General features: G+C 43.5%; 1 protein-coding gene and 1 pseudogene across 2 annotated transcripts; one reads left to right on the top strand and one right to left on the bottom strand.

Moving 5' to 3' along the window:
- Window positions 1-5,498: 5,498 nt before the first annotated feature.
- LOC140716248 (uncharacterized) lies at window positions 5,499-103,410 on the bottom strand (annotated as a pseudogene).
- Window positions 21,353-68,747, top strand: LOC140716407 (uncharacterized). Of its 2 annotated transcripts, XM_073029106.1 has the most exons (3): window positions 21,353-21,387; window positions 43,398-45,280; window positions 63,964-68,747. In XM_073029106.1, the coding sequence occupies exons 2-3, from the start codon at window positions 43,408-43,410 to the stop codon at window positions 64,719-64,721; spliced, it is 2,631 nt and encodes an 876-aa protein (XP_072885207.1). In that variant the 5' UTR covers window positions 21,353-21,387; window positions 43,398-43,407; the 3' UTR covers window positions 64,722-68,747. The 2 variants fall into 2 exon arrangements, with proteins under 2 accessions (XP_072885207.1, XP_072885208.1); XM_073029107.1 differs by lacking the exons at window positions 21,353-21,387; window positions 43,398-45,280 and adding an exon at window positions 49,018-49,056 and having other exon boundaries at window positions 63,593-68,747.
- Window positions 103,411-112,607: the final 9,197 nt, after the last annotated feature.

The raw sequence follows: 112,607 nt of genomic DNA, 5'->3' as shown, positions 1-112,607 counted from the left end.
GATAATTCTCTGCATCCCCTCTAAAGTTTCCACATCCTTCCTTTAATGGGAAATGAACACAACCCTCCAAGTATGTGGTCTGCTCAGAATTTTATAGGCTTGAGCTAATCAGAGTTTCATGGGCTTGAACTAATTCCCCTGACTGACCAAGGCCAACTCATCATACACCACCTTATCACCAAGGTTACTCGGCAACTTTGAAGAATCAATGGATGTCTTCCCTAAGATCACTCTGTTTCTCCACACTGCTAAGAATTCTGCTGTTATGTACTTTGTATAAAATGTACTTTGAATTAACCCTGTATTCTGCCTTCAAATTCAAATTTATTAACCTGCCTTCCTCATCCAAGTCATTGGTGAAAATTACAAAGAGCGGGCGTCACAGAACAGATCCCTGCAGAACACTGCTGGTCAAACAGACCCCAGTGGTAGATTGCATCTGCCAATGCTTCCCTAAAAGGCCTCGCGAACATTGACTGGACCAGCTGAGGCCTCAATTTGCCGAGCTGGGTCCTGCTTGATCTGGTGCTCACACCTTCCTCCCGCAGCCGTGCGATTCCCAAAGACTCTGGCACCTCAGTTTGTTGTCAGTGGATATCGATGTCTCTGAGAAGAGTTTAAATAGTTTTCAAATGATAAGTGTCGAACCATTTACAACACACTGACACATGCTCTGTATTTTGTTCTCCATCAGAACCCGATGATTCGGGCACAGTAAAGTTCTCCCAAGACACTCCACATGGTTCTCATTCAAGATTATTGTGCTTAAGTGTCTGCAGTAACACCTTAAGCGACACGCACAAGATACCAGAGGAGCTCAGCAGGTCAGGCAACATCCGTGGAAGGGAATAAACAGACATCGTGTTGGGCCAGAACTCTTCAAGGAAGGGGGCAGAAGTCAGAATAGGGAAGTGAGGGAGGGGAAGTGTAAGACTAGGTGAAGCCGCTCATCATCTCCCTCTAGTTCACCTTCTGTTCCCGTGCCTCCTCCTGGCATTCCTCTCTTTCTTCTGTGATCCACTGTCGTTTCCTATCGGATTCCTCCTTCTTCATCTCTTTTAAGAGGCTCCTGGATAGATACATGGAGCTTAGAAAAATAGAGGGCTATGGGTAACCCGAGGTAATTTCTAAGGTAGGGACGTGTTCGGCACAGCTTTGTGGGCCGAAGGGCCTGTATTGTGCTGTAGGTTTTCTATGTTTCCAGCTCTCCCACCTTTTTCCTTCTAGCCTCTTACCACATGGCTACCTTACCCTTTGCCTGGTATCACCTGCCAGCTTGTACTCACAAGACAAGACAAAGCAGCAGAAGTAGGCCATTCGGCCCATCGAGTCTGCTCCGCCACACCACCATGAGCTAAACTCTTCTCCCATCTAGTTCCAATTTCCGGCTTTTTCCCCATATCCCTTGATACTCTGACTAATTAGATACCTGTCAATCTCCTCCTTAAACACCCTCAATGATTGGGCCTCCACAGCTGCATGTGGCAACGAATTCCATAAATCCACGACCCTCTGGCTAAAAAAATTCTCCTCATCTCTTTTTTGAATGGGTACCCTCTAATTCTAAGACTGTGGCCTCTTGTCCTGGACTCACCCACCAAGGGAAGCAGCCTTTCCACATCTACTCTGTCCAACCCTTTCAACATTCGAAATGTTTCTTTAAATCCCCTCTCATTCTTCTATACTCTAATGAATACAGTCCAAGAGTCGACAAATGTTCCTCATATGTTAGCCCCTGCATTCCAGGAATCATCCTCGTAAATCTCTGAACTCCCTCCAACATCAGCACATCCCTTCTAACATGGGAGCCCAAAACTGCACACAGTATTCCAAATGAGGTCTCACCAGTGCCCCATAGAGCCTCATCAACACCTCCTTACTCTTATACACTATTACTCCTTCCGAACGGCCCCGTCCCCGCCCCAACCCTACCTTTTTATTCTGTTTTCTGCCCACTTCCACTCCAGTCCTGATGAAGGGTCTCGTTGAACGTTTGCTGCCCTTCATAAGTGCTGCCTAACTTTCTGAGTTCCTCCAGCATTTTGTGAGAGTTGCTCAGGATTCCCAGCATCGGCAGAACCGCTTGTGACTCTGCAGTGCCACCTGGTGGCTTTGATATGCAACAGCGCCTCACCAAGCGGGGCAATGTCACTGGTTAGACAAGGGTAATAACCTGGGCCAATACTGACCGTGACATTTTGGGAGCTTCGGCAGCCTGGAGATGATTTACCACCAAAAAACACGACGAAGGGAATGGAAAACAATAAAATCAGTCTTGTCGAAGATTAAGCGAGAGATCTCACAGGAACATCACGATTTAGAGACCGCTCCCTTCTGCCCGCTATCAGATTTCTAACTCATTTACCTCATTATCTATTTTGCACTATATTTATTGTAGGTAAAGCAAATTTCTGCATTCCAGTGTACTGCCGCCAGTTTGACGCCCGCGTTGTTTCCTTTGACCCGTCCCGGGACCGCTCCTGCGCCAACCGCCTCGGTGTTGACTGAAGTCACAGCCCAACGTCCCGCAGCTCTGCCCGGGGAGCGAACGGGCTCCTGCCTCGTCCCTCCAGGACACTGGCTCGCATTGCGAATGCTCGGAAACCACCAGAGGATGAAATTGAACTCTGAGGCTGAGGGATTTCTGGATAACACGAAATTGCGTGGAAGGTCAGAATCAAAAATCAGGGTTATTATCAAAATTCAAGACTGTTTATTGTCATTTTTCAATACACGAGTGTAAAGGAGAACGAAATGATTGATTCTCGGGATGCAATGCAGCATAAACAACATAATGATATACCTACAGAATTAATACACATCACACTGCATTGCTGCCGCAAAAACAACAAATTTCACGACAGTAGACCTGATTCTGCCGTCCCCTCCTCTGAGGGATCACTCACTCTCACCCACACCTCCTCTTCCCCTCCCATTTCCAGAGGGGCCATCCTCTCCTCTTCCATCCCCGCAGAGCGCAGAAACATTCCACATCTTCGTTAGGTCTCTGCTTCGACCGGGAGTGGAACTCCTCCTCACCCCATGCGGGTTTTCAAATGGCTTCTTTCGCGGCCTGAGATTATCTTACAGCTGGCGACGCGTATTTTTAATTTAATGCGTCGATCCCGCAGTTATTTCTGCCGTTGTAACCGTTCTCTGGGGCCTGCTCGAGTTGTTTCTGCTGCTGTGCGAGGGAATCTACGTCAAGTAATTCAGAATCTGGTTTAATTTCATTGACATATTCTGTGAAATGTGGTGTTTTGCGGCAACAGTACAATGCAATGCATAATCAACTATAAATTACAGTAAGATGTATATATTAAAGAGTTAGTGCAAAAAGAGGGGAAAAGTCATCGTCCATTCAGAAATCTGATGGTCTCTGTCGTGGGCAAAGTACTGGAGAGTTTAACATCGGTAGCTGAGAGAAGGGCGCTGAGTAGGCTACGGTCAATTATGGAAAACCCCGAACATCCTCTACATAGCACCATCCAGAGACAGAGAAGCAGTTTCAGCGACAGGTTACTGTCGATGCAATGCTCCTCAGACAGGATGAAGAGGTCAATACTCCCCAATGCCATTAGGCTTTACAATTCAACTGCCAGGACCTAAGAACTTTTTTTTTTAAAGCTATTATTAATGCTTTTTGAGTTAGTGATTTAGATGCATATCATATTATTACTGAGTTAAGTATTGTATGTAATGAGTTTTTGCTACAACAAGTGTATGGGACATTGGAAAAAATGTTGAATTTCCCCATGGGGATGAATAAAGTATCTATCTATCTATCTATCTATCTATCTATCTGAATCATCGGGCGTGTGTCTTCACACTCCTGTACCTCCTCCCAGATGGTAGCAATGAGAAGAGGGTGATGAGGGGCCCTACTGCTGTCTTTCTGAGGTATCACCTTCTGAAGGCGTCCTCGATACTATGAAGGAGTTGACTGAGTTTACAACTTTCTGCAGCGTTTTCCGATCTCCGTACCAGTTGAAATGCTCCCCAATGGTGTGTGTATATATAGAAAATTGCGAGTGTCTTTTGTGACATACCAAATCTCCTCAAAAATCTTAATGAAATATAGCAGCTGCCTTGCCTTCTTTGTATTTGCATCAATATACTGCACCCAGGCTAGGCCCGCAGAGATGTTGACCTCAGCAACTTGCAACTTCTCACTCTTTCCACTTCCGATCCCTCGATGAGGATTGGTGTGTGTCCCCTAGACTTCCCCCTTTCTGAAGCCCGCAGTGAATTCTTTGATTGCAAAGTTGTTGCTGCGCCACCACTCCACCAGCTGATCTGCCTCGCTCCTGCACGCCTCCTCATCACCGTCTGAAACTCTGCCGATAAAGGTTGTATCAGAAACTTATAGATGGCATTTGAGCTGAGCCCAGCCACACAATCGTGGCTGTAGAGAGAACAGAACAGTGGGCTAGGCACACATCATTGACATGCGCCAGTGTTGAATGTCAGCGAGGAGGGGGCGGTGTTTTCAATCTGCACAGACTGTGGTCTCCGTATGAGGAGGTCAAGGATCCAGTTGCCGAGGGAGGTACAGAGGCCCCAGTTTTGGAACATGTTGATTAGAACTGAGGGTATGATCGTATTTGACTCTGACTGTAGTCTGGTGTACAATATTGCACAAAACTCTTAGGCACCATAACAATGTATATGTGCCTAAGACTTTTTGCACAGTATTGTATTTGTCAACATGGAGCGGAAAGCGAGTTTATAAATCTGATGGGAGCAAAAAATGTTGGGGACTGGTGAGGGTGGCGTGGCACAGGAGTGTGGAACAGGTGGCAGACAAGGGGTGCCAGGGGCAGGGGGTGGGATGTGTACAGATACACCCAGCCCGGAGACACCAGGCAAGGTCATTTGATTCCAAACAATTGGTTTTATTGATCGTTACAGAATGTCTCTCTGGTGCTTCCCTCTCCCTTCCTCTTTTCCCAACCATGAATCCCCTCTCCCTGCCCCCTTCCCACTCTCAGTCTACAATAGAGACCCATATCAAAATCAGATTTATCATCATGTCATGAATTTTGCTTTTTGCAGCAACAGTACAATGCAATACATAACAACACACACAAAATGCTGGTGGAATACAGCAGGCCAGGCAGCATCTATAGGGAGAAGCACTGTCGACGTTTCGGGCCGAGACCCTTTGTCAGGACTAACTGAAAGGAAAGATAATAAGACCTTCTCCAGCTCTGTATCACTTTCGCCAATCACCTTTCCAGCTCTTAGCTTCATCCCACCCCCTCCAGTCTTCTCCTATCATTTCGCATTTCCCTCTCCCCCCACTACTTTCAAAGAGGGTGGGATGAAGCTAAGAGCTGGAAAGGTGATTGGCGAAAGTGATACAGAGCTGGAGAAGGTCTTACTATCTTTCCTTTCAGTTAGTCCTTACGAAGGGTCTCGGCCCGAAACGTCGACAGTGCTTCTTCCTATAGATGCTGCCTGGCCTGCTGTGTTCCACCAGCATTTTGTGTGTGTTGTTTGAATTTCCAGCATCTGCAGATTTCCTCGTGTTTGCTCTTTAAATGCAATACATAAAATTACTGCAGTACTGTGCAAAAGTCTCAGGCACCCTCAATTTCTTATATAAATTTTGTTTTGCATATTTATTTTTTGTTTTCTTCAACACTGTGTCAGTAGAAAAGAACAAATTTCAATTTCCGAACATTCATTTTCCAAAAAGATATTTATAGAGTTTTTTTGTATTTTGTTAAAGAAGGTAACATATTAAGTAATAGACCATTTCTCAAATAAAAGTGAATACTTCGTAGGTTTCTAGCCCAGTGCATGATTAAACAAACAAATCAATGACATCATGAGTTAAATGAACTAAACTGATTAACTGAAACAGAAACAGGTGAAGAAGGAATCAAACTGGCCAAAGGACAGCCAAAGTAAAAGGTGAGGGTGTGCCAGATGTGACAGTCGAACCTTCAAATCATCAGTTCTTACACCTTGGCAAGAGCGAGCATAGCGACAAGACACAAGGTGGTCGTTCTGCATCAGCAAGGATCTCCCAAGCAGATATTTCATGCCAGGCAGGAGTTTCCAAGATGTGCGGTCCAAAGAAGCACAAAGTAGTGGGCAAGGCTAAGAACCAGAAATGCACTGGCCGGCCGTGGAAACTGAGTGCAGCAGATGAGAGATACACCAAACTGACATCCCTTCTACGTTGGGAGAAGTCCAGCACTCCTATCAGCTTTGAACTCACCGAAACCACTGGAGCCCAAGTACACCCTTTCAAAGTCCGGAGAAGTCTTGTCCAAAGGGATCTTCGTGGAGGAGTTGCTGCCAAAAAGCAGTTCTTGCAAAGTGGAAACAAAGCCATGAGACTCGCCTATGCACAAAAACACAAGGACCGCGCTATTGAACAATGGCATCGGTACTCCGGGCTGACGAGTCAAAATTTGACACTTGGCTCAGGTAGGCAGTTTTTCCATTGAAGAGCTAGAAGAGCACTACAGGGATGAGTATCGAAAGTCCAGAACAACACAGGGACATAGCAGGTCAGGCAGCATCTATGGAGGAGGATCCAAAAGCCATCAATAAGGGTGGGAGAGAAAGTTGGAGTAGAGATTTCTAATTCCTCTGGTCAGCTGGGTCTTCGTGGCTGCACTCTGACCCGTGGAGCTCAAGGTTCAGATTTCCTCTCCAGTCCCTGAAACTCATACACAAGAATCCAGCTTCTGGGAGGATAGTGAACTTTCAGAGGGAATCTTGTCGAGATATTAAACTGAGGGCCCTGTATTCCCTCAGGTGGACAGGAAAGATCACCTGAAAAAAGTGTCCACTTCCCTCCACTTTAAATGATTAGTCCTCCACACCCACCTATAGCAATGAATTCCACAGATTCACCACCCCCCGGGTAAAGAAATTCCTCGTCATCCCAATTCAAAAGGGATTTCCTTCTAATCTGAAGCAGTGTCTTCTGGTTCTAGACTGTCCCACTATTGGAAGCATCCTCTCCACTTCCACTATAAATACAACCAAATAACAATTACAGCACGGAAACAGGCCATCTCGGCCCTTCTAGTCCGTGCCGAACGCTTACTCTCACCTAGTCCCACTGGCCCGCACTCAGCCCATAACCCTCCATTCCTTTCCTGTCCACATACCTATCCAATTTTACTTTAAATGACAATACCGAACATGCCTCTACCACTTCTACTGGAAGCTCGTTCCGCACAGCTACCACTCTCTGAGTAAAGAAATTCCCCCTCGTGTTACCCTTAAACTTTTGCCCCCTAACTCTCAAATCATGTCCTCCTGTTTGAATCTCCCCTACTCTCAATGGAAAAAGCCTATCCACGTCAACTCTATCCCCCTCGTTATTTTAAATACCTCTATCAAGTCCCCCCTCAACCTTCTACACTCCAAAGAATAAAGACCTAACTTGTTCAACCTTTCTCTGTAACGTAGGTGCTGAAACCCAGGTAACATTCTAGTAAATCTCCTCTGCACTCTCTCTAATTTGTTGAGATCTTCCCTATAATCCGGTGACCAGAACTGTACACAATACTCCATCTAGGACTATTAATATTCACGAGACACCCCATTTAAGAGATATTTAAGAGACTCTCAGATAGACCATAAAATTTAGGAGCTATGTTAGGCCATTTGGCCCATCGAGTCTGCTCTGCCATTTCATTACGGCTGATCCAATTTTCCTCTCAGCTGCAATCTCCTGCCTTCTCCCCATATCCCTTCATGCCCTGACAAATCAAGAATCGATCAACCTGTGCTTTAAATAGACATAAAGGGCCTCCATAGCTGTCTAAGGCAACGACTTCTACAGATTCACCACTCACTGGCTACAGAAATTCCTCCTCATCTCCATTCTAAAAGGAAGCCCCCCCCCCTATTCTGAGCCGTGTCCTCTGGTCTTAGACTCTCCCACCATCGGAAACATCCTCTCCACATCCACTTTATCAAGGCCTTTCACCATTTGAAAGGTTTCAATTAGGTCACCCCGCATTCTTCTAAACTCCAGTGAATACAGGCCCACCATCAAAAACTCTTCACATGACAAGCCGTTTAATCCTAGAATCATTTTCATGAACCTCCTTTGAACCCCCTCCAGTTTAAGTACATCCTTTCTAAGATAAAGGGCCCAAAACTGCTCACAATACTTTATAACGTATCAACATTACATCCTTGATTTTATATCCCAGTCCTCTTAAAGTGAATGCTAACATCGCATTTGCCTTCCTCACCACAGACTCAACCTGCAAATTAACCTTTAGGGAATCCTGCACAAGGACTCCCAAATCTCTCTGCGTCTCAGATTTTTGCATTTCCTCTCTGCTTAGGACATAGACAAACCTTTAATTTCTTCTACCAAAGTGCGTGACCGTACACTTCTCAACGCTGTATCCTTCTGTCACTTCTTTGCCCATTCTCCTCCTCCCTATTTGCTCAAAACTACCTGCCCCTCCACCTAGCTTCACTTCGTCTGCAAACTTTGCAACCAAGCCATCAATTCCATCATCCAAATCCCTGACATTTAATGTAAAAAAGGATCAGTCCCAACACAGACCCCTGTGGAACACCACTAGTCACTGGCCAAACTAGAAAAGGCTCCCTTCGTTCCCACTCTTTGCCTCCTGCCAATCAGCCACTGCTTTATCCGTGCTAGAATCTTTCCTGTAATACCACGGGCTCATAGCTCGCTAAGCAGCCTCATGTGTGACACCTTGTCAAAGGCCTTCTGAAAATCCAAATACACAACATCAATCAATTCTCCTTTGTCTACCCTGATTGTTATTTCTTCAAAGAATTCCAACAGATTTGTCAAGCAAGATTTTCCCTTGAGGAAACCATGCTGATTATGGTCTATTTAATCATGTGCCTCTAAGTACTCCAAAACCACATCCTTAATCAGTTCATCTGCCATTTCCTTGTCTCCCACTACTACCCCTCCAGCATCGTTTTCCAGCAGTCTGATATCCATTCACCTCTATTTTACTCTATATATATCTGAAAAAAGTTTTGGTATCTTTTTAAATATTATTGGCTTTTGTATTCCATCCTTACCTTTTAATGACATTTTAGTTGCCTTCTGCTGGTATTTAAAAGCCTCCCAGCCACACTAATTTCTGTTCTATTATATACCCTCTTTTTGGCTTTTATGTTGGTTTTGACTTCTGTTTGCCTTTTGAATGCCTCTTCTTGCCTTTAAAATACTTCTTCCTCTTTGGGATGTGTATATCCTGTGCCTTCTGAATTGCTTCCAGAAATTCCAGCCATTGCTGCTCTGCCATCATCCCTGCCAGTGTTCTTTTCCCATCGATTCTGGCCGGCTCTTCTCTCGTGCCTCTGTAATTCCCTTTACTCCACTGTAATACTGACACATCTGATAGGCACATGGATGAAAGAAAAATGGAGGGCTGTGTCAGAGGGAAGGATTAGGTGGATGGTGGGATAGGTGAAACGGTCAGCACAGCCATGTGGGCTGAAGGGCCTGTACTATGCTGTACTTTTCTGTAAACTACTCACCAGGCGTCCAGACAATGGAGAAAGTGAAGCCGTTGCCATTGGTAGGACGGAGGAGAAGCAGGGGCTTTGCTGTAAAAAGGTTGGGCAGGGACGGTGCGGGGAGAAACAGTTTCACGCAGTGAGTGTCTCAGTCTGGAACTCACTGCCCCAAAGGCAGGTGGAATTTTCAAAAGCTTTCAGCAGATTCCCGAGATGGGAAAACTGCAGGATGACAAGGGAGGAGTTGGGAACAAGACTGACTGGACTGTTGATGCAGAGCGGGCTTTGAATGACCTGCGCCAGTGCAGTAACGATTCAGTGATCGACCTCCTCTCCCCACCCCACACCGCTTCCTTCATTCTTTCATCAATTCTGACCTTTGACCCAATTCCAAAATCCCAACACGCAGCATACCCCTGAATCCCTCAGTCAACATTCATCTTCTGTTTCAAATTTACAACTCACAGAACATTAAATCCCACTTAAGAAAGAGTTAGACTTGTGAACACAGGAATTATTTACCACCGTGCTGCTGAAAGGCACGGCTCCCTGGTTCCGTTCTCCTATCCCAGCCCTTCGACTATCACCCCTCCTCCCACAATGACCACTATCATCACATTAAACTCTAGCCCAGCTGTTAACCTCGGTAGTGAACACAGTCTGGGATAGTGAGTGCGATCCAACCCGCCACATGATTATCAGGAGCAACAGCTGGAGAACCCAGCTCCTGCGGTCACTTGTGGACTCGCTGGTGCTTCCACAGGCCAGCCGACTGGGTGAATCGCTTCCCGCACCTGAAACATGTGAACGGCCTCTCCCCGGTGTGAACCCGTTGGTGTGTCCTTAGGCTGGATGATTGAGTGAATGCCTTTCCACACTCAGAGCAGATAAACGGCCTCTCCCCCGTGTGAACTCGTTGGTGTGTCTTCAGGTCCGATAATTGAATAAATCCTTTCCCGCACTGGGAGCAGATGAAAGGCCTCTCCCCAGAATGAACTTGCAAGTGTATCAACAGGCTGTCTGACCTGCTGAACGCCTGCCCACACTCAGAGCAGGCGAACGGCCTCTCACCAGTGTGGATTCGTTGGTGTATCATCAGGCTGTACGACTGAGTGAATCCCTTCCCACATTCAGAGCAGATGAAGGGCTTTTCCCCAGTGTGAACGCGTTGGTGATCCTGAAGGTGCGATGACCGAGTGAATCCCTTCCCGCACTCAGAGCAGATGAAGGGCTTCTCCCCGGTGTGAACCCGCTGGTGTTCCTGCAGATGTGATGACTGAGTGAATCCCTTCCCACACTCAGAGCAGCTGAACGGCCTTTCCCCGGTGTGAAGTCGGTGGTGCCTCTGCAAGTTGGAGGGGTGATTGAACCTTTTCCCACACACGGAACAGGTGAACGGCCTCTCCCCAGTGTGAACCTGCTGGTGAGTACAAAAGCTGGATGATTGAGTGAATCCCTTCCCACATTCGGAACAAGTAAATGGCCTCTCCCCGGTGTGAACTCGCTGGTGAGCCACCAGGCTGGACAACCAAGTGAATCGCATCCCACACTCAGAGCAGATAAAAGGTTTCTCCCCAGTAGGAACTTGCTGGTTTTTCATCAAGTCTGATGACTGAGTGAATCCCTCCCCGCAGTCAGAGCAGGTGAACGGCCTCTCTCCTGAATGAACTTGTTGCTGTACCATGAGGCTGGTTGGAGCATTGTATCCTTTCCCACACACAGAACACGTTAATGATTTCTTTCTGGAAAAAACTGGCTGGTGTCTCATCAGATCAGATGACATTGTGTGTCTTTGAGAGAGGACTTGGAGGAGAAGAATGTCCTAGATGTGCTGTTGTGTTCGCAAGGTCCTGGATCAATGGGTCTCGTACTGTAAACTTCAGTTCAGACACAAAGTTTCCAGTTGGAATGGATTATTGCTACTGGGCATCAACACCCCTCATTGTCTATTATTTTTAATCAAACAAATATCTGCTCCATCCTTCAGAATGAAAAATCATTTATAAAGTTTATCTCCAAGGCGGTTCATTAAAACCTTACCCACATGCAGAACAAGCATATGGTTTCAGTTTGATGTGACTGGTGAACGATCTTCTCTGACTGTGTGACTGGCCAAAGGTCTTCCCAGATTTGGTGTTCTTGATCACTCATGCAGTGGAACAACTCTTGTCTTGCTGGTTAGGCGGTGGTTTGTAATTTATCCTCGGAAGTAAATTAGTCCTTCTCTTCTTCTATATTTGTTGATATTATGATGCTGGTGAACTGAATTGTACAGGTTTGAATTTGGGATTCCCACATAACAATCCTCCAAATAAATCCTGTAAAAGGAGTTTACAAAAGCTCTCAATAGGTGATACAGGACAGCATTTCAGATAAGATCATTTTAATCTCAATGATGAGTTGTGACTTCTGCATGGGATTTGACATTTATCCAACTAATGACAACAAAATCAAGCCCACTGCCCCCAATCAATGCTGGCAGATTACTGCACTGCTTGTAGTGACATCATTCATGAGATTCACAGAGAATTGGGAATTTATCACCATGGCTCCAAAATGATGCCAAAACAGGGACATTAGTTAGGTGTATAGAAATCGAGTTATTCTTGTCATTTAAAAAAAGGGTGAAAAGAATTCTGACATAAGTGTTAACTATCATTAGGCATGAAGGGAATATGATTCCTTTATCATTAGAGACAAGGGACAATAAATTAATTAAATATGAAAGCCAAAATTCGTAAGATTTTTTGAGGGTTTATATTCACAAACGGCTTATTCTAACGAAATTAATGGCCACTTGGCTACCCACAATCCCACACGCGACAGAAAGTGCTCTGTAGACAGCGCGGCCGGGAAAAGGCGCATGCGCATCCCAGCTTCTCGCAGTGGGGAGCAGGTAAATCCCGGGCCCGACTGCGGAGCGCGGCCAGCGGCAGAGGGGGGAGCCTCGTCTGGCCCAGTGTGGCCGTCTGTGGGCTTTCTGCAGATCCCACCTATTCTCCCGCAAATGACAGCCGAGCCGCCGACCCGCCGACCCATCCCCCCCGCGTGGATTGAACCCTCAGCCCGAACCCTCTCTCCTACCGTCTGCCGAACTGCCCGGAGCGCTCGTACACATCACGCACGTTATGTCACTTCCCGTATATGCGCGTGCACGCATCCTTCCCTCAGTCCTGGTCGCACGCTTCCTCGTCCCAGGCGATTTCTGTTTAATAGTCGTTTACATGAAAGTCGTTGAGTGGCTACTTTTAGACAGTGCCGTTCTCAGCTTCAGATCCCCCAAATCATTCCACAGACAGTGACCGCTGTCACTAGGGAAACGCCGCTGCCTACCAATGCACAGAAAGCTCCCACGAACAATATTAAGATGATGGCTGTGTCATTTTAAGCAATACTCAGAGCATTGGCAGAACTCAGCTGGGCAGGCAGCAACAATGGAGGGACGTGGTCAATCTATATTTCGGGTCAAGACCCTTAAACCGCGAACTGGCTATTCACTTTACTACAGCCTGGCCCATTCACTTAACCTATCCACTCCAAACCATCAGCACAGCCTCCCTACATCCTCCTCAGAAGTCAAAGGTCAGCTGTGGACCAACAATAGATCATTGAATGATGATAAAGCCCAAACCCAAGTGATATATTCCTTCATTCAGACACTGACCTCACTAATTTGGGAATAGTTAACCAGTCCTGTTACCCCTCTCTTTACTAACTTATAGCTCTGCCCGTTCACTTTCTGCAATAACTTACAGAGGTTAGGATACTCGGGAGTTACAGAGAGGCAGGATACTTGGTAGTGTGGAGGAGCAGAGGGATCTGGGGGTACATGTCCACAGATCCCTGAAAGTTGCCTCACAGGTAGATGGGGTAGTTAAGAAAGCTTATGGGATGTTAGCTTTCATAAGTCGAGGGATAGAGTCTAAGAGTCGCGATGTAATGATGCAGCTGTATAAAACTCTAGTTAGGCCACGCTTAGAGTACTGTGTCCAGTTCTGGTCACCTCACTATAGGAAGGATGTGGAAGCATTGGAAAGGGTACAGAGGAGATCTACCAGGATGCTGCCTGGTTTAGAGAGTATGGATTATGATCAGAGATTAAGGGAGCTAGGGCTTTACTCTCTGGAGAGAAGGAGGATGAGAGGAGACATGATAGAGGTATACAAGATGTTAAGAGGAATAGACAGAGTGGACAGCTAGTGCCTCTTCTCCAGGGCACCACTGCTCAGTACAAGATGACATGGCTTTAAGGTAAGGGGAGGGAAGTTCAAGGGGGATTGATGCACCATCAATAACTCACGCTGAGACTTAGGAAGCGAGATATCGGCTTTTATTGACTGGAAGAATAAACAACACTACATCCTGGGGAAAATGAGGGAGAGCAGCAGCCCACAGTCGCCTTTATACAGGGGTCTGTGGGAGGAGCCACAGGAGCAGTCAGACAGGTATATTTAGTTCACCACAGGGATATTAGAGGAAGGCTTTTTATTCAGAGAGTGGTTGGTGCATGGAATGCACTGCCTGAGTCAGTGGTGGAGGCAGAAACACGAGTGAAATTTAAGAGAGTACTCAACAGGTATATGAAGGAATTTAAGGTGGAGGGTTATATGGGAGGCAGGGTTTAAGGGTCGACACAACATTGTGGGCCGAATGGCCTGTATTGATCTATGCTCTATTCCAGTGGCCAGGGGGGATGCATAAGGTCGAGGCATTGGAAGTTAGAAATGAATATTGGACCATCTGCTCATCCCATTCATTTTCCAGCTATCCACAAGGTCTTTTGCACATTGACTCAGTGGCCATTTTATTAGGTACCCCCTGTACCTAATAGAGTGACCACTGTATCTCTGATGGTCTCCTGCTGCTGTGTGGTCCATTCACTTCAAGGTTTGACATGCTGTGCATTTGGAGATGCCCTTCTGCCCACCACTGTCGCAACACGTGGTTAATTAAGATACCATCACCTTCCCGTTACCCTGAACCAGTCTGGCCACTCTCCTTTGGCCTCTCTCATCAACAAGGCATTTTCACCCTGAGAGCTTTCGCTTTTTTTTTGTTTGTTTGTTTGTTTGTTTTCTGCACCATTCTGTGAAGCCTGGGGGATGTTGTTGTGTGTGGAAAATCACAGGAGGTCAGCCATTTCCGAGATACTCAAACCACCCCATCTGGCACCGACAATCATTCCCCTGTCAGTGTACTCAGGTCATATCTCTTCTCCATTCTGATCTTTGACCGGAACAACAGCCAAACCTATTGACCATTAAAGATGTGAGGGGGAGGCATGGAGCTGATCCAGGTGCAGAAACGCGATTGGAATGACTGAAATAAATGCTGAAAATGTTGAAGATTCACCATCATGAAATGATGCAAAATGAAGAGGTGGCAGCAAAGCAACCGAGAACCCTTACTCACTGCAGTTTCTGGCATTCAGGCTCGGAGATGCCAGAAATGGCCAGAGGTGAAAATAAAATAATTTTTCTGCTTCAACAAGTTGGGGACTGTGGAGAATTTGAAAATATTGACAATCATCTTGTATGTTACAATAAATATGAAAATGAAGACATGCAGTGTGCAATTGTTGAAAGTATTATGTGAAGGTCGTCCATTATATGCCCCAAGCATGCGCTGATGTTGTTCAGTTACAGTCAATCAAAAGAACACAGCGGTCGGTGTACACTGTATTACATTCCAGCAGCAACAGATCACAAATGAATCAGGTTTTAACATTAAAACCAAAACTTTTATTAGTATCTGCTCAAAATATATAAACTTAAACGAAATAGACAGAAGTTGACAGTGTTATGCGTATATATGTGTGTGTGTGTATGTAGCTCCCAAAGTATCAAGCTTAGGAACAATTCTTAAAGTCTTAAAATGGCAAAGTAGAAAGGTTCAGTAATCCAAGATTTGTAAATCCACGTCAAATGTAGAGAAAAGGCAATTACGAAGAATTCCACAGATTCCACGCTGGGCAAACAGAATAACAGTCGCCGAAGATCTTATCCGTTGAGTCGTTCCAAAATCCACATCGAAATATATCATAGCCACGAAATGTCCTTTCTTCTAAGTGGTTACCACATAACACACCCGAATCCAGGTAAGGGTTAACAACAGTGGTCCCACAGGATACTCCAACAGAATCCACGTATGGATTATACGAAGTGACAGTCACACATCCAATGCATGGTACGCCGTTGATCAGCCCAATCTTTTGGGCATGGGGAGGTAACAGACTTAACCCATTTTAAACCAGCTCCTACTGGCAGCTTACAGTCCAAAGCCTCTCTCTCCTTTCTTACAACTGCGGTCAGTCGTAGCTTGTCATACTGACCTCATAGTCCCGCCGCATCCAAGCGTCTCTTAAAGTGACAGTCCACAGTGAACGAAACCTGGGGTCATGTAACAACTGGATGAATTCCTCCTTAGGAACTAATGCACAGTTTCATAGTTCTATGATATTGTTACTGTTGTAATTTGTCCTGTATTTCATTTAAGTACTATATAATTTGTTACGATAACTTATCTTTTTTAATACCTTTTGAACCATTTCCACAAACCTTTGACTAATAGGGCCAGCTGGATAATTGGGCCGAAACATGCTGGTCCTGGTGTGTCAGTGCCCATACACTTGAGTGTGTACCTCTCCACGTGTGTACGTAAGTATGTAATGCAAAAAATAGAGAGGTAGTGTTCATGAGCTGGCTTATTGTCCACTCAGAAATCTGATGGAAGAGGGGAAGCTTTTCCTAAAGCATTAAATGTGTGTCGTCAGGCTCCTGTACAATCCTCCCTGATGGTAGAATGTGAAGAATGCATGTCCTGGGTGATGGATGCTGCCCTCTGAAGCATCACCTTTGAAGATAACCTTGATGCTGGGGAGACTAATGCCCATAATGGATCTGATGACCACACCTGCAATAGGTGCATCCAGCTGCAGCTCCTATCAGACCGAGTTAGGGAATTGGAGCAGGAGCTGGATGAACTACGGATCATTCGGGAGGCAGAGGCAGAGATAGATAAGAGTTATCGGGAGGCAGTCACACCGAAAAGACAGGAGGTAGGCAAATGGGTGACAGTCAAGAGAGGCAGGGGGAGCAGACAGAGAGAGCAGAGCACCCCTGTGGCCGTTCCCATCAAAAATAAGTATACCGTTTTGGATACTGTTGGTGGGGATGACCTACCAGGAACAAGTTGCAGTGGTCCTGTCTCTGGCACTGAGGTTGGACCGTTGACTAGAAAGGGGAGGAGGGAAGAGATGAGAGCGGTATTGATAGGGGATTCTATAGTCAGGGGGGCGGATAGGAGATTTTGTGGGGAAGATCGGGAGTCTCGGATGGTATGTTGCTTCCCTGGTGCCGGGGTCCGAGACATCTCAGATCGGGTGCAGGTTATTCTCGAGAGGGAGGGCAAGAATCCAGATGTTGTGGTCCATGTAGGGACCAATGACGTGGGTAGGATGAGTGAGGGGGTCCTGTATAGGGAATTCAGGGAGTTAGGTGCGAAGCTGAAGAGCAGGACCTCCAGGGTAACAATCTCAGGATTGCTACCTGTGCCACGTGCAAGTGAGGCAAGGAACAGGAGGATTATACAGATTAATACGTGGCTGAGAGGATGGTGCAGGAGGGAGGGCTTCAGGTTTGTAGATAATTGGGCTTTGTTCCAGGGAAGGTGGGATCTGTTCCGAAGGGACGGTTTACACCTGAACTGGAGCGGTACTAACATTCTTGCAGGGAAGTTTGCTAGTGCTTCTTGGGGGGGGGGGGTTTAAACTAAATTTGCAGGGGGCGGGGATCCAGATTGTGAGAGAAGATAGCGAGAGGAAGAATAAAGGACAGGTGGGGACTACATGGTTCCGGAATATTAAGTGTGTAGTAGAGAAAGGTGAGGCGGAACAAGTGATGAGGAGGACTCATGTACAGAGGGATGGTCTGAAGGAACATGGAGTTAAATGTGTTGCAAGAATAAGTAAATTTAGGAAGGACAACAAAATTCTAGGGGCGTATAGCCTGATGGGAGTTCAGGGAGCTGGGTTAAGCACAATAGGCAGCGATTCAAACAGAGAGAGGAGAAATGGGTTAAAAATTCTATATCTGAATGCACGAAGTGTCAGAAATAAGGCAGATGAGCTTGAAGCCCAGGTGCGAATGGGTAACTATGATGTTGTTGGGATAACGGAGACATGGCTGCAGGAAGATCAGACCTGGGAAATGAATGTACAAGGGTATACATGCTATCGTAGGGACAGAAATGTGGGCAGAGGGGGTGGGGTGGCCCTGTTGGTGAGGAATGAGATTCAGTCCTTTGCAAGGGGGGACATAGGGTCAGGAGAAGTAGAGTCTGTGTGGATAGAACTGAGGAACAGTAAGGGCAAAAAGACCCAAATGGGTGTTGTCTACAGGCCACCAAACAGTAGCATGGATATTGGGTGCAAGTTGAATAGGGAGTTAACATTGGTATGTGGCAAAGGTAATGTCGCAGTAGTTATGGGGGATTTCAACATGCAGGTGAACTGGGAGAATCAGGTTGGTGCTGGACCACAGGATAGGGAGTTTGTAGAGTGCCTACGGGATGCATTCTTGGAACAGCTTGTACGAGAGCCGACCAGGGACAAGACTATTCTGGATTTAGTGTTATGTAATGAACAGGATTTGATAAGCGATCTCGCAGTAAAGGAGCCATTAGGAGGTAGTGATCACAATATGATAAGCTTTTATCTGCAATTTGAGATGGATAAGGGCAGCTCGGAGGTGTCAGTGTTGCAGATGAACAGGGGAAACTATGGAGCCATGAGGGAGGAGCTGGCCAAAGTTGACTGGATGGATAGCCTAGCAGAAAAGACAGTGGAACAGCAATGGCTGGTATTCTTGGGAATAATGCACAAGGTGCAAAATCAGTTCATCCCCCAGAGAAGGAAGGATTCAAAGGGGGGAAAGGGGCCACAGTGGTTGACAAAGGAAGTCGGAGATTGCATAGCATTAAAAAAAAGGAAATATGACAGAGCTAAGGTGAGTGGGAGGACAGATGATTGGGAAGTTTTAAAGGAAGAACAGAACTTAACTAAAAAGACAATACGGGGAGAAAAAATGAGGTACGAACGCAAGCTAGCCAGGAATATAAAGGAAGATAGCAAAAGCTTTTTTAGGTATGTGAAGAGAAAGAAGATAGTTAAGAACAATGTTGGGCCCTTGAAGAATGAATTGGGTGAAATTGTTATGGGAAACAGAGAAATGGCAGAAGAATTTAATGAGTACTTTAGATCTGTTTTCACTAAGGAAATCACAAGCAATCTCCCAGATGTATGGATGGGCCAAGGACATAGGGTAACAGAGGAAATGAAACAGATTGACATTCGGAAGAAAACGGTGATGAGAAGATTGATGGGACTGAAGGCTGACAAATCCCCAGGTCCAGATGGTCTGCATCCTAGGGTACTAAAGGAGGTGGCCCTGGAAATTGCGAATGCATTGATAATCATTTTCCAATGTTCCTTAGATTCAGGACCAATCCTGAGGATTGGAAAATGGCTAATGTTATCCCACTTTTTAAGAAAGGAGGGAGGGAGAAAACAGAGAACTATCGACCTGTCAGCCTGACATCGGTGGTGGGGAAGATGCTAGAGTCCATTATTAAGGATGAAATAGTGACATATCTAGATAGCAGTGATAGGATTCGGCCGAGCCAGCATGGATTTACCAAGCGTAAATCATGCTTGACTAATCTGTTGGAGTTTTTCGAGGATGTAACCAGGAAGTTAGACGGGGGAGATCCAGTGGATGTAGTGTACCTCGATTTTCAGAAGGCATTTGATAAGGTCCCACATAGAAGATTGGTGGGTAAAATCAAAGCTCAGGGCATCGGGGGAAAGGCATTGACATGGATAGAAAACTGGTTGGTGGATAGGAAGCAAAGGGTAGCGGTGAATGGGTGTTTCTCGGAATGGCAGGGGGTGACTAGTGGGGTGCCACAGGGTTCGGTATTGGGACCACAGCTGTTTACCATTTACGTTAACGATTTAGATGAAGGCATAGAAAATAACATCAGCAAATTTGCTGTTGATACTAAGCTGGGTGGCAGTGTGACATGTGATGAGGATGTTAGGAGAATTCAGGGTGACTTGGATAGGCTGGGTGAGTGGGCAGATACTTGGCAGATGGTGTTTAATGTGAATAAGTGTGAGGTTATCCACTTTGGGAGTAAGAACAAGAAGGCAGATTATTATCTGAACGGTGTAGAGTTGGGTAAGGGAGAAATACAAAGAGATCTCGGAGTCCTTGTTCATCAGTCACTGAAGGTGAATGATCAAGTGCAGCAGGCAGTGAAGAAGGCTAATGGAATGTTGGCCTTTATTACAAAGGGAATTGAGTACAAGAGCAAGGAAATCCTCTTGCATTTGTACAGAGCCCTGGTGAGACCACACCTGGAGTATTGTGTACAGTTTTGGTCTCCAGGGTTAAGGAAGGACATCCTGGCTGTAGAGGAAGTGCAGCGTAGATTCACGAGGTTAATTCCTGGGATGTCTGGACTGTCTTACGCAGAGAGGTTAGAGAGACTGGGCTTGTACACGCTGGAATTAAAGAGATTGAGAGGGGATCTGATTGAAACATATAAGATTATTAAGGGATTGGACAGGATAGAGGCAGGAAATATGTTCCAGATGCTGGGAGAGTCCAGTACCAGAGGGCATGGTTTGAGAATAAGGGGTAGGTCATTTAGGACAGAGTTAAGGAAAAACTTCTTCTCCCAGAGAGTTGTGGGGGTCTGGAATGCACTGCCTTGGAAGGTAGTGGAGGCCAATTCTCTGGATGCTTTCAAGAAGGAGCTAGATAGGTATCTTATGGATAAGGGAATCAAGGGATATGGGGACAAGGCAGGAACCGGGTATTGATAGTAATTGATCAGCCATGATCTCAAAATGGCGGTGCAGGCTCGAAGGGCCGAATGGTCTACTTCTGCACCTATTGTCTATTGTCTGTAGAATGTGAGCGAGAGTGGTCCACCAGACTCCTCAAGCATGCTTCATGATTTAGTCTGATTTGGCTGATCTGCATGGGCCCCCACTCCTTTCTGTTCAATTTCTCAATATCCTACAAATACCCGACCTTACAAAAAGAATCTGCCTCTATCTGCCACTACTAATGTAGTGGGTTTGGCCCTGTACATCATGGTTAAAACACTCCCAACTATTGAGCACATCTACATGAAACGTTGATGCAGAAAAGCAGCATCCATCATCAAAGATTCTCATCACCCAGGCCATGCTTTTTTCTCACTGCTGCCGTCAGGTAGAAGGTACAGGTGCCTCAGGAATCACACCACCAGGTTCAAGAACATTTACTACTCCTCAAACATCAGGCTCTTGAACTAAGAATAACTACACTCATTCTATGTCTGGTGGCCCCACAACCAATAGTCTCACTTTAAGGACTCTATCTCGTTATTTCATGCTTGTTATTCATTGCTACTTATTTATATTTGCATTTGCACAGTTGGTTGGCCATTGACTCTGTTTACAGATACTGTTCTATAGATTTGCTAAGTATGTTCACAGAAAAAGAATCTCAGGATTGTATGTGGTGAACGTTTGCAGATGACAATAAACTCGAATTTGACTGCATGTATTTTGATTTTCACGTATGTTTTTACTTTACTGTCCATGGGAGCTTGCTGTGTTTAATTGGTTGCTATGTTGCCCGCGTGAACAATTTACTAGACGTCAGCTGTCGTGGAAAAGCTCAAATAATGGGTACAGAGCATTACTATGGCATCTGCTTTACCCACAAATCTGCGCAGCCTAGAAACCGCCGTTGGTGGGGTTGGACTCCTGTGCGCATGCGCCGAAACCCGGAAATTGTGTCAGAAACACTCGCGTGCGGACGCCCGGTGGATCGGCAGGAGGTAGGAGTTCGTGGTGAATGTGCATTAAATCAGGCCTGTCTCCCTCCACTGAGGCAGACTGGGTCCGAGCTTCGGAAACTGGTCGTACTGCCACAGTCCTGGCTCTCACCCCCGCCCGGAATAGAGCGATTTTCTGTTTTTTTTTCCATGGGGAGTCGGACAGGCCGGTTCCAGATACACGGCTGGTGTATTGGCGCGCATGCGCGTTGGGCGCATTAGTTTCTCGCTCCTGTGGGTTATGAGTAAAGAAACGGTCCTAGATTACAGCCGGGGGTACTCTCCAGACTCTGCAAGGAGTCACAATCCAGTTCATTATCATGGGCATCAGAATATGTATGCATAGGTGCAGCGAAATACGTACAGTAGCATCACAGGCAGAAACCATTTGCCCAATGTTATTCATTTAGGGAGATACCGCACGCAATAGATCCTTGGAGCCGGGCCGTCTAGTAACCCCTGATTTACCCTAGTCTAATCACGGGACAATGTATGGTGACCAATTAACCTATTAAATGATAATCTTTGGACTGTGTGAGGAAACCAGAACACCTGGAGAACACACATGCATTCCATAGATGATGTAAGAATCCAATATTATTAAGGGATTGGACGCGCTAGAGGCAGGAAACGTGTTCCCGAAGTTGGGGGCGTCCAGAAAAGAGGTCACAGTTTAAGAATAAGGGGTAGGCCATTTAGAACGGAGTTGTGGAAAAACTTTTTCACCCAGAGAGTTGTGGATCTGTGGAATGTTCTGCCTCAGAAGGCAGTGGAGGCCAATTCTCTGGATGCTTTCAAGAGTTAGATAGAGCTCTTAAAGATAGCGGAGTCGGGGGATATGGGGAGAAGGCAGGAACGGGTTACTGATTGTGGATGATCAGCCATGATCACAGTGAATGGTGGTGCTGGCTCAAAGGGACCGAATGGCCTACTCCAGCACCTATTGTATAAGAAAAAGAATTTAACTCTAATGCTCCGAACTGCAATAGCGTCATGAATCTGCTACACTACCGTTGCACAGTGAATAAAAAAGCACACAACTAGAACATAAATGACTGAGGTGATAAACTCCCACCTGCTTAATAATTCTCTTCCAATGTAAACAGTCCATCTTGAAAATTGCATGATACCCCATTGACAGTTTGAACTCCCATATTAAATATTCCCAAGCACTTCTTTGCTCATTGAAGAATATTTTCAACAGTGTCTTTAGATAACTGAATTCTCATAACAAATCTCTAGAGCCACAATACTTCTGTCAACTCTGGTATTCAGAAATTGGTCAAAAGTTTGAATGCTCCTTTTGAAGTCTCACTTGTGTGCAATTAAAATATTGCAGCCTAGCTTGTGTCAGAGAGTTAAACAGCATGAAACAGGCCCTTTGGCCCAACTCCTGATCCAAGGGCATTTGGACCATATTCTTCTAACTTCACCTATCCAAAATGAACTATCACTATGTCCAGCTTCACCACCATAACTGTCTCTGAAACTGACTGCATATACTCTCCACTCTCTGTTTAAATAGAAACATGGCATGCAAGCTGAAGTTTTCCACTGTACCTCAGGATATGTGAGGGTTACAATCCAATTACTGTACTGCACTTTTCCCTTCTCATGTTACACCAGTGCTCTACTATTTCAGGAAAACTCTGTGAATATCCATCTCATCATCATCTTCTTGTGTGTTTTATGGCGGTTGGCAAACCAGCTTTAAGATGCATTACCGCCTCCTACTGGACTGGAGTGTATCCACATAATAAACAGGAGGAAGGAAAAGAATTGCATTCCCGAAATTCTATATAGTAAACCAGAGTCTTTCAGATACTCCATGATATAGGTCTGTATTTCTCTTGAAATCCCACTTGAAATGTCTTCTATACCCACAGCAGTTTATCTGAAGCGCTCCTATCATCTTCACTCTTTCATACTTCTTACATTTTATCAATACATGTTCAACTGTTTCTGGTTGATTACAGTATTCACACAACCCAGTTGGATGTTTCCCTATTTTGTATAATGTGTAATTAAGACTTGTGTGTCCAATTCTTAAACGATTGATGATCATTTCTATCTTTCTATGCCCACCTTTGGTATCTGACTTGCCTTTGTATTTTGAACAGCTGCCTCCCTGCTTCACTCTCATCCCAGTGCTTCTGCCATGTCTCCTCAATACCTGTTTTTATAATGCTTTTGACTTCCGCTTTGCCTAGAGCATATATGTCAAACTCAAGGCCCGCGGGCCAAATCCGGCCCGTGGTGGAATTATCTTTGGCCTGCGAGATAATATCTAATTACTATTAAAGCTGGCCCCAGTAATCGAAGCGCCTATGGCGTATGATATGGCTAATGCTGAGTTTATTCAGGTACCAGGTTTTCAGGGTTTTTAGTGTTTATTCGGCAGTCTTGCTCGGCAGTCTTCTTCATAAGAAACGGAATTTGTAAAGTGAAACACTTTGTAGTTATAGCAGAGACTGAGACACATGAGAGCAGGCTGAAAAAACGGAGGCAACGAAAGCTGCGTTCGCACGCGTCCGACTGATCCGGCCCGCATGAAGCTGCATTTTGCTCAATCCGGCCCGTGACCTAAAATGAGTTTGACACCCCTGGACTAGAGGGATCTGGACCTCCATTATAGACGATTTGAGTGACTGTTTAGCTATAATGTCCACTTTTTCATTACCTTCCACACCACAATGAGCAGGAACCTAAAGGAAGCTTACTTCTACCCCATTTTCGGTCGGTGTATACAACTTGCATAGAATCTCCAATAAAATATCCTGTCTACTTTCTGACTTTCTTGATTTGATAGACATTAATGCTGACAAACTGTCTGAACAGATTACAGCCCTTTTGACATTTTATTCTATCCAAGATAATGCCCTCAGTATTGCCATTAATTCTGTTGTATACACTGATAAATGGTTTGATGTTCTTTTCCTGATACTAGTTTTCCGCTGAGGAATGTAGACTGTAATACCTGTGTGGTCAGAGCTAGGGTCTTTTGATCCATCCGTAAATATTACCAGTTTGTTTCTAAAATGCTGGTCTATATATCCTTGTACTATCAGTTTGATTCCACAGTTAGACTTGTTTTTTAAAAGTTGTTGCAGGTTTATATCCACTGTGTGTATTGTAAAGAGCCATGGAGGAACACCGGATAATGGAACTGTAGGGCTATGTTCCATTTTGTTTAGACCAGATTTTTGTGCTGCCACATCCCCAATCCATCCAAAGCTATTATAATTTGAATTATTATGTTCCCAGCAGTCTTTTAATATAGCTTTAGCTGGATGTGAATAGTTATGCCCCGTGATATTAACCCAGTAATTTAGCATTAGGAACACACACAAAATGCTGGTGGAACGCAGCAGGCCAGGCAGCATCTATAGGGAGAAGCGATGTCGACGTTTCGGGCCGAGACCCTTCATTGAACTAACCTGAGGAGAAATCAGAAACGTTCCCTTCATTTCACACGAGCATCAGACAAGTGACTTCTCACTGCAGGTGAGGGACTTTACCTGCCTTGTGTGGAAAGACGTTGACTGTTGTATCCTCCAAATCAAGATGGCGATGTTTTGTAGGCAGCTCAAAGAAGTTCTGATGCACCTCTCAACTGTCAGAGCAGACTTGATGGGCCGAATGGCCTAATTCTGCTCCTGTATCTTATGATCACTGCAATATGCAGCCAGTCCTTCCCTTGCTTTTAAAACTCTGGTTCCCAAACCTTTTTGCGGTTACCACCCCCCCATCTCCCAGACCACCTCCCCAGTGCTACCCCCACATGCTGCCCTGCTGGCCATTACATAAAAACTATTAAGTATTTTGATTCGCAAACACGAGGAAATCTGCAGATGCCTGGCGAAGGGTCTCGGCCCAACATGTCAACTGTACTTCTTCCTTTAGATGCGTTCCACCAGCATTTTGTGTGTATTGCTTGAATTTCCAGCATCTGCAGATTTCCTCGTGTAATGTAGCATTAGCTTTATTCTTCTAAGTCTTAATGGCATTTCCCCCATTTCGACTTGAAGAGCCGATACAGGTGATGTTCTGAATGCACCACTACATATCCTGAGGGCCTGAGCTCGCTCAACATCCAGCATTTTTAAATTACTGTCTGCAGCTGACATGTATGCTACACATCCATAATCAAATGTAGCTCATTAGAGCTTGATAAATATTTAATAACGATATCCTGCTCGCACCCCAATCCTGTCCGCATGACATCTCAACAAGTTGTTTATTTTTTTTACATTTGTTTGTAATTTCTCAATTTGCTTTTTCCATGTAAGTTTCTCATCAAATAACAAATTGAGGAACCGAATTACCTTTACCTGTTCTAATTTTTGTTCATATAATTTCACGGAAACTGGTTTGTGATTTCTTGAGAAACATATCACTTGTGACTGACTTATAGACAATTAGAAGCCCCATTTATTTGCCCACTCCTGCACTTTATTAATTGTATCTTGCATTTTCCTTTGTATATAAATTAAATTTCTTCCCATCACCCACAAAGCCCCATCATCTGCATATAAGGATTTCCCCGCGCTATGTTCAACTTGCTCAAATGTCATTTACCATTATGGTAAACAGAAATGGACTGCAGATGTTACCTTGTGGCGTTCCGTTTTCAACCGAATATGTCCTGGAGAACTCTTCTTCCACCTTGACTTGAATTGTTCGCTCAAAGAGAAAGTCTAGAACCCAGTTATATAATTTTCCTTCCACCCCTAATTCTTTCAATTTAATTAACACTCCCTCTTTCCAGAGCATATCATAAGCCTTTTTTATGTCGAAGAATACCGCCAGGACCATTTCCTTGTTGGTTTGAGCCTTCCTAATTTCAGATTCCAATCTAAGTATTGAATCTACTGTAGTTCTTCCTTTACAAAAACCGCTTTGGTAGGGAGAAATAGGTCTTTTTTCTAGAAAGTATGTAAGCCTATCAGTTATTATTCGTTCCATAAGTTTACCTAGCTGTGAAGTTAATGCAATTGGTCTATAATTTGTTGGGTCTGATGTGTCTTTACCAGGTTTTAATATTGGAACAATAACAGAATGTTTCCATGCAGATGGTATCTTATCTATTTCCCATATATCATTAAACAGTCTCTGCAGAACTAGAAGTGCGCTTCCTGATAAGTGCTTCAGCATTATATTCCAGACTTGGTCCTTCCCAGGGGAAGTTGGCCGCGCATTCACAACGGCTAATTCTATTTCTGTTATACTAATAGGAGTATCCAGCACTTCTTCTGATGTTGCTCTTTTGTCCGTAATTCCTGAATTTTGCTTAAGCTTCTCCTCCCTTTGCTGTCTAGCCTCGACTGTTAAATTCTCTGAGCTTTGTATATTTAAAAAAGTTTTTGCCAATGTTTCTGCTTTTTCTACGTTGTTGATTGCCATTATGTCCTTAATTTTTAGCACAGGAATCTCTGTGCTACTTCTTGTACCATTCATTTTCCTTATCGGGCCCCATATTTCAGACGGTTGAGTTTCTCTTCCAATTTTGTTACAATACAGGTGGTCACTCCGGGGCCATGGGAGGCAGATAGGTGGGTCACGGTCAGGAAGGGGAAGGGGCAGGTACTAGAGAGTACCCCAGTGGCTGTACCCCTTGACAATAAGTACTCATGTTTGAGTACTGTTGGGGGGGACAGCCTACCTGGAGGAAGTGACAGTGGCCGGGCCTCCGGCACAGAGGACGGCCCTGTAGCTCAGAAGGGTGGGGATAGAAGAAAGAGGACCATAGTAATAGGGGACTCGATAGTCAGGGGTTCAGACAGGTGGTTCTGTGGAGGTGATCGGGAGTCCCGGATGGTAGTTTGCCTCCCTGGTGCCAGGGTCCGGGACGTTTCTGATCGCGTCCAAGATATCCTGAAGTGGGAGGGTAAGGAGCCAGAGGTCGTGGTACATGTAGGTACCAATGACATAGGTAGGAAAGGGGAAGAGGTCCTGAAACGAGAGTATAGGGAGTTAGGAAGGCAGTTAAGAAGAAGGACCGCAAAGGTAGTAATCTCGGGATTACTGCCTGTGCCACGCGACAGTGAGAGTAGGAATGGAATTAGGTGGAGGATGAATGCGTGGTTGAGGGATTGGAGCAGGGGGCAGGGATTCAAGTTTCTGGATCATTGGGACCTCTTCTGGGGCAGGCGTGACCTGTTCAAGAAGGACGGGCTACACTTGAATCCTGGGGGGACCAATATCCTAGCGGGGAGGTTTGCTAGGGCTACAGGGCAGACTTTAAACTAGTAAGATGGGGGGGTGGAAATCAATTTGAGGAAACTATGGGAGAGGAGGTTAGTTCACCAGTAGAGCAAGTAAGTAGACAGTGTGTGAGGGAGGAAAGGCAGGTGATGGAGAAGGGATGCGCTCAGCCCGAAGTTGTAGGGGAGAAGAAAGAAAAGGATAATAAATTTGAATGCATTGCTAGGGATGAAAAGAGAGGAGGAGGTGGAGAGTATCTTAAATGTATCTATTTTAATGCTAGGAGCATTGTAAGAAAGATGGATGAGCTTAAAGCGTGGATTGATACCTGGAATTATGATGTTGTAGCTATTAGTGAAACATGGTTGCAGGAAGGGTGTGATTGGCAACTAAATATTCCTGGATTTAGTTGCTTCAGGTGTGATAGAGTAGGAGGGGCCAGAGGAGGAGGTGTTGCATTGCTTGTCCGAGAAAATCTTATGGCGGTGCTTTGGAAGGATAGATTAGAGAGCTCCTCTAGGGAGGCTATTTGGGTGGAATTGAGGAATGGGAAAGGTGTAGTAACACTGATAGGAGTGTATTATAGGCCACCTAATGGGGAGCGTGAGTTGGAAGAGCAAATGTGTAAGGAGATAGCAGATATTTGTAGTAAACACAAAGTGGTGATTGTGGGAGATTTTAATTTTCCACACATAGATTGGGAAGCTCATTCTGTAAAAGGGCTGGATGGTTTAGAGTTTGTGAAATGTGTGCAGGATAGTTTTTTGCAACAATACATAGAAGTACCGACTAGAGATGGGGCAGTGTTGGATCTCCTGTTAGGGAATGCGATAGGTCAGCTGACAGATGTATGTGTTGGGGAGCACTTCGGGTCCAGTGATCACAATAGCATTAGCTTCAATATAATTATGGAGAAGGACAGGACTGGACCTAGAGTTGAGATTTTTGATTGGAGAAAGGCTAACTTTGAGGAGATGCGCAGGGATTTAGAGAGAGTGGATTGGGTCAAGTTGTTTTATGGGAAGGATGTAATAAAGAAATGGAGGTCATTTAAGGGTGAAATTATGAGGGTACAGAATCTTTTTGTTCCTGTTCGGTTGAAAGGAAAGGTTAAAGGTTTAAAAGCGCCATGGTTTTCAAGGGATATTAGAAACTTGGTTCGAAAAAAGAGGGATGTCTACAATAGATATAGGCAGCATGGAGTAAAAGAATTGCTCGAGGAATATAAAGAATGTAAAAGGAAACTTAAGAAAGAGATTAGAAAAGCTAAAAGAAGTTACGAGTTTGGTTTGGCAAATAAGGCGGAAGTAAATCCGAAAGGTTTCTACAGTTATATTAAAAGCAAGAGGATAGTGAGGGATAAAATTGGTCCCTTAGAGAATCAGGGTGGTCAGCTATGTGTGGAGCCGAGGGAGATGGGAGAGATTTTGAACGATTTCTTCTCTTCGGTATTCACTAAGGAGAAGGATATTGAATTGTGTAAGGTGTGGGAAACAAGTAAGGAAGTTATGGAACCTATGACAATTAAAGAGGTGGAAGTACTGGCGCTTTTAAGAAATTTAAAAGTGGATAAATATCCTGACCGGATATTCCCCAGGACCTTGAGGGAAGTTTGTGTAGAGATAGCAGGAGCTCTGACGGAGATCTTTCAGATGTCATTAGAAACGGGGATTGTGCCGGAGGATTGGCGTATTGCTCATGTGGTTCCATTGTTTAAAAAGGGTTCTAGAAGTAAGCCTGGCAATTATAGACCTGTCAGTTTGACATCAGTGGTGGGTAAATTAATGGAAAGTATTCTTAGAGATAGTATTTATAATTATCTGGATAGACAGGATCTGATTAGGAGTAGCCAGCATGGATTTGTGCGTGGAAGGTCATGTTTGACAAACCTTATTGAATTTTTTGAAGTAGTTACGAGGAATGTTGATGAGGGTAAGGCAGTGGATGTAGTCTATATGGACTTCAGCAAGGCCTTTGACAAAGTTCCACATGGAAGGTTAGTTAAGAAGGTTCAGTCGTTAGGTATTAATGCTGGAGTAATAAAATGGATTCAACAGTGGCTAGATGGGAGATGCCAGAGAGTAGTGGTGGATAATTGTTTATCGGGATGGAGGCAGGTGACTAGCGGGGTGCCTCAGGGATCTGTTTTGGGCCCGATGTTGTTTGTAATATACATAAATGATCTGGATGATGGGGTGGTAAATTGGATTAGTAAGTATGCCAATGATACTAAGGTAGGAGGTGTTGTGGATAATGAGGTGGGTTTTCAAAGCTTGCAGGGAGATTTATGCCGGTTAGAAGAATGGGCTGAACGTTGGCAGATGGAGTTTAATGCTGAGAAGTGTGAGGTTCTACATTTTGGCAGGAATAATCCAGATAGAACATACAGGGTAAATGGTAGGGCATTGAAGAATGCAGTGGAACAGAGAGATCTAGGAATAACAGTGCATAGTTCCCTGAAGGTGGAGTCTCATGTAGATAGGGTGGTGAAGAAGGCTTTTGGAACGTTGGCCTTTATAAATCAGAGCATTGAGTACAGAAGTTGGGATGTAATGTTAAAATTGTACAAGGCATTGGTAAGGCCAAATTTGGAATATTGTGTACAGTTCTGGTCACCGAATTATAGGAAAGATATCAATAAATTAGAGAGAGTGCAGAGACGATTTTCTAGGATGTTACCTGGGTTTCAGCACTTAAGTTACAGAGAAAGGTTGAACAAGTTAGGTCTCTATTCATTGGAGCGTAGAAGGTTGAGGGGGGATTTGATCAAGGTATTTAAAATGTTGAGAGGGATAGATAGAGTTGACGTGAATAGGCTGTTTCCATTGAGAGTAGGGGAGATTCAAACGAGAGGACATGATTTGAGAGTTAGGGGGCAAAAGTTTAAGGGAAACACAAGGGGGTATTTCTTTACTCAGAGAGTGATAGTTGTGTGGAATGAGCTTCCTGTAGAAGTAGTAGAGGCCAGTTCAGTTGTGTCATTTAAGGTAAAATTGGATAGGTATATGGACAGGAAAGGAGTGGAGGGTTATGGGCTGAGTGCGGGTAGGTGGGACTAGGTGAGATTAAGAGTTCGGCACAGACTAGGAGGGCCGGAATGGCCTGTTTCCGTGCTGTGATTGTTATATGGTTATATTGTCTCCAGTAAGCTCGCTTTGCCTGTCTGACTATTTTCCGAACTACTGCTTGTGCTGTTTTCTATTGTATTAATGTTTCTACAGAATGTTGTCTTTTTAACACTTTAAATGCTTTATTTCTTACTTTTATACTTCTACTATATTCACAATTCCACCACGGAACGCTTTTCCTCTCTCCTCTACCTTTACTTTTGGGAATTGTTTCTTCTGCCGAATTTATAATTGCTGTGACCGATTTGTCATTCATTTCTTCTACATCCAATATGTTTTCATCTGTTTTCACGCGTGTTGGCGCGTGGCCAAGTGGTTAAGGCTTTGGGCTGGCGATCTGAAGGTCGTTAGTTCGAGCCTCAACCAACGCAGCGTGTGTGTCCTTGAGCAAGGCACTTAACCACACACTGCTCCTGCACATTTAAAGCCCAGTGGCGGGGGTTGGTGCAGTGTGGACAGGACAGGACATCTAAAATCTTTACGCATCTTACTTCACTTCTTTTTTGAAATATCTCCCAATCTGCCTTATTTAGTTTCCATCTTGACACTCTAGGTCCTTTATTTTGTTCTGTTTTAACCTGAATCTTTGTGAGTATGGGATAGTGATTATTTCCTACTGTAGTTTGTTTTAATACGTTCCACGTACTGATCCCTGCCAGTTCTCTACTTACAAATGTCAAGTCTATTGCGGTTTCTTATTTTTGGGAAATGTTATATCTTGTACCTTCTCCATTATTTATACATACCAGTTTTTCATCATCTATAAATTCTTCTATCACTAATCGGTTTTCATCAGATTTTACATCCCCGTATGTCCATTGAAATCCCCACACCGTATTATTTTCCCTTTCATCCCACCACCCACTGTGTTTAATGTATCTTTGCTTAATCTTCTACATGGATTATAATAATTTATTATTACCAAGCTTTCTCTGCCTATCCAAATTTTGATTATTATTTATTCATATTTCTGCCCTATGTTGACTATAGTATACCTCATCCCACTGGTTATAAATATTGCTACTCCTCCACCATTGCCATCACTTCTATCCTTCCTAATAGCTGTATTTCCTCGTAAAACAAAATCTAATTGTGGTTTCAACCTTGTTTCTTATATACATAAAATCTGAGGTTTTTTCCTTAAAGTTCTGATACATATTTCTTAAATTCTTGACCATTTGCGATAAGACTCCTTGCATTCCATTGTAACACTGCCATTAAGATCCTGCCTCCCCGCCTGTGAACTGTTTGATCCTCCATTCAGCGTTTCTTCGACTACTTCCCACCTAAGCCCTGTAATGCCAAGATATTTTTCTGCAGACTTGACTATAACTTTAATTTTCTCAGTTCTGTTGTCTGTTTGCACTGAACAGTTAATTGCATCTACCATAAACAGTACAAAATCCTTTCTACTCATTATCAGTGTATCCTTATTTATCATATTACAGCCCTCACAGTTCACCGGTTTATTATTCCCTGTATTTGTTCGCTTGATCGCCTTCTCCTTTTCCGCAAATCCTTTCACTGCCTCAATGTAACTGATCCCTTGAGTTACTTTTCCATATTGTATCTCAGCTGCCTTCTTGCTATTAACGCACCCTCGATAAGCCGCGCTGTGTTCCCCGCCACAATTGCAGCATTCCAGCCTAGCTCCTGCCCCACATTTCCCATATTCATGTCCTCCAGCGCATCTCCCATATCTTTGTTTCCCTCTGCAGACCGCTGCAATATGCCCGAATTTCTGACATTTAAAGCATCTTAAAGGCGGTGGAATATATTCTGACCTCATAACACATATACCCTAAATAAACTTTAGTCGGCAATCTTACTTCATCAAAGTTAATCATAACTGATAAACTATCACACTTTTTTCCGTTTCTTGTAACTTTCAAACGTTTGGCCTCAATAATTTTTGCTCCTTTTATGTTCTGTTTCATCTCATCCATAGTAACTTTCGTTGCTATCCACAAAGTAACTCCTCTAGTCCACTTTCCATTGTTGAGTATTGAGCATTGTACTCTTTTGCCGTCTATTTTATTTAATCTTACAACTTTGCTATCCCGATAAATCACTTTGCGATCCATTTTGTAATACCTTTTTTTGACCTTGCCTGTAAGTTTGTTGATTACCTTCATCACATGAATCAGGTTCCAAGCACCGAAAGACCAGTTTTATAATTGCTTTAATCTCATCTTCTTTCCATTGTTTTGCTATCCTATTTTGATCATCCCCTGACTCCTCGGAGTTCGACATCTCATACCTCATGTCTTCTTTTCTTACTCTTTTCTTACTCTTGTCTTCTTTTCTTACTCTTTCCCGCCAACCTCCGTCTCTAACTCACTTCCTGAACCGTCACCTCCTCCTGCCATCCTCCGTCCATTCACAATCTCGTTGTTTAGCCAAACGGCCGACGTCGTTCGCTTCTCAGCCACCACCGTCAGCACCGGCCCCGCTGCCCGGTCCTTCCTCTGACTGAGCCCGATACAAAGTCCAATGCCAGCACGTGTTTTCTAAGATGAGGGGCCCAAAACTGTTCACAATACTCAAGGTGAGGCCTGACCAGTGCCTTATAAAGCCTCATCCTTGCTATTCCATTCTTCTTGAAATGAATGCTAACATGGCATTTGCCTTCCTCACCCCTGACTCAACTGCAAGTTAACCATCAGGATGTTCTGCACAAGGACTCCCAAGTCTCTCTGCATCTCAGGTTTTTGGATTTTCTCCCCGTTTAGAAAATAGTCCGCACATTTATCTCTACTACCAAAGTGCATGACCATGCTATTTCCAACATTGAGTTTCATTCGCTACTTTCTTGCCCATTCTCCTAATCTGTCTAAGTCCTACTGCAGCCTACCTTTTTCCTCAGCACTGCCTGTTCCTCCACCAATCTTCGTATCATCTGCAAACTTGGCAACAAAGCCAGCCATCTATTCCAACATCGAAATCATTCCTATACAGCATAAAAAGAAGCGATCCCAACACCGACCCCTGTGGATCACCACTGGTCACTGGCAGCCAACCAGACAAGGATCTTTTTATTCCCACTCACTGCCTCCTACCAATCATCCAATGCTCTAACCAGGTTAGTAACTTTCCTGTAATACCACGAGCTTTTAACTTGGTAAGCAGCCTCATGTGTGGCACCTTGTCAAAGGCCTTCCAAAAATCCAAATATACAACTTCCACTGCATCCCCTTTATCTATCCTACTTGTAATCTCCTCAAAAAATTCCAGCAGGTTCATCAGGCAGGATTTTCCCTAAAGGAAACCATGCTGACTTTGTCCTGTCTTGTCCTGTGTCACCAAGTACTCCATCACCTCATCCTTAACAATTGTCTCTAACATCTTCCCAACCACTGAGCTCAGGCTAAATGGTCTATAATTTCCTTTCTGCTGCCTTCCTCCCTTCTTAAAGAGTGGAGTAACAGTCCTCTGGCACCATGCCAGAGTCCAATGATTTTTTTTAAAGATGATTTCTAATGCCACCACAATCTGTATCACTACCTCTTTCAGAACCCTAGGGTGCAGTTCATCTGATCCGGGTCACATGTACCTTTAGGTCTTTCAGCTTTTTGAACACACAGTAACTGCAGCCACTTCTCTTCCTTCACACACTTCAACATCGGGCATACGGCTCGTGTCTTCCACAGTGAAGACTGATGCAAAATACTCATTTAGTTCATCAGCCATCTCCTTCTCCCCCGTTTTTTCTTTCTCCTGCCTCATTTTCTAGTGGTCCTATATCCACTCTTATTTCTCATTTATTTTTAACATACTTGAAAAAGCTATTACTATCCACTTTGATATTATTTGCTAACTTGCTTCATATTTTATCTTTTCCCTTCTAATGATTTTTTTAGTTGCTCTCTGTAGGTTTTTAAAAACTTCCCGATCCTCTACCTTCCCACTAATTTTTGCTTTGTTGTGTGCCCTTTCTTCTGCTTTTACAATGGCTTTGACTCCCCTTGTCAGCCTTGGTTATACTGTTTTACTTTGAGTGTTCCTCATTTTCTCTCAGGAACACATCCCTGCCAGCAGCTCCTTTCTATTTACTTTGGCCAACATCTCTCTCATACCTCTGTGAGCTTTGTAATACGGGAGGAAACCAGAGCACCTGCAGGAAATCCACGTGGTCATGGGGAAGAATATTTTAAACACCTGACGGATAGTGGTGGGAATCAAAACCCGATCTTTCAGACAATGCTGCTTAACATTGTGCTAACTGCTGCACCATGTAGACACAATCATGGGGGGTGCCCCTGATCTATTGGGTGAGTCCACTAGTCTCTGCAGTTCCTTACATTCAGAAGGCCATCACAGACGGTGAGGTAACCAGTCAGAATACTTCCAACAGTGCTTCTGTAGAAGTTTGTGTGAGTGTTAGGTAACAAGACAGACTTTACCTTCTATGAAAATAAAGATTGTGGTGGGCCTCCCTCGTGATTGCACATTGTAGGCACAAAGTACATGGTGGCTGCTGGTTGGCAAGGATTCCTTGGGCCAAATGGCCTGTGTTGCATCTCCCCACAAGTCTCTGATATTTGATTGCACTTCCATCCCTGTTGTGAGATTCTCTCAGTCCACGGTCTTGAAATGGACGTGATGGACAGAGGTGCTGAGTCTGCCCAGAAAAAATAATAGAGGCACCATTAGCAGACCACGAGGTTCCTGTCTGTTCTGGAGACAGAGATCAACCTGGTCAGTGGAATAGAAATAGCAAACACTAGAAATAATTACTAGTCAGTCAGCATCTGTGGAGGAAGGAATAGAGTTTGTGTTTCAGGTCATGCAAGTGTGGATGGTGAATGAAGCTGATCCTTGCATACGGTTCACACAGAACACCTCACTGCACCGTGCATCGAGGCAGAGCGAGGGAAATCAGTAACGATGCAGGATAACGTGTAACAGCCACAGAGAGAATGCAGTGTAGGTACACAGTAAAGTGGGAAATCATGACAAGGTAGATTGTGAAGTCAAGTTTCCACCTCATTCTTAAATACTGGCCGAATATAGGCTTAATTGTCGGTATCTCTCCTCATACATCAAACCTACTGTCCCAGGTAATGGCCTAGTGAAGCTTTATTGCAATACTTCTACAGGAAGAACATGTTTCCTCAGTACTTCCTTAGGAGGGTAGACCTTCAGCGTGTCCCTGTGATGCACACCAGTGTCGATAGACGCACCAAAGAAAGCATCCCGTCCACGTGCATCACGGCTTGGTATAGCAGTGACACTGCAGAGAGCTGTGAACACAGCTCAGCACATCACAGAAACCAGCCTCCCCTCCACGGACTCTGTCTACACTTCTCACTGCCTTGGTATAGCAGTGACACTGCAGAGAGCTGTGAACACAGCTCAGCACATCACAGAAACCAGCCTCCCCTCCACGGACTCTGTCTACACTTCTCACTGCCTTGGTAAAGCAGCCAGCAGAATCAAAGCCCCCACCCACCCCGGGCATTCTCTTTCGTCCCCTCTTCCTTTGGGCAGATACAAAAGCCAGAAAGCACACACCACCAGTCTCCAGGACAGCTTCTACCTGGTTGTTATCGTGTTGAGTGGACCTCTTGATGAGAAGGTGAATACTTGACCTTGGTAGATGTAACAACATCTTGTCTTCCATACCGTTCCTGCAGATCAATTCATTACACAGTGCACTGAGGTAGAACAAGGTAACACAACAATAATGCAATACAAAGTGTTGGGGACTCCGCCTCCCGCTCACGGATATGTAAGACATAGTTTCTTTCTGTCCGCCTTTAATGTCTCCCTTTTCCGACTTAAACTTTGAAATTTCAACTTTATTCAGTCGGATCTGTGGAGCAACAGTTATAATTATGTCTACCCTAAGAAGCACCAAAAGGAACCCGGACCCAGGCAACGGAAAGCCTAAAAAAGCTGACGAGTTCTCAGAGGAACCCCCTTGAGTGAAGAGATCAGAGTCTGAAATCAGCAGTATCGGCACTGAAATAACTCAACTAAAAGAGAAATTTGAAGAAAAAATTGACTCTCTGAGCCTCGATCTTAAAGAAGTTAGTCGAAATGTGGCTGACCTTTCTTCTCATTTGGAAAAGGCTCAACAACGAATCGTCGATCTGGAAGCTCGGTCGTGTCGGAATAATATTCGAATTGTTGGATTAAAAGAGAAGTCAGAATCTGCTGATACGCTGGATTATTTCGCTAAAATGTTCCAGTCTTTATTTCTGGAGGTTTGTTCGCAACCCCCGGAGATTGAAATGGCTCACAGAATCGGTGCTTTAAAACTTTTGGACCAAGGTAAAAACAGGCATATCGTTGTGCGTTTTCTCCGTTTTAGAGACAAAGACCGCTTTATTAAGCTTGCAAGAAAACAAAGGTTGTTTCAATTTCAAGGTTCAGAGATTCGCTTTTTTGAAGATTTTCCATGCGAAATTGTTAAGAAGAGTGCTGGATTTGCCTCGGCCATGAGATTAGTTTACCAAAAAAGCTCTTTCCATCACTTCAATATCCAGCTAAATTAAGGCTTTTTGTCAAAAATTCTGGAGCTCGTATTTTTGATGACCCAGCCAAAGCATTGCGTTTTATTAACTCTTTTCTTGACGAGTCTGAAGCCTGAAGTTTGAATGATTTACAACGGTTTGATTGTCTCGCGACGTAAGCAGTGATGAAATTGGAAGATTTGATGGTAATAGAAAGTCTTTACCTTAAAATATATTTTTATCTCTGAAAAAGACTGGTTTGGATGGTTTTAACCTCAGAAGACAGAGCAGGAGAACTATTGAAGGACTGTAGATAATTTTGAGCCATCTAGATTATTTTCTCTGCAGCATTTAAATTAACTAATTGTTTATTTTTGTTCCGTATGCTTTTGTAAAGATCTTTTAAGTAATTATTTGGATTTCCTTACGTTTTAAAGATAGATTGGATAATTTAAAGATGGCGATTGCTTTTCTTTTGTGCAAATATTTCAAGAATTGTTTTGGATGTGTTTTTCTTCCCTTGTCTAATATTATGAAGGTTACACTCAAAATTGAAGGTCGTTCTGTTTTACAAAAAAAAACACTGTTCCTTCCAACTTAATTATATTGAGATACACGTCGACTGTAACGAGTTTTATGTTCGGTAGAGGGAGACAGAGATGACTTTTTTTCATTTTTTAAAATATATTTAGGTAGGTGGAGTTTATTTTTGCTCTCTATGCCTTCCTTGGGGCTTGCTCGATCGTTATTGACTTATTTCTGGGCTGTGTAGTTTGAATGTTTTTTTTTCTTTTTTTCTTGTTTTATCCCCATTATGGAATCCCGGAGCATACGCAAATTATTATTATTGTTGTTCATCTCCGCCATGTTCGACTACCTTATCCTGACCTGCCTCTAACTACTCTTTTTAGATACAAAGTCTCATGATGATATCTAAACAGTTAAATGTTTTAAGTTGGAATGTCCATGGTTGGAACCATCCTATTAGGTGTAAGAAAACATTTAAAATTATTAACCGATTCCAACCGAACATAATCTTTGCTCAAGAGACGCATATCAGGTTATGTGATAAAAGTCGATTTTTTTAAATCTTGGGAGGATCCTCAGTTTCATGCAAACTCTCAGAGTAAAATTAGAGGTGTTTCTATTTTTATTGATTCCAATATCGCTTTTAATCAGGAGGATATTATAGCCGATATTAATGGTAGATTTTTGATTGTTAAAGGAATAATTTATAATAGGAAAACAGTTTTGGTTAATATTTATGGACCAAATGTTGATCCTGAGGCCTCCCGTCCCATGATCCTTTCCCTTCTCCAGCTCTGTATCACTTTCGCCAATCACCTTTCCAGCTCTTAGCTTCATCCCACCCCCTCCGGTCTTTCCTATCAATTCGCATTTCCTCCCCCCACTACTTTCAAATCTCTTACTATCTTTCCTTTCAGTTAGTCCTGATGAAGGGTCTCGGCCCGAAACATCGACATCGCTTCTCCCTAAAGATGCTGCCTGGCCTGCTGTGTTCCACCAGCATTGTGTGTGTGTTGTTGTCTTCATTTTTTAAAGCTGACTTTGCTCTATTACCTGATTTAAATGAATATATATTATTAATGGGTGGTGATTTTAATACTTGTTTAAATCCTTTAATGGATAAGTCATCATCTAAACATCAACTTCCTAACCATTCTGCATCACTTATTAATTGATTATGGCTTAATTGAAATTTGGAGGCATATACATCCTAGTGATAGAGAATACTTTTTTTTCTCACATGTTCATAATAAATATTCAAGAATTGACTATTTTATAGTCGACCCTCGACTTCTATTTAATGTTCAGAAATGTGAGTATGATGCAATTGTTATCTCTGATCATGCTCCTTTAAACCTAATATTGGAACTGAAAGATGTTGCTTCTACAAGACCACTTTGGCGTTTTCCAGAACATTTGTTACAAAGTTCAGAATTTGTTGAGTTTATTGAAACTCAGATAAAAGAGTTTTTTCTCTTTAATAATACAGGAAACGTCTCAAAGTTAGTAATCTGGGATATATTAAAACCCTATTTAAGTGGTCAGATTATTTCATATATAGCTAAACTGAAGAAACAAACAAGAATGGAATTAGATAAAATCTCTGCACAAATTAAAGAATTAGATGACATTAATGCAATCTCTCCAAATGTTGTTTCATTTAAAAGAAGAGTAGAATTACAATCATAATATAATTTATTATTAACATATCCTATTGAAGGATATTTGCTTAAATTGAAAAGTCAATTTTATATTTTTGGGGATAAACATAATAAGCTCTTAGCTTCCCAATTAAGAGCAGGTAGAGCTAAAAGGCAAATTTTAAAGATTCGTAAAAATTAAGGAGATATAGCAAGTAACTATGAGGACATAAATAATATTTTTCAAGATTTTTATTCTGATCTTTATAGATCTCAATTTCCTGCAGATTCCTCCAAAATGAAGGCTTTTTTTACATAAGATTAAATTTCTTCAAATTTCTGTTGATGACCAAAAGATGCTTGATACTCCAATTACCGAGCATGAAATTCAGAAAGCTATTTTATTAATGGATTCAGGCAAAGTTCCTGGACTTGATGGTTATTCAGTAGAATTTTACAAAAAATTTGAAAGATTACTTTCTCCGTATCTTTTGGAAATATTTCATGAATCCTTTGAGAAGGGTAGTTTACCTTCTTTTTATGAAGCATCTATTTCCTTAATCCTTAAGAAAGATAAAGATCCTACTGAATGTTCATCATATAGACCTATTTCGCTATTAAATGTGGATGCAAAATTTCTCTCTAAGATAATGGCTAACCGCTTGGAAAATATTTTAACTAAAATCATCTCTATGGATCAAACGGGCTTTATTAAAGGCCATTACTCTTTCTCTAATGTTCAGAGATTGATGAACATCATATATTCACCATTATCTAAGCAACCTCAATGCGCTATCTCTATCGACGCAGAAAAGGCATTTGATAGAGTTGAGTGGCCATATTTGTTTTGAAGTACTAGAAAAATTTGGTTTTGGTAATAATTTCAATAGGTGGATTCAAATGATTTATAATAATCTTATTGCCACGGTTATTACTAATAATTTCAGGTCCTCTTTTTTTTCCTCTTTCACGAGGTACGAGACAGGGATGTCCATTAAGTCCTTTATTATTTAATCTTGTATTGTAGCCTTTGGCCATAACACTACGTGAAGCCAAAAATATTCATGGTATCTCTATGAATGGAACCATGCATAAGATTTCTCTTTATGCAGATGATCTGTTGGTTTTTATTTCGAATCCTGAGGAATCAATTCCTAATCTTTTGGAAACACTAAAAGATTTTGGTAAATTTTCAGGATATAAACTTAACTTGAATAAAAGTGAATTTTTCCATTAAATGCCCCTGTTTTTATATATAATTATATTCCATTTAGAATTGTTAATTCTTTTAAATATTTAGGTATTATAATTACTAAAAAATATAAAGATCTTATAAAGCTAATATAGTTCTTTTAATGGACTCCATGAAACAACTATTTTCTAGATGGAATCCACTTACTCTCTCTCTAATCGGTCGTATCCATGCTGTGAAAATGGTGATTTTACCTAGATTTTTATATATTTTCCAAAATATACCTATCTTTTTAACTAAAAAATTTTTTGATCAAATTGGCTGTCTTATTTCTTCCTTTATTTGGAACAATAAGAGACCAAGAATTAATAAGTATCATTTACAAAAATCTAAAAAAGATGGTGGACTTGCACTTCCTAATTTAAGACTGTATTATTGGGCTGTTAATATCTGACAATTATGCTTTCGGCTATATTGGCTCGACAAGAGCCAAAAACCAGTTTGGGTTGATTTGGAATTAAAAGCTGTTAAACAATTACATTTGCTCTGTCGTGGGCAAAGTACTGGAGAGTTTAACATCGGTAGCTGAGCGAAGGGCGCTGAGTAGGCTACGGTCAATTATGGAAAACTCTGAACATCCTCTACATAGCACCATCCAGAGACAGAGAAGCCGTTTCAGCGACAGGTTACTATCGATGCAATGCTCCTCAGACAGGATGAAGAGGTCAATACTCCCCAATGCCATTAGGCTTTACAATTCAACCGCCAGGACTTAAGAACTTTTTAAAAGCTATTATTAATGCTTTTTGAGATAGTGATTTAGATGCATATCATATTTTTTACTGAGTTAAGTATTGTATGTTATTAGTTTTGCTACAACAAGTGTATGGGACATTGGAAAAAAAGTTGAATTTCCCCATGGGGATGAATAAAGTATCTATCTATCTATCTATCTATCTATCTATCTAACTTCAATATTAGGAGCTCCATTATCTTTACAGCTCTTTAAGATTCTGAATTTAAATATTTACCCTTTTATTAAACAGTCCTTATGGATTTGGTTTCAGTTTCACAATTTAAAAAAATCTTAAACAACTTAAGTTGTCTAGTTCTTTATATTGAAACTTTTTATTTAAACCTTCAATAACCGATCCCATTTTTCTCCTATGGAGAAATAAAGGGATCCGTTCTTTTACAGATTTATTTTGTGATAGTCGATTGATGATTTTTGAAGAGTTAATTAATAAATATTCTCTCGCTCATACACGCTTTCTGCAATATCTTCAGGTTAGACATTTTCTATAACAATATTTATCTAAGTTTCCATATTTGCAAGAATCTGATTTGTTGGATACCATTTTGAAGTTGAATCCTTTAGTGAGAGATTCCATTAGTAGAATCTATGATTTATTTTTATTACAAAAAGAGAACCTCTCACTAAAGATTAAACAAGATTGGGAGATAGAACTTAATATGACCTTTGTTAATGGTTTTTTGGTTGCGAGTTTTGAAAAAGGTATTTCTTCTTCTATATGTGCCAATCACTGTTTAATTCAGTTTGAAATTGTTCACCGTTATTATTTAACAAAGGAGAGACTATCGAAAATATTTCCTAGTACAGACAACTACTGTGATAGATGTAAAACTGAAGTAGCTACTTCGTCACATATGTTCTGGTCATGTTCTTCATTAAAATCATTTTGGAAATCTTTATTTTCTACAATTTCTAAAGCTCTGAAAATTAATTTACAACCTAATAGACTGACTGTTCTATTTGGAACAGTTCCGCATCATATTCAGGGTATTTCATCTTCAGATCAACATGTAATTGCACTTGTTATATTATTGGCAAGAAGGGCTATTTTATTAAAATGGAAAGATACCTCTGTCCCTACATTAATTGACTGGTTTTCTCAAGTAATGTTACGTCTCAGTTTGGAAAAAATTAGAAGTAGAACTTTTGATCCCCGAATCGATTTTTTGCCAAATATTATCATTTAATTTGAATTATTTTATATGGTTCCCTTCCAATCTTATTCTATATAAACACGAATTGGCGGTTGATGATTCTTTTTCTTTATATATATATATAGATGATGGTAAGACGTATTGCTCCGGGGTTGATTCCTAATGGGGTTTTCCCCCCTTTTTTTTGTAGTTAGTGGGTTTTTTTCTTAGTTGGGGTACTTTTTTCCCTCCTTTCTCTTATATAAATTTTTTTTTCCATTTTCATATATTACGATCATCTCTTTTTTTCTTCAGCTTTATTAATTGTATGCATATTAATTTGTTGAAGTTTTGTATCATTTTTATAGCTGTGGAAGATTATGTACCAATAAAAAGATTCTAAAAATGAAAATTAAATGCAATTACGAAGTGTTTAACAACTACAACAAAAGAGCAGTGCAGGTAAACCATAACGTGCAAGGTCATATCAAAGTTCTGTGAGGTCAGGAGTCCAACTTAAGACACCAGAGAGTGAGCACCATGGTAGCATCATAGTAGCACAATGCTATTACAGCTCGGGCCATCAGAGTTCACAGTTCAATTCCAACGTCACCTGTAAGTAGCTTGAGTGTTTCACCATGTAAACACATGGGTTTCCTCTCACTTTCCAGTGGCATACTTGTTGGCAGGTTATTTGGTCCTGTGATTAGGCTAGGGTTAAATCAGTGATTTTTGGGCCTAAGGGCCTGTATACCTAAATAAATTACTTTTTAGTCTTATAACACCTTGAGTTTGGTGGTACGTGTATTATAATGGTCTGCCAGTTTCAGCATCGCTTCACTCTGATGTGGACACAGTTGTCTAAATTTCAGAACTTGCCTTTCTCTCTCACACTCTATTTAAATTAATTTCACAGGTTGTCAGTAATGGAGGATTCACTGACGGGAAGCTCAAACCAAACAACAGATCACAGCCTGCAAGAGTCACTCAATCCGCTGGGTTCTGAACATCCGCAGACTTTGTACGTGGAAGCAGAAAGTTCCACTGACAGTGGAGAGAAATGGCCAACGCGTTCTGAGTGTGAGCAAGACTTCAGTCAAGCATCCACACTGACAAGAGACCAGATCAGTCACTCTGGGGAGAAACCGTGGAAGTGTGAGGACTGTGGGAAGAGATTTGTTTCTCCTTCCCACCTGGAAACTCACCGCCGAAGTCACACTGGTGAGAAGCCGTTCACCTGTCCTGTGTGTGGGAAAGGATTCACCCAGTCTTTCAGCCTAAAAACACACCAGCGAGTTCACACAGGGGAGAAGCCGTTCACCTGCTCAGAGTGTGGGAAGGGATTCATTCAGTCATCTGATCTGCTGATACACCGGCGAGTTCACACTGGCGAGAGGCCATTCACCTGCTCGGTGTGTGGGAAAGGATTCACTCAGTCGTTCAACCTAAAAATACATCAGCGTGTTCACACTGGGGAGAAGCCGTTCACCTGCCCTGAGTGTGGGAAGGGATTCACGCACCCAACCAGTCTGCGGAATCATCAGCGAGTTCACACGGGGGAGAAGCCATTCAAATGCTCGGAATGTGGGAAACGATTCACCCAGTTATCCAACCTAAAAACACACCAGCGGCTTCACACTGGGGAGAAGCCGTTCACCTGCTCTGAGTGTGGGAAGGGATTCACCTTCCCAACTAGCCTGCAGAATCATCAGCAAGTTCACACTGGGGAGAAGCCGTTCACGTGCTCGGAGTGTGGCAAGGCATTCATTCGGTCAGAAAACCTGCTGATACACCAACGCATTCACACTGGGGAGAGGCCGTTCACCTGCTCCGAGTGTGGGAAGGGATTCACACGGTCTAGCAAATTAATGGAACACCAGCGAGTTCACACTGGGGAGAGACCGTTCACCTGCTCTCAGTGTGGGAAGGGATTCACCCACTCAGCTAGTCTGCAGAATCATCAACGTATTCACACTGGGGAAAAGCCGTTCAAATGCTCGGAATGTGGGAAGGGGTTTACCCAACAATCCGGTCTGCAGAACCATCAGCGAGTTCACACTGGGGAGAAGCCGTTCACCTGTTCTGAGTCTGGGAAAGGGTTCACCCACCCAGCCAGTCTGCAGAATCATCAGCGAGTGCGCACGAGGGAGAAGCCGTTCACGTGTTCCGAGTGTGGGAAGGGTTTCATTCGGTCAGGCAACCTGCTGATACACCAGCGAGTTCACACTGGAGAAAAGCCATTTGCATGCTCTGAGTGTGGGAAGGGATTCACACAGTCTGACAAGTTAATGGATCTTCAGCGAGTTCACACTGGAGAGAGGCCGTTCACCTGTTCTGAGTGTCAGAAAGTATTCACCGAGTCATATAACCTAAAAACACACCAGAGAGTTCATACTGCAGAGAAACCGTTCACCTGCTCTGAGTGTGGGAAGGGATTCACCCATGCAGCCAGTCTGCAGAACCATCAACGTATTCACACTGGGGAGAAGTTATTCACATGCTCTGAGTGTGGGAAAGGATTCACCAAGTCGTTCAACCTAAAAACACACCAGCGAGTTCACACTGGGGAGAGACCGTTCACCTGCTCAGAGTGTGGGAAGGGGTTCACCCACCCAACCAATCTGCAGAACCATCGGCGAGTTCACACTGGGGAGAAGCCGTTCACCTGCTCCGAGTGTGGGAAGGGGTTCACCCAGCAATCCAGTTTGCAGAATCATCAGCGAGTTCACACTGGGGAGAAGCCGTTCACCTGCTCCGAGTGTGGGAAGGGGTTCACCCAACAATCCAGTCTGCAGAATCATCAGCGAGTTCACACTACAGAATAATCATTCATCTATCCTGTGTGTGGGAAGGGGTTCACCCAACAATCCAGTCTGCAGAATCATCAGCGAGTTCACACTACAGAATAATCATTCATCTATCCTGTGTGTGGGAAGGGGTTCACCAAACAATCCAGTCTGTGGAATCACCAACTTCAGACGAGGGTGATGCCATTCACTTGACAAAGTGTGGGAGGGGGTCAGTAGGTCATCCAGTCTGCAGATTCACCAGTGAGTCGATGAGTGACCGTGGGAGCTGGATTCTCCTGTTGTTGCTACTGATGATATCCAGGATTTGACCATGGACATTGTCCTGGTCTGGGTTCATTCTGATAATGTTTACAGCCCATGATTGGAGTTTAATGTTCTTGACAAATGCTGAATAAATCACATTGAACTTTAACACCCAGTCTGTTTCCCGCATATTTGATATTTAAAGGATAATTTAATTGAGGAGTCTGGGTAGTTTCCAGCCCCTTGGTATGAACATCGAATTCTCCAACTTGCCGGTAATTCCCTCCCTCTCCCTTCCCCCATCCTGCTTTCACTCTGCCTCCTCTTCTAGCTGCCTATCACCTCTCTCATGATTCTGCCTTCTTCTACTACCCATAGTGCTTTCCCCTTACATTCCTTCTTCACCTCTCCTGCCTATCCCCTCCCTGCTTCTCCTCCCCCACCCCTTGATCTTTCCTCTGATTGGTTTTCCACCCTCCCCCCACCTTCTTTATAGGGCCCCTGCACCCCTCCTTCTTCAGTCCTGACGAAGGGTCTCGGCCCGAAACGTTGACTGGTCCTTTCAACGGATGCTGCCCGACCTGCTGAGTTCATCCAGCTTTTGTACGTCTTGATTTGACCACAGCATCTGCTGTGTACTTTGTGTTTACTGCAATATTGAGCATTCGGTCTCTAATACAACCTTCCCACCTTCACTTTCTTCCATCCACTCTGCCTCTCGTCGTCCGGGTCTCTTTGGTTGAACATCTTTATCCTGGACCTGTTCCCTCTGTCTCCCAGTGCTCCAACACCCATTCAATTAACTGCTTCCTATTCATTCTCCGTAACTCACTGCTTAGTCTTGTAAAATTTGTTTCTCCTTAGTGAGGGAAATACAACTTCAATTTTACCTTCAGATGAATTTTACCTCCTGATGAAGGGTCTCAGCCGGAAACATCAACTGTTTACTCTTTTCCTCAGATGCTGCCTGGTCTGCTGAGTTCCTCCAGTATTTTGTGCATCTTAGACCATAAGACAAAGGAGCAGAATCAGGCCATTCGGCCCATCCAGTCTGCTCTGCCATTCCATCATGGCTGATTCCGGATCCCACTCAACCCCTATACTTGCCTTCTTGCCATATCCTTTGATGCCCTCACCAATCAACTTCCACTTTAAATATACCAACGGACTTGACCTCCACCACAGTATGCGGCAGGGCATTCCACAGATTCGCTGCTCTCAGGCTAAAAAAAAATTCCTCCTTACCTCTGTTCTAAAAGGCTGCCGATCGACTTTTAGGCTGTGCCCTCAAGTTCTGGATACCACCCACCCTCTCCACCATGTCATCAAATTAGTGTCAACTGCAAACCTACTAAGGAAGCCAACAACATTCTCATCCAAACTCTTGATATACTGTATATGGCAAACATTAGTAGACCCAGCTGTAATCAGCACTAACTAGTCACAGGTCTCCAATCTATAAAACAACTAGCACAGACCGGCCCCTTCCACCAAGCCAATTTTGCATTCATTTTGTTACTCACCGCTTATCCCATATTATCTCACCTTCCAGTTTAGACTGCCAATCGTGGCCATGTAAACCCGTCATTACCTCTTTTGTAGTATGCAGACAACGTCTTCTAGCCTGCCCTTATCAATCCTCTTGATCACCTTTTCAAAAAATTCATTTCAATTCACGAGGCACGATTTCATCTGTGGATTGCCATGCTGACCTGTCTTTGCCTGTCCAAATGCAGGTCGATCCTGGTTCTCAGAATTTGCTTCAATAACCTTCCCACCACTGAATCTTTTAAAGTGAGCCAGGTACGTTATCATCCAGATTGTTAATATACATTGAATGCTCATTAATGCAAATAACTAATCAGCCAAACATGTTGCAGCAACTAAATGCATAAAAGCACAGTCAAAAGGTTTAGTTGCACAGACCAAATATTAGAATGGGCAAAGAATGTGATCTAAGTGACTTTGATGCTGGAATGAGTGTTGGTGCCAGACTAGGTGTTTGAGTATATCAGAAGCAGATGATAATGCTGGATTTTCACACCCAGTACTGTATAGCATTCACTGGGAATGTTGCCTGAAACAAATAAAAAGAGCATTCAGTGAGCGGCAGTTTTGTGGGCAAAAATGCCTTGTTAAAGAGAGAGGTCAGTGGAGAATGGCTGGACTGGTTCAAGCTGACAGGAAGGTGACAATAACTAAACTAACTGTGCATTACATTAGTGTGCGCAGAAGAGCTTCTTTGAATATACTAAACTTCGATCCTTGAAGTGGATAGGCTCAAGCAGCTGGGTTCCACTCCTGAAACTAATAGTGGCCATAGAGTGTTTATGTAAGTGCAAGTGCAATGGAAACTGACTCTCACAGGCACGGAGCAACTGATAAGCAGCATTCTCAAAGAAAAACACAAATTATACATGAACTATACACAGGTTTTTACAAGCAGGAACACAATTAGAACAAACATTACAAGCCCTTTGTTGTGCAAAGTGATCAGTGTGATCACAGTGTTGCTATACTGAAGTAGTGCTTCAGGTTGTGCGTTGCACTTCTGCACACTTGTATTCTACTACGCTAGAGAGCACAACAATGCCTCTACTTCCTCAGGAGTCTACAGAGATTCAGCATGTCTTGAAAATTTGGCAAACTTCCATAGATGTGTGCTGACTGGCTACATTACAGCCTGATATGGGAACACCAATGACTTTGAGTGGAAAATCCTACAAAATGTAGGGGTTTGGCCCAGTACATCATGGTTAAAACACTCCCAACTATTGAGCACATCTGCATGAAACGTTGATGTAGAAAAGCAGCATCCATCATCAAAGATCCTCTCCACCCAGGCCAAGCTTTTTTCTCACTGCTGCCGTCAGGTAGAAGGTACAGGTGCCTCAGGAATCACACCACCAGGTCCAAGAACATTTACTACTCCTCAAACATCAGGCTCTTGAACTAAGAATAACTACACTCATTCTATGTCTGGTGGCCCCACTAACAATGGTCTCACGTAAAGGATTCTTTATCTTGTTATTTCATGCTTGTTATTCATTGCTATTTATTTATATTTGCATTTGCACAGTTGGTTGGCCATTGACTCTGTTTACAGATACTGTTCTATAGATTTGCTAAGTATGTTCACAGAAAAAGAATCTCAGGATTGTATGTGGTGACATGTATGTACTCTGATAATGAATTTTACTTTGAACGTTTGCAGATGACAATAAATTCGAATTTGACTGCATGTATTTTGATTTTCACGTATGTTTTTACTTTACTGTCCATGGGAGCTTGCTGTGTTTAATTGGTTGCTATGTTGCCCGCGTGAACAATTTACTGGACGTCAGCTGTCGTAGAAAAGCTCAGATAATGGGTACAGAGGGTTACTATGGCATCTTCTTTACCCACAAATCTGCGCAGCCTAGAACCCGCCGTTGGTGGGATTGGACTCCTGTGCGCATGCGCCGAAACCCGGAAATTGTGTCAGAAACACTCGCGTGCGGACGCCCGGTGGATCGGCAGGAGGTAGGAGTTCGTGGTGAATGTGCATTAAATCAGGCCTGTCTCCCTCCACTGAGGCAGACTGGGTCCGAGCTTCGGAAACTGGTCGTACTGCCACAGTCCTGGCTCTCACCCCCGCCCGGAATAGAGCGATTTTCCGGTTTTTTTTCCATGGGGAGTCGGACAGGCCGGTTCCAGATACACGGCTGGTGTATTGGCGCGCATGCGCGTTGGGCGCATTAGTTTCTCGCTCATATGAAGCATTTTGCCCAATGTTGTTTATTTATGGGGATACTGCACGCCATAGGCCTTTTGAGCCGGGCCGTCTAGTAACCCCTGATTTACCCTAGCCTAATCACAGGACAATGTATGGTGACCAATTCGCCTATTAAATGATAATCTTTGGACTGTGGGAGGAAACCAGAGCACCTGGAGAACACACATGCATTCCATAGATGAGGTCAGAATTTAACTCTAATGCTCCAAACTGCAATAACGTCATGAATCTGCTACATTACCGTTGCACAGTGAATAAAAAAGCACACAACTAGAACATAAATGACTGAGGTGATAAACTCCCACCTGCTTAATAATTCTCTTCCAATGTAAACAGTCCATCTTGAAAATTGTATGATACCCCATTGACAGTTTGAACTCCCATATTAAATATTCCCAAGCACTTCTTTGCTCATTGAAGAATATTTTCAACGGTATGTTTAGATAACATAGAATAGTACAGCACAGTACAGGCCCTTTGGCTCACAGTGTTGTGCTGACCCTTAAACCCTGCCTCCCATATAACCCCCCCCCCCACCTTAAACTCCTCCATATACCTGTCTAGTAGTCTCTTAAATTTCACTAGTGTATTTGCCTCCACCACTGACTCAGGCAGTGCATTACACGCACCAACCACTCTCTGAATAAAAAACCTTCCTCTAATATCCCCCTTGAACTTCCCACCCTTTACCTTAAAGCCATGTCCTCTTGTATTGAGCAGTGGTGCTCTGGGGAAGAGGCGCTAGCTGTCCACTCTGTTCCTCTTAATATCTTGTATACCTCTATCATGTCTCCCCTCATCCTGAATTCCGATAACAAATCTCTAGATCCATAATACTTCTGTCAAGTCTGGTATTCAGAAATTGGTCAAAAGTTTGAATGCTCCTTTTGCAGTCTCACTTGTGTGCAATTAAAATATTGCAGCCTAGCTTGTGTCAGAGAGTTAAACAGCATGAAACAGGCCCTTTGGTCCAACTCCTGATCCAAGGGCATTTGGCCCATATTCTTCTAACTTCACCTATCCAAAATGAACTATCACTATGTCCAGCTTCACCACCACCATAACTGTCTCTGAAACTCTCTGTTTAAATAGAAACATGGCATGCAAGCTGAAGTTTTCCACTGTACCTCAGTATATGCGAGAGTTACAATCCAATTACTGTACTGCACTTTTCCCTTCTCATGTTACACCGGTGTGCTCTACTGCTTCAGGAAAACTCTGTGAATATCCACCTCATCTCCACCCCTTGTGGGTTTATAAATTTCCATAAAGCCATCCCTCAGCTGCTTTCATTCCACACTTCATAATACTCAAGTCCTCCAAACCTGGCAGCAACCTCCTGAATCTTTTCTGCACCTTTCCATCTCAATCATGTTTTTCCTGGGCATGGCAACCAGGACTACACAATATTTCCAGTATGGTTTTGTGCAGCTGTACCATGTTGTCCCAGGTTTTGTACTCGGTGCCCCACCTGACGGAGTTAAGCGTGCCATATGGCTTCTTCTTTGGCACCTTTTCTCGTTGCCACTTTGAAGGAACTATAGAACTAGAGGTCATAGGTTGAGGGAGAAAGGGGAACATGAGGGGGATCTTCGCTCGGAGGGTAGTGAGAGTGTGGAACGGGAGCAGCTGGCGGAAGTAGTGGATGTGGGTTTGAATGCAACGTTGAAGGGAGCTCTGGGAAAGTGCAAGGGTATGGAGGGCTATGGTTCAGATGCAGGTGATGGGTCTAGGCAAACTGATAGTTTGGCACGAATATAGGCTGAAGGGCCTGTTTCTGTGCTGTGATGCTCTACGACTCTATAAACACACTCCGAAGTCTCTCTGTCTAATGCTCCACATTCTCTGTGCAAGTCCTGCCCCGTCTTAGCTTCACAAAATCCATCATACTTCTTCAATTTGGTCTCAACTGCATGCGTACTAAGTGAGCCAGCAACATTCTCATCCAAATTGTTAATATACACATAGTGGCCACTTTTAGGTACACCTGTACACCTAATTAATGCAAATATCTAGTCAGCCAATCAAATGGTGTCAACTCAATGTGTAAAAGCATGCAGACATGGTCAAGAGATTCAGTAGTTGTTCAGATCAAACATCCATATTGGCAAGGAATGTGATCTAAGTGACTTTGTGGAAAGATTTTTAGTGTGGTTTGAATATCTCAGAAACTGATAATATCCTGGGATTTTCATAGGCAACAGTGTCTAGAATTTACAGGGAATGTTGAGAAGAACAAAAAAAAAATCCAGTGATCAGCTGTTGTGGACAAAAACACCTTGTTAATGAGAGAGGTCAGAGGAGAATGGCCAGACTGGTTCAAGCTGAAAGGAAGGTGACGATGTCTCATATAACCAGGAATTTCAATAGTGGTGTGCAGAAGACCATCTCTGACCACACAAAGCAACAAACCTTGAAGTGAATAGGCTAATTTATCATAAAGTGTACACGAGTTATTACAAGCAAGAACATAATTACAGCAAAAAAATAGTTTGGTCTGTTGTAGTTCAAAATGATCTGCGTGATGATGGATTTTGGTGTTTTAATCCGAGATTCTTTAAGAAATCAGGAACAAGGCATAAAACTTGTTTCTTCAAGGTGATTTTATTAAGAGTTGATGGAACAGATGGAACGTGAACAGACAGTAACAGGGATACTGTCACTGATTCAAGATATGGTACCTAGCACAAAACAGTTACTTTATACCAATAGAGATGAAAAAATCCATTCTAATCTAGATACTAATAATCCAATTAGAAAGAATTTAGACAATACTGCAGTAAAAATTAACCAATGAAAAAAACATTCACTTAATGCCGTACAAAGCTTCCAGAATTATACTTTGTATAGCCATCTTATACACTCTATAGCCACCAGCAATGATAGTAAGCAGATAGTTTTATATAAGTATTTATATAAAATACAAGCATGTTGAACTGCAAGGAAAATGACAATTAAAAAGTCAGATCCAACAATCCCAGCTTTAATTCTAAATCACATGTTTAGAATTATTACACCTGAAAGAGGCAAAAAATACTTGTTATCTACGCTACGTATAAATAATCAAAAAACTTAAATTATGAAATATCAAAAAGTATACTTCAAATTATTCATAAGATTATGTCGTGTTTAGGCAGATTAGTAGGCACACTTACACGAGTTAGACCTATTCTGTTAATAATTGCCTTTAAACAAGAAAAAAAAGATGTAAATTATGATAAGGCATACTATGAATACTATGATTTGTAATATTGAGTAATCCCAGCTTCTGAGACTCAAATGAATCCAATCAAAGAAATCCCATCCATCAGATTCATGTGTTTCAGCTGCTTCTTTACGGGTATGATCAGCCAAATTGGGTATGTTATCAGGACCCACTCACCAGGTAGCCTCCTCCTGTTGGTTCTTCCCAAGTGGCAGAAACCTGTTGAGAAGCAGACTGGACAGCTTGTTAAATAAACTGCCTGCCATAGTGTGTGTGTCACCCTCTCTGAGATCGAGGGCTCCTAGTCCTGCTACCACCTCGTATGGACTTAGTTTAGTTGTTTGGGTTCCTCTGCACAAGACCATAGGAAAAGCCGCAGACCGTGGTACTTTCTCATTTGTTGTTTAGTGCGTCCGTTCATTTGTTCGACTTGTCCTGATGACTCTGGGAGCTGTGGACAACGGAAAGACCGTTCAATGTCCATCAGTCGACGTAGTGCTTGACTAACATTTCCAGTGAAATGAGTTCCTTGGTCAGAGTCAAAGTGGCATGTTAATCTCCATCTAGAAGTATAGTCCTTAATCAGAGTTCTGGCTGTGTGTGTGTGTCAGTAGCTCTCCTTGCTTGAATAGCTTCCACCCAGCTTGAAAACCTGTCTACTGTTGGCAGCACATCTCAGTATCCTTGACACTTTGGTAAAGAAATGTTGTTCACTTCTTAAGTGTAAAAATTGAGCATATGGGACAGGTGCACGTAATTGTGGTAGCTTTCCACTGCTCCAGGATTTCATTTCTGGTACGTCATGCATCTTTCAACATTTGTCGAGCTTGTGTCCTGAACTTTGAATCTGTTGATCGACTTCGCACTCCAGCGTGTCCTATGGAGTGTATCTGCTGTGCTGCTGGGTCAGGAAGCAATGTAGTTAGGCCTACCAGTCAATGACTTGCCATATCCCCATACTCCATCACCATTTACTTTCCCACAATTCTCCATCTGGAACCACTTTTCCCGTCGGGGCATCGAACTCTCGGATATCTTGCAGGTTCATCTGTGATACAGACTTTAACTTTGTTTTCGTAATTCCAATTTTCGGGTTCACTGTTTTTGGCACTTGATCAGCGTCCTGTGCTGCCTGTGTTGTAATTTCACCTGTGAATGAATTTCCGCAGCTTTGCATTGTAGTCGTTTTGAGTGGTGTTTACATTTTAATACAACTTCTGCTGGCAATTGTTCACATCGTAAGTTCTTGTACTAGGCCATTCTTGATTGGGGTTCTCTCAGACAACAGAGGAAGGGAGGAAATTCTTATCACTTTTGTTGTGCACTTAAAAATTCCCCTGTTGTCTTAGAGACATAAAACTTGTTGTTCATGATTGTTTTATTAAGAGTTCATAAAACAGAAGGAAACTGAACAGACAGTAACAGGGATAGCTAAGATTCAAGAATGTGACACCTAGCCAAAAAAAACAGCTATACGCATAGAGATAAGAAATATTCCATTATAATGTAAAAATAATAATTAGAAAGCACTTAGTCAATACTGCAGGTAAAAATCAACCAATAAAAAGCACTTATTCACTTAATACAATACAAAGCTTCTAGATTTACACTTTGTATAGCCATTTGGAGGCATACTAAACTTATGCACACTATAGGCACGAGGAATCATAGTAAGTAATTACTGGGATAAAAGTATTTATATAAAATACAAGTAGATAATTGTTGAACTGAAAAGAAAATGACAATTAACAGTGGGATTCACCAGAGGCCATACTGTTGCTGTAATGACGCAGTGATGAAGGTTGGCCTAGGACTGAATTGTTGAAGGGAAGTTGCTGTTCTTGAACATGGTTGTGTGGACTTCAGGATTCTGTTCCTCCTGTTTAATGGTAGCTGTGAGAAGATGGCATGACCAGGGTTGTGGAGATCTTTGATGATAGGTTTTACCTTCTTGAGTCAGCACCTCCTGGAATATAAAGATTAGTTTTATTTGTCACATGCCCGTTGAAATATACAGTGAACTGCATTGTTTGTATCAGTTTAAATCAGTGAGGGTTGTACTTGGCAGCCTTCAAATCGCAATGTTTCCAATGCCAAGATGACATGCCCATATCTCACTAACCCTAAACCCTAAGACTGTAAGACATCGGAGCAGAATTAGACCATCTGGCCCATTGAGTCTGCTCCGCCATTCAATCATGGCTGATCATGTTTTTTCTCCTCCTCAACCCCAGTTCCCGGCCTTCTCCCTGTAACCTTTGATGCCAATACACCCAACAACCTGGCCTCCACAGCTGCATATGGCAACAAATTCACCACCCTTTGGCTAAAGAAATGTCTCCATGTCTCTATTTTAAATGGATGCCCCTCTATCCTGAGGCTGTACTCTCTTGTCCTAGACTCTCCCACCATGGGAAACATCCTTTCCACATCTACTCTGTCCAGGCCTTTCAACATTCGAAAGGTTTCAATGAGGTCTCCCCTCAACCTTCTGAATTCCAGCAAGGACAGACCCACAGCCATCAAGCGTTCTTCATATGATAACCCTTTCATTCCTGAAATCATCCTTGTAAACCTCCTCCAATGCCAGCACATCTTTTCTAAGATGAGGGGCCCAAAACTGTTTGCAATACTCAAGGTGAGGCCTCACCAGTGCCTTATAAAGCCTCATCCTTGCTCTTCTGTTCTTCTTGAAATGAAAGCTAACATGGCATTTGCCTTCCTCACCATCGACTCAACTGCAAGTTAACCTGTAGGGTGTCCTGCACAAGGACTCCCAAGTCCCTCTGCATCTCAGGTCTTTGGATTTATACAAAATAGTCCACACATTTATCTCTACTACCAAAGTGCATGACCATGCTATTTCCAACATTGTGTTTCATTTGCTACTTTCTTGCCCATTCTCCTAATCTGTCTAAGTCCTACTGCAGTCTACCTTTTTCCTCAGCACTGCCTGTTCCTCCACCAATCTTCGTATCATCTGCAAACTTGGCAACAAAGCCAGCCATCTATTCCAACATTTAAATCATTCCTATACAGTAGTGGTCACCAACCAGTCGATTGCAATCGACCGGTCGATCTTAGAGACTTTCCCAGTAGATTCTGAAAAAAGTGAAAAATGCGCACCGGGCAGAAAAGACTGGAAGCAAAACCACGCAACCCGGAAACAACCTCTCCCCACAAACAGCTCTCCGCAATGGGAGCATCACTACATCACCTTTATCCTAGTCGGCATCAACCTATCTTTATAATGCTCACATTACAACACTTCTTCCCCTTTAAATTCCAACATTCCTCAAATGTAAAAGAACCGGGAGACAAAACAGTGGGTGTCTTTAGCTTGAATACCTCTGAAACTTATACTAGTGTCTCAGTAACAGTTTACCAATACAAAACACCTGAAAAACTTGGCAGGTTCAACATTCAGTCTAACAAAGGAAACTGTCCATTCAAATATTCAGTCTGTCAGGAGGTTTGCGAGGGCGCCGTGCTGCAACAGATGAAAATTATGAAATCTAAGTACAGGAGCTGTCTTACTGACAGACACCTCACTGACCGACTGGCTGTCTGTATTTATGAGCCAAACTTCAGGGAACTAACAGAAAGTATTCAGCCCCAGTCATCTCACTGAGTGCAACAGTCAATTTTTATTCATTTATTTTTCATGTTGAAATAAAATTAAATAATGAAACATAGAATTAAAGGTGTTGTAATGTGAGCATTATAAAAGTAAGTAATACCAATTAAGATAATGGTAATATAGCAACACTCCCACTACAGAAAGCCGGGGCTGCTGGGCTCCACTTCCGGTCCCTTCTGCACATGCGTTTGTCTAAACAATTTAGTAGGTCGATCTTGCCTTTCACTAAGGCTGAGGTAGGGGATCTTGGGCTTAAAAAGGTTGGCGACCACTTTTATACAGCATAAAAAGAAGCGGTCCCAACACCAAACCCTGCGGAACACCACTAGTCACTGGCAGCCAACCAAACAAGGAGCCTTTTATTCCAACTCGCTACCTCCTACCAATCAGCCAATACTCTAACCAGGTTACTAACTTTCCTGTAATACCATGGGCTCTTAACTTGGTAAGCAGCCTCAAGTGTGAAACCTTGTCAAAGGCCTTCTGAAGGTCCAAATATACAAACCCCATTTCCAGAAAAGTTGGGATATTTTCCAAAATGCAATTCAAACAAAAATCTGTGATATGTTAATTCACGTGAACCTTTATTTATCTGACAAAAGTACAAAGAAAAGATTTTCAATAGTTTTACTGACCAACTTAATTGTATTTTGTAAATATACACAAATTTAGAATTTGATGGCTGCAACACACTCAACAAAAGTTGGGACAGAGTTAAAATAAGATTGAAAAGTGCACAGAATATTCAAGTAACACCGGTTTGGAAGACTCCACATTAAGCAGACTAATTGGTAGCAGGTGAGGAATCATGACTGGGTATAAAAGTAGCATCCATCAAAGGCTCAGTCTTTGCAAGCAAGGATGGGTCGTGGCTCACCCCTTTGTGCCAAAATTCGTGAGAGAATTGTTAGTCAGTTCAAAAGGAACATTTCCCATTGCAAGATTGCACAGAATTTAGGTCTTTCAACATCTACAGTACATAATATTGTGAAAAGATTCAGAGAATTCAGAGACATCTCAGTGCGTATAGGGCAAGGTCAGAAACCACTGTTGAATGCGCGTGATCTTCGAGCCCTCAGGCAGCACTGCCTAAGAAACTATCATGCTACTGTGACAATTACAGCCACCTGGGCTCGGGAGTACTTCGGAAAACCATTGTCACTTAACACAGTCCGTCGCTGCATCCAGAATTGCAACTTGAAACTATTACGCAAGGAGGAAGCCATACATCAACTCTATGCAGAAATGCTGGCGAGTTCTCTGGGCCCAAGCTCATCTCAGATGGACCGAAAGACTGTGGAACCGTGTGCTGTGGTCAGATGAATCCACATTTTAGCTAGTTTTCGGAAAAAACGGGCATCGAGTTCTCCGTGCCAAAGATGAAAATGACCATCCTGATTGTTATCAGCGAAAGGTGCAAAAGCCAGCATCTATGATGGTATGGGGGTGCATCAGTGCCCACTGCATGGGTGAGTTGCATGTATGTGAAGGTACCATTGACTCTGAGGAGTATATTGGGATTTTAGAGAGACATATGTTGCCATCAAGGCGACGTCTCTTCCTGGGGCGTCCATGCTTATTTCAGCAGGACAATGCCAGACCACATTCTGCACGGGCTACAACAGCGTGGCTTTGTAAACACAGAGTGTGTGTGCTTGACTGGCCTGCTGCCAGTCCAGATCTATCTCCTATTGAAAACGTATGGCACATCATGAAGAGGAGAATCAGACAGCGGAGACCATGGAATGTTGAGCAGCTGAAGTCTTATATCAAGCAAGAAGGGACAAAATTTTCAATTGCAAATCTACTACAATTAGAATCCTCAGTTCCAAAACGATTAAAAAGTGTTATTAAAAGGAAAGGTGATGTAACACAATGGTAAACATGCCTCTGTCCCAACTTTTGTTGTGTTGCAGCCATCAAATTCTAAATTTGTGTATATTTACCAAATACAATTAAGTTGGTCAGTAAAAACTATTGAAAATCTTTTCTTTGTACTTTTGTCAGTTAAATAAAGGTTCACGTGAATTAAAATATCACAGATTTTTGTTTTTATTGCATTTTGGAAAATATCCCAACTTTTCTGGAAATGGGGTTTGTACAACATCTACTGCATCGCCTTTATCTATCCTACTTGTAATCTTCTCAAAGAATTCCAGCAGGTTCATCAGGCAGGATTTTCCTTAAAGGAAACCATGCTGACTTTGTCCATCTTGTCCTGTGTCACCAAGTACTCCATCACCTCGTCCTTAACAATTGTCTCTAACATCTTCCCAACCACTGAGCTCAGGCTAAATGGTCTATAATTTCCTTTCTGCTGCCTTCCTCCTTTCTTAAAGAGTGGAGTGACAGTCCTCTGGCACCATGCCAGAGTCCAATGATTTTTTTAAAGATCATGTCTAATGCCAGCACAATCTGTATCACTACCTCTTTCAGAACTCTAGGGTGCAGTTCATCTGATCCGGGTCACATGTACCTTTAGGTCTTACAGCTTTTTGAACACACAGTAACTGCAGCCACTTCTCTTCCTTCACACACTACAACATCGGGCATACGGCTCGTGTCTTCCACAGTGAAGACTGAGGCAAAATACTCAATCAGCCATCTCCTTCTCCCCCGTTTTTTCTTTCTCCTGCCTCATTTTCTAGTGGTCCTATATCCACTCTTATTTCTCATTTATTTTTAACATACTTGAAAAAGCTATTACTATCCACTTTGATATTATTTGCTAACTTGCTTCATATTTTATCTTTTCCCTTCTAATGATTTTTTTAGTTGCTCTCTGTAGGTTTTTAAAAACTTCCCAATCCTCTACCTTCCCACTAATTTTTGCTTTGTTGTGTGCCCTTTCTTCTGCTTTTACAATGGCTTTGACTCCCCTTGTCAGCCTTGGTTATACTATTTTACTTTGAGTATTCCTCATTTTCTCTCAGGAACACATCCCTGCCAGCAGCTCCTTTCTATTTACTTTGGCCAACATCTCTCTCGTACCTCTGTGAGCTTTGTAATACGGGAGGAAGCCAGAGCACCTGCAGGAAATCCATTTTCATTTTCAATCTTTTTTTTAAATTGATTTTCCAGTAAAGAAAAAATTACACGTCAGAGTTTAAACACATAATACAAAAGACATATAAACAGCAAAAAAGGTATATATTGTCAAAGTCAATTGAGTATAGTATTACGCTGTTGTATGTATAATATAAGCAAGAAACCACAACTTCTCTTGACAAATCATGATAAAAAGATTGGAAATTTTATTATATAAGAAGAAAACCCCCCCCGCTAAACTAACCTAAAACAAAAGAAAGATTGGGCAGTCCAATTCAGGATAAAATTAGAAGAAAAAAGAAGAAAGAAAACATCCTTCCAGTCACCTCTGAACCTTCGCGGATAAGGAAAAACTTTTCCTATGAAAATACTGAATAAAGGGTCACCAGACTTGCACAAAATTAAAAGGTGTATCAAAGGTCCGACTTCTAATTTTCTCCAAACTTAAACAGGATATAATAGAGGAGAGCCAGTTAAAAACAGTAGGTGGATTAGAATCTTTCCAGTATAACAAGATAGCTCTCCTAGCCAGTAAAGTTGAAAAGGCTATCACATGTTGAGCAGAAGCAGAAACTCTACCTGTTTCCTCTGGAATAATCCCAAAAATTGCCGTGAGTGAGTTGGGTTATAAATCCACACCTGTAACTTTTGATAATATTCTAAACACATCCCTCCAAAAATTACTCAAGTTTACACAGGACCAAAACATATGAGTTAAGAGTAGCCACCTCTGCATTGCACCTGTCACAAATAGGGCTTATATTAGAAAAAAATGCGCTAATTTATCTTTTGACACATGGGCCCTGTGTGCTATCTTAAACTGAATTAAGAAATGACGTGCACAGATAGATGAATTATTAATTTTACTCCATTGATCGTCCGAAAGTGAATGTTGAATTTCTATTTCCCAAGCACGTTTAACCTTATCATTAGGCTACATGCGAGCATTCATTAACTGTTTATAAATAATAGCTATTAATCGTTTTTGAAATGTTTTAAGCTGAAAAATAGCATAAACCAAATTTAATGGGTAAGCCAAGGGATAATTCAGTAAAAAATCACGTAAAAAATTCCTAATTTGTAAATATCTTTAAAAAGTGTACTGGATATATCATACTTATCCATTAACTGCAAAAAAAGACATTAAACAATCCTCTGAAAACAAATCCAAAACAGTTTTTATTCCCTTAGTTTTCCATGTTAAAAATGCTTTCGCCAGAGTTGATGGTTGAAAGAAAAAAATTAGAATAGATATTACTAGAATGTAGAAAATCGTTTCATTCAAAAAATCTACAAAACTGAAAGCAGATTTTTAAAGTATGTTTAACAATCGGATTGAGAGCTTGTCTACCTATTCTAGAGAGGGAAAAAGGAAGGGGAGCTCCTAATAAAGAAGCTAAAGAAAACCCCGTTACCGAATTTTCCTCCAAATGTAACCATGAAGGGCAGTCCTGGTTATCTATACCATGAATCCAAAAAGTGATATAATGAATATTAATTGCCCAATAATAAAATCTAAAGTTTGGTAGCACCAGTCCTCCATCCTTTTTTGATTTTTGCAATAAAAGTTTATTCACTCTAGAGGTTTGAATATTACAAATGTAAGACAAAATCATAGAATATATTTTATCAAAAAATATTTTAGGAACAAAAGAAGGAACTGCTTGAAATGTATATAAAAATTTCGGTAAAATAACCATTTTTATAGCACTTATTCGACCAATCAATGACATCGACATAGGCGACCATTTAGAAAGCGCTTGTTGAGTATACTCAATTAGAGGGGAAAAATTATACTTATATAGGTCTTTAAAATTTTTAGTAATTTTAATACCAAGATAAGTGAAATAGTTTTTAGCAATATTAAAAGGTATTTGATCATAATAATCAGAATAGTTATTAATAGGAAATAATTCACTTTTATATCCAGAAAAAATACTAAATTCCGTAAATATAGTTAACATAAAAGGGATAGATTTCCTAGGGTCTGAAATGTAATCCACATATAACGAAACCTTATGTAATTTATCCCCTCTCTTAATACCCTGCACAGAATTAGAATCCTTAAGAGCAATAGCAAGTAGTACTAAAACCAAATTAAATAATAGAGGACTGAGAGGACAACCTTGGCGTGTTTCTCTATATAATCTAAAATAAGGAGATTTTTGATTATTAGTTATAACCGCAGCCACCGGGGTTTAATAAATCAGGAAATCCACGTGGTCATGGGGAAGAATATTTTAAACACCTGACGGATAGTGGTGGGAATCAAAACCCGATCTTTCAGACAATGCTGCTTAGCATTGTGCTAACTGCTGTGTTACTGTGCTGCACCATGTAGACACAATCATGGGGGGTGCCCCTGATCTATTGGGTGAGTCCACTAGTCTCTGCAGTTCCTTACATTCAGACGGCCATCACAGACGGTGACGTAACCAGTCACAGTACTTCCAACACTGCATCTGTAGAAGTTTGTTTGAGTGTTGGGTAACAAGACAGACTTTACCTTCTATTAAAGTAAAGATTGTGGTGGGCCTCCCTCGTGATTGCACATTGTAGGCACAAAGTACATGGTGGCTGCTGATTGGCAAGGATTCCTTGGGCCAAATGGCCTGTGAGGTGTCTCCCCACAAGTCTCTGATATTTGATTGCACTTCCATCCCTGTTGTGAGATTCTCTCAGTCCACGGTCTTGAAATGGACGTGATGGACAGAAGTGCTGAGTCTGCCCAGGAAAAATAGCAGACCACGAGGTTCCTGTCTGCTCTGGAGACCGGACAGCAACCTAGTCAGAAATAGCAAATACTAGAAATAATTATTAGTCAGTCAGCATCTGTGGAGGAAGGAATAGAGTTTGTGTTTCAGGTCATGCAAGTGTGGATGGTGAATGAAGCTGATCCTTTCATACGGTTCACACAGAACAACTCACTGCACCGTGCATCGAGGCAGAGCAAGGGAAATCAGTAACGATGCAGGATAACGTGTAACAGCCACAGAGAGAATGCAGTGTGGGTACGCAATAAAGTGGGAAATCATGACAAGGTAGATTGTGAAGTCAAGTTTCCACCTCATTCTTAAATACTGGCCGAATATAGGCTTAATTGTCGATATCTCTCCTCATACATCAAACCTACTGTCCCAGGTAATGGTCTAGTGAAGCTTTATTGCAATACTTCTACAGGAAGAACATGTTTCCTCAATACTTCCGTAGGAGGGTAGACCTTCAGCGTGTCCCTGTGATGCACACCAGTGTCGATAGACGCACCAAAGAAAGCATCCCGTCCACGTGCATCACGGCTTGGTATAGCAGTGACACTGCAGAGAGCTGGGAACACAGCTCAGCACATCACAGAAACCAGCCTCCCCTCCACGGACTCTGTCTACACTTCTCACTGCCTTGGTAAAGCAGCCAGCAGAATCAAAGCCCCCACCCACCCCGGGCATTCCCTCCCCCCCCCCCCCCCTTCCTTTGGGCAGATACAAAAGCCAGAAAGCACACACCACCAGACTCCAGGACAGCTTCTACATCGGTAGATGTAACAACATCTTGTCTTCCATACTGTTCCTGCAGATCAATTCATTACACAGTGCATTGAGGTAGAACAAGGTAACACAACAATAATGCAATACAAAATGTTTAACAACTACAACAAAAGAGCAGTGCAGGTAAACAATAACGTGCAAGGTCATATCAAAGTTCTGTGAGGTCAGGAGTCCAACTTAAGACACCAGAGAGTGAGCACCATGGTAGCATCACAGTTAGCACAATGCTATTACAGCTCGGGCCATCAGAGTTCACAGTTCAATTCCAACGTCACCTGTAAGTAGTTTAAGTGTTTCTCCATGTAAACACATTGGTTTCTTCTTGGTTTCCAATGGCATTCTTGTTAGTAGATTATTTAAAGTTAAAGTCTGTCCCGAGCCTTATAGGTTCATCAGGCCAGTGCTTATGCCGGTTGAGTGACAGAGAGTACGAGACTCCCCCCCCCCCACCGTATAGGACGCCAGTCGATCGTGAGGTTAACCCCCGGCATTTTGCCGGTACCCATTTTCAGCTGGGTGGACTGGAGCAATGTGTGGTTAAGTGCCTTGTTCAAGGACACAACACGCTACCTTGCCTGGGGCTCGAACTCATGACCTTCAGATCGCTAGTCCAACGCCTTAACCACTCGGCCACTGTAAATTGGTCATTGTCAATTGTCCTGTGATTTTTGGGCCAAAGGGCCTGTCTACCTAAATAAATAAATTATCTTTTAGTCTTATAACACCTTGAGTTTGGTGGTACATGTATTATAATGGTCTGCCAATTTCAGCATCACTTCACTCTGATGTTGGGCACAGCTGTCTAAATTTCAGAACTTGCCTTTCTCACATTTAAATTAATTTCACAGGTTGTCAGTAATGGAGGATTCACTGACGGGAAGCTCAAACCAAACAACGGATCACAGCCTGCAAGAGTCACTCAATCCGCTGGGTTCTGAACATCCGCAGACTTTGTACGTGGAAGCAGAAAGTTCCACTGACCGTGGGGAGAAATGGCCAACGCGTTCTGAGTGTGAGCAGGACTTCAGTCAAGCATCCACACTGACAAGTGACCAGATCAGTCACTCTGGGGAGAAACCGTGGAAGTGTGAGGACTGTGGGAAGAGATTCATTTGTCCTTCCCACTTGGAAACTCACTACCGAAGTCACACTGGTGAGAGGCCCTTCACCTGCTCTGTGTGTGGGAAAGGATTCACACAGTCAATCCACCTAAAAACACACCAGCGAGTTCACACAGGGGAGAAGCCGTTCACCTGCTCGGAGTGTGGGAAGGGATTCGTTCAGTCATCTGATCTGCTGATACACCGGCGAGTTCACACTGGCGAGAGGCCGTTCACTTGTTCTGTGTGTGGGAAAGGATTCACTCATTCATTCAACCTAAGAAGACATCAGAGTGTTCACACTGGGGAGAAGCCGTTCGCCTGCCCTGAGTGTGGGAAGGGATTCACGCACCCAACCAGTTTGCAGAATCATCAGCGAGTTCACACGGGGGAGAAGCCATTCAAATGCTCGGAATGTGGGAAACGATTCACCCAGTTATCCAACCTAAAAACACACCAGCGGCTTCACACTGGGGAGAAGCCGTTCACCTGCTCTGAGTGTGGGAAGGGATTCACCTTCGCAACTAGCCTGCAGAATCATCAGCAAGTTCACACTGGGGAGAAGCCGTTCACATGCTCCGAGTGTGGCAAGGCATTCATTCGGTCAGAAAACCTGCTGATACACCAACGCATTCACACTGCGGAGAGACCGTTCACCTGCTCTCAGTGTGGGAAGGGATTCACCCACTCAGCTAGTCTGCAGAATCATCAACGTATTCACACTGGGGAAAAGCCGTTCAAATGCTCGGAATGTGGGAAGGGGTTTACCCAACAATCCGGTCTGCAGAACCATCAGCGAGTTCACACTGGTGAGAGAAGCCGTTCACCTGTTCTGAGTCTGGGAAAGGATTCACCTGCTAAACTCGAATCTAAATAAAACTCGGGAGACCAGCTTCTTATCGGCACCAGTTTATTGCGCAGTGTCCTGCAGGAGTTTGAGACCCAGTTGTCAAAGGGAAGGCATGTCAGTGCTGCCAACCATCTGACAAGTGGACTAATTCAATCAGGTTACAGCCGTAAGTCCCAGATATTACTGTTGCAAGATGTCATTTGAACTGGTACGCCCACCAAGTCTGTTGGTGTAAACCTTAGTTGCAGATAAGAGAGTCCACTAAATCAAGGTTTAATTACAGATGGATTTGCTGTCCAGTCCTTATCAGTTATTCCCCTTGCTAGTCCCCGACTTAATTACAGATGGATATTCATTCCTGTGCTTATCGGTGAGTCCTTACTCAAACAAGGGTACAATATATTGTTTATCAAATTCTCAATGTCTCTCTGCCAATTAAAAGGAAACCAGTATAAGCCGGTTAATTTTTTAACTGCTGAAGACAAAGTTCACTTAAGTTCAGAAATTCCTGTTCAGCCCAATTATTCTTTTAGCCAGAGGTTACTTAGGTTTGAGATGATTTCTTTATATCCTCAATTCCTCACACCCACACAGACGGTTTGCAGAATCATCAGCGAGTTCACACTGGGGAGAAGCCGTTCACGTGTTCCGAGTGTGGGAAGGAATTCATTCAGTCAGGCAACCTGCTGATACAAGCGAGTTCACACAGGAGAAAAGCCATTTGCATGCTTTGAGTGCGGGAAGGGTTTCACACAGTTTGACAGATTAATGGATCATCAGCGAGTTATAGACAATAGGTGCAGAAGTAGACCATTCGGCCCTTCGAGCCTGCACTGCCATTTTGAGATCATGGCTGATCAACTACTATCAATACCCGGTTCCTGCCCTGTCCCCATATCCCTTGATTCCCCTATCCATAAGATACCTATCTAGCTCATTCTTGAAAGCATTCAGAGAATTGGCCTCCACTACCTTCCGAGGCAGTGCATTCCAGACCCCCACAACTCTCTGGGGAAAGAAGATTTTCCTTAACTCTGTCCTAAATGACCTACCCCTTATTCTCAAACCATGCCCTCTGGTACTGGACTCTCCCAGCATCTGGAACATATTTCCTGCCTCTATCTTGTCCAATCCCTTAATAATCTTATATGTTTCAATCAGATCCCCTCTCAATCTCCTTAATTCCAGTGTGTACAAGCCCAGTCTCTCTAACCTCTCTGCGTAAGACAGTCCAGACATCCCAGGAATTAACCTCGTGAATCTGCACTGCACTTCCTCTACAGCCAGGATGTCCTTCCTTAACCCTGGAGACCAAAACTGTACACAATACTCCAGGTGTGGTCTCACCAGGGCTCTGTACAAATGCAAGGGGATTTCCTTGCTCTTGTACTCAATTCCCTTTGTAATAAAGGCCAACATTCCATTAGCCTTCTTCACTGCCTGCTGCACTTGCTCATTCACCTTCAGTGACTGATGAACAAGGACTCCTAGATCTCTTTGTATTTCTCCCTTACCTAACTCTACACCGTTCAGATATAATCTGCCTTCCTGTTCTTACTCCCAAAGTGGATAACCTCACACTTATTCACATTAAACGCCATCTGCCAAGTATCTGCCCACTCACCCAGCCTATCCAAGTCACCCTGAATTCTCCTAACGTCCTCATCACATGTCACACTGCCACCCAGCTTAGTATCATCAGCAAATTTGCTGATGTTATTTTCAATGCCTTCATCCAAATCGTTGACGTAAATTGTAAACAGCTGTGGTCCCAATACCAAGCCCTGTGGCACCCCACTAGTCACTACCTGCCATTCCAAGAAACACCCATTCACCGCTACCCTTTGCTTTCTATCTGCCAACCAGTTTTCTATCCATGTCAATGTCTTCCCCCCGATGCCCTGAGCTTTGATTTTACCCACCAATCTCCTATGTGGGACCTTATCAAATGCCTTCTGAAAATCGAGGTACACTACATCCACTGGATCTCCCTTGTCTAACTTCCTGGTTACATCCTCGAAAAACTCCAATAGATTAGTCAAGCATGATTTACTCTTGGTAAATCCATGCTGGCTTGGCCCAATCCTATCACTGCTATCTAGATATGCCACTATTTCATCCTTAATAATGGACTCTAGCATCTTCCCCACCACCGATGTCAGGCTGACAGGTCGATAGTTCTCATTTTCTCCCTCCCTCCTTTCTTAAAAAGTGGGATAACATTAGCCATTCTCCAATCCTCAGGAACTAATCCTGAATCTAAGGAACATTGGAAAATGATTACCAATGCATCTGCAATTTCCAGGGCCACCTCCTTTAGTACCCTAGGATGCAGATCATCTGGACCTGGGGATTTGTCAGCCTTCAGTCCCATCAGTCTACTCATCACCGTTTCCTTCCTAATGTCAATCTGTTTCATTTCCTCTGTTACCCTATGTCCTTGGCCCATCCATACATCTGGGAGATTGCTTGTGTCTTCCTTAGTGAAAACAGATCTAAAGTACTCATTAAATTCTTCTGCCATTTCTCTGTTTCCCATAACAATTTCACCCAATTCATTCTTCAAGGGCCCAACATTGTTCTTAACTATCTTCTTTCTCTTCACATACCTAAAAAAGCTTTTGCCATCTTCCTTTATATTCCTGGCTAGCTTGCGTTCGTACCTCATTTTTCCTCCCCGTATTGTCTTTTTAGTTAAGTTCTGTTGTTCCTTAAAAACTTCCCAATCATCTGTCCTCCCACTCACCTTAGCTCTGTCATACTTCCTTTTTTTAAATGCTGTGCAATCTCTGACTTCCTTTGTCAACCACTGTGGCCCCTTTCCCCCCTTTGAATCCTTCCTTCTCTGGGGGATGAACTGATTTTGCACCTTGTGCATTATTCCCAAGAATACCTGCCATAGCTGTCTTCTCTGCTAGGCTATCCGTCCAGTCAACTTTGGCCAGCTCTTCCCTCATGGCTCCATAGTTTCTCCTGTTCAACTGCAACACTGACACCTCCGAGCTGCCCTTATCCTTCTCAAATTGCAGATAAAAACTTATCATATTATGATCACTACCTCCTAATGGCTCCTTTACTGCAAGATCGCTTATCAAATCCTGTTCATTACATAACACTAAATCCAGAATAGTCTTGTCCCTGGTCGGCTCTCGTACAAGCTGTTCCAAGAATGCATCCCGTAGGCACTCTACAAACTCCCTATCCTGGGGTCCAGCACCAGCCTGATTCTCCCAGTTCACCTGCATGTTGAAATCCCCCATAACTACTGCGACATTACCTTTGCCACATGCCAATGTTAACTCCCTATTCAACTTGCACCCAATATCCATGCTACTGTTTGGTGGCCTGTAGACAACACCCATTTGGGTCCTTTTGCCTTTACTGTTCCTCAGTTCTATCCACACAGATTCTACTTCTCCTGACCCCATGTCCCCCCTTGCAAAGGACTGAATCTCATTCCTCACCAACAGGGCCACCCCACCCCCTCTGCCCACATTTCTGTCCCTACGATAGCACGTATACCCTTGTACATTCATTTCCCAGGTCTGATCTCCCTGCAGCCATGTCTCCGTTATCCCAACAACATCATAGTTACCCATTTGCACCTGGGCTTCAAGCTCATCCGCCTTATTTCTGACACTTCGTGCATTCAGATATAGAATTTTTAGCCCATTTCTCCTCTCTCTGTTTGAATCGCTGCCTATTGTGCTTAACCCAGCTCCCCGAACTCCCATCGGGCTATACGCCCCTAGAGTTCACACTACAGAATACCCCTATCCTGTGTGTGGGAAGGGGTTCACCAAACAATCCAGTCTGTGGAATCACCAACTTCAGACGAGGGTGATGCCATTCACTTGACAAAGTGTGGGAGGGAGTCAGTAGGTCATCCAGTCTGCAAATTCACCAGTGAGTCAACGAGTGACTGTGGGAGCTGGATTCTCCAGGATTTGACCATGGCCATTGTCCTGGTCTGGGTTCATTCTGATAATGTTTACAGCCCATGATTGGAGTTTAATGTTCTTGACAAATGCTGAATAAATCACATTGAACTTTAACACCCTCTCTGTTTCCTGCATATTTGATATATATAGGATAATTTAATTGAGGACTTTATAATGAAAGTAACTGGTAGGGTGTGTAGATAAAACTATGCTAGTGCAAGAGTGAGCATCAGAGAATCGGAATATTTAGGAACATTTTGTGAAAGATTCCAAAGTGGTAAGAGTCTGGAAATATTTTTCAGGTGGGAATTGATGTTGGGTGAATTTGCTAACCAAGGGATATGGGGCAAAGGTTGTTATTTGGAGCTGGGTCACAAGTCGACTATAATGCCACTGAATGGAAGGATAGGCTGGAACTGCTATCACTTTCCCTAAATAGGCATATTATTAAAGAGCAGGAGGTGTTGCTTTCACCAGCAGTGTAGCAGCCAGAAATACTCAGCAATGCCTCAGCGAAGAAAGCTACCTGTGATGGTTGAATGATGGGAGAACATAAGCATGGATATCGAAGGCTAAATATAAAACATCCCCCTTTAAGCCGACACACCAAATCATCACTGGTGCAGCCAATTGGTTTTAGAAGTCACATGATTAGTTAAATGGAGATCACTGTGTGCAATCAATGTGTTCCAATTGATTGCAGTAAAAGTACAACTGCATTTGAGAGTTCATCTGCTGGTGAGTCAGTATCCTGGCAAAAACTACACATAAAGGCAAAAGAACACTCCACAAACAATTCCCTGAAAAGGTTAATGTAAAGCACAAGTTAGGAGACGGATACAAGAAAATTTCCAAGTTGCTGAATATCTCTTCGAGTACAGTTAAGTCAATCAACAAGAAATGGAAACAGCTATAAATCTGCCTAGAGCAGGCTGTCCTCAAAAACTGAATGACCGCGCAAACATAGAAAACCTACAGCACAATACAGGCCCTTTGGCCCACAAAGTTGTGCCGGACATGTCCCTACCTTAGAAATTATTAGGCTTATCTATAGCCCTCTATATCTCCACATACCTATCTAAAAGCCTCTTAAAAGACCCTACCGTATCCACCTCCACCACCGTTGCCGGCAGCCCATTCCACGCACTCACCACTGAGTAAGAAATTTACTCCTGACATCTCCTCTGTACCTATCCCCAGCACTTTAAACTGTGTCCTCTTGTGGCAACCATTTCAGCCCTGGGAAAAAGCCTCTGACCATCCACACAATCAATGCAAGAAGGGGACTAGTGAGGGAGGCCACCAAGAGACGTATGACAATTCTGGAGGAGTTACCAGCTTCAGTGGCTGAGATGCTAGAGACTGTGCATACAACCGTTGCCTGGGTGCTTCACCAGTTGCAGCTTTATGAGAGAGTAGCAAAGAGAAAGCTACTGTTGAAAAAAACTCACATGACATCTCGGCTAGTTTGCCAGAAGGCATGTGGGAGACTCTGAAGTCAGCTGGAAGAAGGTTCTATGGTCTGATGAAACCAAAATTGAACTTTTTGGCCATCAGAATAAGTGTTATGTTTGGCATAAACCAAACACCGCACATAATCAAAAACACATCATCTCTACCGGGAAGCATGGTGGTGGCTGCATCATGCTGTGGGGATGCTTCACTGCAGCAGGCTCTGAAAGCTTGAGAAGGTGGAGGGTAAAACAAATGCAGCAAAATACAGGGAAATCCTGGAGGAAAACTTGATGCAGTCTGCAAGCAAACTGTGACTTGGGAGAAGATTTGTTTTCTAACAAGAAAATGACCACAAGCATAAAACCAAAAATAGGCAGGAACAGCTTAAAAACAACAAAGTTAATGTCCTGGAGTGGCCAAGTCAGATTCCAGACCTCAATCCAATTAAGAATTTGTGGCTGGACTTAAAAAGAGCTGTTCAGTCATGATCCCCATGCAATCTGACAGAGCTTGACCAGTTTTGTAAAGAAGAATGGGCGGGGGGGGGGGGGGCGGGGGTGCAGAAATTGCAGTGTCCAGAAGTGCAAAGTTAATAAGAGACCTATCCACACAGACTCAAGGCAATAATTTCTGCCAAAGGATGCATCTACTAAATATTGACTTGAAAGGGGGTGAATTCTTTTTATAGACATTGTATATACTGTAATTCTTTTTTTTCCAATTATCATGGATTACATTGCACTGATGCCCACAGTTAACAAATTTCATGACATATACCAGCGATATTAAATCTGATTCTGAGTACATTTATTTCAGCTGATACTGTGTCATCAAAGCATTTCTCATCATTTCATCCTTAAGTGGCTGAACTTCTTACCTGAGAGTGTGCCGGTGGTGTTTGCCTCTAATACTTGATCTGGTAAGTGATTCCTTTTTAACAATTTGATCTAAATTCCTTTGGAGGTTCCTGTTGAATCTGCTTCTATTCATTTAGGCAGGACATCCCAGGACACACACAGCAGTTCGCTGGGTATGAAACATTTTTATTTGTTTTTATCCCCTGGCCTTTTTAGTTCAGTATTTTTAAAATTTGTGACTGATTACTTACACCCCTGCCAGTGGAAACAATGTTCAACAGAAATTAATTATACTGTGAATAAAACCCTTGTTTGTTTGAAAGCCACAATGATATCTCACTTTAACGTTCTCTGCTGAAGAGAACAACAGAATCATACAGCATATGATCCAGCAAGTCCCCTCCAACAAGCAAGCACCCAGAACCCTATTCCCACACTCATGTTATTTCACTGTCAATAAATTCCCATCATTTCCCTGGATTGTATCATTCACTTGCACACCAGGAGCAATTTACAAGGGCCAATTATTGTATAAACCTGCACACCTTTGGGATATGGGAGGAATCCAAGCACCCAGAATTAACCCATATGGTCACAGAGAAAACCACACAGAAATGGAACACGAGTGAATCTGCAGATGCTGGAAATAAATAAAAACACAAAATGCTGGCAGAACTCAGCAGGCCAGACAGCATCTATGGGAGGAGGTAGTGATGACGTTTTGGGCCGAAACCTTTCATCAGGAGTGAAGTAACATGGGATGGTCGAGGGGGGAATAAGAAGTGGGGGGAGGGATGAAGTACAGAGCTGGGAAGTGATCAACTCACTGACCTCCGTTGATACCCCTGCCCCCCCTTACCCCATTCCTATCTATTATTTTAGTCTGGTTCTCTTTCTCTTTTTTTCCCCCTCACTACAATCTCCCCCCAGCCCTACCTTTCTTTCTCTTTTATTTCCCATAATTCTCCACCTTCCCCCTAGCCCATTTCCCTCCAGCCTATCACTTCCCAGCTCTCTACTTCATCCCTCCCCCCTCTTCTTATCCCCCCTCGACCATCCCATGTTACTTCACTCCTGATGAAGGGTTTCGGCCCGAAACGTCGTCACTACCTCCTCCCATAGATGCTGTCTGGCCTGCTGAGTTCTGCCAGCAATTTTGTGTTTTTACAGAAATGGAGATCGGGTTTGAACCCAACTATGTTGCCTGACAACTTCTGCCTCTCCAAATTGCTGACATCATTCATCTCCAGTGTTCAATGTCATTCAGACAAAGTGGTGTCCAGAACTAGACACAATTTTCAGACTGTGCCTGTAAAGACAGGAACACTGAGCTGTTATGTCTTAAGACAGGAGATCACAAAGTGATCTGAGTCATGCTAAGTCAAAGCTCACCTGCGGGCATTTTATTCCAACGTGTGCAAGGAAGATCTTAACCACCACAAGCAGGACAGAATTTGCAGTATATGCTTACAGGTCTTATCTTTCCCTTAGCACTGATATACCTCACGGTAGTTACTAAAATTACTGACTTAATTGCACAGGCCTGGCAGATGTTCCCCTGTTACTGCAACCCTCTTGCCTAGCCTTCCCCAATCCCCTTCTCTGTATAATAGTGAATGGTGTATTCCCCCAAACTGTTGAGCCATCACTCTCAGAGCCTACATTTGGTCACCTCCCCCATCATGCCTTGTCATTAGCTTTACTGTGCCCCCACTTTGGTTTCACCCATTAGTCCCTGGGCAGAACGCATCCGGAGCATACATACACTTTAACTCGCTGGAAATTTGACAAAAAATAATCTTGTACTTTGCCACAAATGTCCCTTTGTGATTAGGACTTTTAATTCCTCTATCATTCTGGAACTTCAAATTCATTTATATTTTTGTTTTAATATTCATTCAATGTGTCTGGGCTTTGTAGGCTGAGCCAACATTTAATTGTCCTTGAGAAAGTGGGGCAGAGCTGCCTTCTTGAGTTGTTGTAGTTCTTAAGGTGTGGGTACCCACAATGTCAGAGAGAGAGAGAGTTCCAGGATTTTGACCAGGTGACGATGAAGGAACGGCTATGTATTTCCAAGTCACAATGGTGCGTGGCTTGTTTGTAAACATCCATGTAGTCCTATGATTTTTCTGGCTTTGTCGCTGTAGCTGGTAGATATCATGGATTTGAAAGAGGCTGACAAAGGAGCCTTGCTGGGTTTCCCTTAGATGCTTCCTGGACCATGTACTACCTTGAGATACATTTTCCTGAAAACATTTACAGGAAAATAAAGAAATACAATAGAAATTATGAAAACCTATGCATTACTAAGAGTGGCAAATAACTGGTGTGCAGAGGACAAAGTGTGCAAATTAAAATTTAAATAAATAAGCAAGCAAATAAATACATACAGGCATACTGAAAACATGAGTTGTAGAGACCTTGAGAGTGAGTCTGTAGGTTGTGGAAAATTCAGAGTTGAAGTGAGTGAAGTTCGACACTGATTCAGGAACCTGATGGTTGAAAAGTAATAACTGTTCTTGAACCTGGTGGAGTTGGACCCAAGGCTCCTGTACTCCACTTTTAAGGAGGACTGAGTGAAGGCTGTGGATAGGACACTTATCAAGCAGATTCTGTATCTTGCCTGGTATCAAGCTGCACTCTTTGGGGCAATTGGAAGGTATCTTGCTGGGTGCATCACAACTAGTATGGAAACACCAATGCCCACGAATAGAAAAGCCTCCCAAAAAAAAAGTAAATACAAATACAGCTGTTCTATCACAGGATAAGCCCTCTCCACCACTGAGCACATCTGCAGGGAACGCTGCCACGAGAAAGTAGCATTCATCATCAAGCACCACCACCAGCTAGGCTATGATTTCTTCTTGCTACCCCCATCGGCCAGTAGGTGCAGCAGCACTAGTCCCACACCACAAGGCTCAGAAACAGTTAGTACACTACAAGCATCAGGTTCCCGCATCAGCATGGATGATTTCACTCACCTCAACTCTGATCTGATTCCACATCCTGAAGACTCACTTTCAAGGAATCTACAACTCATGTTCTCAATATTATTTTTTATTATTTTTCATGTTTGCACAATTTGTTATCTTTTACACACTGGTTGTTTGTCAATCTTAGTTTCTGTGTAGTTTTCCGTTGATCTATTGCCTTTCTTTGTATCTGCTCCAAATGCCTACAAGAAAGTTAATCTCAGGGTAATATATGGTGACATATACATACTTTGATAATTAATTTACTTTTGAACACTGCTAACTTGAGCTTTGTAGATGGTGGACAGGCTCTGTGGAATAAGGAATGTTACTCATCACAGGATTCTTCGTCTCTGACCTGCTTTTCTAGACAGATTGTGTACCTGGCTACTTCATCAGTTTCCTGTCAATGATAACTGCCAGGATATTAACAGTGTGGAATTCACTAATGGTAATGCTATTGAATGTCAGAAACTAATAGTTAGACTTTCTCTTTTTGGACATTGTAATTGCTGAATGCTTAAGTGACATGAATGTAAAATATTTGAGAACTCTCCTTCATTAATGCAGTTTACAGATTTAACTGGCCACGTCATGCCTTACAAACTTAATTGAGTTTTTTTAAATAAATGTGACAGAGGTGTTTGATGAGTGTAAGGCAGTGGACATTATCTACATGGATTCAAGTAAGGCATTTAATAATGTCCATTCATGGTAGGTTGATTAGGAAGATTAAGATGCGTGGGATCCAAGGTGAATCACAAGTTTGCCCATAGATGACAGAGTAAGTATAGAAGCCAGTTACTCCAAAATAAGGTACAGGGCATCTTACCTTGATGGGTAGAGGATTGAGTATAGAAGTAAGGAAGTCATGCTGCAGCTATATAAAACTTTGGGAGTATTGTGCGCAGTTCTCATTGCCCAATTACAGGAAACGTAGAGATTCTGGAAAGGGTACAGAAGTAGTTTACCAGGATGCTGCCTGGATTTGAGGGTTCACGAAAAGTTGAACAAACTTGAGTTGTCTCCTTATAATATCAGAGTCTGAGGGCATGTGCGACGGAGGATTTTAAAATTGAGAGGCATGGATAGGGCAGACAGTGAGAATCCTTTACCCAGGGTAGAAATGTCAAACACCAGATAATGTGTTTAAAGGTTAGATGGGGAAGTTTAAAGGTGACATGATGGGCATCTTTGTATAGGTGCTTGAATGGGTTACCAAGGGTACCAGTGGAAGTAGGCAGTTTGGTGGAGTTTAAAATACTTTTAGTTAGATCAGCACATTAGAGACCAAAAGGCCTGCCCAGTACCGTACTGTTCTATGTTCACTTGACTCTTTTTGACATCTTGCCCCCCCTTTCTGGATCTGTTTCCATATCAAGAGATACGCTATCCATTGAGATTACTATAAACCTACTGACACCTACAGCTACCAAGACTCCTCCTCCCACTGTCTCTTGCAAGGATACCCTCCCTTTCTCAGTTTCTCTGTCTCCACTGCATCTGTTCTTGAGATAAAGCTTTCTACTCCAAAACATCATTCTCAGAATCAGAATCAGGTTTAGTATCTCTGGCATGTCATGAAATTTGTTCACTTTGCAGCAAAATTATAATAATAATGATGTAATTATTATAACTGCTGTAATAATAAAGAAAACACTGAATTACTCCAAGTATTAAATAGTTAAATTAAATAATTAACACAACAATTTAAAAAAATATAGTGAGGTTGTGTTCATGGGTTTCATGTCCATTCAGAAATCGGATGGCAGAGAGAAGAAGCTGTTCCTGAATTACTGAGTGTGTGCCTTCAGGCTTCTGTACCTCCTTTCTGATAGTAGCAATGAGAAGAGGGGCATGTCCTGGGCGATGGGGATCCTTAATGATGGACACTAGCACCATTCCTTTAAGATGTCCTGAACACTATGGATGCTAGTGCCCATGATAGAGCTGTATAAGCTTACAACACTCTGCAGCCTGCTTCAATCCTGTGCAGTAGCCCCTCCATACCAGGCAGTGTTGCACCCAGTTAAAATGCTCTTCCAGGGACACGTGTAGAAATTTTCAAGTGTTTTAGGTAACACACCAATTCTCAATGCCCAGACAACGGTCCCAGAGCTACCATCCTTCATCCGGGAAGGAGAGAAACCGGGGGCTAACTCCTTGCTTCACGACTCATGCCACTGAGTGCATCCAGGGACTGGGAAATGCGTATTGATTTAGGCCAGAAACTTACCTTCCCATCTGAAATTGCAACGATCAACCTGCGGCCTGACCTGGTCCTTTGGTCCCTCTCCTGTTGGCGCGTCTTTATCATTGAGCTGACGGTCTCCTGCAAGGATGCTGTGGATGAGGCTTATGAACGTTAAAGGCTGCCATATGCCAGCTTTTCAGTTGAAGCAGAGGAGCGAGGCTAGCACGTAAAAGTGCGCCTGGTTGAGGTGGGGTGCAGGGGCTTTGTAGCCAGTTCCACCGTAAGGCTGCTGAGGGAAGGAGGAGTCAGAGGGCAGGCCCATAGGAAGGCAATCAAAGCACTTGCTAATGCCGCCGAAATGAGCAGTCACTGGCGGTGGCTGAAAAGTAGGGATGCTGTCTGGGCTGCCAAGTGACCATCTAGAGATTAACCATGTGACACACACCAGGTCTGATCAGCCTGTGGTGGGCCTGCCTCGGCTGAGGGTGTCTTGTGATAAAAGGCTGAAACGCCCAGTAATGTCGAAGATGTGTCGTCATGGTAGTAACATCATCTAGTGGTCATCTTTAAGAACTACTTCCACTTAAATCAGGTGCAGTGCAGAAACTTTGTAATTGTAAAGATTGTAACATGCAGTCCTATTAATCAAACTCCTAATTGAAATATGTGCTGTCTTTTGTAGCTGCATTGATATGTTGGAGCCAGGTTAGATCCTCAGAGATATTGACACCCAGGAACTTGAAACTGTCCTCCCTCATCTTACCCTTTCTGAAGCCCACATTCAGTGGAGGTGTTATTTCTGATCCACATAGATTGTGGTATTCTGGTTAGGAAGTCAAGGATCCAGTTGCAGAAGGAGGTACAGAGGCCCAGGTTCTGGAGCTTTTTGATCAGAACTGTAGGAACGATTGTATTAAACACCGAGCTGTAGTCAATAAACAGCATCCTGTCACAGCTATTTGTATTGTCCAAGACCGAGTGAAGAGCCAATGAGATTGTATCCACTGTAAACCTATTGTGGTGATAGGTAAATTGCAGTGGGTCCAGGTCCTTGCTGAGACATGAGATGATCCTAGCCATGACCAACCTTTCAAGGCATTTCATCACTGTAGCTGTGAGTGCTACTGGACAATAGTCATTCAGGCAGCTCACCCTGCTCTTCTTAGACACTGGTGTAATTGTTGCCCTTTTAAAGCAGGAGGGAACCTCTGACTGAGAGATTAAAAATGTTTCTGAACACCTCTGCCATTAATTGGCACAGGTTTTCAGAGCCTTACCAGGTACTGCATCGACGTCGCCTTGCGAGGGTTCACCCTCTTGAAAGGCAGCCTGACATCAGCTTCTGAGGCAGAGATCACAGGGCCACTGGGTGCTGCAGGAGTCCTCATAGCTGTAGTTTTCTTCTCACTTTCAAAGCAAGCAGAAAAGGCTCCATCATTTCCGCCAGTTGCAATGTGATCCCAACACCAGCCGCATGTTCCCCTCCCTCTCCCTCTCTGCTGTCCATGAGGACCACACTCTCAGTGATTCTCTGGTTTGCTCATTCTTCGCAACCCTCTGTCATCTTCCCCTGCAGACTGAGGTGCAATACCTGCCCCTACACTTCCTCCTCACCGTCATCCAAGTACCTAGCAAAGTCCTTGCAGGTGGGAAATTCACCTATTGTATTGTGCCTTGGATGTGACCTGCTCCAAATCAACAAGATCAAACACAGATTAGGTGACATCTTTGCCAAGTTTTTCTGCAGTTACCATCTTGAGCTCTTGGTTGCAGCCACTGTGAGGGTGGGGGGAAATGTAAATGTAAACAACTGAATGGCATGAACACCCTTTTCCAATTTCAGGTAATCAGTTCTTTTCTCTCTCCTGATCAAGCCAAGTCCTCTACACACACTCCTTTTCAACCCCCAACCTCTCCACACCCTCCGCTACTTGGTTCCATCTGCCCATTACCCACACACCTAGCCCACTGATTCCCCATCTCCATTCCTCCATTTACTTCCTTTTTAAATCACATTCCATAATCTACAGTCCTTTGTTGCCTCCACCTCCCACCTCCCACCTGAGCACATTTACCAGTCAAGCCATCTTACCACTACCACCTGACATCTCCTACCTCACCCCTGCCCTGTGCATACTGGCTATCTACACACTCAGTCCTCACAAGGGATTCAGATCCAAAACATCAAGCATCTTCCTGCCTCCACAGATGGCACCTAATCCGCTAAAGTATCTCCAGATATTTGACTGTTCTGTTCCAATTTCTCCAATGTCTTGAGTCTCCAGAATGTTTATATACTTTCAAAGGTGTGAAATCACAATACCTCATTTTACTGCATCTGTATTTCACACTACATTCCTCAACTGTATTGACAATATTCTGTGAAGAGAGCTGTAGAATTTTCATTATGCATCTTCCTCATATCTACCTCCCCCTCCACACATAGGGTAGTGTCTCAGTCCCACCGGACTCTTTTGTTACCTCTTGCTCTTTGTGTAATCTCAAAAGATCCTTAAGTTTATTTTTGCTTGCCATTATACTTTCAGTACTTTCCAAATTTCCCTTTAAATGTTATCCTGACACTTTCTAAACCCCTACAGACATCCTGCAATATTGAGCATTCAGTCTCTAATACAACCTTCCCACCTTCACTTTCTTCCATCCACTCTGCCTCTCGTCATCCGGGTCTCCATCCTTTCTCTTTGGTTGAACATCTTTATCCTGGACCTGTTCCCTCTGTCTCCCAGTGCTCCAACACCCATTCAATTAACTACTTCCTATTCATTTTCCGTAACTCACTGCTTAGTCTTGCAAAATTTGTTTTGCCTTAGTGAAGGAAATACAACTTCAATTTTTTCTTCAGATGAATTTTACCTCCTGATGAAGGGTCTCAGCCCGAAACATCAACTGTTTACTCTTTTCATTAGATGCTGCCTGGTCTGCTGAGTTCCTCCAGTATTTTGTGCATCTTAGACCATAAGACAAAGGAGCAGAATCAGGCCATTTAGCCCATCCAGTCTCCTCCACCATTCCATCATGGCTGATTCTGGATCCCACTCAACCCCATATTCTTGCCTTCTTGCCATATCCTTTGATGCCCTCACCAATCAGGAAACTATCAACTTCCGCTTTGAATATGCCAATTGACTTGACCTCCATCATAGTATGTGGCAGAGCATTCCACAGATTCACTGCTCTCAGGCTAAAAAAATTCCTCCTTACCTCTGTTCTAAAAGGCTCCCAGTCAATTTTTAGGCTGTGCCCTCAAGTTCTGGATACCCCCACCACTGGAAACATCCTCTCGACATCCACCTTATATAGTCCTTTCAACATCTGGTAGGTTTCAATGAGATCCCCCCCCTTAATAATCGTAAAAAAAGATTGGAAATTTTATTTAATAATTAATAATATTTTTATATTAAATAAAATTTCCAATCTTTTTTTTACGATTATTAAGAGGAGTTGTGGTTTTTTGATTATATTGTATATATAACAGCGTAACATTTTACCTAGTCTGACGAAGGGTCTCGGCCCGAAACGTCGACAGTGCTTCTCCTTATAGATGCTGCCTGGCCTGCTGTGTTCCACCAGCATTTTGTGTGTGTTGTTAACATTTTATCTAACTGATTCTGACAATATATACTTTTTTTTAAACTGCTGTTTATATGTCTTTTGTATTATTTGTTTGCTAAACTTCTCCTCTGATTTGTATATTCTTTACTGGGAAATCAATAAAAAGATTGAAAAATGAAATGAGATCCTCCTGCATTCTTCTAAATTCCAGTGAGCACAGGTCCAAAGCCACCAAACGCTCCTCATATGTTAACTCTTCATTCTCAGAATCATCCTCATGAACCTCCTCTGGACTCTCCCCAACGACAAGACAACCTGTTTGAGATACAAGGTCAGAACTGTTGACAATATTCCAAGTGTGGCCTGACTAGTGTCTTACAAAGCCTCAGCATTATCTCCTTGCTTTTATATTCTATTCCCCTTGAAATAAATGCCAACATTGCATTTGCCTTCTTTACCAGACTCAACCTATAAATTAACCTTCTGGGATTCTTGCATGCAGACTCCTAAGTCCCTTTGTACCTCCGATATTTCAATGTTCTCCCCATTTAGGTATCAGTCCGCACTATTGTTCCTTTTACCAAAATGCATTATCATACATTTCCCAACACGGTATTCCATCTGCCACTCTTTTGCCCATCTGTACGTCCTGCTGCAATCGCATTGCTTCCTCAGCACTACCTGCCCTTCCACCTATCATCTGCAAACTTTGCCACAAAGCCATCAATTCTATTATCTGAATCACTGACAAACAATGTTAAAAGTAGCAGTCCCAATACTGAGGAACACCACTAGTCACTGGCAGCCAACCAGAAAAGGCCCGGCTTTATTCCTATTCGCTGCCTCCTGCCTGTCAGCCATTCCTCTATCCATGCCAGTATCTTTCCTGTAACGCCATAGGATTTTATCTTGTTAAGCAGCCTCATGTGTGGCACTTTGTCAAATCCCTTCTTAAAATCCAAATAAATGACATCCACTGCTTCCTCTTTGTCCACCCTACTTGCTACTTCCTCGAAGAACTCTAATAGATTTGTCAGGCAAGATTTCCCCTGACAGCAACCATGTTGACTTTGACTTATTTTGTCATTAGACTAAGTACCTTGAAACCTCATTGTTAATAATACACTCCAACACTTTCCCAACCACTGAAGTTCGGCTAATTTCCATTATTTTGCTTTCCTCCCTTCTTAAAGAGTGGAGTGACATTTTCCAGTCCTCCAGGACCATGCCAGAATCAAGTGAGTCTTGAAAAATCATGACCAATGCATCGGTTACCTCCTCAGCAACTTCTCTCAGGACTCTGGGATGTAGTCCATCAGCTCTAGGTAACTTAACCACTTTAAGACCTTTCAGTTTGCCTAGCACTTTTTCCATTGTAATAGCAATGGCCCTCACTCCTGCTCCCTGACACTCACGGACCTCTGGCACACCTCCACTGTAAAGACTGATGCAAAGTATTCATTAGGTTCATCTGCCATTTATTACTACCTGACCAGCATTATTTTCCAGTGGTCCAATATCAACTCGCACATCCTTTTTACTCTTTATATAACTGAAAAACTTTTAGTACCCTTCTTTATATTATTGGCTAGTTTGCCCTCATATTTCCTCATTCTCCTTCTTACAGCCTTTTTTTAGTTGCCCTTTGTTGGATTTTTAAAACTTCCCACTCACTTTTGCTACCCTATATGACCTTTCCTGGGCTCTTATGCAATCTTTACCTTACATTGCCAGTCACAGATGCCTAACCCTGCCATTTGCAAACAACTTCGTCTGTGGACACATCTATCCTGTGCCTTGTGAACTATTCCCAGTAACTTCAGCCACATCTGCTCTGCAGTCATCCCCACCAGCATTGTCTCCCAGTCCACCTGGGTAAGTTCCTCGCTCATGACTCTGTAATTCCATTCTGATACATAAGAACATAAAAAATAGGAGCAGGAGTCGGCTACCTGGCCCATCAAGCCTGCTCCACCATTCAATAAGATCATGACCGATCTGACCATGGACTCATCTCCACCTACTTGCATTTTCCCCAGAACCCTGAGTTCCCCATACTATGCAAAAATCTATCCAATCTTGTCTTAAATATATTTACTGAGGTAGCCTCCACTGCTTCACTGGGCAGAGAATTCCACAGATTCACCACTCACTGGGAAAAGTAGTTCCTCCTCATCCCCGTCCTAAATCTACTTCCCCAGATCTTGAGGCTATGTCCCCTGGTTCTAGTCTCATCTACCAGTGGAAACAACTTTCCTGCCTCTATCTTATGTATCCCTTTCATAATTTTATATGTTTCTATAAGATCTCCTCTCATCCTTCTGAAATCCAGCAAGTACAGAGCCAGGTGACTCAATCTCTCCTCATAGTCTAACCCCCTCATCTCTGGAATCAACCTAGTGAACCTCCTCTGCACCACCTCCAAAGCCAGTATATCCTTCCTCAAGTAAGGAGACCAGAACTGCACCTAGTACTCAGATGTGGCCTCACCAGTACCCTGTACAGTTGCAACATAATCTCCCTGCTCTTAAATTCAATCCCACTAGCAATGAAGGCCAACATTCCATTTGCCTTCTTGATAGCCTGCTGCGCCTGAAAACCAACCTTCTGCGATACATGCATAAGCACTCCCAAGTCCTTCTGCACTTCTTACAGCCTTTTTTTAGTTGCCCTTTGTTGAATTTTAAAAACTTCCCAATCATCCGTCTTCCCACTCACTTCCTTCTTTTACCACTAAAATAATAATCTGATCTTCCATTTTTCTTTCCGAAGTGGATAACCTCACATTTACCAACATTGTACTCCATCTGTCAGACCCTTGACCACTCATTTAACCTATCTATATCTCTCTACAGACTCTCCATAATCTTCTGCACAATTTGCTTTTCCACTCAATTTAGTGTCATCAGCAAACTTAGATACACTACACTTGGTGCCCTCTTCCAGATGCTTAATGTATATCGTGAACAGTTGCGGGCCCAGCACCGACCCCTGTGGCACACCGATCACCACAGATTGCCAACCAGAGAAACACCATGTATCCCAACTCTCTGCTTTCTATTGGTTATCCAATTCTCTATCCATGCTAATACATAACCCCCAAATCTATGCACCTTTATCTAATTGACAAGTCTTTCATACAGCACCTTATTGAACGCCTTCTGGAAATCTAAGTAAATAACGTCCCTCTGTTCCCCTCTATCCATTGCACTTGTTATATCCTCAAAGAACTCCAGGAAGTTTGTCAAAAAGGAACTGCCTTTGCTGAATTCATGCTCCATCTGCCTGATGGATCCATTTCTTTCCCGATGCCTCGCTGTTTCTTCTTTAATGATAGCTTCAAGCATTTTCCCAACTACAGATGTTAAACTAACTGGCCTATAGCGTATATACTTCTTTGAACAATGGTGTGACATTCACCTTCTTCCAATCCGCCAGGACTTGCCCAGAGTCCAGAGAATTTTGGTAAATTATTACCAAACACTCAACTATAACCTCTGCCATTTTTTTCAGTATCCTGGGATGCATTTCATCAAGACCAGGGGACTTGTCTAACATTAGGCCCACGAGTTTGCTCAGCACTGCCTCTTCAGTGATAGCTCTTGTATCGAGGTCCTTACCTCCCGTCGTATCCATATCACCTCTTTTTGGCATGTTCGACGTGTCCTCCACCGTGAAAAGAGACACAAAATAGTCATTCAAAGCCTCAGCCATTTTCTCACTACCCAATATCAATCCCCCTTCTCATCCTCCAAGGAACCTACATTCACTTTGGCCATCCTTTTCCACTTCATATAATTATAAAAACTGTTACTATCCATTTTTATATGTTGTGCTGGCTTATTTTCATAAGCTACATTCCCTTTCTTTATTACTCACATAGTGGTCCTTTGTTGTTTTTTTAAAAGTTTTCCAATCTTCCAGTTCCCCACTACTCTTGGCGACTTTGTACACAGGAGCTTTTAGTTTGATGCCTACCTTTATTTCCTTAGTTATCCATGGCTGGCTCTCCCCAACTTTACTGTTCTTGCTTTTAACTGGAATATACTTTTGTTAAGCACCATGAAAAGTCTCTTTGAATGTCTCCACTGTTCCTCAACCATCCCACCATATAGCCTGTGTTCCCAGTCTACCCTATCCAACTCCTCACTCATCCCATTGTAGTCTCCCTTGTTTAGGCGTAATATACTAGTTTTAGACTGAACTATTGCACCTTCCATTTGAATAAGAAACTCAATCATACTGTGATCACTCTTTTCAAGAGGACCCTAAACTACAAGATTGCTAATTTTACCTGTCTCATTGCACAGGACCAGATCCAAGATAGCATATTCCCTTGTAGGTTCAGTAACATGCTGTTCAAGAAAGCTAACATGTATGCACTCTATGAAGTCTTCCTCAAGACTGCCTCGACCAACTTGATTCATCCAATCTATGTGCAAGTTAAAGTTCCCCACCACAGACTCGATGGGCTGAATGTCCTACTTCTGCTCCTATATATCTTCTGGTCTAATAACTGCTGTTCCATTCTTACATGCCTCAGATATTACTTGGTTTATTGTCTGTGCCAATGTAATGTTACTATAGACAACTCTTGCCAGTGATTTTTTTCCTTTACTATTCCTAATCTCTACCCAGATGGAATCAACATTCTGCTCCTTAGATCTTATATCATCTCTCACTATCGCCATGATTTCATCCTAATTAACAGCGCTACCCCACCTCCCTTACCTTCCTGCCCGATACTACCCATACTACCCGATATCCTTAGATATTAATTCCCATTCCTCTCCGCCCTGCAACCATATTTTTGTAATGGCCATTAAATCATACCCCTTTATACAGATTTGTGCCACAAGTTCACTGACCTAGTTATGAATACTACAAGCATTCAAATAAAGTGACCTTACACTCATTGTGCCTTCAAAATCTAATAATCTTTGTCTCTTATGCACGTGACTTTTCTGCACCCCATCCTTACTTTTCTCTTTTACTTTATCCATATTTTTCCAATCTGCTGAACCCCCAGCTAATTGGTTTAAAGCCCTATCCACAATCCTAGTTATGCAATTTGTCAGGATCGAGGCCCCATCACGATTCAGGTGGAGCCCATCCCAATGGAACAACTCCCTCCCTCCCCGATACTGGTGCCAGTTTCCCATGAATTCAAACCCACTTCTCCCACACCAATCCTTGAGCCACACATTTAACTCTCTAATCTTCTTAACCCTGTGCCAATTTGCACATGGCTCAGGAAGTAATCCAGAGATTACCACCTTTTTGGCTCTGCTTTTTAATTTAGTCCCTAGCTGCTCTAATTCCCTCAGCAGAAGCTCTTTCCTCATTCTATGTCGTTGGTACCCACATGGATGACGACAACTGGATCTTTCCCCTCCCATTGCAATTCCTCTGCAGGTCAGATAAGATGTTCCAAACCCGGGCACCAGGCAGGCAATACAGCTCAGTCCCTGCAACAGAGAATTCTGTCTATTCCCTTGAATATATTATCCCCAATTACCACTACATTTCTCTTTTCTCTCCCCCGCTTGAAGATTCCCTGAACCACAGTTAGGTTGCTCATCGTTTCTACAGCCCCCACTCTCATCCACACAGGGAGCAGGAATCTCAGACCTGTTGGACAAGCTCAAGGACTGAGGCTCCTCCAGCACCGTCTCTTGGATCCCACTACCCGCCTCACTCGCAGTCACACCCTCTTATCCCTGACCACAGACCGAATTTGAGGCAGCTCATCTAATGGGTGTGCCTACCTCCTGAAGCAGAGCACCCTGGTACCTCTCCCCCTTTCTGATGTGCCGCAGTGTTTGAAGCTCAGATTCCAGGTCATCAACTTTGAGCTCGAGTTCTTCGAGCAGCTAACACTTGCTACAGATGTGGTCACCAGGAACCATGATGGGGTCCACGAGCTCCCACATCATGCAGCTACAGCGCATCACCTGATCCTGCATCATCCCTACTTTATTGAATTAGTTGTAGTTTAGTGAGTTTTTATTCAACCACTACGAAAGCTTTACCCACTACTCAACTGTGCTTCCTCACCGAAACCTCTTGAGCCAAAGTCAGTAAACTCCCCTCTCTCCGCCTCTTGCAGTAAACTATACTGCAAAGCAACTTTTAGTCCTACCTTGTTAGGCCTACAACTTCACCACTATTCTAATTATCGGTCTGCTTTTTTCTTTGGAAAAACATGCTAAACACCTCTAAAACCAGTAATGCTAGCAAACTGCTTATGCAAAGGTGAAAAAACCAGCCACACAAAACACGGGACAGGTTAAAAAAACAATCCCTTTGCAACCCCTGTAAGGCAACCAAATACAAGCTATATAAGCACTTGCATCCAAAGTTTAAAATAGGACCAAAGAATACTACAGTCCAAACCAACCGAACCTCTTTCTCACACTCACTCACTCTCACAATCTCCCAAACAGCGTGCACAGTCAGATCATCATCTGCTACACCAGCACCAACCCGGAAGTCCAACAGCTTAACCTGGAAGGTCAGCAAGCTTCTCAGTCATGTGACTTATGCTGCTCCCTCTCAAATTGGAGTATGGATTCAATCATCATCACTGCCTCCTAAGCGTTCCTTTACATTAAGCTCCCAGATATGATCTGGGACAACACCCAATCTAAGATAGGCTTTCCCTAGTAGGCTCAAGCACAAGCAGATCTAAAGCCATCTCGTAGGCATTCAACAAATTCTTTTGCTTGTGATCTGACACCAACCTGATTTTCCCAATTCCTTTGCACATTGAAATCCCCCATTACAATTGCGACATTACCCTTTTCCAGCTCCCTTTGCAATCTCAACCCCACATCTTGGCTACTGTTGGAGGCCTATATATGATTTCCATAATGGTTTTTCCTCACCCTTGCAGTTTCTAACTCCACAAAGATTCAACGTTTTCTGACCCTTCTTTCAGCCACGTCTCAGTGATACCCACATCATATCAACCAATCTCTAATTGCACCACGAGTTCATCCACCTTATTCCGAATGCTACACGCATTTAAATACAGCACCTTTAGTCCTGCATTCTTCCCCTTTTGAATTTTGCTCCGATGGTACAATTTAACCCTTTGCTCTGTCTGCATTTGTACCCAGCCATTGGCTTGTCCTTCCTTACATTCACGTTACACCCATCATCTACCTATGAACCTGTTGGCTCATCCTCAGCTCTATCGTACTGGATCCCACCCACCCCACCCCCGCCATATTAGTTTAAACCACTCCCAACAGCTCTCGTAAACCAGCCCATGAGAATATTGGTCCCCCTCAGATTCAAGTGCAACCCGTCCCTTTTGTACAGGTGCCACCTGCCCCAGAAGAGGTCCCAATTATCCAGAAATCTGAACCCCTGCCCCCTGCTCTAATTCTTCAGCCACACATTTATCTGCCACCTCATTCTATTCCTATCCTCACTGTCGTACGGCACAGACAGCAACCCCGAGATTACTACCCTTGAGGTTCTGCCTCTCAGCTTCCTTCCCAATTCCCAGAATTCTGTTTTCAGGACCTCCTCCCTTTTTCTACTTTATGTTGTTAGAACCAGTATGTACCACGCCTTCTGGCTGCTCACCCTCCTTTTCAGGATAATCGTGGACGCTCTCAGGAACATCGCCGGCTCTGGCACCTGGGAGGCAAACTACCATCCGTGTTTCCTTTTTGCACCCATAGAATTGCCCATCTGTCCCCCCCGGACTATAGAGTTCCCTTTTACTGCTGCCAGCCTCTTCAGTTCCCGACCCTTCTGAGCCTCAGGGCCAGACAGCGCTGGAGGCAGAGCCACTGTTGCTTCCCCCAGGTAGGTCCCCTACCCAACAGTACTCAAAATGGAGTACTTATTGTTAAGGGGGACGGCCACATGGGTGATCTCCACTCTCTGACGCTCGCCCTTCCCTCTCCTGACAGTCACCCAGTATCTGTCTCCTGTCGCCTCGGGGGTGACCATCTGACCATCCTGTCTATCACCTCATTTTCCCTGACAAGCCGAAGGTCATCGATCTGCAGCTCCAGTTTCCTAACACGGAGTCGAAGGAGCTGCATCTCGAGGAGGCTGGCATCTGACACCCAGAACGAAACACTGGCTCTGTAGATATCTCTATTCTCTTAATAAGGAATGAAATTTACCTTTACCTTCCCTCCACCTGTTGAGCCGAAGCCCAACACTCTGACTCAGACCACTCCGACGACGACCGCTCTTTTATGGACACTTAAAAGTTTTTTTAAAACTCTCTTTTATGGAGACTTAAGAGTTTTTAAAGCCCTTCGCCGGACTTGCGCGTCTGCACCGTACTCGAGAAGATCTCTGTTCTTTTCGCACAGCAATAGTGAAAATTTCAACTCCCCTCAGACCCTTCAATTCTCCCTGAGCCCATCACATCACTCCCTCACAACCAGGCCCCTTCACACCTCCCAATCCTCTGGTCACCCCCTCACCACAAACCCCCTCCTCCGGACCCTCCTCCCCTCCGCGCCAACACGACCGGCTTTCCTCACTCAAACAGCGGTCTGACCTCAGGCGCCTGCGCACTCGTATCGCTGCCGAGAATGCCGGCTACGGTTGGAGAGCGCCGGCCCCAGACATGCGTCCTCCGTCGGAAGCCGGCTGAGCGTGCCGCGCCTACGCAACGCGGTGACCCGGTCTTCCACCCTGTCCCGGGGTCGCCATTTCCCTCGGGTGATCCTGTGACTTGCTCATGTGTCGGATTCCAGTCCAGCAGAACTGACTGGGGGTTCATTATTTTTTTTTGGAGAACGAGGTAAGAGATGCATATTGAAGGGAGATGCATCATTTGTCCTTTAACTCCATTCCTTCCCACCATCCAGGAATCTGAACAGCGATTCACTTAGACCATAATAAACAGGAGCAGGAGTCGGCCATCTGGCCCATGGAGTCTGCTCTGCCATTCAGTAAGATCATGGCTGATCTGACCATGGACTCATCTCCACCTGCCTTTTCCCCAGAACTCTAAATTCTCCTACTATGCAAAAATCTATCCAACCTTGCCTTAAATATATTAACTAATTCCACAGATTCACCACTCACTGGGAAAAGCAGTTCCTCCTCATCCCCGTCCTAAATCTACTCCCCTGAATCTTCAGTCTATATCCCTTAGTTCTATTCTAACCTTCCAGTGGAAACAACTTTCCTGCCTCTGTCTTATCTGTCCCTTTCATAATTTTATGTTTCTGTAAGATCTCTCATCCTTCTGAATTCCAGAGAGTACAGTCCCAGGTTACTCAATCTCTCCTCATAGTCTAACCCCCCCATCTCTGGAATCAACCTGATGAATCTCCTCTGCACCACCTCCAAAGCCAGTATATCCTTCCTCAAGTAAGGAGACCAGAACTGCACACAGTACTCAGATGTGGCCTCACCAATACCCTGTACAGATGCAGTATAACCTCCCTGCTCTTAAATTCAGTCCCTCTAGCAATGAAAGCCAACATTCCATTTGCCTTCTTGATAGCCAGCTGCATCAGCAAACCAACCTTTTGCAATTCATGCACAAGCACTCCCAAGTCCCTCTGCACAGCAGCATGCTGCAATCTTTTACCATTGAAATAATAATCTATTTTTCCTTCCAAAGTGGATGACCTCACATTTCCCAACATTGTACTCCATCTGCCAGACCCTTGCCCACTCACTTAACCTATCTATATCTCTCCGTATTGTCTGCACAATTTAGTGTCATCAGCAAACTTAGATACCCTATACTCGATCCCCTCTTCCAGATCGTTAATGTATATCATGAACAGTTGCAGGCCCAGTACCGACCCCTGTGGCACACCGCTCACCACAGATTGCCAACCAGAGAAACACCCAAACTCTCTGCTTTCTATTGATTAACCAATTTTCTATCCATGCTAATACTTCACCCCCAACTCTATGCATCCTTATCTTATGGATAAGTTTTTTATGTGGCACCTTATGGACGCTTTCTTGAAACCCAAGTACAGTAAATAACATTCATCTGTTCCCATTTATCCACTGTGCTTGTTATATCCTCAAAGAACTTCAGAAAGTTTTTCAAACAAATAGGACCTGCCTTTGCTGAATCCATGCAGCATCTGCCTGAAGGATCCATTTTTTTCCAGATGCCTCTCTTTTTCATCTTTAATGACAGCTTCAAGCATTTTCCCAACTATAGAAGGTTACCAGCAAATAAGTGGGGATTAGGGATGCTGGAATTCCCTGAGAGCCAGAGCAGACTCAACAGGCACAGTTCAAAGGCAAGGGCTCTCAATCCAGGGTCCACAGCTCCTTTGCTCAGTGATATTGGTCCATTCCATTAAAAAAAGGTTGGACACTCCTGGTCTAAAGTAACACACACAAAATGCTGGAGAACTTGGCAGGTCAGGCAGCATCCATGGAAATTAATAAACAGTCAGTATTTCAGGACTGGAAAGGAAGGGGGAAGACGCCAGAGTATAAAGGGAGGGAAAGGAGGACATGCCAGGTAATAGGTGAAGCCAGATGGGTGGGGGAAGGCAGATGAATTATTAACCATGGGAGGTGATAAGTGGAAAATGTAAACGGCTGGAGAAGAAGGAATCAGAGAGTGGAACAAGGGAGGAAGAGAAAGAGGAGGGGCAGCAGGGGGATATAATGGGCAGGTGAGGAGAAGAGGTATGGGGCCAGAGTGGAGATTGAAGAAGGGACAGGGGATAAATTACAGGAGGTTGGAGGGAAAATCGATATTCATGTCATCAGCTTGGAGGCTACCCTAGATGGAATTGGAAGTGTTGCTCCTCCAACCTGAGAGTGATCTCTTTGTTTCAGAAGAGGAAGCCATGCACCAATATGTAGGGATGGGTCTGGGGATAGGAATTTAAATCGTTGGCCACTGGGAATTCCTGCTTTTGTGAAACGGAGCAGAGGCACTCAACAAAACAGTCCGCCAACCTGCGTCAGGTCTCGGAGCACTGGACAAGTAGACAAGCCCAACCAATGCGCTGGTGAAGTGTTGCCTCACCTGACGGGCAGGTGTAGCACTTCAGTCTACCTGTGCTGTAAGTAAATATGAAAGGACTGGAGACAATGAGAATTTTCCAGCTTGCACACTGTTCAGTTTTTTTGTTGCATTTTGTCTAAACTATGAACCAATAACACTTTGGGGGGGACTTCTGCTTTCCTACACTAAATTACCACTTTATTACATACATCTGTACACCTGATCATTAATGCAAATATTTAATCTGCCAATCAGGTGGCAGCACTCAATGCATAAAAGCATGTAGACATGGTTAAGAGGTTGTTGTTCAGACTAAACATCTGAATGGGGAAGAAATGTGATCCAAGTGATTTTGGCCAGGGAATGTTTGTTGGTGCCAGACAGGGTGGTTTGAGTATTTTCACATAGCTTCTAGAGTTTACAAAGAATTGTGCCAAAACAAAAAAAACCCATCCTGTGAGTGGCGGTTTGTTGGGTGAAAAATACCTTGTCAGCGAGACAGCTAGCCTGTTTCAAGCTGACAGAAAGACAACAGTAACTCAAATAACCACAAGTTACATCAGTAGTGTGCAAAAGATTATCTCTGGATGCACAACACGTTGAATGCTGAAATAGTTTGGCTACAGTAGCTGAAGACATGAACTTACATAAACCACATGTACCAAGTAAATTGGCCACCGAGTACAAATACAACATTCAAACCGGGCGAGTGGAGAGGGCAGAGATTCTGCCAGGGGACCAGATGGCCTGAGTTCATTAGGACTCCTTTTATTGAACATGTTGTTGATTGCAGGGACATCAACCTGAAACAAGAGTGTTTAAAACAGAACTGATTTATTAGTAACATACAAAATATTAAATTCCAGTTCAGTTATTAGGGGCAGAAACATCAGCATAAACAATACAAAACCACCTATAGAAACCAGGGTGTATTAAGCACCATAAATAATTGCGTAATATAATCCCTGCTCTCATCTGTGATCCTTCATTTTAGCAGATGCATTGGTAATGTACTCAGTATATGGAATATTTAAACATTTTGTTCAGTGTGTGTGTACTCAGTGTCTCAGCATATTGGAAGACCGAATAAATCTCTGCTCACACTGAGAAAGTGAACAGCCTCCCTCCCGTGTGAACTTCCCAGTTACCCTGATTGAGCAAATCCCGTCCCTCATTCAGATATGGTGAACAGCCTCCCTCCCGTGTGATCTTCCCAGTTACCCTGATTGAGCAAATCCCGTCCCACATTCAGATATGGTGAACAGCCTCCCTCCCGTGTGAACTTCCCAGTTACCCTGATTGAGCAAATCCCGTCCCTCATTCAGATATGGTGAACAGCCTCCCTCCCGTGTGAACTTCCCAGTTACCCTGATTGAGCAAATCCCGTCCCTCATTCAGATATGGTGAACAGCCTCCCTCCCGTGTGAACTTCCCAGTTACCCTGATTGAGCAAATCCCGTCCCACATTCAGATATGGTGAACAGCCTCCCTCCCGTGTGAACTTCCCAGTTACCCTGATTGAGCAAATCCCGTCCCACATTCAGATATGGTGAACAGCCTCCCACCCGTGTGAACTTCCCAGTTACCCTGATTGAGCAAATCCCGTCCCACATTCAGATATGGTGAACAGCCTCCCTCCCGTGTGAACTTCCCAGTTACCCTGATTGAGCAAATCCCGTCCCTCATTCAGATATGGTGAACAGCCTCCCTCCCGTGTGAACTTCCCAGTTACCCTGATTGAGCAAATCCCGTCCCACATTCAGATATGGTGAACAGCCTCCCTCCCGTGTGAACTTCCCAGTTACCCTGATTGAGCAAATCCCGTCCCACATTCAGATATGGTGAACAGCCTCCCTCCAGGGTGGACCTGCTGGTGCTTTAGCAGGTTGGATCGTTGGGTGAACCCCTTTCACACTTGGAGCAGGTGGAAGGCCTGACTCGCTCCAAAGTTCTGATGAAGGGTTTCGGCCCGAAACGCCGACTGTTTATCCTTTCCACAGATGCTGCCTGACCTGCTCAAGCCGCATTTTGTACGTCTTACGCTGGATTTCCAGCAACTGTAGCTTCTCTTGCGTTTATGATTCACTCCAGTGTGAATTTGCTGATGATTCAGTGAGATGACTTAGTGAATCCCCTCACACACTCAGAACAGGTGAGCAGCCTCTCTCCACTGTGAACTTGCCAGTACGTCAGCAAGTGGGATGACCGAGTGAACCAGTTTCCACATTCAGTGCAGGTGAATGGCCTCAGTCTGGTGTGAACTCACTGATGTTCCAAAGGGTGGATAATTGAGTGAATCCCTTCCCACATTTGGAGCAGGTGAATGACCTCTCCCCAGTGTGAACTTGCTGGTGTGTCAGCAGGTGGAATGACCAGGTGAGCCCTTTCTACACAACAAGCAAATGAATGATTTCTCCCTGATTTGGTCTCGTTACTGTCTCAGTGGTTCAGATGGCATTGTGAATTCATGACACATGTCGAGCAGATTATCCAGTAAAGAGTGCTAGTTTGTTCTCAAGGACCTGGATCAATGGTCTGAGGAAAATGGGTAGAGAGAGTAGAGGGAAGTGGTAACCTGAGGGTTGGGTGAATGCTGTCAGACAGATTGGAGCATATAGGAAAGGGAGACAGAGGAAGGTGGATAATGGATTGAGGCGAACGAAAAATAAGAGGAGGATCAAGATAGCTGCTAAGAAGGAACACAAAGAATACCAGTGCTGAAATCTATTAAAACCATGCAGTACATCTGACCTACCCACTGCAGCTCACTAGGGAGGAACGTCTGACATCACATCCAGTCTCTGGTATCCATGTACGTGTTCTCCAATCATTCGACCACCATAGGTAGCTTTCTTTGCCAAGGTGTTTCTGGGTATTTATGGCTGCCATGACTCTACCGTAAGCAACATCCGCAGCTCTTTGACAAATGCTTCACCTGCATGCTAAGGGAGGTAGGAGAAGTTCCAGCCTATCCTTCCATTCAGTGCCATTACGGCCAACTTGTGACCCAGCTCCAAATTACAACCATCCTTTGCTTAACAAATTCACCCAACATCAAATTTCTTCATGAAAAGTTATTGCAGCCTTTTACCACATCATTCGCAAAAAATCTGATTCCCTGGTGCTTGCTCCAGCAGAATTATCTCCCACACTACCTCCGTTATAAAATCTTCAATTAAATTATCCTTTAAATAACAAATATGCAGGAAACAGACTGGGTGTTAAAGATCAAGGTGATATATTCTTGATTTGTCAAGAATAAACTCTAATCAAGGACATAAACATCAGCAGAATGAACCCAGACCAGGACAATGCCCATGGTCAAATCCTGGATATCATCAGTGGCAATGACAGGAATCTCCACCTTCTGCAGTCACTCATCGACTCACCGGTGATTCTGCAGACTGGATGACCCTTCCCACACTCACAGCCGGTGAATGGTATCACCTCAGTGTCAACTTACTGATGACGCCACGGGCTGGATTGTTTGATGAATCCCTTCCCACACACAGGATAGATGAATGTTCATTCCGTAGTGTGAACTCGCTGATGATTCTTCAGGTGGGAAGACTGGGAGAATCCCTTCCCGCACTCCGAGCAGGTGAACGGCCTCTCCCCAGTGTGAACTCGCTGGTGTGTTTTTAGGTTGGATGACTGGGTAAATCCTTTCCCACACACAGAGCAGGTGAATGGCCTCTCTCCAGTGTGAACTCGCTGGTGTATCACCAGGATGTCTGACCGACTGAACCCCTTCCCACACTCAGAGCAGGTGAATGGCCATTTCCCAGTGTGAACGCGCTGGTGCGCCATCAATTTGTCAGACCTTGTGAAACACTTCCCGCACTCAAGGCAGGTAAATGGTTTCTCTCCAGTGTGAACTCGCTGGTGTATCACCAAGCTTCCCGACCGAATGAATGCCTTCCCACACTCCGAGCAGGTGAACAGCCTCTCCCCAGTGTGATCACGCTGGTGTGTTTTTAGGTTGGATGACTGTGTGAATCCTTTCCCACACACAGAGCACGTGAAGGGCTTCTCACCAGTGTGACTTCGGCGGTGAGTTTTTAGGTTGGATGACTGGGTGAATCCTTTCCCACACACCGAGCACGTGAATGGCTTCTCCCCGGTGTGAACTCGCTGGTGTATCACCAGACTATCTGAGCGAATGAATCCCTTCCCACACTCAGAGCAGATAAACGACTTCTCTCCAGTGTGAATTCGCTGGTGTTTTTGCAGGTCCGAACACTGAGTGAATCCCTTCCCACATTCAGAGCAGGTGAACGGCCTCTCACCAGTGTGGCTTCGGTGGTGAGTTTCCAGGTGGGAAGGAGAAATGAATCTCTTCCCACAGTCCTCACACTTCCACGGTTTCTCCCCAGAGTGACTGATCTGGTCTCTTGTCAGTGTGGATGCTTGACTGAAGTCCTGCTCACACTCAGAACACGTTGGCCATTTCTCTCCACTGTCAGTGGAACTTTCTGCTTCCACGTACAAAGTCTGCGGATGTTCAGAACCCAGCGGATTGAGTGACTCTTGCAGGCTGTGATCTGTTGTTTGGTTTGAGCTTCCTGTCAGTGAATCCTCCATTACTGACACCCTGTGAAATTAATTTAAATAGAGTGTGAGAGAGAAAGGCAAGTTCTGAAATTTAGACAACCATGTCCACCATCAGTGAAAAGTGATGCTAAAACTGGTGGATTATTATAATACACATACCACCAGGCTCTAGGGCAACTTCTACCCCCTTTCATAAGACTATTAAATAGCTCCCTGGACTCTGACCTCACCGTCTACCTGGTTGGTTACCTGCACTGCACTTTCGTCGCAGCTTACACTATATTACTGTTGTGTTACCTTGTTCTACCTCAATGCACCGTGTAATGAATTGATCTGTATATAGAAGGCAAGCTTTTCACTGTACCGCAGTATATTTAACAACAATAAACTGATAGCAACAACCTACAAGGCCGTGCCAGAAAGATTCTGAAGTCGAGAGTTCACCTTCTCATCAAGAGGTCCGTTCATGAGTACGATAACAACCAGGTAGAAGCTGTCCTGGAGACTGGTGGTGTGTGCTTTCTGGTTTTTGTATCTGCCCAAAGGAAGAGGGGACGAAAGGGAATGCCCGGGGTGGGTGGGGGCTTTGATTCTGCTGGCTGCTTTACCAAGGCAGTGAGAAGTGTAGACAGAGTCCGTGGAGGGGAGGCTGGTTTCTGTGATGTGCTGAGCTGTGTTCCCAGCTCTCTGCAGTGTCACTGCTATACCAAGGCAGTGAGAAGTGTAGACAGAGTCCATGGAGGGGAGGCTGGTTTCTGTGATGTGCTGAGCTGTGTTCACAGCTCTCTGCAGTGTCACTGCTTTACCAAGCCGTGATGCACGTGGACGGGATGCTTTCTTTGGTGCGTCTATCGACACTGGTGTGCATCAAAGGGACATGCTGAAGGTCTACCCTCCTAAGGAAGTATTGGGGAAACATGTTCTTGCTATCAAGGTAGTGCAATAAAGCTTTCCTACGTATGAAGAATTTGCTGTGGTGTGTTAGTCAGGGCATGACATGCAACAAAAAAAATTCAACAACTATAAAGAACAATATAAAAATAAATAAAAATAAAAAAGAGGAAAAGAGCTAATTGAGTTAGAGGTTAAAGTTTGAATATGGAATATAATGTGCATAAATAAATATATTAGCATGCACCAGCATTTTGCTTTACAATGTAACAACATTATAAAAAAATAGTTTGAGGTGTCTACAGTATACAGCAGTGACGGGGTGGGGTAATAGATAGAGTGGGGATAACTGGAATTGTTGATCAAATTAACTGCCAAGGCAAACTTTTCACTGCATCTTGGTACACATGACAGTAATAAACTTATACCAGTTCTCACCTGGTTCACTCATATCCTTAGGAGGAAGCAAGATTTCCTGCACGTCTGACCTTACTGTTCTTTCTCTCTTCTCACTACGTCTCGTTCTCCTATTCCTCCTCAATCTCTCGCCACGTATGAATTTACTTTCACAGCCACGCCCACCATCTGCCTACTCCCCCTGGCCTTTTGACACTGATCATCGCATCACTGATCAGGTATCATCTGATCGTTTCCCTGTTTCACTTTCCTCCCTCTATACAAGACTTCTCCCTGTGTATCCATCCTCGAATCACGCTGATGGGTCCACGGCTACTGATCTGTTAAATCACCCAGTCCAATCATCATTAACTATCATCATTGAACCCATCAAAATCATTCCCTCATCTCACTCTCCCACATGGTTGTTTATTTTTGGTTTCTGGGGTCTGTGCCAATTCACCTTTTCACCATTCAGTCCCAAATGTTGACCCCCATTAACATTTTATCCAAAGACCTGACACTTTGCAGTGTCTAAACCATAATGAACAAAACCCAGTATATTTCATTACCTGTAGGTCTGCAATCTTCACAGGATGATTCAAGGACTCACTGACCCAGATAACTTGGAGTGACCCGTGAGATTCTCCAGCCGTTCATTCACCCTGTTTGTCTTCCTCTCTCTAGCAGACTCCGCCAGAGCATCTCAAACCCATGTCACAGTGCAGCTCTCTCCCTGGGACTCCTCGTTTATTCCTTCACTCAGCTGCAGATCTCTGAAACAGAAGCTCCAGCTTTTCACTGATTTCCATTGGCCAATTAATGGAAACCAGCCAGTTAAACCCCAGGAGCCCAAACCCATCTGTTCTGTCCACCCCTGCTAGGGTGTACGGTGGCCTGGTTGGAACACACTGTCCTCGGTCATCAGCATTGTGAAGGACACAGGGATATGAAGCTGGGCCTCTCCTGAGCCTCCATGAATTATACAGGTCACTGAGGAGTCACAAACCCCGTTCCTTCCTTCACAGATGCTGACTTACTTCTAATTTTTTTCTAGCATTTGCTGTTTCTGTTCCACTGACCAGGTTGATCTGTGGTCTCCAGAACAGAATGCTAAACGTGTCTCTAAGGTTTTACCTTTTTTAATTCACTTATTGAGATTCTACATGGAATAGACCCTTCTGACACACCTCCCAGCAATCCCCTAATTTAATCCTAGCTTAATCACGGGACAATTTAACAATGACTAATTAACCTATCAACCAGTACATCTTATGGACTGTGGGAGGAAACCGATGTGGTCGCAGAGAGAACACACAAACTCCTTACAGCAGCAGGAATTGAACCCGGGTGGCTGGTGCTGCAAAGCGTTGTGATAACCGCTACGCTATTGTTTCGCGCCACACTCAGCATTTCCGTTCATCCCATCCATTTCAAAACTGTGGAAGGAGGGAATCGCACAACAGGGGACAGGTGTGCCATCAAATATCAGAGACTTGTAGGAAGAAGCAGCACAGAGAGTGGTGGACTCACCCAGTAGGTCACGGGCTCATCCCATGACAGGTATGCCGTGGTTCTGCCAGCTGTGCCACTCCGTACTCCTGTTTCTACAGCACGTTGGTAGCAAGATCTGGAATGGTAGACACACGCATGGTAGCTCACTGGGGTTTCTCAATAGAAATACCTGCCAACAACACTGTTCAGTTCAATGTCCTCACTAAAAATGAACGTTCTCTCAATGCCGTACAGGAGGTTTAACCATGTGCGGGTCATTGGAGCTAGGCAGAAGAACAGTCTGCACAGACTGGATGGGCCATAGGTCCTGTTTCTGTGGTGTAGTACACCATGACGAAGACATAGAAACATAGAAAACCTACAGCACAATACAGGCTCTTCGGCCCACAAAGTTGTGCCAAACGTGTCCCTACCTTAGAAATTACTAGACTTGCCCATAGCCCTCTATTTTTTAAGCTCCATGTACCTATCCAAAAGTCTCTTAAAAGACCCTATCGTATCTGCCTCCACCACCGTTGCCGGAAGCCCATTCCAAGCACTCACCACTCTCCGTGGAAAAAAACTTACCCTTGACATCTCCTCTGTACCTACTCCCCAGCAACTTAAACCAGCAACCATTTCAGCCCTGCGAAAAAGCCTCAGACTATCCAAAAGATCAATGCCTCTCATCATCTTATACACCTTTATCAGGTCACCTCTCATCCTCTGCCGCTCCAAGGAGAAAAGACCGAGTTCACTCAACCTGTTTTCATAAGGCGTGCTCCCCAATCCAGGCAACATCCTTGTAAATCTCCTCTGCACCCTTTCTATGGTTTCCACATCCTTCCTGTAGTGAAGCAACTAGAACTGAGCACAGTACTCCAGTGGGGTCTGACCAGGGTCCTATATAGCTATATTACCTCTCGGCTCCTAAACTCAATCCCACGGTTGATGAAGGCCAATGCACTGTATGCCTTCTTAACCATAGAGTCAACGTGCGCAGTAGCTTTAAGTTTCCTATAGACTCAGACCCCAAGATCCCTCTGATCCTCCACACTGCCAAGAGTCTTGCCATTAAACTATATTCTGCCATCGTATTTGGCCTACCAAAATGAACCACTTCACACTTATCTGGGTTGAACTCCAACTGCCACTGATTAGCCCAGTTTTGCATCCTATCAATGTCCCGCTGTAAGCTCTGACAGCCCTCTACACTATCCACAACACCTCCAACCTTTGTGTCATCAGCAAACTTACTAACCCATCCCTCCACTTCCTCATCCAGGTCATTTATAAAAATCACAAAGAGTAAGGGTCCCAGAACAGATCCCTGAGGCACACCACTGGTCACCGACCTCCATGCAGAATGTGACCCGTCTACAACCACTCTTTGCCTTCTGTGGGCAAGCCAGTTCTGGATCCACAAAGCAATGTCCTCTTGGATCCCATGCCTCCTTACTTTCTCAATAAGCCTTGCATGGGGTACCTTATCAAATACCTCGCTGAAATCCATATACACTACATCTACTGCTTGTCCTTCATCAATGTGTTTAGTCACATCCTCAGAAAATTCAATCAGGCTAGTAAGGCTTGGCCTGCCTTTGACACTCTCCAAATGTTCATAAATCCTGCCTCTCAGGATCTTCTCCATCAACTTACCAGCCACTGAAGTAAGTCTCACTGGTCTATAATTTCCTGGGCTATCTCTACTCCTTTTCTTGAATAAAGTAACAACATCCGCAACCCTCCGGAACCTCTCCCGTCCCCATTGATGATGCAAAGATCATTGCCAGAGGTTCAGCAATCTCCTCCCTCGCCTCACACAGGAGCCTGGAGTACATCTCATCTAGTCCCGGTGACTTATCCAACTTGATGCTTTCCAAAAGCTCCAGTACATCCTCTTTCTTAATATCTACGTGCTCAAGCTTTCCAGTCTGCTGCAAGTCATCCCTACAATTGCCAAGATCCTTTTCCATTGTAAATACTGAAGTAAAGTGTTCATTAAGTACCTCTGCTATTTCCTCTGGTTCCATACACACTTTCCCACCGTCACATTTGATAAGTCCTATTCTTTCACGTCTTATCCTCTTGCTCTTCACATACTTGTAGAATGCCTTGGGGTTTTCCTTAATTCTGCCCACCAAGGCTCATGGCCCTTTCTGGCTCTCCTAATTTTCTTCTTAAGCTCCTTCCTGTTAGCCTTATAATCTAGATCTCTAACATTACCTAGCTCTCTGAACCTTTTGTAAGCTTTTCTTCTTGACTAGATTTATTACAGCCTTTGTACACCACGATTCCTGTACCCTACCATAACTTCCCTGTCTCATTGGAACGTACCTACGCAGAACTCCACACAAATATCCCCTGAACATTTGCCACATTTCTTCGGTACTTTTCCCTGAGAACATCTGTTCCCCATTTAAGCTTTCAATTTCCTGCCTGATAGCCTCATAATTCCCCTTACTTCAATTAGACACTTTTCTAACTTGTCTGTTCCTATCCCTCTCCAATGCAATTGTAAAGGAGATAGAATTATGATCATTATCTCCAAAATGCTCTCCCACTGAGAGATCTGACACCTGACCAGGTTCATTTCCCAATACCAAATCAAGCACAGCCTCTCCTCTTGTAGACTTATCTACATATTGTGTCAAGAAACCTTCCTGAACACACTTAATAAACTCCACCCCATCTAAACCCCTTGCTCTAGGGAGACGCCAGTCAATACTTGGGAAATTAAAATCTCCCATCACGCCAACTCTGTTATTATTACACCTTTCCAGGATCTGTTTCCCTATCTGCTCCTCGATATCCCTGTTACTATTGGGCGGCCTATATAAAAAGGGGTATTATGGGAAGCAAGAGAAGAAATTGCTAGGGCCTTGTCAGAGATTTTTGTATCACCATTAGCCACACACAAGTGAGGGTAGATAACTTTGTGCTTTTATTTAAAACATAAAACTCTATAAAACCCTGGTTATACCTCACTTGCAATATTTTATTCAGTTCTGGTCACATCATTAGAGGAAGGAGATTTACTAGCATGCTGCCTTATGAGGATAGGTTAAGGGTGCAGAAAATATACAGAAGGTTGTGGCCAGGACTAGAGGATTTGACTTTAAAGGAGAGTCTACACAGTCTGGGACTCAAGCAGTAGTAAATTAAGGCAACTGGACTTACTGTGTTGTCTAGAAGATGCTTTGCCACTCTCCAAGAGGCTTCTTCGATTCTAATCCATGGTGGGTAGTTTTCCAGTTTATAAACTCCGTGAGTTGTTTAAAACTTGTAGCAATCACGTGAGGGTCATTAAGAGTCGTAGAGGTAATGAGAGGGTCATTAGTCTTTGCATGAATGGTAGTGTGAACTGTTGTGAAGATGCCAGTTTAGAGATGTTAGGACTACATTGTATGTAACTGATAGGTGGTGTCGTACCCACATTCCCTCTGTTCTTGACCTGAGGTGTTAGCCCTCCTATGTTGTTCTTATTATGCTTGTGGAGTGGTTCCAAAATGAAGTGTGTACATTTTGGACAGGGAGGACAGGTTTGAAAGAGGGGTGAAAGAAGCCATCTTTGTCAAACTGAAAAACCCATCCTAGGCAGAGGGGGTACCTATCAGCTACTCACAATACAGTCCTAACATCTTTACCCCAACTTCTCCACAACAGTTCACAGCTCTGTTCATGCAAATATAAGACTAATGACCCTCTCATTACCTCTATCGGCTCTTATCAGGTGATTGCTATACCTTTAAACAACTCACAGAGTTTATAAGCTGGAAAATGACCCACCACGGATCAGAACTGAAGAAGCCTCTCAGATGAGTGGTGAAATGTCTTCCACAATCCCGTTGCCTTGATTTACTACTGCTTGATACACAATGACCTGGATACCGGAGAACCTTCATAGACATAGTCTGGAACAGTTTTCTCTGGAATGACGGCAGCAGAGGGGTGACCTTATGGAATTTATAAAGCTGCAAGGGGTGGAGACAAGGTGTATATTCAGAGTAGTAGAGACCAAAACTAAAAAAGCACTGGCTCAATGTGAGAGAAGAAAAAAATAGTAACTGGTTTATTATTGTCACATTAAGGCACAGTGAAAATCTTGTCTATTCCATAACAGCAAGAAATGTCTTTTATTAATACTGAGAGGGGAGAACATATGGAATGAACTGCCAGAGGCAATAGTGGAGCTGGGGGTGGGGTGGGTTACAATTATATTACGAGGACATCGGGATAGGTTCACAGATAGCTGAGGTTCGAGTGATATGGGTCAAGTGCCTTTAGCTCACGTGGGTGGCTGGCATTGATGAGTTGGGCCAAAGGGCCTGTTTCATGCTGTTTAACTCTCTGACACAAGCTGGGCTGCAATAGTTTAACTGCACACAAGTGGGACTCAGAAGGAGCATTTTGACCCACTTCCAAGTACCACATTTGACAGGGGTATTATGGATGTAGATTTATTGACCCTGCTGACTTGGACATCAGTTATTCAAAGACACAACTGAAGATATTCTTCAAAGAGCAGATTAATGTTAAAGAATATTTAATGCAGCTGTTCAAATTGATGATGGGGTGTCATGTAATTTCAAGGTAAACTGTTTCCATTGGAAGAGAATTATTCAACATGGGTTGTAACTGGGAGTTTGACAGATCGTCTTGCTCTCACTCAATTTGTACAACTTGTGTTTTCCTGCAATTGGTGCTTAACTGATGCATTGTGCCTGTGACGTTGCTGCACTCGTCCCCTTATCAACTAGACTTGGACCCAGAATCAGGTTTACTATCACCGGCATATGTCGTAAAGTTAACAAAATGCACGACAGCAGTACAATGAAATACATGGTAAATAAATACATTAAAAAAACTATGTTATATATATTGTAATTCAGTTAAGTAGTGCAAAAAGAAGCCCAAGATTAAAAAAAAGTAGTGCGGCAGTATTCACGGGTTCAATGTCCATTTAGAAATCGACTGGCAGAGGGGAAGAAGCTGTTCCTGGATCGCTGAGTGTGAGGCTTCACTCCTTCCTGACAGTGACAATGAGGAGAGGGTTAGATCTTGCGACCTCTGCGGAGTCTGGACAGTTCCCCGGCTGTATGCCATGACTACCTTTTTACCCATAACCCCAGATGAGTGAGAAACCAATATATCACGGTTCGAGCAACACCGTTCCGATGGACACAGTGAATTCTGGGCTGGCCTGGCGGCGCATTCCATTAAGAAACCAGAAAATCGCCGGGTTTCGGGACCGGGGGAGAACCGGGACTGTGGAAGTCCGCGAAGTTTCTGAAGCTCGCACCGCTTCTCCCTTAGCAGAAGGAGGAAGTGCTGATTAAAGACGCATCGACGACCCGCTCCTACCTGCTGCCGACTCTCCAGCGTCTGCTCTTCACTGGCCGCATGCGAGTATTTCCGATACGACTTCCGGTCTTCGGCGCCAGCGCACTAGGGTTCTTTCCCCCCTTTATAGCGGTTTCTGGGGCGCATAGGTCTCTGGGTATGGATGATGCCATGGGAATTATCTGAGCTTTTCCACGGTGGCTAAAAGCTAGAAAATTGTTCACGGAGTTAAATATAAAAGTGATGGAGGACAACTGTGGTCAAGCCTTCCAGCTCAAAATCATCAGAAGTGATTAAGGTAGTGGCACATAATTTTATCTGTAAGATGGGGGAATTCAGGTATGTGGAGAAATGGAACAGAAAGAAGTTGGGGCCAGTCAAAATCAGTCTGAATGAGGATCCTGGTGGACCACTCCTGCTCTTATTCTACAGCTTTCTACAGATATAAAGTGGAGAGCATTCCAACTGGTTGCATCACCGGATTGGGGGAAAAACTATTATAAATTCAGCCAGCTTAATCATGAGCACTAGACTCCCCACCACGGAGGATATCTTCAAAAGGCAGTGTCTCAGATTAGTGTCGTCTATCATGAAGGACCCCATCACCCACTACATACAGTACTATCTTCTCATTGCTTCTATTAAGGAGGAGTCCCCTCGGGTGCTCCAGTTTTCTCCCACAGTTGGTTAATTGGTCACTTCAAATTGTCCTGTGATTAAATCAGGGGATTGCTAAGTGGCAGTGCTTGAGGGTTGGAAGGAAGGACATACTCCGTGCAATATCTCAATAAATGAATAGATTCCTGAACAGACAACAAACCAACCCATGAAATTTACCCCGCTATTTTGCTTTCTTTTTCTATCACTTACTTAATTTATTATATTTATATTTTTATGTATTGCACTGCTGCTGCAAACAACAATTTTCACAAGATACTGTATGTCAGTGATATTAAACATGATTCTCGTTCGATTCTGGTGTGACTACATTTGTGGCGCTGTGTACCGCTGAAATCTCATTCACCGTGGCGTACACTTTAAAACAGTCTGTGTCGGCAACAGACGATAGGTGCAGGAGTAGGCCGTTCGGCCCTTCAAGCCAGCACCGCCACTCACTGTGATCATGGCTGATCATCCACAATCAGTAGCCCGTTCCTGCCCTCTCCCCATATCCCTTGACTCCGCTATCTTTAAGAGCTCTATCTAACTCTTTCTTGAAATCATCCAGAGACTTGGCCTCCACTGCCTTGAGACATCCAACCTTAGAATCAGAACGGATACTCCTGAGGCCAGGGAACAGATCTCGTTAAATGGTACAGCAGGCCTCAGGAGCCGAAAGGGCAACGCCTTATATTTCTTGTTCTTATAAGTTCGTCTAACTGTTGTAAGGTTCTAAACAATCGAATTATCGGTTCAAGCCCCACGAGTGCCATCTTTTCTGCTCTGTTTGTAGACTTTTTACATCTTTCTTGCATCTAACCTACCCACCATGTTTTGTGCCAAACTTAGACATAATACTTCAGCTTCTTCCACCAAGTCCTGGTATATAAATTGTAAACAGCAATAGCTCCGTCGCCCCCTACTGGTGATAATTTGTCAGCCTGAAAATAACTTGAATTTAACTCTTGGGTTGACACAGAATCTCCAAGAATTTTGACATTTATTTCTGTCATTCCTATCACCTTTCTTTACCTGGATCCATCTATTATTTGTCATGCTTCCCCCTCACCTCTTTATTTACTTATCTAGTTACAGCATGGGATAGACACAGCAATCTGAGCCTAATCACTGGACAATTTTATAATAATCAATTAACCTAGCAACTGGCACATCTGTGGGAGGAAACCAGAGCACCCAGAGGAAAGCCACGCAGTCACGTACAAAATCCTTACAGGCAGTGGTGGGAATTGAACCTGGGACATCGCTACTGTAAAGTGTTGTGCTGACCACTAAGCTACTGTGCCACTGTTTTTGTGGAGAGGGTGTTTCCAATAGTGGGAGGGTCTAGGACCAGAGAGCACAGCCTCAGAATAGAAGGACATACCAAGCAACACACACACAAAATGCTGGAGGAACTCAGCAGGTCAGGCAGTGTCTATGGAAATGAATGAGCAGTTGAAATTTCGGGCTGAGACCCTTCATCGGGACCTTTGGAATAGAGATTAGGAGAAATTTCTTCAGCCTGAAGGCATCATTGCCACAGACAGCTATGGAAGCTAAGTCATCAGGTATGCTTAAAATGTTCAAAGTAAGTTAATTATCAAAGTTCGAAAATGTCACCATAGCTACCTGGAGATTGATTTTCTTGTGAGCATACACAGTAGATAGAAAAAAAATGCAATGAAGACTGACAAACAACCAATGTGCAAAAGAAGACAAGGTGTGCAATACAAAACACATAATAATAATAAATTAAACTATATTGAGAACATGTGCTGTAGAGGCCTTGAAAGTGAGTTGTGGAAGGGACAGAGGTGAATAGGCTCTTGATGAATAAGGACATCATAAGTTAAGGGGAGAAAGGAGGGGAGTGGGGTTGAGAGGGAATTTAAATCAGCCACTATGGAATGGTGGAGAAGTCTCAATAGGCCGAATTGCATCATTCTGTTCCTATGTCTTGTGGTCTTTTATTGGCTATCACCCCACTGACTTTCAGTCCAGATGAAGAGCCTTGTGACAAACTTTGACTGTCCACAGATGCTGCCTAACCTGGGTTCTTCCTGCAGCTTTTGTTCCGGCGCACGCGCGCACACACACACACACACACACACACACACACACACACACACACACACACACACACTCTCTCTCTCTCTCTCTCTCTCTCTCTCTCTCTCTCTCTCTCTCTCTCTCTCTCTCTCTCTCTCGCTCTCTCTCTCGTCTGTGAGTCTCACTACTTTGTTGGCACAATGAGCTATTGAAACTTTCCCCTGAGTCACACTGTGCAAACATTTGTCCCACCAAAACTATCAGGTCTTGGTCAGATTAAATTTCTATTCACAAAATCTTCCTAGGGCCATCAGACTGGGTGCTGGGATCTGGAGCATTAAAAAAAAATTGAACTGCAAGAGGTCGAAAAGCATTCATGGTTTAAACTCCTTTAAATTCCACGTCAATAAAATTGTCAGAATTTAGCCAAGAAACCAAGACAATGAAATTCTCAACGATTAATACTAGCTCTTACTCTAACCTGTAACTCAAACGTTCATATCCTAACCTGAGGATCTCGGCTCCGGTGCTGAGGGAGGAAATCTCATTAGAGATGGACCTTCGGGGAGAATCTTCAAACAGAGGCTCGGTTGTTTTTTCAGGTATACAAGTGTGACTGGATAATCCATACTGTATTCTATAATATTTAATGTATGCACTTCACTTTAGTTATCTAAGTGTAATTCATTTGTAGATTTAATTCGTACCTTCCTAAGGTATTGTGTGTTGTGTGTACTACCTTGCTTTAAACCATGGTCCAGAGAACCGTTGTCTCATTTGACAGTATACATCTATAGAGTTAAATGACAATAAACTTGGCTTTTCTTGTAAGACTGAGGAAGGACAGCCAGGTGATAGATCAAAATTGCAGTCAGTGTGATGACTTAAAGTGCAACATGGGGGCAAAGTCGTAAAGGGTGATGAATGCAGGATTGAAGGTGTTGTACAAACGTTTGTATTTGATTGTACACCATATATGATAGAAAGTAGATGACCTTGTAGAGCAGTTAGAGATTAGCAGGTATGGTATTGTGGGCATTGCTGAGACATGGCTGAAAGAAGGTCATAGTGAGGAGTTAAACATCCAAGGATAGCATCATATCAAAAGGACAGGCAGGTACACAGAGGGGGTAGGTGGCTCTGTTGGTGAAAGATGAAATCAAATCCTTAGAAAGAGGTGACATAGGATCGGAAGATTTAGATTTCTTGTGATAGAGTTAAGAAACTGTAGGGGTAAAAAGACCACCAACAGGGATGACAGCAGAGCAACAATGGCCTCTGCTTCTGAGGGCAAGTCGGAAGGCGCAGGATAGATACTATACACCCCAAAGATGCAGACGGATGAGCAAACTGTGGCTGACAAAGGAAATCAAAGACAGCATAAAAGCGAAAGAGAATTCATACAATATAGCAAAATTTCGTGGGAAGTTAGAAGATTGGGAAGCTTTTAAGAATCAACAGGAGGTAACTAAAAAAGCCATAAAGACAGAAAAGATGAAACGTGAATAAAAGCCAATAATATGAAAGAGGATACCAAAAGTTTTTTTTTTCAGATACAGTATATAAAGTGTAAAAGATGTGAGAGTGGATATTAGACTGCTGGAAAATGATGCTGGAGAGATAGAAATGGCAGATAAACTTCACAGTATTTGGCATGAGTCTTCGCTGTAGAAGACATGAGTAGTATGCCAGAAATTCGAGAGTTTAAGGGGTAAAAGAGATTGTGGTTGTTATTGTTAAGGAGAAGGTGCTTGGGTAGCTGAAAGGTCTGAAGATATATGATAACCTGAACCAGGTGGACTACACCCCATGGCTCTGACAAAAGTAGCTGACGTGATTGTGGAGGAAATGGTAATGATCCTTCAAGAACCACTAGATTCTGGAGTGGTTCCGGAGGAATGGAAAACCTAAAATCTCACTCAACTCTTTCAGAAGGGAGGGAAGCAGAAGAAAGGAAGTTATAGGCCAGCTAGCCTGATTTCAGTGGTTGGTAAGATTTTGGAGCCCATTATTAAGGATTAGGTTTCGGGGTAGATTAGGTAGTGGTGTTTAGTAGTATTGCGACCACTTCTTTTCATGTTATATGCCACTGATTCAGATGATGGAACTGATGGCTTTCTGGACAAGTTTCAGGTGGTACAAAGGTAGGTGGAGGGGCAGGTAGTGCTGAGGAAGCAGGGAGACTGCAGAAGGACTTGGACAGATTGGGGAAGAAGTGGCAGATGAAATACAGTGTATGGTCATGCACTTTAGTAAACGGAATAAAGGCATGTACTGTTTTCTAAGCGGGGGAGAAAATTCAAAAATTAGAGGTGCAAAGAGACTTTGCAAAGGATCCCTTTGCAGGATCCCCCAAAAGGTTAACCTGCAGGTTGAGTCGGTGGTGAGGAAGGCAAATGCGATGTTAGCATTCAAAAGCAGCTCACTCTGCCATCCAACTTCATTACAGCAGTCAGCTCCTGACGGGGAGATGCTGTTCACTGCTCCAATTGTGGGGAGGGGCTGAATTGGTTATTCAACTTGAGAGAACGTGAGCAACTTCACACCAGGGAAAGGCTGTTCCACTGTTCTGAGCGTGGGTCACACCACAATGGAGAGAAGCCCTTCACCTGCTCTGTGTGGGAAGGGATCAAAGTGGAAGTAAATTTATTACCAAAGTACGCATATAGCACCCTGAGGTGCATTTTCTTGAGGGATTTACTGGACGCTAAAGAAATACAATGGAATTTATACTGGCAAACAACCAATGTGCAAAAGAAATCATGCAGATAAAAAATATAATACAGAGAACATGAGCTGTAAAGCCCTTGAAAGTGAGTCTGCAGGTTGTGGAATCAATTCACTGTTGAGGGTGAGTGAAGTTATCCATGCTGGTTCAGGAGCCTGACGGTTGAGGAGTAATAACTGTTCCTGAACCTGGTGGAGTGGGAACTAAGGTTCCTGTACCTCCTACTCGATGGTAGTAGCAAGAAGAGAGCATGGCCTGGATGGTGGGGGTCCATGATTAGGGGGTGCGGCTTTTCAGTAGCAGCACCCCTTGTAGCTGAATGGTGAGGAGAACTTAACATTGTGATGGACTGAGCTGTTATCTACCAGTTTCCTGGGATTCAGCCCCTCATCCCAGCTGGTGACTCACCAAGGAACACTCAGTGGAGGCTTGCCGCTGATCTGCTCTGATATGGGAATGAAATTAATCAATGATACAGTCTGAGAAGACAACTGGCAAATATTCAGCAGAGGGCGCATTTGCCCGCTCTGAGTGTAGGGAGCAACTCGCGCCGGCACCCAGTCTGAGAGACCAGGGAATTCACAAAGGCCGGAGGCCTGCCAGCTGTTCCAAGTATGGGAAAGGACTCACCACTCAGTCTGCAAACACACCAGGAGGAGACTAATCACTTGCTCTGTGGAAGGGGATGTCGTCACTCAAGATGCCCGGTGGCACACTAGCCCCCTTCACACCGTGGAGGAACGGTTCAGCTACTCCAAGTGTGGGATGGATTCACTAGACTGTAAGACATTGGGGCAGAATTAGGCCGTTCTGCACATCGAGTCTGCTCCACCATTCCATCATGGCTAATCTATTTGTCCTCTAATCCCGTAACTTTTAATGGTTCTAGTAATCTTCCAGTTAAATATACCCATTTCTATTCCGTTCTCCACCCTGTAGACACATAGTGAATTTACTCGGGGTGCCGGAGGTGCAGTGGGGGAAGGCCATTCGGCTGTTCTGAGTGCAGGAAGAAACACGGGAAATTATCAGACCTGCTGGTATATCAGCAAGTACACATTGGGAAGAGGATATATTCCTAGTCAGAATGTGAAAGAAAATTCAGTCAATCCTCCCACCCACTCAGTCCACACTGCCGCATGTTGAATATATTGTTATAGAGCGATCACTTGAGTTGAGGATGATGTTCCAAAAGAGGTTGTCTTTAGTTGGGTGACTGTAGAGGTTCATCTGGGATCCATATTTTCTGGTGCAGCGTGGACTAGAGAAAGTGGTGGGTGGGGTCAGTGGCTGGGTCTTTTTGTTGTACAGAATCAGGTTTAATATCACCGGCATATGTTGTGAAATGTGTTGTTTTCTGGCAGCAGTACATTGCAATGCATAGTAGTAAAAACTATAAATTACAAAAGTAGTATGTATTAAAAATAAACAAATAGTGTAAAAAGAGAGGGTAAAATACTGAGGGAGTGTTCTTGGGTTCATTGTCCGTTCAGAAATCTGATGGTGAAGAGGAAGAAGCTGTTCCTGAGATACTGAATTGTGGCTTCAGGCTCCTGTACCTCCTCCACAAAGGTTGCAATGAGAAAAGGGCAATTCCTGGGAGAAGGAGTCCCCAGTGATGGATGCTGTCTTCTTGAGGCATTGCTTTTGAAGTTGTTCTGGATGACCCTCCACCTAGGATTGATTGTGTGTGTGTGTGTGTGTGTGTGTGTGTGTGTGTGTGTGTGTGTGTGTGTGTGTGTGTGTGTGTGTGTGTGTGTGTGTGTGTGTGTGTGTGTGTGTGTGTGTGTGTGTGTGTGTGTGTGTGTGTGTGTGAGAGAGAGAGAGAGTGTGAGTCAGCCAGACCAAAGGAAACTAGAAGAAAGACTCCGCAAAATGCCAAGATAAAGGCTTTGAGACTGCAGGTGCCGGAAATCTGGAGCAAAACACACAACATGCTGGGGGAGCTCAGCAGGTAAGGCAGACTATGGAGGGAAATGGTTAGAACATAAGAAATAGGAGCAGGAGTAGGCCATCCAGCCCATCGAGCCTGCCCCACCATTCAATAAGATCATGGCTGATCTGTCCGTAAACTCAGCTCCATCTACCTGTCTTTTCTCCATAACCCTTAGTTCCCTCACTATGTAAAAACCTATCTAACTATTTCTTAAATACATTCAGTGAGGAAGCCTCAACTGCTTCCCTGGGCAGAGAATTCCACAGATCCATCACTGCCTGGGAAAAACAGTTTCTCCTCATCTCTGTCCTAAATCTTCTCCCCTGAATCTTGAGGCAATATCCCCTAGTTCTAGTCTCACCTACCAATGGAAACAACTTTCTTACTTCTCTCTTATCTATCCCTTTCAAAATTTTGTATGTTTCTATAAGATCCCCTCTCATGCTTCTGAACTCCAGAGAGTATAGTCCCAGGCGACTCAATCTCTCCTTATACGTTAACTCCTTCATCCCTGGAATCAACCTGGTGAACCTCCTCTGCACTGCCTCCAAAGCCAGTATATCCTTCCTCAAGTATGGAGACCAGAACTGCACACAGTACTCCAGATGCATCCTCACCAGTACCCTGTATAGTTGCAGCATGACCTCCCGCTTTTGAATTCAATCCCTCTAGCAATGAAGGCAAATAGAATAACCTGTTGTACCTGCAAGCCAAATTTTTGCGATTTATGAACAAGCACTCCCAAGTCCCTCTGCACAACAGCATGCTGCAATCTTTCACCATTTAAATAATAATCTGCTCTTCTATTATTCCTCCCAAAGTGGATGATCTCACATTTACCAACATTGTATTCCATCTGCCAGACCTTGGCCCACTCACTTAACCTATCTATATCCCTCTGCAGACTCTCCACATCCTCTGTATGATTTGCTTTTCCACTCAGTTTAATGTCATCAGCAAATTTTGCTACACTACTCTCAGTTCCCTCTTCCAAATCATCAATGTAAATGGTAAACAGCTGCAGGACCAGCACTGACCCCTGCGGCACCCCACTCACCACTGACTGCCAACCGGAGAAACACCCATTTATACCAACTCTCTGCCTTCTATCAGTTAACCAATCCACTATCCACGCCAATACACTTCCTCCAACTCCATGCATCCATATCTTATTTATAAGTTTCTTGTGCGGCACCTTATCGAACGCCTTCTGGAAATCCAAGTATACGACATCCACCTGTTCCCCTCCATCCACTGCACTCATTATGTCCTCTGTTACGTACCCGTGACACGTGACAGTGGTGTACTTGTCACGTGACTGGGGTTGAAGCTATACTGGACTTGAGGTAATGGTCTTGTGATGGTGGAGTGATGTCATTTTCCCGCCAGTAGAGGTCATGTGACAGGTTTTTTTTCAGGGTATGAAAGGAGGACCCCTCCCTGTGAGGAGGGGCAGTTCATGGCTGGATTTGCCACGTTGACTTCATGCCACTGCGTGATTTAATGTTATGATGCAGTTTAGTTGAAAGATGAAGTTTTATCTAATGCCTAAAGTTTAAAAGGTCATTGCCAGCAGTTTCTTTATAATACTGCCAGTTAAAAATCAGTGGAGAGTGAAGATCGGAGTTCGGGAGTTAAAAGATCGAGGAAAATCGATTTCGACGGTGAAACAGGTTCGACCTTGTTTGATCCTCATTCGGAAGGAATTCGTTGACTGTCCCCATGTTAATCCCTGTGAATAGCAGAAAGGATTGGGAACAGTTTTGTAAAGGAAAGGTCAGTGCCTTTAAGCCGTTACATTTCATCTTCGTAAAGTTCTTAGTGGGAAAAGTAGTTCGACTGGGAATTGCAGCAAGACGACGTGAAAGAGAATTTAAATTGTCTTAAAAAGTCTC

Source organism: Hemitrygon akajei, chromosome 25 (assembly GCF_048418815.1).
Source record: "Hemitrygon akajei chromosome 25, sHemAka1.3, whole genome shotgun sequence".
NCBI lineage: Eukaryota > Metazoa > Chordata > Chondrichthyes > Myliobatiformes > Dasyatidae > Hemitrygon > Hemitrygon akajei.
Note: the sequence above shows the minus strand (reverse complement) of the source record. Positions and strands in the feature narration are given on the sequence as shown.

Excerpts from the sequence above, each read along its gene's own strand:
- LOC140716407 (XM_073029106.1), top strand. The coding sequence starts at position 43,408 with ATGGAGGATTCACTGACGGGAAGCTCAAACCAAACAACAGATCACAGC. Across the intron at positions 45,281-63,963 it reads ACAATCCAGTCTGCAGAATC|ACCAGCGAGTTCACACAGGG; the intron begins ATCAGCGAGTTC and ends ACCTAAAAACAC.